Source organism: Lethenteron reissneri, chromosome 51, assembly GCF_015708825.2.
Source record: "Lethenteron reissneri isolate LAM-NWPU_2019-01 chromosome 51, ASM1570882v1, whole genome shotgun sequence".
Lineage (NCBI taxonomy): Eukaryota > Metazoa > Chordata > Hyperoartia > Petromyzontiformes > Petromyzontidae > Lethenteron > Lethenteron reissneri.
Genome location: NC_083829.1, coordinates 3,228,834 through 3,349,230, shown reverse-complemented (window position 1 = coordinate 3,349,230; position 120,397 = coordinate 3,228,834). Strand labels below are relative to the sequence as shown.

Here is a 120,397-nt window from a genome sequence, read left to right as displayed (position 1 = left end):
GTGGAGACACTGTGTGTGGAGTCGCTCTGTGTGGAGACGCTGTGTGTGGAGACGCTGTGTGTGGAGACGCTGTGTGTGGAATCGCTGTGTGTGGAGTCGCTCTGTGTGGAGACGCTGTGTGTGGAGACGCTGTGTGTGGAGACGCTGTGTGTGGAGACGCTGTGTGTGGAGACGCTGTGTATGGAGACGCTGAGAGACGCTGTGTGTGGAGACGCTATGTGTTGAGACGTTGTGTGTGGAGACGCTGTGTGTGGAGTCGCTGAGTGTGGAGACGCTGTGTGTGGAGACGCTGTGTGTGGAGACGCTGTGTGTGGAGACGCTGTGTGTGGAGACGCTGTGTGTGAGACGCTGTGTGTGCAGACGCTGTGTGCGGAGACGCTGTGTGCAGAGTGACTGAGTGTGGAGACGCTGTGTGTGGAGACGCTGTGTGTAGAGACGCTGTGTGTGTAGACGCTGTGTGTGGAGTCGCTGAGTGTGGAGACGCTGTGTGCGGAGACGCTGTGTGCGGAGTGACTGAGTGTGGAGACGCTGTGTGTGGAGACGCTGTGTGTGGAGACGCTGTGTGTGGAGACGCTGTGTGTGGAGTCGCTGAGTGTGGAGACGCTGTGTGTGGAGACGCTGTGTGTGCAGACGCTGTGTGTGGAGATGCTGTGTGCGGAGTCGCTGAGTGTTTAGAGTGGCTGTGTGCGGAGACGCTGTGTGTAGAGACGCTGTGTGCGGAGACGGTGTGTGTGGAGTCGCTGAGTGTGGAGTGGCTGTGTGTGGAGTCGCTGAAAGCAGAGCTACTGAGTGCAGGATAATTGAGATGCAGAATAGACAAGAGCGGGGAGAAGTGAAGTATATGTGACCATACAGATAGTTATAGTGGTGCCTATAACTGGCACAAGAACAGATGAATAAAGTGTAAGCAGGTGACTTGTTACAATTTTTTTAAGACGCTACACGTGTATGCCGTCGCAACGCGCATTAGCAATTCGGTTTAGCAGTTTGAGTGCGTGTTAAGAACATCGCCTTTAACACAAGAGAAAGCATTTTCGCGACACTGCATTTTCATAAATAGTATGGTGTGATCCATTCCATTTACCCGCTACAAAATACGGTGTTTTTTCAGAGAAGCTATAATCTTCCCAAAGAGGAACTCAGTGCGATGGGAACACCGAGCCAAGCAGCGTCGCCTGTCACATGTGCCATTGAAACACGAGACCATTGCTTGCAATTTTGCAAATTACCGTGACGTGAGAAGAGCCGATTCAATTTTACTAACTGCACTTTCCGACATCATTGATTGTTTAGTGTATACTTCGTGCGACACCAGATGTGCTTCTTTTCGAACACCCAGTATTTACCCTCTAACCGGCCGCCCCATTATTGACGGAACCAACCCCTCCAGTTTAATTGGTTTACCAGCACTTAACTCGGGTCACTCAGTCGCTTCATTGTCTCCACACCAGGTGTGCTTCCTTGCTTCAGTCAATGCAAATCCTAGTAAGACCCAGAGAGATCTGTCCTTAAAGAGCCCATTTGTACTCAAAATGGCCTACAGGAATATAATGACAACTCATCATCAAGGTTCTTTTTTTTTATTATCGTAATAGCATATCATTACTTGAGTGTATCACCATGTATGACCGCGTACATTTTATGTACGCCCAGGCAGCCACACATTATGCAGTAAAACACTTGCACAAAGTGTTATTTGTTAAATTACATCCTAGATTGTTGAGCTCTACTAAAAGAAGCGGTACAGTTAGCCGCTGACAACAGTCATAATAACAGCCTGGTGTTCAGGATATTTTTAATAATGGAAATAATCTCTGCTTAATATCCCGTGCAAAATGAAGGTGGGGGGAGGGGGGGGAGAGCAGAGGAAATCCCATTAACTGCTTCAAATCATATTAAGCAGAAACTTTAACCCACGTAATAATGATGCTGGGTTTTTTTACGAAAACTTTTTTTGTTGTTTGTGCTTTTTGTTTTGGTGACATTTCTGAATTTGTTTATTCATTTTGAAAACATTTGCTTGGTAGTAGTGGGGTTTTCATTGGCTTGGTAGTGGCCGTATACGAGATTTGGTCTTCATATATAATTAATGTACCGCGTTGTGGGATGCTATTAGCATGAATGACGCTATGTAAAATGAAAGTAGCATTACGTGTTATTAGATGTTCACGGTTGTATATGTGTGATTTACAATAAAATTCTACGTTTTAACACACTGCAAAAACGTTGGTGACACAAGGAATACACTGCATCCTTATTGTAATACATGCATATATATTTATCCTTTAATCGGTGATGTTTCATCTGCTATGACATATTGATCAGAAGCATGAAGACGGATGCATGACATGGAACGAGAGCCCACGAGTGTACAGAGAATAACTGCCTTTTGTGTGTAGTTTATTGTCCTTCCACCGCACCTACGATTAACACGGTTGGCTACGTACGGTGCGAAATAGTTCAAAATTCATACATACATAGGAGAACGGAGAGTCGTGTGCTCAGAATAGCAACGGGAGACAAACACGTGGAGCAAAAGGGATGAGAGAACTTGCCCAGATTAGGGGCACCTTGCTGGCCATCAAGAAAATAAAACGGGTTTTGGGAAGGACCCGTCAAAAGAAGGGACACTCAACGATGGCTGAAACGTCACAGAGTGATGGTTCCTTTGCATCTCAGACTCATGGTGCTTACTCAATATCTGTTGCCTGCAAATTTAATTTCAAGGCGCAAAAATTAAAACCAATAATTTGTGCTCAGTGAAAGAATTAGGATACGTACAGTATGTTGAATTTCTTTCGCACCGTACGTAGCCAACCGTGTTTAACGGAGATGCGGGGGAAGGACAACAAACTAAACACAAAACGCAGGATACATGTATGTTTATATTTTGTACGTTTCAAGTTTAATTTATTAGGTATAGCCCTGTGAGCCATTCGGCTCTTGAATCGGGTGCAACCGCAACAAACAAAAAACTAAAACATGAACAAGAAAACATCTTAAAGTGACTATGTGACTAAGCGCAAACAGAAAATCCAGGGAAAAAAATGCTAAAATTCCAGAAAAAGCACCGTACACCAAAACTGTGTGCAAAAATCCCGGTGGGATGCAAGTCAAACAACAACAACCACAAGACAACTTAGATTAAGGCCGTCAGTCTAACTCAGTACTACAACCAAAAAACATGGCCAAACCAAAAAACTTTTCGAAATCACCAAAATAAAGCCATAAAAGCAACGTACTTAAACAACAGACCTGTAGAAGCATCAAGGCACCGACGGTACGCGACTTGAGCACTGCCTCACGCATGCTTGGTATGCACAACGCTGCGCCATCTGCAGTGTACACACCACACGCTTATGCATAGTTAATGTAAAAGTTGAAATATTTAAATGTATCCAGGCACGTAATTTAACGCCGTTAGTTCATTCACGAAGGGATTTTACATCATTTGGCGAGAAGTCGATTTCTCGCCGCCAAAGTTGTCGTTTTAGGATTAACTACGTTTTTTTTCGGAGAAGAAAAATAAATCACACCTCAACTTTAAATTGACTGCTGGCTAAATAGACGGCATCAATGCAACTCTTTCTAAATGCAATCGTCTGTATATTTTTACTCTTTGTAAAGCATTCTGAGAGGCAAACCCACCAGCATCCAATACAGCCAATTAGTAAGGTTTGTCACATAAACAAAACATGGCAATTCGCTACTAGTTCAGCACAGAGTAAAACCACAATATTTACAATTTGAGTACGACGTTTCTCCAGTAATTACAACTATCATCATCAGGCGGACAAGTCTGGCTGATGGGTTAGACGACATACGTATAAATGTATCGTTAACATAGCATTATGCTGGGTGTAATTGCCAGAAAAACACCATACTCGAATTGTAAATGTTGTGGATTTGCTCTCCAACACACTGGTGTGCTGAAGTAGTAACTAAATGTTTTGTTCACGTGACAAACCTTACTAATTGGCTGTGTTGGGTGGTGGCGGGTTTAACGACGCATTTATATTTAAGCAATCTATCCCACAAACCTCTATTATGGATGACATTGATCGCAAAAGCCTCATACGTGTTAAATTGGTCTAACGGCTCTTCGCGAGTTCGAATCGCCGCGCTCGACTCTCATTGGCGAGGGACTGTCACAGGGGGAGGAGCCGACGTAGGATTTGAGGTGTGGAAAGCCACTCACATCGGATTGGTTGCCGGGGGGGAGGGGCTTGAATGATAATGAGAGGAATCGGTTGGGAGACCGTGGTGAGAAATGAATGGCGATTGGTGGAGAGTCATGGAAAGTTCCAGAAAAGATGGGGAAGAGGATAAAAGAAGGGTTTAGAAGTGGGGCTCGAGATGAGCCTGAATGGGGTGACTCTCTGATGTGTAACAACGCGCTGTGCGGAAGACGCTATGAAGAAAAAGTTCCACGACTCATCTGAGCTGGAGCTCCTTCACACAGCGATGAGAAATAACAAAAAAACAAATATAGGAATAGGATTTTACCCTTTCTGGCAATAGAACAGGAGGTGTTAAGATGTTCAAACACCAAATAGATACCGATTGTAAGACATCAAGTCTGCATTAACCACACGTACTTGTGGCAAAACATGCAAACAAACATGCTCTAATAATATCTGCATTGTCTTTGAAAGTCATTGTCCTACTACATTTATTGGGAAAAAGGTCCCATAGATCATTTGCACACTAACAACATACGCAGTGGTGTATTGGTTGACATGCTGTTCATCTGGGTAAAATTCCTGGCCATGACAAACATAAGTGGCCACTGATGTCTGACCTGGTCCTGGGGCCCCGCCTTTAGCGACTCACGCTGACCAGCACAGTGAAGTATGATCAAAGAAATCAATCCCCTGACCGACATGACGTGGGGTGGTCTTCGTCCAGAAGAAAATTGACAAAGAGCTATAAAGTATAATCGCGTGTTACTTAAGTCTAATTTAGAGATGTTGAGACAACGAAAAGCCCCCTGCTTTTGTGTTTATTGGTTTGGTAATATTCATATGGATATAGGACCTAATGATATGCACTATTAGCAAGTTGGATTTCATTTACTTGCCGATGGAAATTTAACATCTCTCTTTTATCACGTGATCGTGATATCTAGCTATGAGCAACAGCTACAACGAAATACTGTCACCATCAACGTAAGCGTGTGATTGGATAGTCCTTTGTTAAATCCTTTATATTAAGTTCGCTTGCTTGCGCGCTTACGACCGTGCAAATCTTTCGGTCGTTTTTTAACCCACTTCCCATGATCCAATCGAGCTGACATTTTGCACACAGACTCGTTGTGCGTGACAATTTATTTTCCATAATTTTACACTTTTTAGGAATTTGTTTTAAATATTGAATTACCAATTGCTTAATGGTGGCAGGCAATCATCTGACCCATAGGTGGCAGCCATCTCAAGCCAGGGGACGAGTGGACTCTAGCCGCCACGCATATAAAGGATTTATAGTGAAAAACTTTGTTTTTACGGGTTAATTTTTCTTGTTACATTTGCTGGATAGTTTTGGGGAATTGCATCCAAGAGATGGCACAGACGTGACAGGAGTGGGCATTGATACTGGAGCTGAGACACAGAAGTTCCATGACCACAGCATCCGATTAGTACGGTTGGCTACGTACGGTGGGAAAGAAGTTGAACATACATATATACATATGTAATGGGTTCTATCGATGCGCACACTAGAACTTGGAGGCTAAAAGTTTTATTAACTAACATCACATAAACTCTTAATACTAACGGGATAACGACATAGGGTGGTAATCCACTCTTCCTATACTTAACTATATACACTTGGGGGAGATGGCTATTTACACTCTGGACGGGACAACTACTAAATCGGACCGGGACAGCCAACACGCTGCCTGGTCCACGTGCGTGACGCCCGGAGACTGAAGGTTTCTTCCCCGCCAGGACCAACCCCGGCCCCCACCCCCCGGGACTCACACTTGGCCACGCCCCTTTTCCAGATCCTTCGTGAGGGTTCAAGACCCACATCACGTGTCCCTCTCACCCTCACCCTCGTCCTCGTTACCACCTCATCCGGTCACGTGCGCCCTCGTGTTTACCCAGCCGCTCCCCTGATATAACCCATCAGGTGCCAGGGAGAGGCTTCGCCCATATAATGCCACTCGCACGGTACTGTCGCTACACTACAGTGCCGTCATAAATGACACTACACATACACGGGGTAGGCTCTGATTTTATCATGGTGATGGTGGAAAATTCCAAAGTTTGTGAATTGTGATCTCCTTCTCTGAGTTGTGTTTTACATGTCTAAACTGGGTGATAAGTGGATCTCTCGCAGAACAGTGCAAAAAAAAGCGATAAAACAAAGTTGTCCATCTTCGAGATTGACTGCGTTGCCAAAGATATTGGGAACACATGAGAAAAGAGATAAAAGAAAGAATGTCGATATCTTGAAGGAACTGAGGATAGGCAAACATTGAAGGCATTGTGGAGCAGTGACGCCCGTCATACTGAGCACATGCAATCTGGATAAGCAGTGAGAGGTTCCCACGTTCACTATGGGCTCGTAGCACTGATGCGACAAGGGCACGAGGATGGCTGAGTAAGATGTGGGTGTACGACAGCGTAGAGGACAGCGCAGAGATTGGGGTTCACACTCACAGAGGTCAGATAGACAGACTCACCAGGATCAGACTCATCAAGAGCAGAAAGACAGACTCACCAGAGGAGAGATAGACAGACAGACTCACCAGGATCAGACTCATCAAGAGCAGAAAGACAGACTCACCAGAGGACAGATAGACAGACAGACTCACCAGGATCAGACTCATCAAGAGCAGAAAGACAGACTCACCAGAGGACATATAGACAGACAGACTCACCAGGATCAGACTCATCAAGAGCAGAAAGACAGACTCACCAGAGGAGAGATATACAGACATTCTCGCCAGGATCAGACTCATCAAGAGCAGAAAGACAGACTCACCAGAGGACAGATAGACAGACAGACTCACCAGGATCAGACTCATCAAGAGCAGAAAGACAGACTCACCAGAGGAGAGATATACAGACATACTCACCAGGATCAGACTCATCAAGAGCAGAAAGACAGACTCACCAGAGGAGAGATAGACAGACAGACTCACCAGGATCAGACTCATCAAGAGCAGAAAGACAGACTCACCAGAGGAGAGAGACAGACATACTCACCAGGATCAGACTCATCAAGAGCAGAAAGACAGACTCACCAGAGGACAGATAGACAGACATATTCACCAGGATCAGACTCATCAAGAGCAGAAAGACAGACTCACCAGAGGAGAGATATACAGACATACTCACCAGGATCAGACTCATCAAGAGCAGAAAGACAGACTCACCAGAGGAGAGATAGACAGACAGACTCACCAGGATCAGACTCATCAAGAGCAGAAAGACAGACTCACCAGAGGAGAGAGACAGACATACTCACCAGGATCAGACTCATCAAGAGCAGAAAGACAGACTCACCAGAGGACAGATAGACAGACATATTCACCAGGATCAGACTCATCAAGAGCAGAAAGACAGACTCACCAGAGGACAGATAGACAGACATATTCACCAGGATCAGACTCATCAAGAGCAGAAAGACAGACTCACCAGAGGAGAGATAGACAGACACATTCACCAGGATCAGGCAGACTCACCAGGGTCGAGCAGTTGGAGAGTCAGACTTACCAAAGACAGGGATAGACTCATCAAAGACACAAAGATAGATAGACCTACCAGTTACAGACAGATAGATTCACCAGCGACACACCAGGGTGGAGGTTGATAATTATATTATAGATGGGCTACTGGCATGCAGGGGCGGTTTCTTCATTAGGGCGATTGGGCGACGCACCACCAATGTCATTGAACCACAGAGTCACGCTAGCCGTCACTGCAGCCTCTGGATATAGTCCAATCAGCGTCATGTCACGTTCTGTGGAGTACCGCCTCTTTTTGGGCGATTTCACTCCGGCTGAGAAGCGCCCCGAGTGGCCCCAGAGACTTACATTCAAAGATGTTTTTTTTCGAACGGCGGGCGCTCCAATGCATTCTCTATGGCTTCCGGGAGGGCTTGCACTAACGTGCTTACGTCATCATACGTGCTTACGTCATCATACGTAAGCACGTTTCATCCAACAATATAATTTGTCGCCACCTAGTGGAATCTTTAATAAAATAAACTTGAGTGGTTTGTTTTAATAGTGAGTATAGAAACAAACAAGATGTATTGTAAGAGTCACTTTATTTTTCATTAATATTAAAGAAGTGAAGTTGCCTTTACATGCTTAAGCTGTTAATTTATCCATTGCATGGGTGGACCTTATCCTTATCAATCATCCAGACATTTGCCCCCCCTGAGAGATTTTGCAGGAGCCGCCACTGCTGGCATGTGCCAAATCTTTGGGTTTTTCCTTCGGCATTGTGGGAAAAATCCATCCATCAGTGAGCATGCCCTCCTTATATAGGCATTGCAATATTTTCCCACACGCCTCCTTTGCAGCCATTAAATATTTCATGGCACTTTTTTTTTATCGTGGGCAGATCACAATGTGTTCTAGCCTTGGTTCCGTTGAGGTAATTTGAATGTGGCGTGCATATTCCCCACTAGAGGGTAGAGCCAGGCTTGCTTGCAAACAAGGTAGTGCACATTAATTTGTATACTAGCAGATAGCACCCGGCATTGTCCGGGCGAAAAAGACACACTCACACACATCGACTCACACACACACACATGGAACCACGCACACACATCGACTTACACACACACATTGACTCACACACGCACATAAAGCCACACACACATTCACTTACACGCAGACTAATCGACGTACACACACATACAGCGACTCACACACACACATAGACTGACACACATGGACTTACACACACATGGACTTACGTACACACACATCGACGCACACACACACATCGACTTACACACATATATCGACCCACACACACATCGACTTGCACACACAGACACACTGTGAGTCACAAACACACATCGACCTACACAACAACAACCGCCATTCGCCACTAAGTGGCAGTGACGTCACCACGACGCTTGTGCTAGGCCATGTGCACCTTGAGGCCACGTGAAGTGTCGAACGCCCGCCGGCAAGAGGTCACGGGGCAGTCCCAGGTGCCACAGGTCGACTGACTGAGATGACTGGCTGATGCACCACCTGTGCCCCCTACTGTGCCAACTTGCTGTGCTTTAGCCACCCGGCGCTCCGCTCCTTGTTGTGTCGCTCCTCCACCCTCTGTTGTTGTTGGAGGGCGACTGCCTCCAACTGCCCAGTAGCGTCCTTCACGAGCCTCCTCTATAAAGGCCGATCTTGACACCGCTGGTACCAGTCATCGGCAATTCCACTCAGCTCCACGCCCTCCTGTACCACATCACCCCATCTTTTCTCTAGCCCATGACGTGCCTGGTTAGCCCCCTCTATCCGGCCGAACAAAAGTTGTTTAGGCATGCGGTGGCTGGGCATGCGGGCTACATGACCCAGCCAACGCAGCCTTGCCTGCCGGAGGAGCTCACCGATGGGACTTTGCCCAGATCTTTCAAGGATTTGTGAGCTCCTCACACAATTCAGTCTGGTTAAGCCCAGGATGAATCATAGGCAAGCCAGCCTAAATGTTTCTGACCGGCGAAGATGCTCCATTAGGGGGGTCCACGTTTCGCAAGCGTAGAGAAGGGAGGAAATGACCGTGGCCGAGAAGACCTGAAGCTTCATGTGGAGCGACAGACCTGGTAGCTTCCACACATCGTTGCGCCACCGATGAAAAGACATTGCCGCTCGACTGATTCGGAGTGAGACCTCTGCTGTTAAGCCGGAGCCGGTCATGAGCACACTGCCCAGGTATGAGAAACTCTCCACTCTCTCTGCAACTGCCCCATCATCGATTGGAAGTTGTGGGGGTGGAGTGTCCAATGGTACAAAATACCCAGGCAGGTGCTTAGTTTTGGTGGGGCTGATGGTAAGCCCCACTTCTTAGTGGCATGCTCCAGTTTCACACACACACGGACTTACACACACACACATCGACTGACACACACACACACACATCCAATCACGTACACACAGTGACTTGCACACACACACACACATCGACTTATACACATGCACACGGACGTACACACACACACACACATTGACGCACACACAAAAACTTAGACTTACATACACACATATATGGACTAACACACACACATATCGACTAAGACACACACACATGGACTTCCAAACACACATGGACCCACGCACACACATCAACTTACACACACACATCAACTCACACACATACATAGACTCACACACACATGGACCTACACACACACACATATGGACTTACACACACAGACATATCGACTAACACACACCCATCGACTCACACACACATATATCGACACACACACACATGGACTTACGCACACACAGAGACACATTGACTTATCGACTAACACACACATATCGACTTACACACTCACATATCGATGCACACACACACATAGACTCACACACACATGGAATAGCACACACACACATATTGACTTACGCACACACATATCGACTAATCACACGTGTACTTACACACGCACATATCAACGTACAGACACAGAGCGACTCACACACACATCAACTTACACACACACACATACATAGAGTCACACACACATGGACATACATACACACGCACATATGTGGACTTACACAAACACACATATTGACAAACACACACACACACATGGACTCACACACACATATCGATGTACACACACACACACATCAACTGACACACATCGACCAACACACATACACATCGACTAACACACACAAACATCAAATCACACACACACATCGACTGACACACACATCGACTCACACACACACATCGACGCAGACACGCACATGGACTCACACGCACACAAGGACTTAGACACAATAACAGATTAATATTCACCAAGTAAATTTAGAAATATGAGTTGTCAGCACACAAACAAAAATATAATAAGTAATATTTCCAAGGTGATTATTCAAATAATAGGTTTCTATGTACGTGAGTTTAGCGAAAGAAGCAAGAAATAGCAAGATTAGTTGTCTGCACACAAACATTATAAATGTAATATTTGCAAGGTGATTTTTTAAATCATACGTTTCTTCAACTTTTTTGTATAATAATAGTTTTCTATGTACGTGAGTTTAGCGATAGAAGCAAGAAAATGTACTTAACATCGAGACACACACACTGTGTGTCTCTGTGTTGTCTCCCTCTCTGCTTGCGTGTCTGTCTTTGTGTCTCCGTGTCTGTGTCTTGTCTCTCTCAAATTTCACACTCAACTTGTAATTTAGCAATCTTTGGAAGAACGTAATCAACCAGGCTATGCGTTAATTGTGTGTTGACTGACTCTCTGTGTTGCATTACATTACATTTCCAAATTTTACGAAGTTTGTTTTATTAAGTTTGTTTTCTCTGTGTGTGTGTCTCTCTAGTAATTCCTGCAGTCACGAAAGCTTCAAATCTCGAATTAACATGCTAATTTCTCTACCCCCCCCTCTCTGCCCCCCTCTCTCTCTATTTAATGCCTCGACACAGAGGCGTTGTTTCTCTGTGTGTCTCTGTGTGTGTCTCTGTGTTGTCTTCCTCTGCTTATGTGTCTGTCTACGTGTCTCCGTGTCTGTGTTTTGTCTCTCTCTCAAATTTAGCAATCTTTGGAAGAACGTAATCAACCAGGTAGGGTGTTGACTGTTATGTTAGCCGACTCTCTGTGTTGTATTGCATTATATTTCTAAGTTTACTAGGTTTATTTTCTCATTCATTCGTACCTGATAATGATTGCTTATGTTACAATCGAAACGTTGTATTCTATTATTTAATGCATTTTCTTTCTACGTGACTTTACCGAAAGAACCAACAAGTGTGTCGTTATTGTTTATTGTTTATTGCCAGAAAGGGGGGTAAAAAAACCTATTATCATAATGTAATACTGGCAAAGGAGGTCTCGTGATAAACCACTGTTGTTTTCCCACGTCTCGTTTGGGCGGCAGTGTCCTTTTCAGCAGAAATATTGAACACCGCATTGCGGTCCATGTGCACATTGCCACTTTAAGAGTTTCCACGTGCAAAAGTATGCAAAGTATTTCGATGTAATATTTCAAGTGGCAGCAGATAAAATCTATATTGTTTTAAGACTGATGTGATCAGGTGTGGCTCAGCGATCACAGTGCTGAGCTTGGGTTCAAAACCAGTGAATACCCTAGGTTATCAAGTGTAGTGAGTTTGCATCCTCAGCCTGGTCACCAATAACCGTACGAAAAAAAAGAAAATAGTCCAATCACATTCAATTTGATTCAGCACCTAATCTGGGTAAATCGCAGATTTGAGAATTAAATAGATTGTCTTCGTTGTCAAGTTACGAACATCACACTCGTAATTGCGGAGCAGGTGGGATAGTTATTTCCTCTGCTGATGTGACCCGAACCAGTTGAAATAATCTCAGAGGCAGCTCTGTGATATCCACTTCTTTCGGCATGTTCTCTAACATGAAGGGTCGCGTGGCTCTGCGAGAGTCATATAACCTGCGTGCTATCACAATATCGAAAGCGCAAGACTTGGTTACGTAAACACGAGTTGTTATATAGTCTTCTAAATATGATAGATACAGTATGTTCAGAATCTGTTTTGTTGATGCTATGTCCTCACGTGCTTATACAATGCCATCAGCAGTATGTTGCGTCTTATATTTAATAACCCACAGGCATTCCATTCTACGATTAACATTTGAAACGCTGCAAATCCAAATGCGTTTCATCACTGCTATACGAACATTATTCATCCCGATGTTTTGGCTGCCGTAATTTGGCACACAAAAATCAAGCGGGCACATTTTATACATATGTATAGCGCTAGCTTCTTGCTGACAATTCGAAAGAATAATGTTTGTATTGGAATGTTGAGACTGAGTACAAACTTGCCTTTCCAATGCGCCCCCACCCTCCTCCTCCCACCACACGCCCCTCCACGCGCCTGGTTGTCAGTGTTATGAGAGTAAACACCCCCCCCCCCCCACCATAAACAAAGGGGGCAGTGAGTGAGTTGCCCTTTTTTCAGAGGTCGCCAGCCTTGGCTAAAAGGAAACGAGGCACGGGACCGGCCCGAGTCACGTGGCGGTGCGGGTCACGCGGCAAGACGGAGTGGGGGCGCGTGACTGATACACATTTAAAACTAAACTAAGCTTCTAAACTTTTTTTTAAATTATTATACTAGTTCATAAAACGTTTCTACTCCGGTCAACATTTTTCTATAAGTATAATAATGAACCTGATATGATTTTTTTTTAGAATTGTATCTACGATTTAACAGTAATTACTCCAAAAACGTGTTTTTCCGCAAAAAAGACACAAAATGCTGACGACTTGATTCAACTTGTTATATATAAAGACGTCCCCATCGGAAACCAATCAATTTGAAGATTCCGTTATTTTATTAGAAAGAACAACATTTATTACTTTAATACTCCATGAGGGCAAGTGCCTATCGTTTACCGTTTTCGAATTATTCGATTTGAACATTATAAAATGCATATTTTTTTCGTTAAACCCCCCTTCAATCTGATTTCTCTCAAAATCATTAAAAGACAAAACAATGGTTATCGCTTTAATTGTATTTTCTGTTTAAAGCTCTATCAAACGAAAAAAAACGCAATCTATTATTTTGAACGGTTCCTGAATGACACCATGCACAAACATGTTTTCGTGCCACTTAGAATCGAGTTTTTGGGGGCCTTCAAATAAAAAAAAACTCTGATTTTCAGATGTTTCCTGTTGTTTGCGTCCTAAAAGCCACCTATGTACCAAATGTCAGCTTTCTACCTTGTGGGGAAGAACCTTTTAGGTGTTTGTGACATACAGATTCAGGTCTTTATTTACATAGATTATTCAGCTACTGAACTATGTTTTTTATGAGGCACTTATCTTCGTGTCAGCGAAAAAGCCAGGGGTTCTTTTCACACAGTGGCTCTTGTTGTCTGGAAAATATTCACTGAAGGGCAGAGAGCATTTGGCCAATAACACCCGCAGTGTCCAATTGCACATGCCCCCGGTGACGGCAATGATGGTTACATGTTGAAATGGAGCACGGTGTGATTACAGTAAAGCTTGACGATTCGTGGAGTTTAAAACCAAACGAGCAAGAGAATTTTGTATTTCTTTGGTGCAATGAAATCATGTTAAATGAATCATAGCGGGACATATGTGTGGTGTTAAAGAGCCTCATGGCTCATCGGATTCCTCCAGTGTAAATACATTCTGGTGATGTTCGATCGCCTTCATTTGTGAACGTATCGCACAGATGCAAAATCGGCACACCGATCGGAGGCGGCCGTGAAACGGTGAAGTGTTTGGTCAAAGTCAAACAACCCCCATGGCCTAACGAAGGGGGCGGAGGAGGGTGGCAATTAAAAAGTTGAACGAATTCTCATAAGCATCTGATTCTAGTCGGGTTACTTTTTTTAAAGGTTCGTGTCACAGCGTGGCGCGTTGTGATGCGTGCCAACTACTACTACAAAACCAATCCATCACATACCCACGAGGTAAAAAAAAAGCGTGCGATAACATGCTGTCGGACTAAATCACAGCAAGCAAGCAGTGCCTGTTCCACTAGCCCAGACATACGAGTGTATGTGCTACACGCAAAGCCACACTTTTATAAACCGCTCAGATGACATTATAATCCGGGAAACGGTGCACACGCGTACGCCGCTTTTGTTACTCGAATGAGATAAAGCTTAACTGATTCGTTGTCTTGTAAAAAATATATATATCGCTTTTTAGTCTTGATTGTTCTCAGAGTCAAACAGTTACCATTACCCCCCCCCCTGCTTTGTTCGCAGCTCAATTGGAACGTTGTGCGATACTTAAGAAATATCCTGACTGCACCTCGAGTTGTACCGTGAATAGTGTTTGTGACCTTTTTGCGACGGCTCTGCACTGCTGAAACAAAAAAATGACTTTTAACTTCAAACTTTCGTGACTGCAGGATTTAATATTATTTGGTTCTTTCGGTAAAGTCACGTAGATATAAAAATAATAATAAAGCAAATAAAAAAAATTTCATTTTTCTATTTATGTGACTTTACCGAAAGAACCAAAGAATATAAAAAACAGTGATTGTCCCGAAGTCAGTCCAATTCGCCCCTTATCATGGCATTAGGCTGATTGAGATTGCATTGTATAAATGTATGCATTTAAACAACTACTACATTGTATAAATGTATGCATTTATACAATGTAGTAGTTGTTTTTCTTTACATCGATTTTGGTACAAGAACATGCATAATATTTTTGGAAAGTTTTTCCCACGGAAGATCGCACACAATGGACAACAAAAAGTAACAAAAACAAAGACAGCGCATGTCTGTAAATGGTACGTCTGCAGACACTTTAATGACACATTTCACGCTGAAGAAATGCTTCACCAAAATCAGCAAAACAAACTGCTAATAACGTATCTGCACACACATGGGTGACGGAGACATGTTAATCAGTAGTACCCTTCTAGCAATGAGGTTTGGCACAATGCTCATAGAGTCATGCGTCTGTCGCCTCGAGCCAAAACCATTGCGGTGTTCCGTAGCAATGTGTTCCAAAGAAAAGTATCATTGGACTGGATCAATGCCTATAACAGCAGCCATATTCTGTAGAAATGTGTTATTGTCATAGCTGCCCCGCAACAGGTAATGTATACAATTCTCCGGCCAACAGCACATGCAGTTGACCTGTCAAAATACTTTTTTTGGACAGCTTTTGTAAAAAAAAAAAAAATCTATATTTTTTGGCACTTGACCTGGCATGCGATGTGGAATATGGAGTGCTGGTGGCCGAACAGAACTGATTGGAGCGTAGCGTTTTGTTTAGCATTGCCATTTTAAGCTCTTGCCCAAAATATAATGAGGCCTTATGAATGCATTTTCTTCTCAGGATCACAAATCATCCCATACATTCTATAATAATTCCACGCCGGTGGGCAAAATCACTTAACCGAAAAAGGTCACGTGACTGAAAACAAAGACACCCCATATAGTCTTAACAGACTGTTGGGGCAAGTGCTATTAACAAGCACCTATGAAGGCCGGCACGGCACACGAGGCAGGTGGGTGGCCAACACCACGCCCGGCCGCCTTCGTCTCCCTAGTGGCGATGTTTACACACCGCACTAGGTACTCATTTGAGGCTGAGTCGACCTAGGGGATGCCCAGAACCGGTTCATATAATTGTTACTGGTGTTGACCGCCAGGTTCATAGCGCAGCACGTTAACCGCTACGCTACCGCTCCCATGCTCACCATCCACTAACAATTAAAAGCACCCTGGACCAATATCTCACCTGAATCACTCCGATCATGGAAATAACGTACTCCACAAATGATGTTGACGTATGGCAGAGGCTGGAGGCTGCCAATGCCTCCGCTGTGGTGAAACTCGCCAGCCAGACGTTTTGGCAGGGTTGGCCTCTCACACAAGTTTGATGGGTTCACTCCAAAATGGAGAGCACATGTCCCGCTCTATAAAAAATATAAACTGGGCTATGTGTCACCAGAATGGCCAGTCCATTGCTAATTTCGAAAGCTATATAGATTGTCAACTTATGTTGTTGTTTAACACAAACAAAACAACTATACCAGTGACTTACAAATAACCCTCAGACAAAATGAATGCAGAACAAATGTGCAAGCCGCACATTTTAAAGAAATCAAACATTTGTATTAATTCAAGGGCATGTAAAGGGCATTTTTGTTGTCAAACCAACACCCAGCACCAGTGAGATGTATTATGTATTGGATGCTTCTGTGTTTTGCTGATTTTACAACATTTTAAACACATTTTCCACAACACTATCATATTACAATACTTTTGAGGTCCGTCCCCCCGCCCCCCACATAACACTATCAGATCACTTGCTGGATCGCACACACGCATGTGTGGGTGCGATGAGTGTTTTTTGGATGCACGAGTTGGAAAAATGTAAAATCTATTTGACTGCAAAGTGTCCAGGAGATGGTGGAGCAGCGAATGGGTTCGTCGAAGCGGTCATTGCGTACATTTTGGGTTTTCGTCCGCGAACTACAAGTTAAAACAGAACTTTTTTTAAATTATACCAGGTAAGCTATATAGCTCTTTTTCAGAAGTGACCTGGTCGTCGCATATGATAGCTAAACGAAGTGGCTTATCAGCATCACCACGTAGAAATGTATAGCAGCCAAATACTCTAAACACCTTTCCAAATGTGGAGGGAAAAAACCAGAGGACCCGGAGAAAAAAAAAACACGGGGAGAAAGACACGCAAACTCAAATATACAGGCATCAGGGTCGGGATCGTACCCATGACTTCCTATAGACAATGCGAGGTAGTTAACATCTCGCCACCATGGCGTCCTAACATTTAGCCACAATATTCCGATGCAGGCCTCCTATGAAGCAGTCTTAAGACTCGGCCTAGATTTCCTCGATAAAATATCCATCGTAATGCTCAAGGGAAGCCCATTGAAACTGAACAAGATATTTTATTAACCTCACAGCGAATTCATGATTGTATTCTAATACTAACCTTTTGCCCGTCCTAGGACGGAAGCTGTAATAATCACGTAAAGAAACGTCAGCGTAGAGTTATTTGTTTTAGTAACTTTGATTAAAGATATGTCAAATTTAAAGCGAATTTACGTTAAAAAAATGTCGGGGGGGGGGCTCTTTTGCAGTGACGTCACGTATGGATGTAGCAGTGTGCTGTGTAGATTAATTTTTGACCGTCACTTTGTGAAAAAAATATCTTTCCACTCGACCTTCTTCCGCGTGAGTGTAAAAATCCACCCGCTCATGATTATTGTATTATTAATGACGGGGGGTGGGGGGGTGCGGCATGTGGAGTGACGTCACGCGCGTTACACACATTTCTGGGCTATTATAGTAGAAATGATTTATTACAATTATTTAATAAAACAATACCTACTATTATGGGACCTCCTTTGCCAGTACCCAAATATGATAATAGGTTTTTCTCCTTTTTCTGGCAACAAAACTGAAACCTTTTTTATTATCAAAGTATGTTTTTTTTTACATTCTGACCACAAGCATTGTGGTTAATGCAGACGTGATTCCTTGTAAAAGGTTTCAGTTTGGTGATTAAATATCTTACACCAGTTTTGTTGTCAAAAAAAGGGGAAAACCCTATTATCACCCACTATTATGTTCTAATAACACCAACATGCTCTAACAACACAACAAAGTCAAATCGGTTCGTGACGCAAATGTAACATGTGCAAAATAAGATAAGGCCAAAAAATGTTCCACCTATGGGTTATATGGTTTTGAAATGGTGCTAGTGTCAGCATGTCAGACAAGGTATTTGTCCTTCAGTCTGCCAGTCACAGCAGTTACCTGAGCGACTTTCATTGTACAGGGTTGAGTGAAGGTCTCGTCTAATTGAAACGAGCCGGTTAATAATCTTTGCATAGCCTATGATCTTCAACCGAGGTAATCAAGAGTTGTATGCTACCGTGCAGCCGTTCGAAGGCAGTAGTAGGTGTATTAAAAGCTGGTGCCAGACTGTCCCATGGATAATGGTGATTTCTAAAGTGGGGGACCAACAATTAGGTTTCCCGTTATCCTGAATTTGCGTTTAATCCAAATAATTGGAATACATTGGCGGTCAATTTCTCCTATTTGTGAAAACATCATGGGTAATTGGGTATGTTGACAACATTTTCAGAGTGCATGCTGGAAAAAATGGCCAGTCAATACCAGCGGATGACCTGCGCGTCTCTTTCTGTGTCTCTGCATGTCTCTCTGTATCTTAGTCTTCATCAGAGACACACACACACAACGATACACAGGGACAGAGCTTGAGATAGAGCCATATGGAGATACAGAGCTAGAGAGACGAGAGATACAGACGCAGGGAGACAGGAAGATCTGGAGAGACAGGTACAAGGGGATACGGGAGACACATGGTCAATTAGGATGATCCTTCACACACTGATTTCAATCAGTGTTGGGTAACCTTAATTCTAGATTTGAAGTTTTAGTGACTGCAAGGATCCATACTCGTTGGTTCTTTCAGTAAAGTCACGTAGGTGAAAATAGAAAATAAATAATAATAAAATAATAATAACAATAAAAATTAAATACAAATGAAAATAACTAAATTAAATCACGACGTTTCGGAAGTAACACAAGCCTCCGTAATCAGGTAGGACAGCCACAGCAAATTATTTCTTTCTGTGGCTGTCCTACCTGATGACGGAAGGCTTGTGTTGCTTCCGAAACGTCGTGATTCAATTTTTTTCATTTTTATTTAAAAAATTTTTATTGTTGGGTAACCATTAAATTAATTTGGGCAGTTTTATTTTAAATAGTGTAAGTCATTTGAAAGTAAACTAAAATGTCATTTATACTGGATCATTTTCATGAGTGTTATCATGACCCCATATTACAGTACAAACAGATGGGCAGAGCTAATGCAATAACGCGTTCAAGCTTAGTTGGAGAGTGTCAGCAAGGACATTCACCAAGGCACAAATAACGTCCTTTATGATTAGGAGTTGAAGTGGCAATCGAGATGGCACGTAATCGACGACACAACGGTATCTTAGGGAGGCAACTCACATATGGAGGGGAGATGATGACCGGAGATAATCTGGAGCGACGAAATTACGACACGTGGGCATTAAATAAACTACACAGGTCTACAGGAAGTCCTGTCAATGTGAAGCACCCTCCGTCAGCGATGGGAAAATACTGAAAATCGCTGTTTACGATATCAACAGGTGGCTTTGTTATTCACTTGAAATCCGAATCCATTCTTTTCAAACTAAATATTATTTGGTGATACTGCATTGGCTTTTGTGCACAATCACAAATAGCACACGCATCACATTCGTCACTAATGCTGCCTTACAAACAAAGCAAATAAATAATTAGTGACGGTTCGGGCAATGGACCTTATTCATATAAGGGCCGTGTGTTATTAATAAGGGCCATTGCCAGAAACGTTGCCTATTTTTTATTTCAAGGCCACGGGTGTTATTAATGAATGCGTTGAGTTTCTTTGCTATTATTGTAATCAGGTCACATGGCAAAGGTCTTCAGTCATGCCAGCGTTGTGCTTTGACACTGGTTGTGAGTCTTTCAGCCATCTGGCTGCATAATGCTTGGCTTATTTTCGAGAAAAACCATGATAATCACTGTAACTAAAAAAAAAGTTTATGTTAGGCGTGAGGACAATGCTTAACAAAGCAAGGATTGTGAGGCTGTGTTTACAGACTTGCATCCTTTTGTCAAAACCTGTGTATGTGCGTACAATATGTTGAACTTCTTTTGCACGTAGCCAACCGTGACGACTCTGCCGACGAGACATTACTACTGTGGTCCAGAGTTTGTTTGCGCTGAATCAATGCTGCTGAAATTATTCACTCCTAGAAGCCCACATAGTCGTTTAAAGAATACTCGCAATGTGTGGAGAGATGGATAAGTGAACGAGACATTGTATGCTTTTCTATTTAAATATTGATATTCCTCACTGTGATACGAGTGATTCTTTTGAATTTGGTATGATATGTAATTTTGCAAATAACTAGGAGCCAAATCTTAAAGAGAGCGACATTGCCTTTAACATCTGGCAATTCGGCAGCATTGATTCAAGCACGCCTGGCTACTGATGAAACAATGTACTGTATGTTGAAATTGGTCCAACATGTGCTTGTGCTGAATTCATGCATCTGAAATGATTCACTCCCAGAAGGCCGTGGGGCTGATAGGTTGTGTAAAGAATACCTGTATTTGTTTCATTTGGAGAGATAGGTATGTAAAAGAGACATCGCTTATCTACTTCATGAAACGGCAGTGTGTGGGCGTGCTTCCTATGAATGTAATAAACTTGAAAAAAATTGGAACAGAAATCATCCAACAGAGCACAGAAGACAGACGTTACGGGCAATGCAAACGAGACGGACAGTCAGTGCAGTACAAACAAGTAGACTATCGTCGAGACAGACAGTACAATTGAGATGCTATGAAAGGGGGCAATAACAAACGAGACAGGTCCCGCAATACTGAAAATACAAATGAGATAGAAACAGGAGCACTCATGGGGCAAGGCAGAAGAAACGAGCCACACACGAGATGAGACAGTGCAGATAATGAACACTGCACAAATAGTACAGATGAGACAGTAAAAAGAAGACACTGACAGTAGGCCCCAAGTCACTGCATGGTACATTCACTCCATTTAGTTAATTACACTGTGTAACAATTTTTTTTGTTCCTGGGTAGTAAGTATAATTTCGTAATTGCTTATGCCTCAAAAGTACAGAAAATGTCTATTATTCCCCACAAACTTTGCTTTTGTGACCAGGACATTGATATTGATAAATTTACCTATTTTCCAGAACATTCCAGATAGATTCAGTGCTGAGTAAACTTGGAGTAACTTCTATAACATTCTAAAACTTTCGAGTAATATAAATAGTAATATAAATCCAGGGACCTTAAACCCACCAGTTCAGTTTAGTTCCAGCTGCCTAAGTGGATACATATCTGTATTTTTCTGAGATGGCATCAAGAGTCTGCAAGCGGCAGACGCATTTTGCTATGTCTGCGGCCAATTTATCAAGACAAGAGCGAAAAAGTCACTCTGTGGAAACATCTGTTAAGATGTGTGAGGCCAACAAGGCATATTTCGGCATGTCTGTAGGGGATCAAGACAAACCCTGGGCACCTCATTTCACCTGCGAGCAATGCAAAAAAACTCTGGAAGGTAAGATGGAGAATTGTTGCTCAGAATTTTATGTTATAAAATTTGTAAAAAAAATGTTGAATTGTGAAAGTTTTTCATTGTAAAATGTTCTACAATTTTCAATATTATTGAAAAAATATATCATATATGAACAATGTTGCGAGAATCTCTTACACATTAGTCATGGGTGAAATAAATTGATTTTTGTAGGATGGAACAGAGGGGAAGAGAGAGCCATGAAGTTCGCTATCCCAAGAATTTGGCGGGAACCCACTGACCACTCAAGCAACTGCTACTTCTGCATGGTGGACCATTTCAAACGTCGGACTGGCAAGAAATAACCTGCTATCACGTATCCGGACCTTCCTTCATCCATCGGCTCGGTGCCACACTGCCATGAGCTCCCCGTTCCCACTCCTCCAGAGAGAGAGCAGTCGTCTTTAGAAGAGAGCACCGAATCAGAGAGCTAGGAAGACGTTGTAGACCCAGATGGAAATTTCAGGAGGTGGAGCTGAGGAGAAAAACCCACACTACTCCAACCAAAAATACCTCAACGACTTGATCAGAAATCTTGGTCTCACCGAGTCCAATGCCGAGCTTTTGACGTCTCGGCTAAAGCAGTGGAACTTGTTAGATGAAAGTGTGCAAGTCGCAGATCAGAGGAAGCGTCACCAACCGTTTTGCAGCTTTTTCACCCGTCAAGATGGGCTCTGTTTCTGCCACAATGTGACCAGTCTGTTCGAGGCAATCGGAATCGCCTGTAACCAGAATGAGTGGCGCCTCTTCATTGACAGCTCATCCAGCAGCCTCAAAGCCGTGCCGCTCCATAATGGTAACTAGTACCCGTCTCTTCCCCTGGCTCACTCGGTGCACCTCAAAGAGGATTACAACAGCATCAAGACCTTGCTGGACGCCTTCAAGTATGATGAGTATGGCTAGGAGGTCACCGGAGACCTCAAAATGGTGGCATTCCTGATGGTTCTCCAAGGCGGTTTTACCAAGTTTCCCTGCTATCTTTGCCTTTGGGACAGCAGGGACACCAAGACGCACTACCACAGGCGGGACTGGCCACAGTGGACCGAGTTCTCTGTGAGGAGGAGCAAAGTCAAGTGGGAGCCACTGGTGGACCCCCGGAAGGTGCTGATGTCACCACTGCACATCAAATTGGGCGTTATGAAACAATTTGTCAGAGCTGTAGATAAGGAGTCGGCAGCCTTCAAGTACCTTCAAGACTTCTTCCCTAAGCTGTCTGAGGCAAAGGTCCAAGCCGGTGTCTTCATCGGACCACAGATAAAGAAGATCCTGGAGTGCAATGAATTCCCCAAGAAGCTCACTAGTAAGGAGAAAGCGGCTTGGAACAGCTTTGTTGCAGTGTTCGTGGCTTACTGGGCAATCACAAGGTCGAGAAATATGTGGAGCTGGTTGAGACTGGTGAAGAACTTCGGGACAATGGACTGTAGGATGTCCCTCAAAGTCCATATCCTTGACATCTTGATAAATTCAAGGAGAACATGGGAGCGTACTCGGAGGAGCAAGGCGAGCGCTTCCACCAGGATATACTGGACTTTGAACGCCGCTACCAAGGACAGTATAACGAGAACATGATGGGAGACTACATTTGGGGGCTGATTCGTGAAAGTGATTTACAGTATAATCATAAATCTCGAAAAACGACTCACTTCTAAATCTTTTGTAGTCATTGTTGTATTACTTTAGTATAAATACATGTTCATTTTGATTCGTATGTTGTTTTTTCTGACTTTATGTGAACGAAAAGACACAAATTCGCCAGTTTTCTCATTCAAAATAGGTACATTTCAAAATATCACTGTCTCGATCAGAAAAGCAAGGTTTATGGGGAATAATAGCCATTTTCTGTACTTTTTAGGCATAAGCAATTACGAAATAACACTTACTTACCCAGGAACAAAAATTGTGTTACGTAGTGTTCGGTAACCCTACAATTGCTCGCTCACGCCACTGCTGCTGGAAGAGCCCTCCCACCTGAGGGAGCTTTAGAGGGTATTTGGTCTACTCTTCCACGGTAACCAGACGTCTTCAAAGAGATGTGGGAACAACCACACTTTCACCACCACGCGCAAGCAATGAGCTGCCCGTAGTGTAGCCATGTACTCTACCTGTGTGCTGTAGAGCTGAGTGGATAGTGGCAGGGTGATTAAATAATCTGGCACAACTGCCACGCCATGAGATCGAATTGAAGCGGCAACCTCTGGACTTTGAAGGTCATCCAAGTTCCATCACCATTACACACTTTGAGATAAATATATATTAAACAATTTTGTTGATCGTGATAACGCAGTCAGCAGTTCTGGGCACGCGTACATTTCCTTCTGAATTGTTGTTTTTTTGCGTGGATTTAAGTTTCCTTGGATACGGTGCGGTTGAATGTTGGTTACGATGGCATTAACTGCAAGTTATTTCGTGAAACTTAAAACTTGTTATAGAATTGCCACATTGGGTATTTTGAACATCAAAAACGTGCGGTTTTTACCAATTTGTGATCATGAGTGGCCACCCAAGAAGTTTATTTTGGAGATATTTACTGCCCCCCCTCGAAGCAATGAGTCGGTCAGTGGTTAGTGCAATGCACTGTTAACCCAGTGACATGAGTTCGATACCCGGCCACTGCCATAATCAGTGGTATCATCTGAAGTAGTCCTGAAGTATGGTCACACAACCTCCATTGACCCTTCATCCAGCAGTGGATTGACAAAACAATGGTAATTATGTCTCGTTTCAAACCGTTGCAGTCTTTTTCTTTCCTTAAAACTCATTCATACTTTGCCGAGACACGGGCTCGATACACGTTTCCCAAGAGTTCCTGGTGGTTTCTAAAAAAAGCCAAATATCTTGAACGCTGGTTCTCTGTAATCACCACTGTTAGCATTTACATACAACCTTGCCTTCCTGCACAGGAGGTCATCTTGGTTGAAATAATTGCCGCAGGGTAAGAGGACTTCAAGTGAGTGAGGGGGGGAATGGGTGTGGCGTTTAATGTTTGGATTTCATTGGCTCAGGAGTTGAGGTTAGTCATGGGCGTTTACGAGGGACGGAAACTCTCTGGATGTGTGCTGTGACAGCACACACCCGGCTCGCGGCACACACACGGCCACCGCCAGCCTTCCCCATCGCTGTGGCCAAACTTTTGCTCCCACAAGGGCATTTCAAAGCCGGAGGTGGTTGTCGCGAGTCGCGAAGTCGCAAGCGAAGTCCGGACGGACCCTTCGCCACTCGACAACGGATTCCTGCCAACCTTCTGTTGCACCAGGCAAGGACTTTATTTAAATGCCATTGAAGCAAGTAGTGTGTGGTGACTGTGGTGGCGACTGCTTTTGTAAAAGCCGCGCAAGCGAGCAGTAACTTTTTCGAGCCGCTCAAAAGGAACGCGTTAGCAGGAATTACCAGTGGTTGCGTTTTGCATGAATAACTGGGATGAAACTTAACTCACGCTCAACAGAGGTGTGAAATAGAACAAACTACAAAATTCAACGTGTAGTTACTCAAAATGCAGCGTATGTCTACATATGTGTGCCTTTAACAGAATCCTCTTGTGTAGGATATGAAAATGAATAAATGATGTTTGCACGTGTTTTTTAATTTTGAATTAGCCGGTACAGTACTGGCATTTTTATAACAAAACTGAACACATATATTGTTAAGCACGTTTGTTCTTGATGCACATGTTTGTAAGTTCCACGTGGTAAAAAAAAATTATTGTGGCTGAGCGTGTTATCATAACAATACATAATATTTAGCGCGATCAGTACATATGATTGCATCTGTGACCACTCAACGGAAATGTTTTCTTCATTTTTATCTGATTTTTTTTCATAACGTGGCATTTGGTAACATTTCGCATTGAGTTCTCTGAAAGGAACTTAAATAACAACAGTGCAACTTATTTAGGCCACTTTGGACGCAATATTCAGCCGGGTAGAGCTGCAGTTAGACCACGTGGCTGTGAGTCATGAGCTTGTGATTTTTAATCGGTAGTGTCAACAACGCCCTTTCATCCCTCGAAGGGGTCGATAATACGAGAACCACTTTGTGGGACGTCAACACTGATTGCCCTTTGCAGGCATCCTCCGTCGCCATAGGAACGTGGAATTCCCACCCGTTGGCTCATGCTGGGAAATAATTATTCTTTGACATAAAAAAGCTCACGTGCATCTCTGAGATAAACCCACGAGCTTTTAAACACTGCGTAATTAAACTCATCTTTCAATGTTGATAAGGTGGGCGTGCTCATTGGGCGGATCCTATTATCCGTGTTTACCCCTGTGTTTTACTCCTATCCACACAACGCAGTGCGGATAACAGAATGGATAATGTTACATCCGGGAAGGAAGTACATCTTGGTCAATTTGAGCGGATAATGTGATGAATTTGCTGTAAACGTTCTGCTTACTGCTATTATCCACCCAGAAGGACGGGTAATAAAGAACTTGAAATGTTCTTGCTGTGGATTTCACACCTGATGATGATTGCTTGTGTTGCAGTCGAAACGTCGTGAGAATTTTTATTGTTTAAAATTTTATTATTTTATTATTTCCCTTCTACGTGACTTTACCGAAAGAACCAAGAATATGAATAACTGATGAGCATTTCAACTTGTAACACGCGCGCAATATTCACTCCCTCTCATAGTAGCGGGTTAATGACACATTTATACTTGTGCAATCTAACCCAAAACCAAAAAAAAAACCTTTATTATAAAGAGGTATTTTTTTGCTGTGCACAGCTCTGCTTAACCAAGTTGCAGAATTGCCACGGGATGTTGGCCAAGCATATGCGGTGCAGCAGATAAGTACGGGAAACGAGTGTTGCTGTACAGGAAATGATTGTGGGCAGCTGTCAGATCCCCAATGGGGATGTTATCTTCTTCATCTGAACTAAGGTGTAGCACACCAGGTGTGCAATTAGTTTCAGAACAGTCGCATTGCCAAGGTCATCCAAAAATAGTCCCCAAACGGGGATTTGAAAAAAGTGTCAAAATGTGATGGCAGCTCCCTTGGTTTGTAGATGGCAGGAAGTGAACACAGTTGTAACAAACAAACAAATTGTCCCTGGGTTGTAAGTGTTATTTCCTAATTGCTTATGTCTCAAAAGTACAGAAAATGGCTATTATTCGCCACAAACTTTGCTTTTGTGACCAGGACAGTGATATTTTGAAATGTATCTATTTTCAATGAGAAAACGTGTGAATTTGTGTCTTTCGTTCACATTAAGCCCTGGTCACAAAAGCAAAGTTTGTGGGGGAATAATAGCCATGTTCTATACTTTTTTGGCATAAGCAATTATAAAATAACACTTAGTACTCAGGAACAAAAATTGTGTGACATATTGTAATTTAACAAGAAGTGTCTTTGCATTGTAATGAGTGTTTGAGTGTTACAGTCATTATATATTTTTGCTTGTATTTTATGTTCATAAACAGCTTTATTTCCCATAATTTAGAATGAATGCTATGCAAACCGTTTAAATTTAGTTCTGCTGTCGACTGAGTTCAAAGTTTTCATGGCCATGCGTTTTACTGCTTGTGACCAAATTATCCCGAATGTGCCAGAAGCTAAGCAGGTATGAGCCTGGATAGTGCTTGGAACACCGACCACAACCCATTACAGGTGCTATAGGCTGTGGGGCTACCTAATGGGCAGCAGAGGGCAGTGCAGCCACATCCAGTGTTGTACTAAACTTCCATGCTGCCACATCGACACTCCCCACCTTCACCAACCCGCAAAGGCCAGAGTGGTCAAGTATGGTCAAATAATTCCCTTGACCTGCACGGGATGGGCAGGCCCTTGTACAGCAGTGGATTTACAAAGGGCTGTACATACACATGCATCTTACTAACATAATAGTAGTTTTAATTTACAAACTCACAGGGGCAGTACTGGGGTTTGTTTTAAGAGAACAACAATGAGTGTTCGTGCATTCTCTGCATCAGGTGAGACAACAAAGGCAAACATCTCCCGTATAGCCTTAGCAGACCGTTAGGGCAAGTGCTGTTAGTGAGCACCTAATTAAGGGCCGACACGGCACACAAAAGAGCAGGTGGCCACCATCACGCCTGGCCACCTATGTCTCCCCAGTGCACTCATTTAAGGCTGAGTCGACCCAGGGGATGCCCTGGACCGGTTCAAATATTCGGGAATTTAATTCGGGTCGCCAGGTTCGTCGCGCGTTGCGCTCACCACGACACCAGGGCTCCTACAATGCGGGACACAACGCAGACAAATACACAACACGGGATCTCTGACTTGCTTATAATCAGTACCCCCTGTGTTGCATGTAAGTAAGACGTGTTTACCAATTATGAGGTGCATGCAACGTAATTTGTATATTAACGTTGCGGTGAACGTTAAAAGGTGGACCGTGGTGGGTGGGTTGTAAGGACCGGAGTTTGGAAAAACCTCGGTTTATTAAAGCCGCAAATTGCGGCAGCGCATCTGATGCGCTAATAAGGTGGCACGTTCTTTGTATTAGCTGGAAGCTATGAAATGGTCTCTGAAGATCAAAACGTGTTTCATAATTCGCTTCTGCAGATGAATGAAGAAACGTAGCCGGCGGTACAGCCAATACGTGTTTTCTACTTCCCATGCCAAATTTCGTCAATGAAGGAAAAAGAACATTGGCTGATCTCCAGCATTTATTCATTAATTGTATATTCTGCAGCTGGTACGAGGAGGTGGGATGCCAGATTTTTTTATGTATGTATATATATAAATTGTATTATTTTCATTATCTGCTTATATATTATCAGGTATATGTGGGATGTGATCACAAGTGCTGATATATAACGGATGCTGCTGTTAACACACCGCCAATTGCAATCCTCCCAGTCAGCATCAGTTGAATCTCTACTCCCCCACTCCCCCACACTGTTCACCCAGCAATACGAATGGGTACGCCACACTTACATCGTTTGGCAGGTTGAATGTGGTGGGGTAAAGCGTGGGTACTACTACGTCTTCGAAGACATCTGGCTGGCATGTAAGAGAACGCCAAAATACCCACGAGTTTTTTTCAGAGGTCCTTTCACTAGCCGAGTCATGAATAAGCAATTGCAGGGCTGCAATTGCTGGGTCCTCCCCCTATGTCAACTCAGGCTTGAATATCTACGGAAGCCTTTTTTTTGCTAATATCAATCACGATGAAACAAAATAAGAATTCGGCTTTTCCCTTTCTGGCAATAAAACAGGTGGTGTTAAGATGTTCAAACACAAAATAGATACCTTTTACAAGGCATCAAGTCTGCATTAACCACACGTACTTGTGGCAAAACATTCAAACTCACATATGCTCTGATAATATACATATCTGGGCAACCCTGTACAACCAAGCCATACCGGGGCCATGCCGGTGTAACAGGCTAAAATAACCCCTGCCCCGATTAAACCCGGGTATAGTTTGGCCCAGGCCAGAGTATACCCGGGGGGATAAAGTGTCCTCGGCTAAACTATACCCCCCGGGGGTTTAAACTAGACTGGGCCAGACCATTCTCCTCCAAGCCAGAATATGCCCCATGTCAAAGTTCAAAGGCAATTATCCATACAGAGAACAGTCGACAACGAACTTCAATCGATATCTATAAAGCGTATACATGGAAGTAACAATCTCAATTTGATCAATTGAAGCATTTTTAGGGTTAGGGTTATTATTAAAGTTTTTTTCTGATTGAAGCAATCAAAGTCTATGTGTTTACAGTTTTAAATAAAATTTTGGAAAAATGTAGTAATTAATGTGTACATCGCTCAACACTATTACTATCATGGGGGTATGATTTGGCCTAGAGGGGCATAATTTGGCCTAGGCCATAATATACCCCAGAGTATGAATTGGCCTAGGCCATAACATACCCAGATATAATCTAGCCTAGGCCGTTTTAACCCCGGGTATACTATGGCCTGGGGGTATACTACGGCCTGTTACACCGGGACCTTTCGGAGCCAGCCCGGTTTTTTCCACTGCAGAAGCTGAACTGTGCCACTGAAGTCACCATGCAATGCACGCTATCATTATGTCTTTCCTCTTTGCCCTGCTTGGCCTTGAGTCATATTGAGATGGATTGCGAGGCGAGCGTATCGTGCTTTTGTTCTGGGCTGGATTTTCCAGTGGAAAAAGGTGGTTTGTTATTATTACTGGATAGAGGCAGCTGCCAGCCTTTGTACAACCTCTGTGTACACCCTTCAGTCTGGTCTTATTAGATATAGGAAGGTAAGCGTCCAGCAGCAGATAGATCGTGCTTGATGATTATGATATAATTTGTGGCCTATTTAGGCTATTCTGTGTGGAAATAAAGGTAACATTGCGGGTACACCGTCATATTTATGACCGCATTCACCCAGCTGACCGCAGTATTGCCACTATGCTACTGTTAGGGAAAAGGCAAAAGTGGATTTAATAACTTGAGCAGTTTTGGCAAAGGTGACATTTTAGCTCTTTTTCAGTTGGCGACTCTGTACAGTTCTTCCCAGCTGCTGGCCTCGACAGGACTGAAAGCGTGTATATGCATTAGAGGTGGTCACATGGGGAGCATGGAAGGCGTGATGGGAGTCGTGCTTTTCTGCTGTTTGTGAGCAGCACACCTTTGTGTATCGTTAAATATTATTTGTTTCCAGCACTGCACACGTGTTCCCGTTGTGAAGGTTTTTTTCCTCATCATTAAAAGAAAGAGTTGGATTTGAATGCGCCAACAACATCGATTATGAATTCAACTAAATTGTATTGATCTGTTCTCTGGCCTCTCAACCGTGACTGCAAATGTCGGTGAATTTTTATTTTTTTGTTACCGAAAAGGCGCGGAGGACATTAAAACGTGACTTTGACAGACCTTTGACAAAGGTCAAATCCATAGAGGGCCATCTTGCCATGAATACTTTTGGCAGCTTTTCCGCAATCGGAGGGAAAGCCACGTTTTAATTTAACAAGCAGTAATTTTTTTTTGGGGGGGGGTATTTTCTAGGCTGCAATTAACTCACCTCTAAGGCGTATCAAACACGGTATCCTCTGCAACGGAGCAAACAAAGGAAAAAATTGTGAAATATAGTTTTTGTTTTCTCCAAAAAATCTCTCGTTGTTAACCATTAGCAAAGCAGATGGTGCCTGCACATTTGCAGGCTGGTGTAGCAAGTTGCCGGTGTGAGATAATTGCATGGCAAATTGATTAATTGGCTGTGCCAATCTCTTTTTTTTTACAAGGCCAGTCGATTGGGGACGTGACTGGAACTAGACGGTGCAATGTTAATTGCCCTCATCATCGACATGGCAATTCTCACAGCATCGTTGATTTGTATTTTTATCAATACTTAAGGTGCATTTTTTTTTACAATCAAAAAAGCTTTAAGCAACGTACTCAAATCAAAGTGAAATTGTGTTTTCCCAACTTTAATAACTAAGGGCCGTTCTCGTCTCGTGTTCAGAGCTCTGAGACACTGGCACAAATTCCACTTTCCGATGATGAGGCCACGTCAATGTATAGACCAACCAAATTTGGCTTCCTACAAATTGATACCGAATTTTATCAACCCAAGTGTGATGTTTGGCTGAGCCTTGCCCTCAACTAGGATTTTAACTCAGATACTTCCAACTATAAGCCAAGTGCTCTAACCACCATATCACACGCTCGGATGTCTTCAGAACATTGAAAATATTGTATTTGCAACACAGCCATATCAGGTTAATGTTTAAGCTTGAACATTAGGTTGACGGTTGTGCAACAATATAATACAAATGTCCGTTAAGAGACCGTTCCCATGGGAACGTTGGGTGATGCCGTGGTGCGACGGTTAGATCAATGGACTCCCAATCGCGCGGTGAGTGTCTCTCAATCTCCTGGCGTGGCAAGTACATTGGTAGGCACTTTTGTCTTGTATTCCTCCAACATCATTCGACCCAGCAGTAGAAATGGGCTGGTTGTGTGTGGTGGGCCAAAAGTGTGGGTATTCACCCCTCTTCAAAAAAACGTCTGGACGATGTAGAGTGAGCCGAATATACCCTCTAGGACTCACTCGTTTAGAGGTCCTTCCGCCAGCAGTTGCGTGAGCAGGTAATTTCAGGGCTGCACTTTTACCCCGTTAACTTCTTATTAGGGCATATGCAAATGTTGCTATAGGGCAAGATAATGAAGTATATTTAGATTTTTTCTAATTCCCTATAAAAACAGAATCACTGGAGCACCATCAGGGTAATAAGTAAAACAAAACATAGCAGAATGTGGCCATAAGTGGACACAAAAGTCACTGAAACCTATGGGAATTCCGTATGGGATTTTTTCCCCCCTCACAATATTGGCAGTGATTATTCCTAGAGGGAATGCCGATGCTGGGCTCAATCCCCCAACGCTGTTTTCCACACCCCAATTTATGATGACAAGTCAAGTGTAAGCTACCTTTGGGAATGGACACGTGGGATTCCGCTGATGACGCTGACACTATCTGCACAAGGCAAAAACAATGATATGGCATTCCTGGGGGACTTTTACTAGAGGCGGGCAATTAGTGCTTAAAAGGTTACCATTTCATGGTGTTTATGGGGAAGGGAGGGGGGGAGGAGGGAGGAATAATAATAATTTAAAGTCCACTGTCAATCCACTGTTGGATGAGGACTCTCCACACCATTTCAATCGTTGGTGGTTGTTTGGCCAAAGACAACCGATGTACATTGAAGAAGTGGCCCATATTTCGATTTAAAGCTTTCGTGACTGCAGGGATTCATATTCTTGGATCTTTCGGTGAAGTCACGTAGAAGGGAAATAATAAAATAATAAAAATTTTACATAATACAATTCTCACGACGTTTCGGCCATAACAGACGGCTGCTTGTGTTGTGGCCGAAACGTCGTGGGAATTTTATTATGTTTTATTTTTATCATTTCCCTTCTACGTGACTTTACCGAAAGATCCAAGAATAAGTGGCCCATAGTTGTTTTTGTTCTTGGTGCCTCTCCCAGTGCTCCGGTTTTACCTGCCCTCCAGACGGTGTCATAAACCACCCAGGTCTGCCTCCTCAACTGTCTCGAATACCTTTGGGCAGTCTTGAGCTGAACTATTTTGTATGACCAGGTTAAAGCCCTGCTGAGCTATTTTCTCGTTTTCAAAGGCGGCCATTGAGCGGCAGATTTGTGCCAGAAAAGCGCCACATATGTTAACAAAAATAAAATTGCCTTGACCACAAATCATTCATTCCAGCTCACCATCCAAGTGGCCTATATTAATCGTGGCAATGTATAGTTGCAGGCAAATAGTCTAAACGCATTGTTTCTAAATATGGATGAGGGCAAAACCGGAGGACGTCTACGCGACCACCATGGGGAGAGAGAGAACACACAACCTCCAAATATACAACTGGCATCGGAAGGGACCGGGATTGAACCCACGAACCTCCTGCGTACCAGGCGATGGACATAATCTCTCCTCGCCACCGTGACGCCCCTATAATAGTACAGAGTCCGTGTTTGCTGATAGGGCCTGCAGACGTAACAGGTTATTTGTGATTAATCACAAGTGTACTTGTTCGTGTGTCCATGCACACGAATGTGTTGCTGCCATAGTAGCGGCTTCAGTCATTAAAAATGTTTCGCGAATATAAAAAAAACGTGTAAATAATCAGCCTGCTGTGTGATCCTTAAATGTGCGCCATGCGAGAGGCTCCCTAGACCACGAGTTTCCAGTGGCATCAGTTTTTGCTCAATGAGAGGGGGAGATGTCCCTGGGGCTCTTGAAAGCTGCAAATGGATACCAAGTGGAGGCACGAATCACTAATTGTTTGAGAGGGCAGAGTCATTAGTTGATGGTGGCAGCCTGGTTACTCGTGACTTCCAAAAATAAGCATCACATTGTTCAAATATGGTGTTGTGCTTATTTGTGGCTATGTTCCAGGTGCGAGAATTTTACAAAAAATAATACTCATATCCAAAAAACATTTCTTTAGTATTCTTGTTTCTTTCGGTAAAGTCACACCTGATGATGATTGCCTGTGTTGCAGTCGAAACGTCGTGAGAATTTTTTATTGTTTTATATTTATATTATTTTATTATTTCCCTTCTACGTGACTTTACCAAAAGAAACAAGAATATGAATCCCTGCAGTCACGAAAGCTTTAAATCAAAATTTTCTTTAGTAGTTTGTGTAAGAAAATACAGCACCGGTAATGTGGATAAGATGTCACTTGCTGAAGGGGTTCCAGAAATTTAATCACAATATTTATTTATCCTGGACAAATCTGATGAGCTACGAAGCTCAAGAAAAATCGAGCGTTCGCCTCAGTTGGTGGACATTCCACATTGGGATTCCCGGCAGTTTCGTCGTCCTTGGAACGAGCTCCGTTGACCCTCCACAGAGCGGCGCTCACTTAACCCATGTGCCAGAGCGATGATGGTGAGCTGAGCCGACCCCTGACCTTCCTCGAGGTGTCAACCTTCCCGTCTTGCGCGAGGTGTTCCCCCCTCACGAGGCATCGTCGCCAAGTCATTTAAGTCAGCCTCAGATCAGGACCCTGGTGAAAGTAAAATCATACAAAGGTTCATTTCCAGCCTCAGTTTTGGAAACGGCAAAAAATAAACCTGCCGTGAGAGTGCTGATGCACATATCACGTTGCTTTTATATATGTATATAGCTAGTCTCGCATGCTACTTTGAAATGTAATGTCCCGTATGCTTTTAACAACATTTCCTGTCGGGTTTCCCCAATCGTCGTTTACAAGGTGAGATCAATAATGCTCGAGAACGTGACAGCTTCGCGCATGGGGTGTAACAACGCATCGACCCAACAATTAATCTTGATTCCTAAGGGCGCGATACGTGCATCGCACACCACGTGTGTGTGAGAATCGGTGTTTTTTGGATGAATATATTTCATTGCAATGGGGTCCATCTGACTGCTGTAGCCACGAGCGGTGTTACCATTCACAACAAACCAGTAGTGAACATGCAAACGTAGGGCCAACGTTGGCGTGTTCACTGGTAATGTACTCTCCGCTCCGCGAAAGACACTTTTAAATCTAAATTGAAAACCAATTTCTTTGGAACTGCTTTTTATGATAAGTTTGCTGTCCTTCCGCCCGCACCTCCGATTAGCACGGTTGGCTACGTACGGTGAAAAAGAAGTTCAACGTGCATCCATTCACAACAACCCAGTGAACATGTAACGCTGGGCTACCGTTGGCCCAACGCTTGCGTGGGTAGTCAAGCTTTACCCAGTGAGGTGGTCCCTTCGTCTCTATTTTCCCCTGTAGTTTTGAATTCTCTCCCCCAGCCATCCATGCTGTCGACTGCCTTGCCACTCCTTCAAGTCCATGCCCCTCAAGATACTCCTCTTCTCCTCTATGACTGACCGAATCAAATCATGCGTACATCTCTGAATTATGGATATGAATAAGCCTCTCTGTTCCCTCTTGCGCACATCCAACTTTATTGTACAGGGCCTTGACATACTGTACATATGTATCTTAGATGCTGTTTAAAATGTAATGGAATTGATGCGGTTATAGGAAGGCCTTCATCCAGCAGTGGATTTAAAAAGGGCTGTAGATTGTTATTGATACTAAATATTTTTAGGTACTGCATACTGTACTGTATTATGTAAGGGAATTTGATAAGATTGTGCATTACATCCATAACGTAACCATGAAACTACGACATAACATTAATTAAATCAATCATGACTTACATAAAAATAATATAAAAAGTATTTATGAATCACTCTGACCTGAAGTTATAGATATAGAATTTTAAGAGATGGGATCTTTAACAAGGGCGTACTTATCCTCCTTGAAATGGCATTGTCATTTGTACCTTTCTGTGTATAAACACAGACTAAGTTTCCCCTAACCTTGTGCCTGAGTAACAGCAGCGCCCAGATACAACTGCTATCAGGTCATCTGAATGACCTTGGCGACAACCATGCCCAGTTTCCAGGCACTGGGATAAATTATTTCATTACAAAACAGCAACTCGCGCAATGACAAATGTTGCGCTGCATTCCCCTATACAGCTATAGGGGCAAGCCCAGTCGGTCAAATCCTTTTTTTAGGGCCGGCGTGGGTGATATGGCCAACATCACGGCTGGGATACCTTTGTCTCGACCCCAGTGCTGATGTTTGTTACACACACTCCATACCAGGTGGTTCAAGGGTTGAGTTGATATATGGGGTTGGGGGGGTGCCCAGCACAAAGTTCCGATATCACTCGCCGATCAGGTCCACTGTTGGCTGGGAATGTTTACCTGAAGTTGCCCCGGGCTGATAGAGCACAGTGCGCCAACCGCTACATCACCACTTCACCTACAGGTGTGCACTGAAAAAAAAGACAAAGATCCCCCCCCCGTGTAGCCTTAACAGACACCTATGAAGGCCGGCGCGGCACACAAGAGGGTGGGTGGCCAGCACCACGCCCGGCCGCCTTCGTCTCCCTAGTGGCGGTGTTTTTACACACCGTACCAGGTACTCATTTGAGGCTGAGTCGACCTAGGAGAGGCCCAGGACCGGCTCAGATAATCGCCACTGGTGTTGATCGTGAGTGGGAATGGAACTCCGGTCGCCGGGTTCGTAGCGCAGCGCGCTAACCACCACACTACCGCTCCCCACTGGTGTGCACGCACACCCAATGTCCACGCCACATTATTTGGTGATCTTGCTTTGGCAGTGGTGCACAAGCACACACAAAAAAGTCTACACATCCGTCAATAACACGGTGGCCTTAAAATGAATATCTATAATAGATGACGTTTCGTGAAATAGGCTTTCTTCATGGCACGTAAAATAACAGCGCGGTGCATAATTACTACCACACGAAGCCATTTACGTTCTTTGAAGAAAGTCCAATTGGAGTAAATATCACCCGTAATATATTTTGCTTTCAAGGCAATTTTGTTGACCGTGTTAAGGTTTCAGGTTACGTAACATATCGTACGATTATGAAAACACTGCACATTATGTAAAAAAAAAAGAAATGCATACAATTACAACCACATTCAGTTACACATTGCATGTTGCTATAACGTACGGATGGACTTGTGATGTTTGTGGGTGGCAGGGTGGCGCAGTAGTCAACACTTTTGCTTCACAACAAGAAGTCTGTGGGTACAATGTAGAATAATAATAAGCTCTATTATGTAAGCGCCTTTCATATCGAAATATCTCAATGCGGTTTACATAAGAAGTAAAAACTCTACTCACAAGTGTAGATACAATCTATTTGAAACAGAAAGCTGATACTGGTAGGAACCTCCTGGTTACACCAGCCCACAGGGGATTATTGTGTCCGTCCGTCGTGCATCAAAAAATGGGAGGGGTGGAGCTGGGTGGAGAGGGGACGGTGGGGAGGGGCTGGGTGGGGAGGGTGGGGCTGGGTGGGGGGTGGGAGGGGTGGGGCTGGGTGGGGAGGGGCTGGTCACCCCGTGGTGCCCTTATAAAACTCAACGTTTGACCTACTCACGCCGGCTTGTGCCCGCCCTCACAGTCGGGCATATTTGCGGAATACACCACGCCGCCGTTGACCCTGGCCATTGGCCGATCAACCCAACGTTCCTACCAGCTCCCTCCGCAGGAATGTGTTGATAACAATGCCAAAGTCAACCACACTCGAAATGCCAATAACATGAAGAACAAACTCTGACTCGGGTGCATGTCTGTGTCATGATCGTATGTTCGTATGTTTTCCGTCTGTGATGTGTCGAGTTCCTATGTCCGTATGTTCCCCGCCTGTTCTGCATGGGCTTCCGTCAGGTTCTTACGTTTTCCTCCCATCGCCAAAAGCACATTCACTCGAACTGGTGTCAGTCAAACATACCGACGTTGACAATGTACCTGCAATGACTCAATTGGGATCACACACAACAGCAGCGGCAGCAACATCGCCCCCCTACTGCGGACACTTGGCATGACCATCCTAAAAGAGTCCTCAGACTTCGTATGTGTGATGCATGTTGAACTTCTTTCACACCGTACGTAGCCGACCGTGCTAATCGGAGGTGCATTAGAGAGGCTGTTGTCCCTCACCCCGCACCTCCGTTTAGCGCAGTTGGCTACGTATGGTGCGAAAGAAGTTCAGCATACATACATGAAAAAAGCGCAACAGTAAATAATTCTACTACTTAAAAAAAAATGTGCTTAGAGTTTCCTGGCTGGCTGCTGGCTGGGCTCCTCTCCACCCCAACAATAACTCTGTTGTTCGTGGCTGTGGGGCGTTGCCACCAGAACTAGCTGGGTAACTGGCGACACGGAATTATCCATGTCACAAATACACATCGGATTGACGTGAAACGGCAAAAGAATAGGAAGTTTGGAAGATGTAATCATGGAAAGCGACACCAGAGGTGGCAGTAACGAATAAAGAATACTGACACGCTTAATTTACAATCGCTATAACTTTTCAATATACGCTCCTGTTAATCTTATTCTTTCGGCAGAGAATATATATGTCTATTTGAACAACAACAAAAGCCTCACGAAAATATGATCTCGCCAATTATATTTCACGTCGAGGATTGTGAAAAGATAATGCAAGTGACAGCTGTGTCTAATTTCTGTTGCTGGGCAACAGGCTCCCTATGTGTTACGATGTAAAACAATTTCCCTGCAGGATCACCATCATAATCAAGTCTCCGCACCGTCCCCCCCCCCCCCTCTTGGCACACATTCACCCCTCAGCAACCCCTCTGACCAGCACGGTGATATATCGTCAAACCACTCTCATGGCCCACACAGCATGCATGGGTGGAATTAACAAGAGGGCTTTAAACGTACTATTTAAATAGTTTTAGTTGAAAAAAAGTTGTAATCACTAGTAGGACAGTATTCATAAAATACACAACTTTACGGTTTCGTCAATCTGAATTGTTGCGGGTGATTGAAGTAAAAAAAAAACGTGTATTTTGTGAGGTTTTTAAATCCTTTATATTAAGTTCACTTGCTTGCTTGCGGCTTACGACCGTGCAAGTCTTTCGGTCGTTTTTTAACCCACTTCCCGTGATCCAATCGAGCTGACATTTTGCACACAGACTCGTTGTGCGTGACAATTTATTTTCGTGAAAAAAATGTTCAAAAATGTTCCACTTTTTAGGAATTTTTTTTTTCATATTTAATTTAAAATACCAATGTGATAAAAATGAAACTCTTACTCAAGAAAAACAGAAATGAATAAGAAAATAAAACCGATGCCACGCATATAAAGGATTTATAGTGAAAAACTTTGTTTTTACGGGTAAATTTTTTTCTGTCGTGTCTGAGTAACCGCTGTGAATAAGCACGGCGACTTTGTTGAAACTTTGGCGCATGCCCGTGTGAAATTTATAACCTTGGCCAGTAGACCCCACTGAGCATTGTTTGCACCATGTAGTCTGTTTGGAAAGCCACGAACAAACCTTTACCCTGCAAGGTGAGTTATTGATTTTCTACACGTTACCTTGAAAGAAGAGTGTTGAAATGATTGTGTTGTATTCTCGTACCTTTTGAGTTTGTCGCAATGCGTTTGGTTTGCGATTCAACAAATTGCTGCGATTGAGGATTGCGGTCCGATTTAAAACTCTTTTCATTTGTTTTAACACGAATCCATTACTGTCAATGCGACATTACACATTTGCATGCGGTACATTGATTCATACACATGTGATGCGATGCCCTATATCGCGAGCTGAAGAATCGATGTGCATCAAAGCGTCGTTTTGCAATTAAGGTGTTTTTGTTGAATAGCATAGAACCCTTCTTATTAAGGTAAAAGTGCAGCCCTGCAATTACATGCTCATACCACTGCTGGAAAAAAATTGCCTCGATAAGAGGGAGCCCAAGAGAACTCCTCTGGACAGGCCGTCTCGTCATCCATGACCTTATTACCCACGGGACTTAAAGTTGTCTGCCAAAACTCCAAGCCCCTATTCGTCCTCTTATCCCATCGTGCAAATGCGGTTAAAGTGGAATTATTTTCCAAAAGTATATATCCAATGAATCAATGTTATTTTATTTTGCGGACAATTTCTGTACATTTTCACATGACCACACAGATAATAGGAACAGCAATATAATGTCCCCCGCGCCACTGCAGATAAATTGAGTTCTTAGGGAGCCATACAATCTATGTAGATCACACACTGTTGCTTTGCATAGATTTCGTAACTGCATATGGAAAGATACATATGCTATATGCATAGACCTTTTAGAATTCAGAGCAATGTCTCAGTGTCCTTTAGGATTTAAGTGGGTATAAATAGGTAAGCTATTAACTTGTAATGACTGAAATTATTAACTTTTAAGGCCTCGTGTTCTCCACTCAAGTTTGCTGAAAATATTTTCAAATATACAGTGCATGTTAAAAAAATACCTAGAAAATAGTAATAACGTAACACGAACTGAAAAGTCAACAGGAACGTCATACGCATTTCTCAACGTGCGTTTGCACGAATACAAGTACGGCGTACGGTTGCTGTACAGGGACGCCTGGAGGTTACTGGAGGCCTGACGTTTCCTGGAGGCCTGGGGCAGAATGCCACGTGCGGCCCCCTTATTCATTCACAACAGAACATTGGGCCTGCGGTGGATCTGGGGGGTGACCCTCTTCTGCGTGAGGGCCGGGCAAATTCACCCTTTGCCCAAGCCTCCTTCTGACGGCCCTTGCGCTCTTACGCTGCACACACTGCCTGTATTTTAATTATGTACATGAAAGGGGAACTCTTAACCGTGGCGATATTACCCACGACTCCAGCTGTAAGGTACACCGAAAACTCATTATCCAAGGGCCCCTATCACTTCCTAGTATCCTTGGTTATTCTGTATTTTACCCAAAAATGCATTGCGAAGTTGCTTCTTTCTCGTATAAGAGGAGTTGCGTGAAAAAAATACTATTTTCCGCAGGTTATCCACGATTTTTACCCTGCAGATAAGAGTAATGTTCAATATGGCGACTCTTTTTGCCATGTAGATAACCGAACCCGGATTATAACATCGACAATATTGGTCCCCCATATCACTGCGAATAACAGTTCTTTATTGCAAGTGCATTGTTCAAAAAATGTGAATGCAGGGTGGATTATTGTCTAAAGATGATCCCTTAAGCCGTTACTTTAGAGTATCTGGGTTCAAGTAAAGAGTAGGCTGTAATTCAGTTCGGCTTTCATGTGGATCAAGGCCATGGTTTCAATAAGTGCACAGATAAATCATTGTTTCGTCTCTTTTAATTGAATTTGGCCCTGGCCCAACTGAGGACTTGTTCGACACGTAAAGTGAGCTACCGAGTGACGCGCTCATGGGGAGTTTACATGCAACTAAAACCAGGCTTAACACGTAGGCTTTCGCGACCAATATTATTCATAATAAACGTTTTTGGGTTAGATCGCGTTATTTATAAATGTGTCGTAACCCTCCACCACCCGACACGGCCAATTATCAAAAAAGTGTCACGTTGACAAAAGACAAATAGTTCACTACTTTAGCCCACCGGTGTGTTGAAGAGTGAAACCACAACATTTACAATTTTTGAGTAATACGACGTTTCGCTGGTAATTGCATCCAGCATCATCGGGAAATTGTTTGCTGATTGGCCGTGTCGGGTGGTGGAGGGTTACGACACATTTATAAATAACGCGATCTAACCCGAAAACGTTTATTAAGAATAAAACCAGGCTCACATTTGTGGTGATACCTTTGAAGGCAAGAGGGCTGTGATGCTGCTGTAGTGCAGTATGTGACTTACGGTTATGTTTTTGTAAGGGGATTGTAAACATGGATAAAAAAAAATAATCTGCCCTATTGCACAATTGTTATATACCAAACGGTAACTGTGCAGTCCTGCAATTACTTTCACACGTCAATCTTGGAGGAGCTCTCTAGAGGGAGCCTTGGGGAGCCTCTGTCGAGGGGATTAGGCCTACTCGTGCATGCTGGCCCAGACATCTTCGAAGAGATGGAAGTGGCCACACTTTACTCGACCTGCCAATCGATGGCAGCATCGGTGGTGTAGCCGTTCATACCGCTGGGTGGGAGATCGAATGGTTACTGGTTGGCGTCCGTTTTGAAAGTCTGGTAGGAAAGACATTGCACCATGGCAGCAGCTTCTACTATAACACACACAAAAACTAATTTGTAATGGAATGCATTTTTGATGTCATTATATAGACACTTCTGCAAGCTGGCTTTTTTAAAGCTGAAAACAACTTTCCTCAAAAAGAACACAGTGTTCGAGTCGTACAACGCCCTCTTCGTTGTGTACGGAATAATTGATCCCGTAAAAAAAAAACGCGAACAGGTTCTTTCAAACGCGAGAAGTCTGCTGACTTCAAAGATTCATGGCTTGGATCAGTTTCAGCAACATAAGCATAGCACAAAAAATATTGGATGAAGCAAAACACTCCTTATCTGACACCTACTACCCGGCAAACTTCTATTGCCGGTGGGAGCTGTCGGATCCCCATAAACTACATTTGTCTGTGCCCTTATTCCTCTTATTTGTGGGTTTTTATCATCCTGATTTATGGAATGGCTTCCCATTATTTTGCGGCTATCAGGATTTCCCCGGCAGATGCATCCTTTTAACCCACAGCTTATCTGCTGGTCTTGACTTGCCTTTTTTTCCCAGCATGCACTTTGGGAGTTCATCAGCAAAAACATCCTTCTGTTATCCCCCCTGAGAAATGTTGAGCAAAATAAATGTGTGGATAACATCGAAGTTAATAGGTATCGCTGACCCCATCGTCCTCCACATCACTGCGAATTGTGGAGGGTTTTTCTTGTTCTCTTGCCACAATAACGCACCCTAAATTATCCAGTTTTAAACGCTTAAATTGTTTTAAAAATATAATTGCAATTAAGAATGTCCTCTTCAACGCTGTGGGATAAAAAAGAGTAATACGTGTGTAAAGTTAGAAAATTCATTTCCACTGCGCATAAAATAGTAATGGTCACGCGACTGAATATGCAGGTGTAAAGTAGTAACTCGGCGGGAGACGTCTTGACGGGTAGCACACTCTTTATTTTCACCAACTTGTAGTTACACGGATGACTAACACCCACTTCGTTGCACGGGTGACTAACACCCACTTAGCTACTCGGGTGACTCACACCCACTTCGTTGCACGGGTGACTAACACCCACTTAGCTACTCGGGTGACTCACACCCACTCAGCTACACGGGTGACTAACACCCACTTCGTCGCACGGGTGACTAACACCCACTTAGCTACTCGGGTGACTCACACCCACTCAGCTACACGGGTGACTAACACCCACTTCGTTGCACGGGTGACTGACACCCACTTAGCTACTCGGGTGACCCACACCCACTCAGCTACACGGGTGACTAACACCCACTCAGCTACACGGGTGACTAACACCCACTCAGCTACACGGGTGACAAACACCCACTCAGCTATACTGACACGGGCTCTTGCGCCCCGTAGCCTTCCGGGACACACCCAGCCGGGGGTGCCCGTCTCGGCTCTGGGTACCACCGTCCCGACCCACACGGGCGTCGGACTACGGGTCCCCCAGTCTCGGCTCCGAGCCACACAGGGCCCCGGTCCTCACAAGGACGGCGGGACTAGGGGTCTCGGGCCACTACCTCCTCCACCCCGTCTTCGGTCTTCAACTGGTTAACACTGACCACGAGTGCTCTCGCGCGTCTCCCTTTATACCCCTCCTGCGGACGTCGCTGAGAGCACCCACTTATCTGACCAATCACTGCGCACTCGCTACGATCCTCTTTTCCCAGCTTGTGTGAGCGCGCCTTACCACCGGCGCGCGCGTCCATGCCACGCCCACATCGCGTGCCCAACCCCGCGCCCCGTGATCCATCACTGTCGGCGCACGTCAATACCACCACTACACAGGCACGCGCTTGAACGCGCGTGTGTGTGCGCGTGTGCGTGCGTCACGCGTGTGCGTGCGTCACGCGTGTTCGGCTTGCATGCGCTCCTGTCAAACTAAATTAAAGCCTAGACTTTGGCCGAGAGCCACGCACAACATCTGCCAAATGCAATTTTAAATATTTATATTAACACTCTTCCACTGCTGTGGAGTTCGTATGAACTTCATTTACATAAGGCATTCATCGTGCAAAAACACGGTAGCGTGCTGTTCAGCACCAGCGCGGTAGGTCAGCACAATGTTCTTTTCTTGAGACCAACTTCTCTACTATATGAATTTTCTATACAGTAATATTAAAACACTTTTCTTTATTAACATAATGCATTTCAACTTAATGGAAGACTGAAAGTGATGGAGAGAAAAGAGTAATTGCGCTATGAATCCCTCCTAATAAAATTGTCTTTAGACTCCCCGTGGCGTTCCCGAGTTAAGATGCACACCGTTTTTAAATCAATACACAATGCTGCGTAAGAGATGCTGCCGTGGTGAAATGGCAAGCACACTGGACATGCAATCCTGAGGATATCTTCTGGAGCGGCAGTTGAAACAATGCAAGTACGTATCTAAAATCCTGCTGCCTCTCTGTTGTCCTACCCAGCGGTACAAACAGCTACGCCATAGATGCTGTCGATCAATCGGCAGGTCACGTGCGGTGTTGTAAAAATGTGGGTACTTCCATGTCTTCCAAGACGGTCTGGCCAGCGTAGAAGAGTAGGCCAAATTCCCCTCGAGAGGGGCACTCTTCGGGCTCCCTTTAGAGAACTCCTCTAGCAGCGGTGTGAGCAATGTAGCTTCAAGGCTGCATCTTTAGAGGTATACAAAACGGTACTGAAGTCTATTGTGTAGACAACGTTTTAGCAGTATATCAGTAACATTCCTATTATTGTGTTAAAGGTTTCGGAGTGACATACTGTATTTTCCAGATCACCAGCTGTTACAAAAATAAGGCCGGGCAGTTTTCCACTATTTATCTAGAGGGAAAATCATTGCATATGTTTGTATGCACAAGTACCCTTGGACACACTCCAAAACAATGGCCAAGGTCTTGTTGAGGATGTGCCCACCAGCTACATTGCTCACATAAGGGGCATTCCACCCACGTTTTAGGAATGGTATATTTTTGTGAATGCACTCGAAAGTTTCATTATTTCAATTTTTTTTAAACCACAAAGTAACCCTTGGAATCCGTGCATGTGTTGTTCTTTTAGCAAGGCAAATTGAGCCTTTGAATTAGAATAACATTAGCTTGGGTAGGACCTTTTTTGTGTGTAACCGTGATGTTCTTAAAAGTGTTTGCCAAAAAAAAAACACACTGCAGCATTTCAATGGGTGCTTCTAATGAGTTGCTCTGCTAGTCTCATGCCAACGGTGGCTTGTAAGTGTAATGTTTGTGTCAAAAACACACACATACACGTGTGAAATTAACGACAGTAGCTGGAAAGCCGAAATATTCACTCTTTTTAATGGATATTTTTCATTAAATTACTTCAAATGTGTCCGTTTAAGTACAGATTATGCACTTAAATTAACACATTTGAAGTAATGCAATTTTTTTTATTACTACAGCAATGTACTTAAAAAATACACAATGATCGCATAGTCGTCAGAGAGCCGTGTAACAATTGTCTCCTGACCTGTGTAATTTGTACATCACACAACAAAAAATAACTGTTTAAATTCTCAAAGCAATCATTACAACACTCAGCGGCAACTATGCTTCATGACCAAGACAAATGAGCATGGCCCGTGATGCATTTAAATGACTGCGTGTTCAATTGAATGAAAACTGCAGTCCGTAATAATTGAGTGTTTTCTTTTTCCAGTGGAATGCATTGTGCTTGTTTAAGCTTAGATGACATGCACGTTTGTCAGTTAGTCTTGAGTTTGAATGAGTGCTAATTGTAAATACACATAAATATAAACAAATTTTCTTGCTGTGGATTTCACACCTGATGATGATTGCTTGTGTTGCAGTCGAAACGTCGTGAGAATTTTTTTCATATTTTTATTATATTATTGTTCCCTTCTACGTGACTTTTCCGAAAGAACCAAGAATATACACGAATGTGTATTTACAATTACACACGAATTTAAAGTTTTTTTTAACGATTGTGACTTCCGTTTATTCGGGACCCCGGGGTCCCGCCATAAGGTTCATTATTGAGGCAAACAAGCTCATTAAAAATGAGCTCATTATGCATTGTTATGAGGCATTATGGGTAAAACATATACAGGAGAACCCTTATCTGCCATGATACATCGGTAAGATCAATATTGGGCATCTTATCCATAGGGTTATCTGTGATTTTTCTCTATATCCGCGGGATAAAATTTCATAATAACCAGCATGATGATACCTCTAAATCTGCAGACAAATTGTGAGTTTTCGTCATACATCAGATGCAATATTACGAATAATAGGAAGAAATAGGGCCACGGATAATAGCAGTTTGGGCAGACCCTACAGCCTGCCGCAGATAGAAGGAGCCGCGGGTAACAGGGTCAGGAATAATAATACAGTTTTGTACTCAGGGTCAAGTTGCATCGGTGGAGTGCTCTTGCACTAACATATGGCAAACTCCAGACTCGTCACGACCTTCTGGGTCTCATCAGAAGTCACACTGCCGCAGGATAACGTTGGTCTGAAGAAGCTAATAGGAGTACGTGATAAACCGGTTTAATTAAAATACATGTATTTATATTCGGTGCTTGAATGTACTATAAAACGCGTTTTTTAAGTCTAAAAGTCCTCTTCATAATGAAGCATCCGATAAGCCTAAGAATGGCATCCCATGAGTGCCAATCTATTTAAAGATGTTAACTCCCTCGCCTGGTATGCAAGATGTTCGATCCTGACCCTCACGCCTGTATATTTGGAGTGTGTGCAACAATTCCAGTGAGATGCAAGTCAAACAACAACCACAAGACAACTTAGATTAAGGCCATCAGTCTAACTCCGTACTACAACAAACATGGCCAAACAAAAAAACTTTTCGAAATCACCAGAATAAAGCCATAAAAGCAATGAAACAGTGATCATAGGAACTGTGACCGAATTTTCACAATAAACGACATAAACAACATGTACCATCAAACCCTGTAGCCATAGCTGACTGCATGAGTCACTCCACAACAGCAGAAGCATCAGTCAGGGTATCAAAAAGTGTGCATTACTTGGTAAAATAAAATAAAACAAAATTTGATGAGAAGTTGCTATTTTGAGTCTTATAGTGAACAAATGAATCTTAAGTTAGGGCGGACCGGGCTTCTTGGTACAGACAAGTTGGCATAGTATCGTGTCGTGAGAAGCTGTGATACATACTGCCAGTCTTAGACTGCTCACATACCATTTATCCTTGTGCATTAGTCAGAGCCTTCAATCGTATTGATGTTACTTTGTATGTGTATCTCCGTTTGATTTCGGACGCCAGCTACTCTACCTTTCTCTGTCACGTGGCACCTTACCGAGACCTTTAAAATGTGATTTTACTGGTAGAAACCTCCTGGTTACACCAGCCCACATGGGATTAGTGTGTCCGTCGTGCAGGGAGGAGCTGGGTGGGGAGGGAGGGGCTGGGGGAGGAGGGTGGGGCCGGGTGGGGAGGGGCTGGGTGGGGAGGGTGCGGAGGGTCTGGGTGGGGATGGGGGGGGTTGATTGGGGAGGGTTGGGAGGGGCTGGGTGGGGCTGGTCACCCCGTGGTGCCCTTATAAAACTCAACGTTTAACCTACTCACGCCGGCTTGTGCCCGCCCTCACAGTCGGGCATATTTGCGGAATTCACCACGCCGCCGTTGACCCTGGTCATTGACCAAGCAACCCAACGTTCCTACCAGCTCCCTCCGCAGGAATGTGTTTTTTCACTTAAAAAATGACAAGGAACTCTAATTGTGTTGATGAGGTTTTGTTGAACTCACAATTATATCACGTGAAGGTAATGTTTAACTTTTGTGCCGAACTTAAACTGCAATTGTCCTTCCTCTCGGGGGACCAGTTGGCTTTACAGGCGCTTCAAACAGCGGCCTTGTTAAATAATGGAACAGAGTCCCAGACAGTATCAGAATCATTGCTGATAACATGTCACGTTTTAAAGAATGTTATTCTTCTTAATTATGCTAGTGTTATTCATGTATTTTACACTGCGCGTTCATAAACACACGTAATTGTTTATGGTGACGAGTCAAGAAATATCTAAGTCTGAGCACTGTATTTGTATTCTCATTGCACAATCATTTCTAAGAATGAATGCTTATAATGCAGCAAGGTCCCAGACATCTTCAGATCGCCTTCTTCGAAGGACTTTCAAAGTTCCTGGGGTGATCGCGATTTTGCCTGCCACTGTGCACCTCCCAAACTTTGGAACTCTTTGCCTTTGCTCACGAGACAATGATAATCGTTGTCCCCATTTCAGTCTGTCTTGTCCACCTCACTTCTTTTAAGTGGCCCCTAATCCGCTCGTGTCTGGCCTTTTTATTACACGCTTTTTTATGAACTCACTCTGTTGTTGTTGTATCCTCAAATCTTGTAACTCAATTTTAACCCACTTCCCAATGTGGTATCGACTGAAAACTTGGTATACTTATGTCATACCGATGATAATACTATATTCTATCATAAAAAATATATATTTAAACAATCTTTTTACGTTATGTTTCTGCTTGGGCCTAATTGTCCACGGTCAACTGACGTTGGCTGTAAATCGTCACGGCCGCTTACGTTATGGCAAGCCTCGGGGCCACATCCTGGAGTCGTGGAGATGTGCCATTACGAGTAACGTACATTTCATGAAAGCGTGTTTTTAAAAAAGTAAAAAAAAATATTACTCTGACGCATCGGGGATCCACGGATGAAATGTGGGCTTACAAATGTTAAAAAATCATGACGGTGTATTAAAGTCGCATGACGTCTACCATCTGGAGGTAAGTGCGGTCGCTATTCGTCTGAATCATCGTGATCGTGCGGCAATCCTACGGAAGCCCTTTCCGGCGTAGCGAAATGATCATCGCACCTTGATAAAAATAGTATTGACTCAGGAACAATGCCACAAGTCAGCAATTGCTGCAAGCAATAGCCACTCACAATGTGTGCGTGCCTTAACAATTATAACCATGACCAATGGGCACACGATGCAATTACAGAGAAGGCAGAAATATCAAGTAACTCTAGTAACTAGTAGCTTGACCCACCGGTCCTTGTCCTTTATGTCTGTGAACTATTGCGTTACACAATGACTCCAGACAGAGTGAATCGATTGTCATCTGTTTTCCCTCGAGGAATTACTGTACCACTTTTCCTTAAATTGTCTAACTGTACGGAGGACACCCCAGGGCACTCCCATTTGTTTTATAACCGGTTTGGTAACTTTAACCACAATCCAAATATAAAGGTCCCCCCCCAGTATAGCCTCAACAGACTATTGGGGCAAGTGCTGCGAGCGGAGTGCCTACCTAAATTTTGGCCCACACGGCACATGAGGAGGTAATGTGGCCAGAACCACGCCCGGCCGCATTTGTCTCCCCACTGCATGACGTTTTCACACCACACCAGGTACTTATTTGAGTATAAAGTCGACCAATTCAGATCGTCACCTATGTTGGTTGTGGTGAGCGGGAATACAACTCGTGCCGCCCAGGTTCACAGAGCAGCGTGCCAACCAAAGCGCCACCGCTCCTCACACAAACCGACCCCCTTACAAAGATAAAGATCCCCCGTATATACTTAAGAGACTGTTGGGGCAAGTGCTGTTAGCGAGCACATATGAAGGCCGGCACGGCACACGAGAGGGATGGGTTGCCAGAACAACGCCCGGCCGCCTTTGTCTCCCCAGTGGCGATGTTTACACACCGCACCCAGGTACTCATTTGAGGCCGAGTCGACCCAGGGGGAGGGCCCATAACCGGTTCAGAAAATCATCACTGGGTGTTGGTGGCCGTGAGCGGGAAACGAACTCGGGTCGCCGGGTTCATAGCGCGGTGCGCCAGCCAAAGCGCCACCGCTCCCCACACCCACCACCTACACACACAAAGACAAAGATCCCCCGTATAGCCTTAACATACTGGTGAGGAAAGTGCTGTTCACGAGCACCTATACTGCACACACACACCATGTAAACACACACACACACCCATACAACAACAACAACCGCCATTCGCCACTCAGTGGCGGAGACGTCACCACGGCGCTTGTGCCAGGCTAGGTGCACGTTGAGGCCACGTGAAGTGTCGAACGCCCGCTGGCAGGAGGTCACGGGGCAGACCCAGGTGCCACATGGGTTGACTGACTGATGCACCACCTGTGCCCCCTACACACACACCCCCACCCACCCCCTACACACACCCCCTATACACCCCCACCCACTCCCTACACCCCCACCTACACACGGCCCTATACACGCCCACCCCCTACACCCCCCCCCTACACTCCCCCCTACACCCCCCCCCCCTACACACACACACCCCCATACAACCCTCCCCCCTACACACGTTGCCACTCAGCCCTCTCAAGAGGAGCAAGTTTGGGGTGGGCATTGATGCCGCCCTTTATCGCCCACTCCTCTCACCTGTGACCGCCTCATTGATTCCGTCCGCGCTCGTGGTAAGTCGCCCTGCTTATCTCGTGCTTTAAATGAGCACGTGCTGGGTAGGCACATTTGTTGATTGTTGTTCGTACCTTGACAAGCATGTGCGTGGAATGGGTTATTGAATACTCTCTTGAACTCGTGGGGCGCGTGCAAAAGTAGCTACATCATATGTAGTAGCTACTACACGTAATACAACATGTGTAGTAGCTACTATTACATATGTTGTAGCTACTACATGTGTAGTAATTTTAGTTTACACACTTTCAAGGGCTCCGCGCTAAATGCTTTCGAGATATCAATTCCGGTTCCAGTGATTCTGCACTTGCTCTATTACTATAGTACTATACCGCCTTCAACTTTTATGAACGACTGGGTGTTCAAGGTGAGCGATGTGTCGCGTTATCTGGCCGTATAGCAAATAAAAAAAAATACAATTACGTTACTGTGCAAGTTAAAAATGTTTGTTGTAATATTGTGTTATTCAACGGTTGTACTTAACTTGACTCCTATGTTTGTCGTGGTCAAATCTTGTAATCAAAATTTAGTCTACTTCCTGTTGCCCAATCAATTCCACATTTTGCGCACACGTACTCAGATCTGGTGACAATGCATGCCTATATAAAATTAATTAATCAATTAATTGGCTCTTTTAAACCAATTCACATTTTGTATGGACGGCTTATTAATTAAATATTTATTTGGGCAGGTCAAAAACGCCGCCGTCCCTATACTCTGCGGGGGCCACGCGTCTCTTGTCACCAAGATGTCAGCAACTTCCCTTTGTCCAATGGAGTGATCTACTCTTTAGTGCACTTTAAAATAAAACCGTTGTTTAAAAAAAAAAACTTTTTTAAAGGAGTTTATTTTTATTTAGGGCCCCTTTATAACATATGCTACAAGCCCCGCACCAGCTTCATCCGGCACTCGTGCCAGGCACTGTGACTCTAGCCTGTCACAGTATATAATATCTATACAACATACACTGCACGAGCTTGCGCAGTGCTTTACAAACATAGGTGTGTGTGTGTGTTGGTGTGACCGAGGTGTCACAACGTTCTTCACGGCTCCCGTTTCCCAAACCACTGCTTTCGCATCATCACACGCGAGCTGTTTGTGACCAAGTTAAAAGGGCCTGGCTGATCAGAGAGTGAAGATCCTTTAAAGTCTGGATGGGCGGTTTCAGTATTTGCCTGTGTGTACACAAACACAGTTTGCTGGAAAGCATTGAACCCACGGATGTGGGCCCCCCCCCTCTCACTGCCCGCTAATAATTGTCGCGGCTAACTTCGGCTAACTTTGGCTCTTCGTGTGAAGACGCTGACTTTATGGAAATTGTTAGACTACGGTAACACTGGTCTACAAAAAAAAACATTTTTTTTCTGGCCTGGACTTTTGCAGCTGTTTTAGACTAACTTCAGGGTGCCGATTCCAAATCTGATCTCAGATTTGTTTTTATCACATCTCATTTTTATGCTATCGGCATACCCCATTTTCATTGATTTTACCCGAAATTAACTCTGTCACTTATGATTGCGAGTTGTTGCGAGTCAGTGACTGCTTTAGTGTTAAAATATGGTGCTGTATTTTTAGGATAGTGTGTTTATAATATAATTTTATGTAGATATCCACATTTATTTAATATTTTTCTTCTGCCGTTTTTATTGAAAATGCAATATTTGATATCTCAAAAACCTGATGCGATAGACAAAGACTGATGGCAGATTTGGAATCAGCACCCCAAAATTACTTTAAACCCTTTGGAATACCTTATGCCAGAAAAAAGTGTGTTGACCAGTGTAATTATGCTCATAACGTGATTTCTACATTGTACAGTGTGTGGGACTGGGGAGTAGTGACACTCGAGAATTGAACTGAAAAACGAACGCAGTGAAACGGGGGAGATCCTGGAAAGGTAACAGAGATGGATGGGATCAGCGGTAAGGGTCAGTGAGAGGGCACGTGCGTGGTGGCATAGTTGGTTAGGGTTGGGGCCGTGGTATTTGGTGAACGAGTGGACTTCATCTGCATACCGATTGCATCTCCTCCCCGCTGCAGCTGTGATGGCCGCGTTCAGGTGTTGGCCACTCTTATTTTTGTATATATCTGATTTACAACACCACTGTAATCCAGACCTTTGGGTGCAAAGGATTAGATGGGTTGTACAGATTTTTCTTTTGGGAAATTGCCAAACCCACAGCCCTTAAGGTGATCACGAAATGGCAGTACAGCAAGTACGGGTCATAAAGACCCCTTCTGTGTGAGGCCTTTAATTGCTGTTCCCTGCCATGAATAGATGTTCTCATTGCTCTGGTTTGCCCCACACCCAAAATGGGCATGCTGCACCCTTCCCAGAATGCGGTTTTCAAGCTGATTGAGCCTTTCCTTTATACATCGGTATAAATAAACGGCACCACTGAACAGTATTTAGCATGTGACCCTTTTTGAGAAATTCGAGGAAAACCTCTATCAATGCAGCACTCTCTTAACCTCTTTTGCTTGGGGCTGAAACAAATAATGACACTTTAATCATATCATATAATGGAACACTCTTAATTCATGAATGTTGTTGACCAATATCGTAACATTAATATTTTGTAATGGACTAGCCAACTCTGGGGGCTTAATCGGCAAATGAAGTCCTGTTCTACCGAAAAAGTGTGCAATCCAACGGGTTTTTAGTGTAAAACCATCAATTTCTGGTCTTCACGATATGTGATGTGAAACTCTTCTGCCCGTACGGGGTTCCAAAACATAAAGAAAGTGTCATATGTCTTGTCTAAAATAAGATCCAAAGTGTGTCTTATAGCGCTAGCAAGTACGCAACAATGTTCAAGAACATGTATGGTCCTGAGCCCGTTGGCGGGGAACGTTCATATTGTTGCGTTAGGAAGCGGTCACTCCAAGCGGCAACCACGAATGGCTTCTCACAAAGTGGTATATTCATTTCGATTTAAAGCATTGTCAAGGCGCTCTCCCCCCCTCCAAACCAGCTTAAATAGACGCTCCAAACCTGGGGTGTGTCATTCAGACTCTGTCTTCTCGACAGACCTTTTCTTCACCTGAGGACGGCTGCTTGCGTTGTGGCCGAAACGTCGTGAGAATTATTTTATTATGTTTTATTTTTATTATTTTATTATTTCCATTCTACATGACTTTACCGAAAGAACCAAGAAGATGGTATATTCATTTTTTTCCACCCAGGAACAATGAAGGGCTGAGTTGACTCCTCCAACCAGCATTTGAACTCAACACCTCCTGATTGTTGCTTGTGCTCTCGAAGAATAGCACCATCCCTGGCTGATGATACAAAGAGAATGCAAACTCGTGTAAGTAACTCCTGGGCTTTTATTTTTTTATTTAAAGCTTTCATGACTGCAGGGATTCATATGCTTGGTTCTTTCGGTAAGGTCACGTCGAAGGGAATCAATAAAATAAATATATATATAACAATACAATTCTCACGACGTTTTGACTGCAACACACTTGATGATGGTTGCTTGTGTTGCAGTCGAAATGTCGTGAGATTTTTATTGTTTTATATTTTTTTATTTTATTGTTTCCCTTCTACGTGACTTTACCGAAAGAACCAAGACTATGAATCCTGGGCTTTTGTCGACGGGGACCAGCCGGTGCAACGCGGTGAACGAAACGAACGGAGTTCGACGTACATATACGTACGTACGACATAATCCATTGTGTCGTCGTCGTTGATCAGAGAGGGTGTGATGGCATTTTGTTGCGCGCGAAGGTACCACGGTTGGGTAGACGCTCGACGCTCGGCTGTTGGCGCTTCAGAGACAACGTGTTCACGCGTGCAATTGCGCCGGGCGACGTTGGGCATGCAGCGTCCAAGCCCCCACTGGGCTTTGTTTTGTTTTGGCGCCTGCGGTCACGGAGTGCGTGGGGGAAGGCCGATTTGTCACCCGATTGCTGCCGAGTCACTTGTTTGTGCAATTGCAGCAGAGATCTATCAATGAGCATTTGGCGGTGTTGAAACTGTGATTCGTGCCAAACTGCATTTCAACAGGGTGCCTACCAGATGGGGTTCCCCAACAGCTCCGCAGTGCCTTCAGCAAAACATGATCTGGTGCCCATCTGCTCAGAGCCATACACCCTTTTCGTGTGTACGTTGAACTTCTTTCGCACCGTACGTAGCCGGCCTTGCTAATCGGAGGTGCGGTGGGAAGGGCAGAAAACTAAACAGAAAAGGCAGTTCGAAAGAAATGAGTTTTCACAGGAGAACGGCAAACATTCCTGCAATGCATTGTCCACGTGTGGTGAGGCCTGGTCTCTCCATCTCACTCCAGAACCAAAGCGTATTGGCCACGGGATGCCCTTTATATCAGCATTCGCCTCCGACTCGACTCTGCACCGTCCTTCGGGGTGCGCGCGCGCACAAGTTTACAAGAAACGCTGTGGCCTACTGGAGAAAGGAGTGACTTTTTTTTTCTTTCTCCAAGACAATGCTCAAGCACATCCAGCTAAATGAAATGCTGTGGGCCTGGGAGGTTGTGCACATTGCCCGTACAGCCCACGCTTGGCCTCTGGTGATTTCCATCTGTTTGGCCCCATCCGAAGGAGCGCTTTGGTCGCGCAACGATTCCAAACAGATGGCGACGAGAAAATGGCTCGTTTCGTGAAACGGTTCGAGCAAGGGAGGGGGTCGCTTCCTTCCGTGCTGCGCTGAGCACCCGGGCGCTTGTGCACGGCTGGAGAGATGTGCCGTGCCATGGATGGAGGTTGCGTTGAGGAATAGGCAAGGTGTCGTGGTCCCGGGATCAAATTCCCTGAGCAAAAAGTCTGGCAATTACTTAATTCTATCCTTACCCCGCAGCCTTGGTTAGCACAATTGGCTACGTAGGGTGCGAAAGAAGTTCAACATACATACACACATACAAGTGATGAGGAATATTATACTGGGTCTCTGTAAAGGTGTTGCCCGTTATTAAATCATTATAGTTGGGAAGCAGTTTAAACTGTGTGGTGGAATAATTTGAGTTTTGTGAAGAAAGTTCAAGTGTTCGTCTTACATTAAAATAGTGGTATTCAACAGCACTAAACAGCAGTATATTCCAATCAATTTCTCCAGAGATGTTGGCAAATACTGCAAGATGACTTTCAGATCTCGATAATAAAGATGTCACCATCGCCGTTGCTGACATGTGGGGGTTTGGAGGGAAGAAACTCGTATTATGAAACCTTAATGCTACCACACACGTGTGTGTGTATATCATTGTCAACCTAACTAAAACGAGTGGGGGCCGGCTGTGTAGCGATTAGCGCAGTGCACTACAAACCTGGCCACCAAAGTTGAATTCCCGCTCATGACCAGCACCAGTGACGATTATCTGAACCGGTGCTGGGCCTCTCCTAGGTCGAGTCAGCCTTAAATTAGTACCCAATGCGATATGTGAACATCGCCACTAGGGAGACAAAGGCAGCTAGGTTTGGTGCTGGCCACCCACCCCCTCGCGTGCCGTGCCGGCCTTCATAGGTGCTCGCTAACAGCACTTGCCCCAACAGTCTGTTCAGGCTATACGGGGGATCGTTGTCTTTTTACATCATTGTGAAACTAACTAAAACTTATATAATTACAATGTTTTAATAATGGAAGATATGCTCATGGATACTCTGCACAAGGGGGTGACAATTTCCTATATTTTTTGGGCATTTTTATGATTTGCATTATTTCATAATTTAACGTGTCCATTCGCTATCAAAGGTGGCATCCCGAATGATGAATCACGTCACCTTTGGTAAGAAAAGCGTGGGCGTTTTTCCTGCCATGTCAAACTTTTGGGTCAATCCAAACCAAACCATCTAAAATGTCATCTCTAGATCTGATTTTTTTAACAAAAAAATAGATCCATCTGAAAGCTGGTAACACATCATTCTGTGTATGCAATATTCATACATATAAAACACAAGACGGTAAATACATTTACCCCTGACCCACAATAATTAGGCCACTCCTGTTCATAATAAAGGTTTTTGGGTTAGATCACGTTATGTATAAATGTGTCGTAACCCTCCACCACCCGACACGGCCAAACAGTAAAAAAATGCATCACGTTTACAAAGGACAAAATAATTCACTTCTTTAGCCCACCGCTGTGTTGAAGAGTGAATCAACATCATTTAAAATTCGAGTACGACGTTTCGCTGGTAATTACATCCAGCTTCATCGGGCGATTTGCCAGAATGGTGAGGCTCTTCTCTTGCTCCCGGACTTAAATAGAGGCCACTCCTGGGCTGATTCACTACGACACACCTCTCAGGCGGTGTGACTTTGTGAACACTCCGTTGTGATGAGTTGGCTACGGCAGTGGATATTGATGGTCTGCCTACGCGTCTGGGGGGGTTTCTCTCTCTCGCTAAAATAAAATACTTTTGTGAAAAAGTATTCAATTAACCATCAGATCAATTTCACCAGAGAATGTACGGTTTGGAAACAACTCTGCACTTGCAGCATAACCATTCAGTTAATACCTCGGTGGGCTTTGCCTGGCAGGATGGGGATGGTTTAGTTTTATGTGTGTTTTTTGGTGATGTGTTTACCATTCTTGTTCTTTGCGTGACTATCGTGCGTTTGTATTGATCATTGTTGTAACCTTCTTACTCGCCCCTACTGGACATCTGCGAGAAAGAGCTTTATTGATAATTGATTGATTCCTCCAGTGTCAATAAATATGATCATTCTGATGATAGCATCCAGCCATACATAATTTATTTCTGTATATGTATTTCTCGTGCAATTAAAACGGGAAGATAATATAATGACATCCTTTGGTTGTTTTACCTACCCTGTAACTTCGTGAATGCTCAATGGGTGTTAATTGTGTGAAAAGCAACATAGATTGTGGTGGTAGTAAGTGTCTGTTAATGAAAATGTATGCAGTTATCACTGCAAGTGTTGATCCATTTATGATTTGCAGAAAGAGTCCCTTTAAAAGAATGCCAACGGCATAGCGCCACAATTATTAACACAGTGGGGTTTCTGCTAAAAATATAGGCCTACTTCGTTTGAGTATTAAGATGCTCATTTAAAGCCATCCTTACGTTAACCCAGTTTCTGCAAGCCATAAAAAAAACGTGATGGGACAATTGAGAATATTGGAGACTGGTGTTTGTATTCGGTGAGAAATTGCGCCGAAAGACCGTACGAACATTGATCATTTTTTGTCACCTTTGTAATTTGTACGTTCAACACCGTCAGTTAAATTGGCAAGTCTCTAAATCTGCTTGCTCCAAGAGTAACCCATTTCATGAGTTCCATTGATGTTGGCGTAACGTTACAGTTTGAACACTGCTACCTCTGTCGCATATACACCTCATCTCAATTGTATGGGTACAATTTCACGTACAGCCCTTGGTCAATCCACCGAGAGTAGAAGGCCTCCCACTGCTGTGTTGGCCACGGGAGTTGTTTGACCATACTTCACCACGCAGGTCGCTGCGGATTGGTGAAGGCGGTGCCCAGGATCATCTCGGATATCACTCAACACTGACGTTAACTGTGACCGGGAATGAAACTCAGGTCACTCAGATCACAGGCTTCCATCGTGCAGTGATATAACCAGCGTGTGATCACCACACCCACCGTGTCACATCTTCAATATAAAATAATGTACCCACAAAGGAAGTTACACGTTCAAGTTATGGTGTCTACTTTTCATTATCAAACTGAAACTCATCGCAGCAGGAGGTTCTGTCTTTCGTAGGAGCAGGGTGTTGTAATGCAACACGTGTGCGTATGGGTAGAGGTGGTGTATGGGAATTGATTTGGTGGTGTAGCCTATCTTAAAATAACAAAGCAATGAAATCAGGCCTAGCTTCTGTAACGTTGGTCCAACGTGCTATTTGTTTCCTCTCAAGAATGTTAGCCCCAATAACGTTCGCTTCCGAATTCGCCACATTATTAGACACCGTCACAGGGTGCGTGACATCACACGTGATGACATCATAGGAAAAGCGAGGCGATGTCACCACCGCCTTGGCCAAAAGAACGCTTGTTCGTTTAGCGCTCGTTTATTTTCTATTCCAATTTCTATTTTGCCGACCACTTTGATCAATTAGTCCGGTTTTGACTAAGGCCACTTATTGAAAGCAAGGCAACTTTGTTCTTAAATTTCGTTCACTTTGGATGACCCTCCAAAGAGTTAGCCGTGACCCCGTGTGATAGATGGGAGACAGGTGGCTTGAACTAAACGCGTCGGTGTTTTCGAACTCGCGTGGAAAGTGTAAAAAAAAAAGGTTAAAAAAACATTTCCCATTAACACTTCCATATACAGTGAACACCGAATTCACAGTAGTCTAATGTTTCAGGTCATGGCTTACCTCCAGAGCAGAGAAAGTGTGCAATGTGCAGTCTCCAACTCCTATCTACTCTCCCTCTCTGGCCTTTCCATGTTTGTGCTAATAAGAAGTGCCATTGCTTCAAACATTGCCTATTATATATTTTTCCTCTTAAGGCCACAGTGTTATTTACCAATGCGTTGAGTTTTATTATGATTAGGTGTATTATGTCAATGTCACCGACCTGTGCACGTATGTATGCAGCTTAACGCTTGTTTAATATCGTTCCCACGGCACGATTTAAGGGGACTGCCATCACACACTACCCATTTGCATGGGAATTCAAGAGGCAGGGGAGCAATTTTATACCATACCTCACTTTTAATAGCCTTAATAAATAAATACACAGCATTACTTTGATATCCGCACCATTTGTATAAGACAAGGTTAGGTAACACGAAAGCATGATGGTTTTGCTTTGTAAGCTTTCAGGAACATTTCCGTCTTGAATCGACTGCAGCACTGGCTGACGGTGACGAATCACGAATCACAGACAGTGACCTGGCAATGAGCTCTCAACGTAGCTGGGACGAACAGCGCAACGTGGGTGGGTAGGTGAGTGGGCTGGCGAGTGGGTGAGGTGAGTGGGCTGGCGAGTGGGTGAGGTGGGTGGGTTGATCACGGTGGCATACACAACGGGCTATTTTACTATTTTATTTTACCAGGTAAGGCCCACTGAGCTGTATTGCTCTTTTTCAGAAGCTACCTGGCCACAAACGATAGCTCAACGAAGTGGCTTATCGCGTGGAAATGTATAGCAGCCAAATACTGTAAACGCACGTTTCTAAATGTCGGGTGAAAAACCGGAGGACCCGGAGAGAAATCCACGCCACCATGGGGAAAGAGACACGCAGACTCCAAATATACAGGTGTGTTGGGATCGAACCCACGACCTCCTGCATACCGGGCGAGGTACTTAACATCTCGCCACCGTGAAGGGGACAGAGGTGAACAAGCACTCGCACGAGTGCCCTTCACTTGGCTACTTGACATGGGCCCTCAAATGGACCCTCACAGTTGCACGTCTCCTTCAACTTGAAACACAAAACAAACTTGTTTCTACACACCTGCTTATAACACGCACGTCGTCGCATATTTTGTTAAAGAGAAGAAGATTGCAACGCATTGCATCAACGTGTGTCAAGGCACGCGCCTTCCCATAATCAACTGGGTGCTATTTAAAATGATGCAAGCCTCGGTAATAGTACGTGTGTGCGGCTTGTCTGACTGTTCCGGTTTGTGTGGTTTCGTGATTAGTGTGATACCCAGTGCACAACATTATGCTCGTTATTTTAATGACTTCAAAATACAAAGGAAGCTGGTTTTTTTTGGAGGGGTTTCAAGAACAGATTAATTATACTGTTTGTTGAATTCACGTTCCAGACTAGCCGTAGAACATTAAATCTGTACCATGGACACATTGTAAGTCTTAATTTTTCCGCTACAGTTCAAAAATAATCAGAGGAGGTGGATAGGAAGCTTTTGAGGGCGAGTTCCATTAGCTGCCACCTCTGAGACTTGGGATTCAGGTATCGTCCACCAGTGATGAAGCTCGGTTCTCAAGCGTAGTGCATTTATTGCCTAAGCGTGGTCACCAATGACAGCACAAAAATCAATCGTAGAAAAATGCATTCGTACGTACATTCGTTTTTAAATCCTTTATATTAAGTTCACGTGCTTGCTTGCTTGCGCGCTTACGACAGTGCAAATCTTTCGGTCGTTTTTTAACCCACTTCCCGTGATCAAATCGAGCTGACATTTTGCACACAGACTCGTTGTGCGTGACAATTAATGTTCGTGGAAATTTTTTTCCAAAATTTTACACTTTTTAGGAATTTTTTTTTTATATTTAATTACCAATTGCTTAATGGTGGCAGGCAATTATCTGACCCATAGGTGGCAGCCATCTCAAGCCAGAGGACGAGAGGACTGTAGCCGCCACGCATATAAAGGATTTATAGTGAAAAACTTTGTTTTTACGGGTAAAATTTTTTTTTCTACTCAAACACTCCAGAGGGACTTTCTCGGGCTTCCCTTCAATTGAGGCAGTGCTGCCAGCAGCGGCATGGGTAAGCAATTGCAGGGCTGCACCTTTACCTATAGAAAGCAACTTGAACATTTTGTGCAAAACAAATTCCTTCACGTATCTGTCTCTCCCACAAATGTTGTTGGGAAAGGATTAAAGTTGTGGCATTAGAATGTAGGTCACAATGGTGCCAACATTTCCATGCAGTCAGCTGTGCAAATATTAGCCGAGCAAGCCTTAGGTCCGGCTTCTTTGGAGCATTTCAGAGTGGGCATATGAAAGACCTCTAATGGGCTGTACAAATATAACCAAAATAATCTAAAACTGCAGGTATTCCAAAAACCAGCAAAATATATTTCACATTTTTCGTGCATTCGTCTCGTTATTATTACTATTGTTATTCGTAATATTTTTGGTTTGCTTTTCCTTTTCATCAGATTGCTGCCGCTAACCCGCGGTTGGGCTGAAGACCGGCTACGCTTGCCCGGGACACAACGAAAACCGGCGAGAAAGAAGGAATTCCTGTCTCCGCTACTTTTTTTTTCTTCAAGTGGAGTTCGTTTCAACTTGAGAAGTTCAAAAATTTGAATAAAAATACCTCCGCCAGTGAGTGCCATGGAGGAATACACGCCCCCTGATGGTGGCTGGGGTTGGGCCGTAGTCGTCGGGGCCTTCATCTCCATCGGCTTCTCCTACGCCTTCCCCAAAGCCATCACCGTGTTCTTCAAGGACATCCAGGAGATCTTCCACACTACCTACAGCGAGATCGCGTGGATCTCCTCCATTATGCTGGCCGTCATGTACGCTGGAGGTGCGTGCGCTCTCATGCAATTTAGAATTTCTTTTATGTATTCAAACAGTTTGAAACTACTTGCTTTTATGTTACCAGGTAAGGCCCACTGAGCTATTTAGCTCTATTTTTTCAGACGTGACCTGGCCACAAATGATAGCCCAACGAAGTGGCTTATCACGTGGATATTTATAAGCAGCCAAATACTCGAAATGCACATTGATTATAAATGTGGAGGGTAAAACCAGAAGGCCTGGAGAAAAATCCACATGACCACCGGTGGAGAGAAACGCAAACTCCAAATATACAGGTGTCAGGATTGGGATCGAACCCAGGGCCTCCTGTATACCAGGCAAGGCAGTTGAGGGTGTCAGGGTGGGGGAGGGGCAAGGTGGTTGATGAAAGATGATCGTGAATATAAAATCGTGTTGCTATTGGGGACTTAGCCATGAAAATCGGGCAAATAACCTCCCTCTTCATGTTTTCCAACGTGGCGTTGAGTCACGGCCTAATCTCGTTCTCTGCGTACGGGGGCTGCGATTCTATTTCAGTTCAGAGCAAACGGAGAACGGCATGGTCATTAACACAGCCATCAGGGTCACCCATAGACCACCTACAAGGGCAATGCATGCGAAGCAGCCTTGTGATGCCTACACTCATGGAAAGTATGCCGGAGTAAGAATGTGCGACAGAGGCCAACTTATTAGTTTGCTGTAAGGCATTTACGAACTTCCCTTTGCATGCGCGAGTCAAAATGAAAGTGAAAGTTAATTCGCTCGTTCTCGCCACAGAGCGCTAACGCAGCAAAGTTACAAACTTAAACGTCTCAGTACAAAAAACAAAGTCCTTTGTGGCCTAAATTCAAGTCCCTGGGTTGTGATGCGAACTGAATGAACTGTGGTCCAAAGCAACCAGTGCGGCATGCGAGCAAGTGGTGGAACAATGTTGAGCAACTTCGAGAAAACTGGAAGGCTTCACAATTAATGCCAGACACCTGTGGGTTTAATTATTTTTAATGCAACCATTTTACGCGCGACAGAGGCAGCCCGTGCTTTGCCTCCACTCGTGCGCAATGCGGCACGATAACGAGAGTGAGGCAAAGCCCGGCCACCACCTGTGGAAATAAAGAGCTTCATAGCTTATCGGATTCCTCCGGTATAAATAAAGATTTTCGTTTCCGAGTAACTCTGAATCAACGCGTGGGACCAATGTGACATGAACCCCTCCCTATCGGGAGGGTTTTTTTTTTTTGTAAGCGATATTTGGACGAATTTTGAGCGAGCGCTCGCTGTCTGAAGGAGCTGACTCTTTGCTGACAGCCGGTCAAAGTTAGGCTGACTATCGTTCACTGCTCCAGATAAAAGGCGTACGTGTTGAAACGTGAGTAAGTAGTTCTCCTGCTCCTCAAGTGAGTGGTCTAGATGGAAGCCAGGAAGACATTGATCTTATCCCATGACATGTTGCTTGCGGGGGTGACTACACATGTGTACAGTTGCTTATACGCATACCTTTCTCTATTAATAATTGTTTAACGGTAAGTGTAGAACAATTTATCAATTAATATAACAGCTGAAGTGATATTCAAATTGTGTAGTTGTGTGTAATGGGTTCACAATGCCTATGCAAGTCACTTACAGATGCTTAACTGCGGAAATATCTTCCATAGCGATTCAATATTTTAGGGAAATATAAATATAAAAATGGCATATCCAGTGACAACACAACACGATGGAATATTACTATACATAGATCCTTGGGATTTCCTGAATGTCGAAAGCAAGCAGTGTGATGCCATCTTTCAAGTATGAACACATTATTTGGTGATGCTGTTGCTGCGTTGCCAGTGGTGCGCAAGGAACAATACCAACTCGACACATTTGTCAATAACAGTGGCGTTTTTAAAGGGAAAATATATAAGTGGCGATGTTTCGGGCAATTTCCCTTCTTCATGGCATACGAATAGAGGGGCCGGAGTGAGACAGAGTGGATCATAAGAGTTTGGGAGATTGTCCAACGCATTATCAGGGTCTTCTGAGGGCAGTGACATAAATCATTCTAACACATCAACTTCGAGACAATGGTTCAAGACCTCTCAACCACTCGCCCCCCCTGGCTTTTACCTATTTACATTAAAGTCAAACATTCAAGCATTTAGCCAATCTGTAGCAGGATTTAGTTCTGTATTTGAAACCCATTACAGGCCTCGGAGCATGAAAAATAAGAATAGCCCTTTATGGCAATAAAACAGGTGTAAAGATGTCCAAACACCAAATAGAAATATTTTGCAAGGAATCAAGCCTGCATTAACCACGGCATTTGTGGTGAACATGCAAACAAACATGCTCTGATTATAATATATGCATTGTCTTTAAAACTCATTGGCCTACACCAGAGACAGCCTTCTTTATAGCCTAAGAGACCTTCCATGATCGGTTTAACACGTAGGCTTTCACGGCCAATATTATGCATAATAAAGTTTTGTTGGGTTAGATGGCATGCATACAAATGTGTTGTTAAACCCGTCACCACCTGACACAGCCAATTAGTAACAATTAGAATACGACGTTTCGCTGGTGATTGCAACCAGCTTCATCAGGCGATTAACCACAATTGTGAAGAAGTCTTCCTTTTTTTGGACTTAAATAGAGTGGAGGTGACGTCATCGCGGTGAGCCTATTTGTTGCGACGATCAGAATGGGGGTTAAATGTTGTGGGTTTACTTTCCAGCACACCTGGCGTGTTTAAGTAGCCAATAATTGGCACTTTTTGTTTACGTGACAAACCTTACTGGTTGGCAGTGTCGGGTGGTGGTGGTGGTGGGTTTAACGACGCATTGTACTTGCGTAATCTAACCCAAAACAAAACAAAAACGTTGTTATGGAGTTTCCATGATGGTGCCAATTGAATGTGACCTGTTGCAATACCCCAGTGGCACCTTGACGTTTTTATTTGAATGACTGCTTCACCAAACAGCTGATCACAAACATCTCTAAAACTTGCGAAGCAAGTCATGAAATGAACAAGAATTAACTTCTAGTGCAAAGTTGCTAAAAAAAATAATTGAATATGGAGCAGGTGCTGAATATCTTTGGCAACGACTCTTAACTCATAATTGTGAGGCTATTTTTAAACCACTCGCAAAAATCCCTCAAGTCGATGGCTTTTGGTGCGAGCTTATTTGTATTCTTTTAAAACGTTTGAACTTTAATTTCGAAAACTTTTTATGGCCGAGCGGACCAATTTTCGTGTCAATGCCGCAATTTACAGCGCGATTTTGTGCGGCGGATTAACGCGCGGAATCCGCATTCCTTTCAAGTTTGAAGTCGTGGAATGGGTTTTCACTCGACGCACACAATTCAAATGTAGAATATGCCGCCTTATTATCCTGACATGGTGAGATAGCTCTGAGCTGTGTGCATCGAGGTTCCGCGGAATACTGAACCCCGTGACATTGTAACAGCTTCCACTGCAAGCCTTCCCTCAACGGTAAGTTAACCTTTCGCGTGTCACGATCAATCTGCAGCAGAGGCATGCCTTTTGACGTGAATATAAATTGCCTTCCTGCGTGGAGGGCCATTGGCTCCAAAAAAATACGTGGCGGTGTAATGTCTTTGTACCAGCGTACGATCTATTGGGGGTTTGCGCACAGAGCACGTATCCGCATATCCGACCGTCACATGTCCGCCCTGCCAAATTAACCCCCCGCGCCCAGTGCATTATTTACGCATGGCGCGACTTGTAATTTTTTTTATTTTCAATGTTCACTAATATGACCTTTACCCTGTACAATAATCGATTCTTAATCTTGTGTACATTTACCTCTAAAGCAGAGTAAATAATTATCCCATTATTAAAACACCTTATTGCCCTTTATTTGTGTTCAGTAACCTATTCGTGTCTGGTGTTACTGTCATTTTCAATCAATGTTCACCTTTTTACAAATCCGCCTATATCTTAGTGCCCAGCGAGTCGGATATGTGATGATTGTACTCTACTATAACACATTCCTGCGGAGGGAGCTGGTTGGAACGTTGGGTTGCTCGGTCAATGCCCAGGGTCAACAAATATGGCCGACTGTGAGGCCGGGTACAAGCCGGCGTGAGTAGGTTAAACGTTGAGTTTTATAAGGGCACCACGGGGTGACCAGCCCCTCCCCACCCTCCCACCCCCTACCCAGCCCCACCCTCCCCACTCAGCCCCTCTCCACCCAGCCCCACCCCCTCCCATTTTTGGATGCACGATGGACAGACGGGCACAATAATCCCCTGTGGGCTGGTGGAACCAGGTGGTTCCTACCAGTATAAAACAGAGGTAGCAGTGGTGCGTTGGTTAGCGCACCGAGCTCTGAATCCGGTAACCCCGAGGTGTTAACTACCTCGCCTGGTATACAGGAGGCCGTGGGTTCGATCCTGACCCTGACGCCTGCTGCTGTATATTTGGAGTTTGCACGTTCTCCTCTGTGGTCGCGTGGATTTTTCTCTGTGTCTTCCGGTTTTTCTTTCCACATTTTGAATCAAACATGCGTTTAGATTATTTGGCTGCTATGAATGCCCACGTGGTAATCCACTTCTTTGAGCTATTATTTGTGGCCAGGTCGCTTCTGAAAAATAGATATATAGCCTTGTGGGCCTTAATTGGTAAAATAGTAAATAGTTGAGTTAGTTTAGTAGTTGAGGTGTAAGTTGCAAAGTATTTTGAATCAAATTCTTCTCATGTGGAATGAGGTAACCACATCTACTCTGTATAATATTGAAACCAAATCGTACTGTCATCCTGTATAATAAGTCTATATATTCTCTACCTATTTTGGCGTTTTATCAATATTCGTTTCATCTGTGTTGATCAGAATACATTCTCAACATTACTACCTGGAACTAACACTCACTCTCCATAGAGAATTGTGTTTTGCACTTCTTGCCAATGAGTTTAATGTGCATTAATTATAAAAATGGTAATTTTAATGAAGTGACACATTTCAACGTTTAATAAACACGCGCCCATTATGTTTACTGATTTGGCCACTTGGATATGCTCACTTCCAGGGTTTGTTTATTCTAACAACGTCTCCGCTAGCGGATAACACGAATGCTTGTCTTGCCAATCGCTTGACTCGCGTTGTGAGGCTGAATGTCAGAGCTTTGGCGCATCAACGTACGCAGATGGCGGTGGAAAATGAAACGCAAAACGAGGAAAACAAAATCGTGCATTCACACCAATTCTGTCTAATGCTTTCCAACAAGCCCTATGTCCTTGGATGCGAGGCAATGTTTTGTTTTACTTTAATGGATGGTTTACTACCTGCGACGACGTGGATCAAAAACGTGGAAACTCGCGGAGAAAATGTCAAGTGCTGCAAATCATCGAGCGTGTGGTCAAAACTGAAACGTGCGCAAAAAAGCACGTGAAGAGATTGCTGCACGCTTGGTACAGCATCGTTGATCCATAAGAGAAGCAAGTGGGCTTGGGCCGGTGGGCAAAACTAATGATGGGGGATGGCAGCCAAGTGACGGAGGTGCCGCCAGACAAGATCCGATCGTGTCCGTCCGCTGCTTGCCGAGCTGCATTGGCTTCCGGTTCCCGAACGAATAGCGTTCGAAGGTCGCACTCGTTACACACAAAGTGCTTGCCACAAATGAACCGCAATGCCTCGCTGATCTCGTCGAGGAGTGTAAGCAATTGCACAAACACCCCGGTTGTCCTCACGGCAGCAGCGGCTTTTGGCTAACCGTCGAACAAAGATGGTCACCGCCATCGCGCGGCGCTTTCAGACGCGCTTCTGCTCCGCAAGGCCACGTTCAGTTTGTGAACCCTTTGGGCAACCTCGGTCGTGCAAATATACAAATATTTTTTTTTTCTCTTTTCAGGCCCCATCAGCAGCATCCTCGTGAATAAATACGGAAGCCGTCCCGTCGTGATTGCGGGCGGAATCCTCGCTGGAACCGGAATGATAGCGGCGTCGTTCTGCAATACCATTTTCCAGCTCTACTTCTGCATTGGTGTCATCGGAGGTATGGTCCGGGACTGATTTTTCCCGTAATTTTTCATGGGCAAGTGCTTGAGTAGTACACACAATTCAGCACGGGTTTAGTTCAGCACGTTTTGCTTTAATCTCATCAAGGGCTCCTCAACCGATAAGTTTTACGTGAATTATCCATAAAATGTGCGATTGATCATTGCGGAGGAGGTTATGTGACCGTCACACTTGGTGCAGTGGTTAGCGCGCCGTGCTACGAACCCAGAAACCCAAATTCGATTCCAGCTCACAGCCAACACCAGTGACGATTATCTGAACCTGGGCTGCCCCAAGGTCGATTCAGCCTTAAACGATGCGCTGTGTAAACATCCGCACCTCCGATTAGCATGGTTGGATATGTGCGGTGCGAAAGAAGTTCAACATTCATTCTAGATTTGAAGCTTTCGTGACTGCAAGGATTCATATTCTTAGGTTTTTTCGGTAAAGTCAAGTAGAATATTCAACATACATGCCTACATAGACCTGTGCTGCAAGGTTTTGTCGTGTGAAGCGGTGATTATGATTTCACACGCCCTTGAGCAGATCTGGGGTAAGACCGTGCAGGTGTGTACATTCCTCATTGTTCATAACGAACCACATCAAGTTCCTCTTTCGTTGGATGCGCCCAGCTCCAGGTTATATTTCGGTAACATTAATGTTTTACATAAAATGTAATTATAGCTGAAGAGCCTTATGACTGATGGGTGGCTTTATTTTTTACACAACGGTTTGCTTTATAAACACTTAGATATTCAAGTAATAATTACGCATATTTTTGCCAATCCATTGCCATGTCTTTTGCTATCTGTAAATGCTGTAACAAAGAATGCATTGCCCAAGACTGGTGGCCAAACCTTAGGGTGTGATCGTGGAGATCGTGAAGGTCTTATAGGTAGTCTGTTTGATGAGGCCACGGTCAGACGAACCCGTTTGTGTTCATTGTGAGGCCCTTATCACAAATCTAATTTTGTATTGACGCTCCTGTGCATATGTAAAAAAAAAAAGTAGATAATAATTGGTTCATAGTTTTCGTATATATTGAATTGTGCGACTGTACTGCGTGCAGTTAAAAGCACTCCAGAATTTAAACGGCTGCCTGGAGGCATGTATGATCGTGGCATTGCTGGAGAAATTAATTGTGAAACATACAGCCAGAGGACTGCTACTAGCAGTTAAAGTAACTGCTGCTGCCAGCAGTTATATTAACTGGAACGCCATTCATTAATCAACATCCAATTTTTTTCTTTTGCCCCCTCCATGTTTGGCTCCGCGTACAGTGCGGAGTTTGTCTCCGAGCTCCGCTTCAGTCGGCGAGAGCCTCGTGCTGAATATCCATCGGCTGAGTTTTTTTAAGGCAGATGTTTAGCGATGTATTAATCAGCCTCAACACGGCCCCCCAGTCACCATGCAGCAAGCCCATTAACCCTTGCAACCATTTGTGGTCTCGTGAACACAGAGGATCAGCGCTCTCGTCGCTTTCTTTGCCATTTTCACATCCCTTCATTCGGATGCGTACGACTTGGCCATTCGACTCCCCGCAATCCCTCAGGCGTGCCCTCGTGCACATTTGCCACATCCTTGATTTATTCTTGTAAACGGAATGGGATTATATTTTTTTGCAAGTGTACGTTAATGGAATCATATTTTCATTCGGCAGAGTGTTATTAGTTTAATTACCTAGAGCAGGTTGCAGCATGCCTAGGGTTTCAGAATTACACTCATTTTATATTGCATGCTGCGTTCATTTTGTTGTTGTTGCCTTGTTACAGTTATTATGTTATTCTTTCTTCATAAATGATCTGACTATAAATTGGACAGCCTTACAATTTTTCAAAGCTTGTTTTTTTTCAAATAATATCCACCTTTTTATTTTTATACGATTTTTCGCATCAATTGTATTATTTCGTGGAAAAAAATACGTAATTTTATCGCTATCATCACTATTATTTACACCTCTTCCAAAACATCTGATCAAGCGTGGCAAAGTAGGCCAACTACCCTCCAAAGGGGCTCTCTAAAGCTCCCTCTAGTGATGCCTGATTACCGTGGAAGAGTAGACCAAATACCCTCTAAATCTCCCTTAGGTGTAGGTCCCTTCAACCAGCAGTGGTGATGAGCGAGCAATTGCAGGGCTGCACCTTTATCTTATTTTCTTCTATTAGTTGTAGTAGCAAAGGTACCGCAGTGTATTTTCACTTTTATACGTTGAAAAAAAAAAGTCACAGGGATGAATGTGTTTCGTACAAATACTGAGAGCTATTTTTTCTTTTCTCTACGTGCTGAATTTTGTTTGTCCTTTAAGATATTCTCACAAATCCATGAGACTGAAAAAAACGGGAAATAGTTTAGACGTGATAGCACTGCCATACCAACGAGTAAATTATTTGTTAAGTTAAATTACACCCACTGAAGAAGTAAAGTCGTCTTCGAGTAAGTTCATTTGAGTTCAAAATTGCGTTTGCTGTGAGATTAGGCCATACAGAATCACTGGCGTAACGCACGTACGTGTGTATCAAATAATATGCCGCTTCTCTCCTCAGTAGATCACCGGGCATTGTGGGTATGCCGACGGGCATCTATTCATATTGCATGTTACAACCTACGTAACCGGCGAGTAATGATGCTCAATATCGTTCAGCGGAACATTGTGTACTCGAGCAATCATTGGCAAAGCCGTAATTCATGGTGATGTTCAGATTTGAGTTTCATGGATTGCAACAAAAAAAAAACACCCCCAGACCTGTACCACGAACCCGTTCCCACGAGGTCAAGCTGGGGGGGGGGGGGCCGTTACATTACCGCCTGCTCTCTGCATTTTCAATTTTCGTTTAAAATGCAAACATGTGATACTCTCCCCCCCCCCCCCCCCCCACCTTAAAATGGATCACCAAACTGTTTGTTTTTACCATTCATTGTTGACCGTAACCCACGTGGATGGGGATGAGGTCATGGTTCTAAGCCACGTGAAAGGGACGGTAAAGCTTGCTTTAGCGAGGTGGATTCCGACAGTCACCCCCCCCGTATTAAATGTGTTCCATTAACGAAAAGGTGTTTGATTACAACTCGGGGTGGGAGTAGGGTGGGTGCGGATCTGTGATTGGCGGCGCGGGGCAGTTTTTTTTTTATCAGACAAGAACCAGCGGCACATTTGCCTGTACTTAAAGGGACATTCAGCTGCGTATTGTAATGCACACTTATCGAGAGGCAATGCAAGATAATTACATTCGAGCTTTGCAACCTTTATCACAGCAGACTCTTTATCTTATAATGAACCACATTCATCGCATTCAACAACAATCTCATGATCAGCAATTTGACACCACGATTTCAAAACATGTTGTATGCGGCTCTCAGATTTGTTTTGTCCACAAATATGTGGAAACTCACAATGCGGCGACATGCGCGTGATCAGTTGCAAGGTTATGTCAGTGGTTGAAATTGGCCATGTGATTTCGTCTAATTCAATGGTGCAGCACAATTTGCTTGTATATAGAGGAGTACCAAGATGCAAGGGGGATTTGCAGAAGCTGTGATGGCAGAGTAGTGAAGCAAGCCATTGCTGAACGGGAGTAAACAATCGAAGAAGCACACGGACACGAAAATACATTCCATGATAAAGGTTTTTTTTCTTTTCGGTTAGATCGAGCAAATATAAATGTGTTAAATCCACCACCACCCAACACACCAGTTGTGAACGTTGTGGGTTTGCTCTTCAACACACCGGTGTGCTGAAGTAGTAACTTAATGAAAAGTTTTATTTACGTGACAGCCCCTAACTAATTTGCTGTGTCGGGTGGTGGCGGTGTTTAACGACACATCTATATTTTGCGTGCTCTAGCTAAAAAAAATATACATCTTTATTACTAATAGTAATGGTCACATGTTAAAAATAAATTTCACGAAAAAGAGGCTTTTTATTCTCTACTTTAACCGATGCTGCTTTGGTGCACTGAACTTGCAATCCATGGAGGCCCACCGGTTCTGTCTCCCTGCACGGCAGTTAAAACAACCGGCAAAGACTTTCGAAATCTCGCCGCCACCGCCACCTCTGTCTCTGCCCACCCGGCAGTATAAAAGCGTGCACCCACAAGTGAGTCGATCTGCGGGGAGGTGGCAGGTTGTGGCGTGGTAAGAGTGTGTGCCCTGGAAAAAAACACCTCGGCACCTGGGGAAACACTCAAAACAGTGCAGTTACAGGCTCTTGACCTACTTGCTGTTCTGCCCAATTCGGGCGTCTAATAACGCTCCACGGTGGGTGCGTCATGCCCGGCACATGTTCTCAAAAATGGCCCACTAAACCCTTGTCTCCAAAGCACAGGATTACAGGCGTGTGTGCCAACACGCTTGGCACATCCACAGAGTAATCGGAGAGAGTCCACGGCCCACATTCCATTGGAGTGGCACTCCAACTCCTTTTTTGGCAAGCCACGGACTTTTCGACCACCCCTCGAAATGATGATAAGGGTCTTTACGACGATAATGGACAATTGGAGGTTGCAGTGATGTTTAAAGTTCCAAGTGACGGCTGCATTTCTTGTTTATCGCTGTTGCTGAACTTTGATTGAGGATGCTCAAAGCGCAGAGATATTGCAGCAATCTATGGGAATGTATTTTCCCTTTGATACGCAGTGCTACGAAGCTGCACTGACTGGGACTTGTAACTTTAAGCATCAACGTCTATGCACTACATATAGTAGATTCATATAAACATGTATGCAATACAGCAGCAACATACACAGGAGCTTGACATGTAGTTGAATGGTATTTACATTCTCTATCAATCTAAATTGGGTTGTGTAAGTATTCTAATGAATCCAGTATATGTAGTTATTGATAAATACGGTAGGCTTTCCCCCCATTCCCACAGTAATTCTACGAATTATAAAAAATTCAGATTTCGGATTTAATTCAAGAATATTTGTTTTACATTGCGGTGAATTGAACCCATTACGGGCGTCAAAATAATCATGGGAGTCCTTGTGGAGAATTTAAATGAGTAAATAAATAGGCAGCAAATAGGTCTCCTAGAAATATTTCCCCCTGTTGGAACAAAAATTTTACTCAGCTCATAAAGCCACACGGCCTTCTGGGAGTGAACAATTTGAACAGAATTGATTCAAGACAGGCAAACACTGGATCGCTTTCAACATACATTGTCTCTGGCCTGGGTTCAGCATATATGGTCTCGTCAGGCCAAGTCTTACTCTGCTGGTGAGACAATGTACGTTGAAACCCGTCCAGAGGTTGCTTGTTTTGGTTCGATGCTTTTGAAAGTATGCATGCACAGAAGGCCGTTAGGTATGGCATCTTGAGATGTCGGTTTATTCCGATTTCATTTGAATCCAAATTGTATTGAGATTAAATTGTCGTATATACACACACACAAGTCAAAAGTTTCTTATTCTTAAACTAATGACAAAATGCATGTTTTGCGAAAAAAATATCACCTAATTTTTGAATCATTGGATCGTTCTATCACCAAATTGTGTGTTAGTCATTTTGCTCGAGATTAAAATACGTCACACCAACACATATCACTACAGAGGCAAACCCCACATCTCATCTTGAGTTTAATTACATAGCATTTTGTGGTTTGACGTTAATAATAATATTAATGATTTATAGACCAGTGGTTAATCTGCTTGCAATGGTTGAGTGTTTCGAACATGATCTCTGCCTTGTGCACCACCGATGCACCCAGTCCTGCTGCAAGACTGAAAATAAAAAAAAACGTATTATTTGCGTGCTCCTGTCCTTACCTTACTTATTCCAATGTATGGGTTAAATTATAATGTGTACTCAAATGTACATGTAACAATGCGCCTGAGCCTGCCTGCTTGTCAGAGTTAAGTAGCTCTTGAACTAATGCCCTCTTGGCATTTGAATAATTAAGTATTGCATGAATTAATTTATTCAATTATAAACAATTTAAGATCATTTTTTGTTACAACACTCCCAAGCGGGTTCCTGACAGATTGAACGTGGGCTGGCAATCCTCTCCCGTTCACAGCCCTGAGCTAGCGGTGGAAATTCCACATTCCTATGGCATGGAAAGGATGCAAGTTCCTCTTAAAAACAAAAAGCAACAGCTGTTGACTTCACAACAAATTGGTACCCATATTCTTTGGGTCTTTCGGTAAAGTCACGGAGATAGGTTCAAACTAATGATGGTCGCTTGTGTTGTGATCGAAACCTCATGGTTTCTGTTCATTTTATTTTTTATTAATTTGAAGCTGTCTACGCGACTTCACCGAAAGACCCAAACAATATGAATTCCTGCAGTCACGAAAGCTTTAAGTCAAATTGCTACTTTATTTTACCAACCCCTGAAGGGATTACTACGCCGGGGTCGATCCCCGTAACCGGGATTCGAACTCGCAACCCTCAGATTACGAGCCGTGCATTCTATCGCCACGCCACTCTGCTCGGCGCAATGCGGCCGGAACGTCAAGTGATGAGAGCGTGGCAGCGGTGAAACACTCGCACTCGAGCAATCGTTAGGAAAAGCCAATTAACACGTGAGTTGTACGCTCGGTCATACGTCGGCAAGCGTGCGTGTTAAGAGCTGGTGCTAAATCTGATTGACGAAATTTATTGGAAACTTGTGGTTCTGTCCATCAAGCGGCGGGATGTCTATGTAATCTGCTGGATGGTTTTTAGATGAGGCTATTTCGAGCTCGTCACGGCGATTGTCCTTTTCGCCGAGCCATTTCATCCACCTCGCTTGCACCGAGATTCCAGAAGGGGGACGAGCAGCTCAAGGTCACGAGATAGCGGCTGTGATCTCATCATGAGCATCGGCATCACGTGTGTGGCTACTGTAAATACTTTGGTGTGTTGGTGCGAGGTGTTGTTAGGATTCTATAATGTTGACACTCATCTTTGTACAACCGAAGTAAATGGAAAAGCATGGGCCGCTTAGCTGAATGGCAACAACTTCAGCTCTGTTTTACCAACAATAGTCCAACTGCCGCCCCTATCGTATGACCAGATGAAACCAGCCGCATGTCTTTAACCAACAATCCAATCCAGAATCTGCATGTCAGCTCGCGTGGAGCTGCTGGGATGGATTGCCGCATCGCAGGATCACGAGAGGAGGCGGAGGCTTGGGGGACGCCTTCATCCAGCAGTGGATTGACCATGACTGATGATGATGATTATGATCATGATATGCCTAGTCATTTCCTAGAGAGCTTGAGTCGAGCATAAAATGTGGAACGTGTGCGATAAGGAGTGAACAAAACACGGGCAAAAGCAGATTTGGACAAGTTAATGTTCATGGGACGGAGCTGTAGTACTCTGGTCAGCACATGGTGCTCTGAACTTAAAAACCTGAGTTACATTTTCAGCCACGGCTAACATCAGTGGCGAGTGAAACCTATAAACTGGTGGTGCTGCTCCCCCCCCCATCACTAACTCACGCTGACCACCATGGTGAAGTATGGTCACAACCCTCATGGCCAACATTCAGGAATGGATTGACAAAGGGTTGTAAAACATGACTTATTAATTTTAGAAAATACTTACACCTTGAAAATATGGCAGATGTATGCATCATTGACTCTGGCACACAACGTTCCACCCTTTCTTCGCTATATAATTTTACAATTGGCAACAGGCTAACAATGCCCTCTGATAAGGAGTGTAAATTGAATCTTTGAACCCTGACAATCTGCCACTTCTGTGGCACGCACGCGTTAACGCACTGCACTACTTGAATTGTGCAGCTCATCGTTTCTCGATTGGCTCGTACAATTCGTACCATGGGCACTAAATACGCGTATTAGGTTGGCAGTGGATGTCCTACAGATAGGATTTTTAACCTGGTCACAAGTGATGTGACATTTCCACTCATGGCTCATTAACACCATGGGACATGTGCACTGAGAAACGATCCTTCGGAGAGCAGTAGGGGCACATTTCCAACTCCCCACATAGATCTAAATGATATTGACCAATGCACGCCGTTCATCCCTCCAGCGTTGCAAGCCACACACTTTATCTGCCTGTTCATACTTCCCTGCCGTAGAGCGCTACTCAAAGGCTGCCTGTTAATCTTTACGGCCACCCAGTGTGGCAAGCGACAAGGTATGCTTCGGAGTTTAATGACCTTGTTGACTACTGCGTGTGCACACTAAAAACGTGTCCTGTGCAGGGGTCAGCACAGCGCACACCATCTGTCGAACTGTCCCCTGCGTAGGCTTTCGGCACAACTTAATATACGTACACACTCGGTGGATGTAAAACTCTCTACCCGATGACTTGCTCTTCTTTGCCGAGTAGCTTTGTCGTTTAAGGGTCTGAATAGTTGTTGGATTTAATCGCCCTACGTTCAAATAACCCGAAATTGCGCTAGGTCTGAACAGATCTTTTGAAGCTCAGCAGGGTTTGAGCCTGGCTAGTACTTGCACGGGAGACTTATCTGGGAATACCAACCCTTGATAGTGTGGGCTTATGAGGTGACCAAGAGGGTAGCAGTACAGCAAGTAGGCATTGCATCCATCTCCTTGTGTGCATGGATTGTCTTCGGGCGCTCTCGTTTTCTGCCAGATGCCGACAATCATTTTTGTAATTGACCAGACTTTCCTTGGAGAGCCTTGGGCCTCAGTGGTGTTTTCCTGGATGAACAACGGACATTGTTTACGACTATAATAAAGTAGCTTAATTGTAAATAATTATAGTAATAATAATCGTGTAAGCTTGGGCTTAAATTATTTTTAATGTTTTCAAATGTGCTGTACAGTAGTAGCAAAAAAGGAAAATTGGCACAGCATAATAAACTGGCACTTACTGTAACACTACATATTCCATTGCATATCACACACACATGAGCCGTTGAATATGAATTCATGGGCAAAATAATTGCAATGTCAAGCACCTTATTGCTCATTGCAGATGGCTTTCAGTGCTATAATAAATGTAAGCCGGATTTGCTATGAATTATTTATACATTGGCATTCGTGTTTACAGCACAAACATGCAAACATCTCACTTTTAAATATGGTTTTCTAAGTATGTCTTCTTAATTTGATGTAAGTATGCCTTGGCACATTACCGCATTTGCAACTCAGAAATGCGTTCTTAATTACATTTGCAATATAATAGCATTAATTCAGAACACAATTCGTGGAAGTTCATGAGGACCAATAAATGCATTATAGAAATAAATTATACACCTATTGCCTGTAGATTAAGCTTTAATTAATCCGTTAAAGCCAAGGATAATTTATTATTGATGCAGTCAAAAGTAACAATACTTGTCTAACAATGAATAATGAAGGTTTCCGAACAACTTTTAAACTGCAGCAGGTGAATGTCACATTTGATCTTTGTACGTGTTGTGGTAACTTTTTTTTTATTAAATGCATACAGATATTTAGCATACTCTTACCGTGATTAAATGGTAGTCTTGTCCCACTGGTAACATATACACACATTACACACATTAAAAGTAAGCTACAATTACACACTCGTGTACATTAAATACATTTTACATCACTAATTATGATGAAACTCTCATGGATATAAGTCAATGAAAACACTTGGATTACATATTGTATATAAATCATTTATATCATGACCAAATCACACAGAGTGGGCCTGATCAGAGCCTGGACAGCGCTTGGATGAGCGATCACCATGCGCGAGAAACCAGGTTGATAGCCGTTGTGGGATAATGCAACAAAATGTATTTGTTGTCCATCTTCCGCACTTACGAATTGTATCTATGTTAAACTTCTTTCGTGCCGTACGTAGCCAACCGTGTTCATCTGAGGTGCGAGGGAAGGACAACGAACTGAAATACAAGATTAGCATGGTTGGCTACATACAGTGCAAAATAAGTTCTACATACGTACATAAATCCATTGCTGTTACGTACTTTCACCAACCCGCATTGACTAGCATGGTGAAGTATGGTCAAATGTACCTCCTGTGCTGCAAGGCTTCGCAGGCCCTCATCCGGCAGTGGATTGACAAGACAGGGCGTATATATACATTGACATCAGTGCATTATTGCATTTAATGACATTGGAGAATGAGTTTTTTTTTACGTATGCAGTGACAAATAAAAATTAAAGTTTGGGTTGGTTGACTGCACCAGTTTTTCTGACACTCAAAAAGTAACAGTGTATGTCTAAAATCTAAAAGTGCAATAGCTTGGTAGATGTGCACTGTTTGAAATTAATCATAAGCATGTTGCTCCGCATAATGTGTGCTCTGAACCTGAATACAAGCTTGCGCGCAAGTCGCATTTTTTTAATAACGGAGACAACAAACTCAATTACCAACTTTAAAAGGTAAATAAAAGCAGACATATTTAACTTGCTAACAACCCAAGAAAGAATATGAAGAGTAATGCGGGCGGTAAAACAACGAAAGGTAAATTTATTTAGTTATTTTAACATACCAGTAAAGTGTGTTTCTACTGCGTAGCTTTCCGCGGTTGTGCGGCGTAGCTCTCCGATGCGTTCGTGATTTGTACCACGTGTTTTGTTCCAAGCAATGTCCGACGTTTCACTCCGCGTGCTGGGGAGTTTTCTCACTTATTCACTTCCCGAAGAAGCTCCCAGAACATGGACCGAAACGTCAGACATTGTGCCAGTCAACACCATGGCATAACTTGAAAACAGATCAGAGAGTGAGAAAATGTTTATATTAAGCACTTTAATAATAATTAAAGCAATACTTTCATTTTATGTAACATCCAACAATGCTGTACATTAAATATAAGGATAGAATCCCATATACAGCCACTACCGAGCCAATGAAAATCCCATTGGTTGGTATTAGTTCATTAGGTCTACCAGATTACAATCCCCAACTGCCCAGCCAAACTGGAAAACCTTCACAGGAGGGGCATCACTGGTGGAGTGCCAAAAAGTTACAACTCCTTTTCATCAAGCGGTCCAATGTCCAAACAAGTGATGCTATATTTTTCAGGGTATGTCTCTTTAAATTATTTTCCTTGGAGACAAAATCCCACCCTCTCGTGCCCATTTATGCAATGCCGTGAAATACTCAACAGTCGCACCGTTCTCTTCCAGGTCTGGGCTTGGCATTCAACCTGCAACCCGCACTCACGATAATCGGGAAGTATTTTTACAAGAAGCGCCCCATCGCCAATGGAATCTCGATGGCCGGGAGCCCCGTAGGCTTGAGCACCATCGCTCCGCTCAACCAGGTCCTCATCAACAACTTCGGCTGGCGAGGGAGCTTCCTCATCCTGGCCGCTTTGCTCTTCAACTGCTGCGTGGCCGGTTCTCTCATGAGACCCGTGGGACCCACTCCGGCCAAAGACTCTCGGAAGAAGGGCAAAGAGGAGGCGCCGAAAGACTTGGAAAACCCCCTGCTCGCGACCTCAAACTCCGAGGCGAAAGACAAGAACTCGTTCTCCAGCCGCTTCATGCAGCTGCTGGACCTGACGCTCTTCAAGCACCGCGGCTTCCTCATCTACCTCTCGGGAAACGTGATCATGTTCTTCGGATTCTTCGCGCCTGTTGTTTTTCTCGCCCCCTACGCCAAGCACATGGGCATCGAGGATTACTCGGCGGCCTTCCTGCTCTCCATCATGGCCTTCGTCGACATGGTGGCGAGGCCTACGACAGGCCTCCTGGCGAACCACCCGCGCATCCGGCCTAAGATCCAGTACTTCTTCAGCTTCGCCGTCTTCTTCAACGGCTTCTGCCACGTCATGTGCCCCTTCGCGTCCGACTACACGGGGCTCGCGATCTACGCCGCCTTCTTCGGCATGGCTTTCGGCATGGTGAGCGCCATGCTCTTCGAGACGCTCATGGACCTGGTCGGGGCTCAGAGGTTCTCCAGTGCTGTGGGGCTGGTCACCATCGTTGAGTGCTGCCCAGTGCTTCTGGGTCCACCCATCGGAGGTAAGGGCATTGGACACGCTTCCAGCCCAACGGTGCTTCTTCCTGCCGGGGCACTCACTTCGTGCTGTTGTGCAGCATTCTCGGTAGCAACAACAACGTGCATCTCTCCGCATTCATATCCGGCAGTATTTTTTTGAAGAAGGCAAACCCAGCACCGGTTTTGACCTCCTGGGTCTCATCGGTTTTCTTGATTTACAAACATGCCGTCGCTGAGTAATAATGGTCTGGGAAGCCAATAGGCCGACAACTAAAAAGCATATTTAATTTGTATGCGGAGACACAGAATGGAGCCGGAATATTTATTATATGCCTCTTTTCGTGAAGAGTTAAAATTTGAGAGAGCGACATTATGTGGTGGGATAATTTTGAGGAGTCCATTGTGCGACCGGATTAGCCATTTAATGACATTCCTTCGCATTGTTGCCATTATTATTATTATTATTATGGATACAAGGATGCAGGTATTTAAAATCGTTCATTTCTTTCACGTTACGTGCATCGAGCGGGGGAGCTGCCTTTGTGGAATGGTTTAGCCCTTCTGGACTAGCGATCCAGTGCTCGCCGGTTCGATTCCATCCTTTGCCACGGCAGTTAACACCGGCACACACCCGGCAGTATACACCGGCACAACACAGTGTGGTGGGGTAAAGTGTGGTGTATGCCCACCTCTTCCAGGACGGTCTGGCCACTATGAAAGAGGGGAACAGAGGGGAGAGCGCTTTTGAGCCCCGCTCCAGTGAAGGCCCGTGCTGCTAGCAGAGGCGTTGAGTGCTCAATTGCAGGGCTGCACCTTTAAAAAAACATATGCTTCTCATATTCTCGGTTCTTTCGGTAAAGTCACGTAGAAGGGAAATAATGAATAATATAAATAAAACAATACAATTCTCACGACGTTTTGATTGCAACACAAGCAATCATCATCAGGTGTGAAAACCACCACCGTCGTAATAATTTAATTTTTTATTTTTATTATTTTATTATTTCCCTTCTATGTGACATTACCGAAAGAACCAAGAACATGAATCCCTGCAGTTACGAAAGCTTTAAATCGAAAAAAATGCTTTTCAATTAGCTTGTTGAACGGGTTTGTCTGCTGTTTATTTCTACTGTTAGATAATTATTCACATGCCAATTTAAAAACTGCTCATCAAAACACATTTTTTTATGTAATTATCAGGCCCCCCATGGCGTAAAGGGTAGTCTTCAACCCGAACGAACTCTGGCCCCTGTGCTGTTAAGAAGCACTATTGCCCAACAAGTCATCAATTACATATTTATTTTTAAGGCCACAGTGTTATTGACGGATCGTGTCCCTTTTTTTGTGCTTGTGCATCACCGCACCTCCGATTAGCACGGTTCACTACGTTACAGTGCGAAATAAGCTCCAGCAAATATACACACACATTCAAATGCAGCGGCATCACCGAATAATTAGTTTGAAATGATCTCCCTCCCTTCTGCTGCTGCTGTGTGCCTTAATTGGATACACATTTTAAAAGACACATCTTGTATTTGAAATGATATGATTTCTTGCCTTTCTTTTCATTTATTCACGTTTATTATTCATGTATTATTTTCTCTCTGTCACGTCAATCAATGAAACGGCGTGTGGTTTTTATCGATGAAACCCGACGTTAAGAGCTTCTCAGGCTCACGGGCTATTTGAAGATGAACAGAAACTGAACTTCCTCCACTCCGCCTGTCCCCCCCCCCCCCCCCCAGGCTGGCTGGTGGACGTCACGGGCGACTACAAGTACATGTACTACGTGTGCGGCGCCATCGTCATGGTGGCTGGCATCTACCTCTTCATCGCCAACGGCATCAACTACCACCTGCTGGCGAAGGAGAAGCGTGCGCGGGAGAAGGCGGCGGGTGGGGAGATGGTCGCCCCCGGCACGCACAACTCCCCGCCGCTCGACCCTGCGGAAATCAAAGAGAGCAATGCCTAAAGGGTACACGGGCGTTGTGGGGGGCAGGGGGGGATGGGACACGGTAGCACGGGAGAGGTTCTATTATTTGCATCGTCGTCAATCGCGCGCGCGTGGTCGAACCACTCGCGGGCCCCGGAGTTGGCTCGAGTGGATCTCGAGGAGAGTTTCCATGGCTGTGGTGTCATCGCGCCCCAGCCATGCGCCACTTGAGCTTCCTCTGGGTTTTGAATTCTGCTGCTCCGAAGCCACGGCTCTCACCGGAGTGTGTTTGTCGGTTTTGTACCCAATGGTTAATGAGAACTCGGCACAAAGTAACTCGACACATTCGTCAATAACGCTGTGGCCGATAATTATATGTATATTTTTAAGCCATTGTGTTATTGACTGAGGTGTTTGTTGCCGAGTGTTTTTGTTGTTGTCATCGGTGCTTGTGCACCACTGCCAACGGCGCAGCAGCAGCAGCATCACCAAATAATAATAATGTGCACCAAAATAATGATGTCTTTTGGCTTCATGCTTCGGTATGGCCTCGCTCAGGAGCAGAGTAGAAGAGCAGAGAAAACCACTTTGTCTGTTGCACAGCTGTGGAGCGCAGTTAGTAAGGTAGACCGGTGAAAATTCTAGGAGGTGGAAAACCTTTCTAATACTGTATATCCGGATTGTTTCCCGACGTGACACGTTCAACACGACAGCTTATCTAATTTGACATGCACAATTACCCGCGTAAAACTCGTTTATACAATTAGGATATAATTAGTGATGAATTCATTAAAAGCTAAAAGAAACAAATCTAATTTCCCAAGGATTTTCAGTGCAGTGGTAGCTTAGAATAAACAACTTTGAATGCACATTGTGAATTATGTATTAAATAAATAATGACAAATTCCAGAAAGGATATAAAATAACTCTCTGCGTTATGGCAAATAATAGATTATCTTTTGTGAAATTAGTTTAATCCTTGGTCATTCATGAGAAGAATTTGGATTTTCTTCTGAGGAGGCATTTAGTAGGTGAAGGAAGGCATGATAGCCTCATTGGAGAGGCATGGGGATTAGTGGGCCCAAGGTGGCGAGATGTTAGCTCCCTCGCCTGGTATGCAGGAGGTCGTGCGTGTCTCTCCTCATAGTCGGTGGATTTTTCTCCGGGTCTTCCGGTTTTTCCCTCCACATTTAGAATCAAAACGCGTTTAGAGTATTTTGTCTGCTATAAATTTGCACATGATAGGCCACTTCGTTGAGCTATCATTTGTGGCCAGGTCGCTTCTGAAAAAGAGCCATATAGCTCCGTGAGCCTTACCTGGTAAAATAAAAAAATAGTTTAAAATAAGTTGTAACAGTGGCTAGGGTGCAGTAAATAGCATGGCATCTCAAGTTGTTTACTGATATCTTGCATACTGTTCTAGCACCAAAGCAAATCTATAAATTAAATCTACTTCTAGCATTTAATATAAAAAAACAGGTAACTTTTGTCCATCATTGAAAAAGAAAAATGTGAAACATGCTGTTAAAATACGCATCATTTTCATTCCACTTGTTAAAGTATTTACAGTAAAAAAATATTTAAAAATATATATTGGTTTTAATTTTAGTCACTGCCTAGTAGTGCCGTTCAGTAGTTCCAAATGTAACCCTACCTCCAAAATTAAAACTACCCCCACAGAATTGACCTTAACAGTTGCATTTATATGTCATATGTTAGTACGGTATTTACTTTTAAAAAAATACAGCGGTTTTATATTATGTTCGGTAATGAAAACAAATCCTTTTGAATAGAAATTGAGATGTCCGTGTGGTCCAATACTCATTTAGAAGCGGTACTGTATTGAATGGGATGCTGGTTAACATGGCTCGATATGAACCGGGGAGGTACATCCACAACACGAGTCGCCAGTGTGCACTGGAGCGGAGCATTCTGTTATTCACAATTTTGTCAACGTCTTAATCAGTTATTCTCAGTTGTGGGGGCCTCTTTATCGTGATAGCATTTAGACATTCGTACCTGTGTATACCGCAATGCCCAGAGGCAGCATTGAAGCTCCGGAATTGGATGCTTCCCATGCGAGTTTGAGCCATGCCAGCATGCCTTCTTCAGTTGAATCCTCCGTTAAAGGTGAATGTGCAAATATAATTACCTAAGTGCTTGGAGAGGTGAGACAATGGAAACGTGTGCGAAAACTTGATTTAAAACCAAAACTTAATATTTAAGACTAATTAATCCTACATTTCAAAATGAGAGCAAGCGGTGCACTATGTTTGTACTGTATTTTACATACATGTACGTGTTTGTGAACGCAACTTAAATTATGTATTTGTACATATTAGTTATTTTATTGCGACCGTTTATGTACAAGCGTGCACGAACCGTGTTGCATAAAATGGTCCCACTTAAAATGCTTTGCACACTCCCGTCGGAGTGTCTGAGAGTATTTCTGACAACTGAACGAGAGGGAATTAAATGCCTCTCAAGGAACTTCCTTGAAATAAATGCAATCACATCGGGGTGACTTTGAGGCCTTGAAACGCACCTCCATGGAAGAAAACCCCACACACACGTGCTCGCTATTAAACACTGAGTTCTGCATTACAATATGCTCTGCCATTACTAGACGTGTCTGAAGAGAGTTTAAATTGAAACGTTTCATTGATGGATCGGCCTCGAGTTGCGAAGCGCATCTTGAATTGTTGAATCGTCGTTCGACCTCTGTTGTGTTTGTGAAATGTGACGTAATCGTTTGACATGCCTGCCAATCATTGTGTGTGTGTGTGAGAATGTCCACATCTTTTAAGCACTCTTGATCGATTGTTATGATGTAGCCTGATGTTTGTCTTTTGTATCGTTATTTAGAGATCTTAATTCCAGGTGGTGTGTGACTTGCCTTCAACCTTGCAGCAGGGGTTTGGCCATGGATGGTGAAGGATCATGATAAATATAACTCTTTGGTTCTTTCGGTAAAGTCACGTGGGTACAAAATAAAATAAATTAAATCACTGCGTTTCGGGCGCAACACAAGCGTCTGTCATCAGGTGGGACAACCACAGCAAGACTTTACCGAAAGAACCAAAGAGTATGGATCCCTGCAGTCACAAAAACTTCAAATCTAGATATAATGATAACTGTTGTTATCATCATCTGTGAGCAGTTTATTTGTGAAACGGCATCGTAAATTAAACATAACATCGCGTCTGATTTGACAAACGAGGGGCCTCGTGACGCCTTTTAACCGATTGTTTTTGAAGAGTCGGCGGTGATGCATGTCACGGTTTCTGTATCCTGTGCAATGTCAGGCTGTAAACAATTGAGTTGCCTGCCCAATTTGGATTCGATAAGCCACGCTGTGTAATCCCGTACAATTTTAACATCACAGTAGTGGCTGCCTCGAGACCGTATTTATGTTTCTACAAACACTTCCTGTGCCTTAAACTTTGCTCATTATTGAAATGGATGTTTTGTATTATTTAGAAATACAGCATTGACCTTGACCCGTGCAACGACTCCTGTCTCCGTGGAAGTTCATGAATTATAACATCACTGGCAGTTGCAAGTTGACATTGTTATTGATGTAAATGCCGACATTAAACTGCTGAATTATTCCACGAATTTCACAACAATGAGTCGTCGAGCTGTACTCGTGTCACTGACGGGTTAAAAGTAGACACGTACGCCTCAAAGGCAAATATGAACTGCAATGCAGCTGTCATAGGAATGATCGAGGTGGAATAGATGCACAACCCCGTTTTTGTATATGTGTGTACGTATGTTGAACTTCTTTCGCACCGTACGTAATCAATACGTGATTTTACTTGGGGAAAACTTTGCTGAGTCTTAAGATCCCTTTTCTCAGGAGGGTCCTGCTTTGGTCTGTCTTTACCAAATTCTTAGTGAATATTTTGTTTCGTTTTTTTTCTCTCCTTGGGAGGAAATCCACAGGAGGCCCCGCCCACTGTGAAAGCAGACGCCGCTCCGTGCAGCTCATTACTACTTGCCTCCTGCCTTCTCATCCTCTCTATCTCCTCCCCTCTTATCGTCACCCTCTCTCAATTTTGGATGGTCATCAAACAGAGACGGTCGCTGTATGCGCATCTGCGGCCGTCTGGAATGCTCTTCCTTCCGATATTAGGAATCCGCTGGAGCTATGCACTTTTAAATCTAGATTGAAAACTAATTTCTTTATAACTGATTTTTGTATTTAGTTTGCTGTCCTAGCCCTCCCCCATCCCGCACCTATTAGCACAGTTGGCTACGTACGGTGCGAAAAAAGTTCAATGTACAAAAATCCCCAACATTTTGGCCTGTTAATTTCTTCTCCTCATTCCTACATGATGCTCCTTCCTGCTGCTCATCTTCAGCTGTGCCTTCTTTGTCCGTCTTAAGAACTTCCATGCTGGCAAACCCTTCCCTTTCCCGGTCATCTCTTCCCTTTCCTGATCATTCCTTCCCTTTCCCAGTCGTCTTGTCCTCCTGCTGTCTGCTGCCCATTTGCACAACTGACTATTCCCCTTCCCATGATGCTGTGCCACAGGTAATACGTTTTGTATATACCCATAAAAATAACAACACAGACAGGACATTGACCGACTTGCTATACTGCTTCCGGCAGGCACCTTGCCACCCTAAAGTTGGGTATATTGTGCACACGAAGTCTCACCCAAAGCCACGAGTTCTGCCCCAAATGCAGTAACGTGTAAGCAGCTGATTATTTAATAATAATCAAGTAAAAAAATAAAAATAAAACATAATGAAATAATTCTCACGACGTTTCGGCCACAAAGCAAGCAGCCGTCCTCAGGTGGAGAGCAGGTCTGTCAGACTCTGTCTCCTCGACAGACCTGCTCTCCACTTGAGGACGGCTTCTTGCGTTGTGGCCGAAACGTCGTGAGAATTATTTTATTATGTTTTATTTTTATTATTTTATTATTTCCATTTATGTGACTTTACCGAAAGAACCAAGAAGATGAATCCCTGCAGTCACGAAAGCTTTAAATCGAAAAATAATCTAATATTTAAGTGCATGCACACTTTTGGAATGCAGTTAATTTGATATTACTAAAAAAAAACTTTACTTGCGAGTTCTCACCTTGTATTTATACATCACTGCCAGAGGGGCAAAGTTGGGAAACGTGGTCCATCGGCAAAGGACAGAGGAGGGGCCAGAGATTCTCGTCTTCACAAAACAGTCGCAACAACATCGATTACGACCGACTCGCATCGTCTTGGCGACTTAGCCCATTGATAGCCGCGGAAACATCGCCACGGTCTTTTTTTGCGTAAAAAATTATTACAGACAGGAACAAAATCTTTTTATGAATGTATTAGTCAAGCGGTCAAAAATTGCGAAAGTACCCAGGTACATTTCTGAAATAAGTTACTTCCTCTTGGCAGCTGCTTATATTTCACATCGGATTGGGGTAGAGAGTAAGGTTAAGAGTTATATTGGTAGGGTGAGCGCCCTGAGAGCAATTGTCTAAGGGCGAACTTGATTTGAAGCTTTCGTGAGTACAGGAATTGCTCTTTGTTTCTTACGGTAAAGTCACGTAGAAAGAAAATAAATTAAATAATAGAATACGATGTTTCGATTGCAACACAAGCAATCGTCATCAAGTAGAACTACATTTGAGAGACAAAACAGACACGGAGACGCACAGACAGGCACACAAGCAGAGAGAGACAACACAGACACAGAGTGTCTATGTTGTGTGTCTCTCTCTGTGTGTCTGTCTGTGGGTCTATGTTGTGTGTCTCTCTCTGTGTCTCTGTGTGGTCTCTCTCTGCGTGTGTGTCTGTCTGTGTGTCTATGTTGTGTGTCTCTCTCTGTGTGTCTCTGTGTGTCTCTCTCTGCTTGTGTGTCTGTCTGTGTGGCTGTCTGTGTGTCTCCGTGTCTGTGTTTTGTCTCTCAAATTTATTTCTACCTGATGACGACTGCTTGTGTTGCAATCGAAACGTCGTATTCTATTATTTAATCTATTTCCTTTCTACGTGACTTTACAGAAAGAACCAAGGAGTGTATAAGGGCGCTTTATACATTTTAATTATTATTAAATATACGCACACAATAATGTATCCGGTGTTGATTGTCTCATGATATAATGAAATGCTGTTTGAGTGGCTAAACCTCCCATTGAATTAAGGTTAATGGACATGTAACGTTCTCACCACCCCGACTGGACATCTGTGAACAAGTGCTTTATAGCGCATCGGATTCCTCCTGCAGTATCAAATAAATATTCTGATTCTGAAATTGACGTCATTGTTTCGTCCCACGGTTAAAACGGCGAAGCGATGTCTAAAAAATAAATAGCTTCAGAGAAACTTCCGCGCATCTAAATTCACATTAAACCAATTATATGTGGAATTTGAAGCCCTACAATCATACAGATGATGAGGGGAGACGGATTTCTGTTGTCAATATCGCCCGGGTTGTGGCAGATGTTTCTCCAGTGTGGAGAGTCATGAAGCATATAATTATTTCGTGGGTTTGTTCATGCATTTTAACAATGACAGACTGGGCTCTGGTAACCTGCCGTGTATATCTGGTTTGGCCACTTTAATTACTCGAGAACAAGACGTCAGCTCTCCTGAGTGACTCGGGGAGACAATTCGTACAACTTGTTTTCAGGCCACATTCTTAGCGCGGCTAAATTGAGACTACGTGTGGTCTTTAAAATGGCTTTGTCTAGCTTAAACCAATGACGTACCATGCATTATTCACGTGGATATTGTATTGATACAATGTAAAATTGGGAACAGAGATTTGCTTTGCTAATACCGGCAATAGATATGAAACTTAAATGATGAGTAAAAACCCGTAATTCAAGAAAAAATGCGCAGGTCGGAAATCCGTACGTTTCAAACAACGTACATTTCGCAAAAAATCATCAGCAGTTCCTGAAGCAGAGCATTGTGTGGTTTCCTATTGTCTTTGGTCACGCATCAAAATACATTTGAGCAAATGCGACCAGCGTTGATAGACGACTGTCAACTTAAAGCTTTCGTGACTGCAGGGATTCATATTCTTGGTTCTTTCGGTAAAGTCACGTAGAAGGAAAATAATAAAATAATAAAACATAATAAAATAATTCTCACGACGTTTCGGCCACAACGCAAGCAGCCGTCTTCAGGTGGAGAACAGGTCTGTCAAGTAGACAGAGTCTTAATGTTTAATTATTATTTTATTTTTTCCCTTCTACGTGACTTTACCGAAAGAACCAAGAATAACTGTCAACTGCTTTCGCCTGCATTCGAACTCATGAGCAATATCAGAGTTTATCGTCACGGTGATATTGCGACCAACTCACCTTCACTGTTAGTCGGGGAGCGACATTGCGCTGTCCAGATCCTACGCATTCGATTAAAGACGACACAACTTGGATTATTTTGCTGATACCCGTGGTTTTCTCACGCACAGTGGGAATCGAAGCATGCCAGCAGGACTATGTCATGCTTCAGATATTTCCAATAGAGCTACTTGTTTTTTTGTACGAAATGCAATCTTAATGTTTTCACAGTTTTATGTTGTGCAAAAACCAGTGAGTGTTATTGTTTTCTTGGGTTACATTTTTTTTTAGTTTTCTGATGTGGAAGGCACTCGAGTATTAAAAGATCTGAGCGCAGATAGTGATGTTTTAAATCCGTAGACTCGTGTATTTTTTGGTGGTTGAGGGAGTTGAGTTGGTCCGGATGGATGTGGCTAAATATGTGCACGAAGAAACGCGACCATTTTTTTTACTTCATTTCACTCCCGTCACTGCTAAGCAGAATACTACACGTGTCAAAGAAGACAGAAACGATAGAAAAACGTCCATTATAATGGTTGTTGTGGTGAAGCCTTTGTAGTAATAATCATCAGCAGCAGCAGCCATTATACATCCACTGCTAGATGAAAGGTCAAGTCTGAAACGTAAAATGTCGAGCTGAGCAACGACGCACACAACGTTTCAGAGTTTAAACCGGCGGACGAAAACACGCCAGCATTCATTTGCCAATGCCATTATCAAATTTGCCAATGCCATTATCAATTTTGCCAATTGTCTGTCACACTACAGCTGCTGGAGTTTGTTGCATTCCTTTTCCATATACAGATAGTCCCCGAGTTACGATGGTCCGACTTACGATATTTCGATCTTACGATGGCGATACGACAATTGTTAAAAAAAAAATTCGCGCGGCAGGCAAACGCAGCAGCGCACGAGGTACGATGCTGTACGTTGAAACGATGCAGGGATGTACGCATATTAAAAGGTTTGATAGCAGATAGGATTGTTTCCTGAAAAAACTTTCTATTAAATTGCAGTTCATATAGGTAGGCTAAGAATTTACCTTGTTTTTTTACTGTACATTTTACTGTGCAATACAGTATTGTAATTTATCCAATACGGTACTGTAAATTGCTCTGTTTTGCTAAATTATCACCATTCTTTAAGACTCCTGGGTAGGCCAGGACATCTTCGACTTACGATATTTCTGACTTACGATGGGGTCATCGTAACGCATCTCCATCGTAACTCGGGGACTACCTGTAGTTTTGTTTGTAAGTATTGATCGTTCTAAGCATGGGGAGGGGGGTGTTGGTTGGGAGATGCTAATTAATAACTGGCATTTCCAACTGGTTCACGATACAGCGGATTTCTTGTTTAACGCTCTTGGTGTATAAATGAATTAGTTATACGTTACAATGTTGGGTATAGTTAATTATTTCTCGACATCAAGAGGTGTGTTCGTCAAGCATATTCGCTATTGTACAAATACATTTCCGTAATGTTTCGGCTATAATTGTGGGGTAACTGCAAGTAATTCACTCTAATTAAACGCCTCTGCAAAGCTGCTTGGAAATGATTATCGTTGTTGTAGTGCATTTGAGCAAATTATAAATAGCGCGTATGTTACATTATCGTGTCTGAAAATGCTATCTCGTGCACCCACTGTTAGCGGTATGTGTTTGGGTTTGCCTTTCTGATGTTTTAAATGTAGCGTTGCTTTTAAAGATAGTGTTTGAAAAATCACTATGATTTGCTGATGCAAAGCTTCTGTGGATCTTAAGAAGGAATGCAAATACAGCAGTTGCGTTTTCAAAGCTTGCAAGCAACAATGCATTTTTGGAACCTAACTCGTGTAAGATTTTTAAAAAAATGTTGGGGATAATGGTGAGCAGGCTTTACTGTGTATTTTATATTTGACGAATTTAATATAAGATGGTCTTTTATTATTATTATCGTTGTAGAATTGTTAAAACATAATTTTAATGACAGGTCCAAACGTCATGAAATCATTCTTTATAAATATAAGTATACTGTGTGAAAACAATTATTAGCAATAATATGTGTAATAACGTTCCTTGAATGTATTGATATAGTGTTGTGCGTATGCGTTTGTAATATTGTAGAATGAACAACCAAACGTGTCTTTTCAAAATGTTAAATACCAATTTGAAGCCTTGGCTGTTTTTTATCCGATATGGCAATTGTCCGCAAGAGAACGGCATCGTTGATAAATAATGCACAATCCCAATTCAGAAGACAGTATTACGCGTGTTATTTAGAAGCTGAGACCACATAAAACTTTCATTTTATTACTAACGCCAATGTAAAATAAGTACCGTAAGCCATGACGTAAAAATAAAAAAACTCACTCCTACGCATTTCAAAAGTAATGAGCCACTTTTCCTGTGAGCAGTGCATTCTTCATCTTTTGCAATAAAAGCCAACAGAGGATTTCATTCGATTAATTATTAAAGCTCTATTAATGTGGACGTACGAGAAGCGCCGCACGCATCGTTTCAACGATTGCAAACATTAAAGCCGAGGGGGGTGGGGGGGGGTGGGGCAGTTGGCTTTTGAAGACACTCGAATTTCGGCGGGCTACTGCCAGCGTCTTCTAGCTCCTGCCTGTAAAACAAATCTGGACTCGATTGTATGTAGGGTGTGTTGGCATATATTCCTACAAAAATATTGTTTGGGGGAGCGGGGGTGGGGGGGTCGACAATATTGTAAGCTTCTTGGTTCTTTCGGTAAAGTCACGTAGAAGGGAAGTAATAAAATAATAAAAATAAAACATAATAAAATAATATAATAAAATAAATAATATAATAAAATAATATAATAATTATTTTATTTTATTATGTTTTACTTTTATTATTTTATTACTTCCCTTCTACGTGACTTTACCGAAAGAACCAAGAAGATGAATCCCTGCAGTCACGAAAGCTTTAAATCGAAAAATATTGTAAGCTATTGGATTATCTTTTAACCCCAACATCTGGAAGAGGGGGGGGGGGGGTCCACTTTCTGTAACGTTTTTTGATTCGGGCCTTCTGAGTGGCTCTCAAAGTTCGGTTGACGGACACACGGACGGACACACGGAACGCCGGGCTTTCATGCCAGATGACAAACTGCCCGTCCTGAGCCCAAATCCGCAGTGGCTCAAAAGGCTGTGGAGCGCGAGGCATCTTGAGCGTTGCCCCTTTCCCCCCCAAAGTTAGTCACGAGCACAAATGAGCACCATTATACTTTGACCCCCCCCCCCCCCTCAAAAGGTGTTCAAGAAAAATTAACTTGGATGTACCGCACGCTTTGCTGCTGCAAAGTGGAATTCCAAGAGAGACTCTTGTTTTTTTTTCCCAAAGGAGGGGAATTGATGAGAAAGCCGACTGTTTTGTCCACTTTTCAATTGATACTCGCCGTCCGGTCGATTTTGCGGGTTCTGGTGGAGAAAGAATTGCTCCTGAAGATGAGTGTACTTCTTTAAATGCATCATACCACAACAGTGCCGGATTAAGCTAGTGCGGGGCCTGTAGCATATGTTATAAGGGGCCCTAAAAAAATCTATATTAAAAACACTCATTTTAACTTGTATAGTAAAGTAATTGTATTTTTTTCATTTGCTATACAGCCAGATAATACGACAAATCGATAACCTTAAACACCCAGTCGTTCATAAAAGTTGAAGGCCGTATAGTACTATAGTAATAGAGCAAGTGCAGATTCACTGAACCGGAAATAGATAGCTTGAAAGCATTTAGCGCGGGGCCCTTGAAAGTGCGGGGCCCAGTAGCTGCATATGCAGCTACTTTTGCTACTAGGATAATCCGGCACTGTGCCACAACGCAATAAGCGTCGCACACATTGGGCAGCATCAGTTATTTTCATTGGCAAATCACGTGACCTGTGTTGTGCCCTAAATTGGCCTGCATTGAAAACGTGACAATGCACTTGAAGTAAATGGGGAGGTGGTGGGGGAAGTTTTAAAGTAGGGCAGTATGTAATGTGTAAAACTGCTTAAAATGTTTGAGAATACACGAATTTAAAGAAATGTCGTCAAAATGTGTGTAAGTTCATAATATCTGCCTAAAATAAATGGATTTCCATGCTCTTCGTGAAAAGACTACCAAGTGTATGGGTAAAAGTGTGTCCCATGCCTTAGGCCGCAAAGGTATTATGCTTTCCTTGAAATCACCCACTGATTTCAGCCAGGCTCCGGTCCATTATTTGTCCACTGCTGAATGAAGCCCTCCCCGTGTCTGCATGAGGAACTTCATCACAGCCGTGGTCTGTTCACTGATTGGTAAAGGCTTTCCGCATTCTCTCGTCATATCTCATGGTGCCACGATCCGTCTCGCTTCCGCACGCGGAGTTACCAAGTTGGCGAAGTTACACATTTCTAAAGCGCGGCACGGATTTCCTTCAATTCGGAGTCGCAGAAACCCCAAAGACGAGCGGGGTGAAGTCGCCAGAACCGGCACTGCCAATCAATTGCCGAAGCTCTGCGGCCCTCAATTGAGATGTTTGGCCACCTCCATAAATAAGTGATTGTGGGAGGAAACCGGGTGAAAATGTTATCCGTCCATCGTGTTGTAGTTGTACTCCTCGGGCGTCTTCCCTTCCCTTGGCTGTCATCTGTCACCAGCTTTGTCCATCGGCCACCGTCCCTGCTGGCTATGTGTCCTGCTCAACGCCGATCAATCCCCTATATTGTGTTCCCTCTTCCCGTCTCCCAGTGTAATTCCAAGCAAAATAAAAAGACGGCAGTGGAAAGATAGTGAATAGAGAAGGATATTTGAAAGCAGTGATGAGTAAACAAGATACGTGTTTTTTTAAATTCTAATCATTTTTATAAGCAGATTAAATTATTGAAAAAGAGAATGGGCGAGAAAAAAACAGACGTGGTAAATACAGTGTACGAAGCACAAATATAGGCTTCAACACCGTGGACAGGATTCTAAACTAAACTTTTTTATACAGGTAGGAACAACAGGTTCCACACTGCCCACCAGGGATTATGTGTCTGTCGTGCATATCCGGAATTCTGCCCACCCATCCACCTCCCCACCGAACACCAAGCTACGCCGCGATTGGTTGACGATGTCGGGGAGGGTGGGGGGGGAAGGGTCAACAGGCCCACTCATCCAACTGCCCCCCCCCCCCTGAACGCCGCGCTGTCCAACCAAGTTCCTACCTGACCACTCCGAAGGAACGCGTTTTAATCAGGTAAAACCCACTGAGCTACGTAGCTCTTCTTCAGAAGCGACCTCCAGTGCCTCTGAAATTGCCGCTGGCACTTGTTTTATACTTGTGTGAGGCACAATATCGAGTAATTGATGGAAACGACGATATCGTTTCATGTTTAACTGGTAGAGCGATTTGAACAGCGTGGCATTGGGGCGGCGTGGCGACAGCATAACCATCAGACCCAACTGGCTGACCACCAACTCACCAACCACTCACAAAGAGTTGGAACCTCAGGTTGAATTTCAAAGACGGCATTGGCGGTTGTGTAGAACCATGAGCTCAATATACTTTTACACCACCACCATCGTCATCAGATATCTGCGATCGCATATACACGACATGCTTCAGGCATTGGCCCTGATTACAAAGCAATAATTATTTATTGATGAGGCATTCATATGTAGGGTTTTTACTTTTTTACAAACTTGTGTTTGGTTTTCTAGTTTCAAAGTTAGTTAATGATGATAATGGTACAGTTATGTTTTTAACATATTTATCTATGCACACTATATACTGTGTAACCCTACTTGCATTGGGAGGTGATCCAGCTGACAAACCAGCCACACACCCAGCAAATGCACAATGCAACAGAGAGCTCCTATAATCTGTCACGTGTAATTTTTCTCCCGTGTTTTTACCAATTCAACAAGTTTTTTTTTGGGGGGGGGGCACAATTTATCTCTCCGTTTGGTGGTGGAGACATTGTGAGCACTAGATTTGAAGTTTTCGTGACTGCAAGGGTCCATACTTTTTGTTTTTTTTCGGTAAAGTCACGTAAAAAAAAACAATCACGACGTTTCGGAAGCTTGTGTTGCCTCCGAAACGTCGTGATTTAAAAAAAAATTACCTACCTACGTGACTTTACCGAAAAAACCAAAGAGTATTGTGAGCACTGTATCGATGCTATTCCCTCCGTAGACGTGTCTATGCTCTTTACTTTGATGGTGGCATTCTCTGTCCTGTGCAGGTGAGTTCAGCAGGCCTGGTCTCTGTGAGTATCGGTGAAGCCTGCCTGCTCGTGTCTCATTTGTGTTTATCCCTCTCGCCTCGCATCGGCCTCTCTCCCTGTTCGTACTGCTCTTTCCGTTCGTACAACTCGTCATTTTAGTCGTGTTATTGCCATTTTTTTGTTCTTCCTTGCCTTGGACCCTCTCTTCCCCCTTTTTAACTTTTATTTTCACCGTAATTGCTTCGCGTTTGTTCCTCGAGTTCTATTCCTCATTATCTGTGTTTTTTTTATTCGCTTGCACAATGGACGACCTTTCGGTATTTACGTTTTTGTTGCGTGTGAACGGATTGTTGTGGAGCTGCTGCAGTGTGCATGAGAACTCGCTCCACACACCCACGGCTGCTCGCTACACACACACACGAAGTTACTCACCTCCACCCACAGTTCTCCCTTTGCACAGAGTACAAACACTACAACAATGAGTAACAATCCAAATAATTTAGCAATTTCTTTCGGCAAATTCACGTAGGTAGAAAAAATTATAATATAATATTTTGTTCTTTCTACCGACGTGACTTTACCGAAATTACCCAATAGTAAAGAGTAACAACATTCCGCAATGATTTTGCTGACGTAACCATTCAGTCGTGACACATATGTCCTATAGCCATTGAACCTGGCACACCTGAGTTTGACTCTTGCCCATGGTTTACATCAGCTGTGAGCTATATCTCTCCTGGTCAAGCCCTCCACCCTTTCACCAACCCACACCAACCAGTGTGGTGAAGTACGGTCAACAATTGCATGGGGAGGCCTTCATCCAGCCATCGATTGACAACGGAATGTGCATTACAATAGGAGAATTTTATCTGAGCAGAATAATTTTACTTCCTAAGGTTGAAAGCGACCGCATTTGCAGCTTGATCATTTGTATGAGAAAAGTGGCTTGCAATCACACGCGTTGAATACGACCGTGGTTTGTAAATTGTAACACGAAATTACGATATAGTAGTAGGGTTTAACCCTTTTAAACTGGTACAAAACTGTTTAAAAGGGTAAAAACCTACTACTATATTTTGCCACTGGTAAAAGAGATCTCATAGTGAAATTACGATAATTAGGGAGTGGAAGGTGCCGGCAGCCTTCACGCGGCCCCCTCTGTTCAGTGAGAATTCACAACGAATGCCGTCAACGCGGCGACCGAACATCAGTCGTCGATCTCCCGGTCTACGACCTCCGGGGAGATCGACAACGCAAGCCGAGCCAACGGCTCCCTCTTCACGGCCAGATAGGGCTCGAGTCCAGGCGTCCTCCAACTGAACTTTGAGGGACTCTGCCGGGCAAAGTGCGAACATCTCGCGATCGTAACTAACACATGTAATGCCAATGTCCCCACGCTCTAAAAAGCTCACGTCTTGGGTGCCCGACACGCCAGTCGCGATCACATCCACGGAAAGAACCTCACCACGAGCCACGACCACCCGTCTACGCGAAGAACACCTCCCAGATTGCTGTGCCTTCCTACCAAGGGGCCGTCCATAAATGACGTCACGCGATTTTGTAGATTTTTTACCCCCCCCCCTCGTCACACGGCGTCACAAAAAGTCAGCCCCCCCCCCTCAAATATGACGTCACAAAGCTCTGCCCCCCCCACAAATAGAATAAAACATGCTTCAAATCGCTTTCAACTATTGTCATTGTAGTGCGTATTTAATGTGTCGCTGCACTCTGTTGTTGTTGGAGAAAACATTTATGAAAAAGTCGATTTAATTAAGTAAAACATGTTGTCTATATTCATCTAAAGTTGCGCATTTTGATGTGACGTCACATTTCTCAAACCCCCCCCCCTCACCTCGTCACACATCGTCACAAATGTCTGACCCCCCCCCCCCCCGAGGTGCGTGACGTCATTTATGGACGGCCCCCAACTGACAAAGAAGCCACCTACAACCACAAGCATCAAGATCGGTGAACTGCACATCCCCAACGTGTATAAAGCCCCGAATTCAAAATGGCCAAGCAGCACTGGCAAGTTCACCAATTCCAGCCCCATACGTTGGTGACTTTAAACAGTCCACCATACCACGTGGGGCTATGCAGTAGATCAGGCCGACGACGAAGACCTCACCGACTGCATGTCCGCCGAAGATCCGCACCTGGTTTTCGATCCTAAGCAAAGTAGTAAACGAGCTGGCGCGTTTTGTTTACGTGACAAACCTTACTGGCTGTGTCTGGTGGTGGTGGTGAAGGGCTACGACACATTTATACTTACGCGCTCTAACCCAAAAACCTTTATTATTAATATAATTGGTCCAGCAAGCTTACGTGTTAAGGTTTGTCATGAAATAAGATGGGGGGTGGGTGGGGGGGGGTCAACCTGATTGTCTCACGAGTGACGACATCACACGTCTCCCTCTGTTTAAGACCGAAACAGGAAGAGGATTTCTCCACGAATCTGTCTGTTGCCTGATGACCCTCGTTGTAATTACTGGTGAAACGTCGTACTCGAATTATGAATGTTGTGGGTCTACTCTCCAACACACCGGTGTGCTGAACTGGTAACGAATTGGCACGTTCTGTTTTCATGACAAACTTTACTAATTGTCTGTGCCGGGTGTTGGCGGGATTAACAACACATTTATATTTTCTTCTTGGTTCTTTCGGTAAAGTCACGTAGAATTGAAATAATAAAATAATACAAATAAAACATAATTAAATACTCACGACGTTTCGGCCACAACGCAAGCAGCCGTCCTCAGGTGAAGAACAGGTCTGTCGAGAAGATATATTTACGTGATCTAGCCCAAAAAAACTCTTATGTATCATATTGGTCGCGAAAGCCGACGTATTAAACTGGTTGCTAACGGCAAGTATCTTCAAGTACCCTGAATACTCCCCCAAGCTCCACTGCGTCATGCTGGGAATGGGAGACAGCAGGGGGGACCCCATTGTCAGCGCAGCTGACATCTCGCCACCGTCAGGGTCACGGTGGCGAGATGTTAACTACCTCGCCTGATATACGGGAGGTGGTGGGTTCGATCCCGACTCTTGACGCCATGGTAGCGAGGAGATGTTAATTACTTCGCCTGGTATGCAGGAGGTCAGGGATTCAATCCTGACCCTGACGCCTGTGTAGGGGTTATTACGGGAGAAACGGCGGACGAGAAACACAGGGGTGTCTGCACTCGCACACACGGGTGGTCACACCGACGTCCGCATCCGTTATCCCCCACGCCCCCGCCCCTCTGAGGGGATCCCTATAAAAGGCGGGGAGTCAGAGAGCTCGAGGCAGTTCGACACGAAGCTGACCAGTGAAGATCGAAGACTCTGAGATTAGGCCCTGGGACTCCCCTGTCTCGCTGCCCTTGTCAAGGCCGAGCTGGGCAAGCCAGCGGCGCGGCCCAAGAGCTCCCGGACCTCTGCCCTTGTGAGGGCAAGGCCGGCTTAGCTGGTGCCGGGATCTGTGCTTACCAGGGCCAGATCAGTCAGCCTCCCGTAGCCCAGTAGAGGAGGACTGGGGAACAGGACAGAGGGCTTAGTACTAGGGTGGGTTTCCCATAGTACGGGTGAAGGGGCCGTTACCCCTTCAACTATTGTGCCTGTCACTGAGTTAATAAACAGAGTGTGCCTCAACTCCGACCTCGTCTCCTCGAACTTACTACACCTGTATATTTGGAGTTTGCATGTTCTCCCCGTGGTCGCGTGGATGTTTCTCCAGGTCCTCCAGTTTATCCCTCCAGCATTTACAATCAAAATGCATTTAAGTGTATTTGTCTGCGATAAATTTGCACGTGATAAGCCACTTCCGTTGAGCTATATTTTTGATGGCCTGCTTGCTTCTGAAAAACAGCTATCTCGCTCAGTGCACCTTACCTGGTGAAATAATATGAACATTGTTTAGTTTTAGAGCTGCTTTGGAAGAAGCAGCAGTTGGAACCAATCTCTGTTTTTCTCTGAAAGAAAACAATGCCACGAAGTTACATGTTGTGTAAGCACAGAAACAACAACAACATAGTTAAGAAAAGGCGTTGTACACAATTTAATCCATTCATTATGAGCATGCAAAGGCCCCGTGAGATGTACTACTGTCACTTTCAAAGGAGAGCTGGGAATAATAGGCAGGGTACACAAGTAAATGTACTTTGTGTGTGTTTTTTTTTCTCTCATGTTTTCTGAAATCACATTCAACATTGTTTTTTGTTATTCCCACGTGCTCTTCATATCATCCAAAAGTACATTATAAATAATTCTAGCAAGCATTCCGTAATCTGCTGTAATTCATTATAAAAAATGCACGAGCCCAATTTTTGGAAACATCTTTTTTGGAATATAGCCGCTAACTTTTATTTAATGCAAAAAATGGGCCCACATACTGGATAGTCGATGTTCACCACTTATAAACACAAGCAACATATTACTTGGAAATAAAGTGATTCTATTGGCCCCAAAGTAAGAGCTATTTAAACGCTTTTTTTTCATTTATTTTACAGGGGAAGATATCAGTTACATTTTATAGTTTGTAGGGAAACAAATATTGATAATTTTGAAATGTGTCAATTAATAAATGTCGATGCACCTGTGGCCAACGTGACAAGAAAGTGTTGTTGCCATTTAAACATAGGGCCGGTGATAGCCAATCATTTATTTTGGAATGTGTTGCTTTTTGTCATCTTCTCATAAGTATTGCAGATTATTTATTGACCGACTGATATGCTTATTACTATTTCTGCCCCCCCCCCCTCCCCCAAAGAGGAGTAGAGAACTCAGTAAAAACATGTATTACAGGCCATAAACACAATGCATGCCAACAGTAATGATCCCCTTAGGGGATTTCTCAAGAATTGTTTTTTTTTAAGTGAGGCCACCTTTCAGTATTTCCTTACTCCCCCCCCCCAGCCACCACCACCACCAATGCAACCAACTCCCACCCCCCTCTCATACTTCCCCCTTCTTTTGTTGGGAGCATTAATATTAATGCTGCTTGATATATGCCTGAGAGAGGGTCGGTAAAACACCAGATTATGGTTGGCGGTAAAACCTGCCTTTCTATTAACGTCTACAGACACGGCGGGATGTGCCTTCTGAACTTTGGGATGTTCAGACCCTCATGAACTCTGCCATCCACGTGGGAATTTGGAGGGGCCCCACCGCACAAACCATAAATGTATGAGAGCGTGAGTCGGAAGGTCTAGGAAAATGAATAATACATTTTTGCAATGCCGTATATTCGAGTGCTTACAGTATGCTTAAGAATTTGCTGACACACTCCTATGTGTGTATATCAAAATTCCCAAACTGCATGTCCAAAATGCTGTAAATATGAAAACATACACTGGGCCAAGAATTGTATCATATAGACAGGAAAGGCCGACCTATTTTCTCGCTAAAAATATTACAAGTTTCCAAGCAAAGTTCGGCATGGTATTGTGCGTAGGAATGAAGGGACTACCCTATGTGAGTTGACGTTATAAGATTCAGTCTTTTGAATCTAATGGTAGGGGTAGAGGGGAAAAATTGTCCACACGGAGGGCAGAATAGGACTTTCAAATCCCTTTGTCAGGCCACACATGAATACCCATCTAAGTATTATCCAATATTAACATTAATTATAACATTATGTGGGTCCTCTATCGCACTAATGCGAGCGATCATGCCCGTACCTGCTTTCCTCATATGCAGATTAGAGGTTTGCAGTGATGGATACATATCATTTGCCGGTCGTTTTGAAGTGGTAGGCCTCATGTATGTATGTATGCTGAAATTCTTTCTCAGCGGATGTAGCACTAACTAAACACAAAAAGCTAATCTCAAGAAATTAGTTTTCAATCTAGATTTAAAATGACAAAGCTTCAGGTGGCTTCCTGATATTGGAAGAGCGTTCCAGACGGCCACAAAAACGCATCTGAAAGCGCGCGATGCGGTGACCGTTTTTGTTCGATGGCCAGCCAAACACCATGGCTGCAAGGATGGCCGGAATTCGCGTGATGCTTTATGGTCCTTGATAAGATCATCAAGGTACTGTGTCTGCTGGCCATGTGAAATGAAGCAGTGGGCCAGACCGTGAGCATTCCAGGAGAAATAAAGCATTAAAACATACAAGCTGAATCCACGAGAGAAAAGAAATGTGCTCGTTATTTTTTCATTCTTTTTCCGTGTGCTCCATTTTCTTCACACATCAAACGAACCAAATGCACACTGCCAAGTCGAATTCGGCAGCAAGAAGCTCAGATGTGCGATGCAATCCCAAACTCAACCCTAACTATAATCAGCAGCGTCGAGTCAGATGCATACGCGTGCTGCCCATTTGGCGCGGCCACTAGTTACGCTGATTGGAGCTCACAACAGAGTCCTTGCACAGCTCAAGGGGGGTGAAATTATCCCGCGAGGAGTCGGCTGGAATCACAGAAAGGGTGGCCAAAAGTTTAACTTTAATTCAGGGCTATTGACGAGGAATCCCAAATGCAAAGAATTATTGTTTAAAGACGGCACACCATGCAGAAAGCAAATACCGTATAGAATACAACGTGCAATGCATGTTTGGTAATGAATGCGAGTATTTTATATAGACAAGAATCAGATTTACCCAGTACAAACAAAATCATGTTTTATTCCATCAGTGCGAGGCCCTTCCGCGCCGATGATTTTTTTTTTCCACCAGAATTTATTCCAGCAGACAAACCCTCACGTTCTGAATCCACACTCTCAGCCACCTCACCACCATATTCCCTCCACATCCCTGCATGGAGTTGTTTCACATCTATCCGTCGGTTCTAACTTTCATCTGGAGAAACGTCGCCGAAACTCGAATTGTCCTCCCCCTGCGCCGAGTACCCACGACTCAGCAACGACTGCAGTATGGATGAAGAAGAATGCCTCCCGTTCACGGCAAAGTTGGCCTCCAACAGAAGGCAGCGGGGGCTTTGAGTAAACCTGGAATAATGAATTACTTACATCTGAGTCCGTGAGTTCAGAATCGGAATGTTGTTTTCTTACCTGGAGGGAATCTAATGAATTATAAAGCAAATTTTTTTTTATCACAGATGTACAGGAAGGGCAACGGGGTCAGAACAGGGGACAACAAAACACGAGTTGGCCATGTCTATGTGAACATCCCTTCTGTATTTGCTTCCAGGCTTGCAACGCTGCGACATTTTCTTCATGATTTCAATATTGTGCTTTCTTAACGGTGCTCCATTGTGGCCAATAAAACAACCAACAGAATGAAACCACATCGCCCCAATGCACAATTCGTCAGCGCACTGGACTTGCAACACAGAGGTCGCCGGTTCGACCTCCAGGTGTGGCAGTTGAAACAATGGGTTGTTTTACTTAAATCCTCACCCTGTCCTACCTCTGTCTAATCCACGCAGCAAGTCGTGTGTGTGGTGGGGTAAAGTGTGGCTACTCATAACTCTTCCAAGAGCTGTTTGGCCAGCGTAGAGGAGTCGCTTCAGAGCGCCCTCACGTGGAGACCCTGTCTGGCAGCAGTGTGCGTGAGCGAGCTATTGCAGGGCTGCACCTGTGGACTCTTTAAGCACCGGCAATGCCACAGGTGCGGCTACTTGGGCCTGAACTGACACGTCAAACAAAACCGACAGGGATATCCTGTGGTTGAGTAGTGCACGAGTATCACGCTACCGACAACCGACGATTGCTTAATGCGTGAAGGCATCTCAGGTTTTTTTCGGTAAAGTCACGTGGGTAAAAAACTATTATAAAATTTAACTAGCTGTACTACCCGGCTTCGCCCGGGACTTGTATCCACCATGCCCGGCCGCCTTTGTCTCCCCAGTGGTGATGTTAATACGCCACACCGGTTACTCGTTTTGAGGTGAGGGAGTCCCTCCCTCACCACTCTCCCTCCCTCACCGCTCTCCCTCCCTCACCGCTCTCCCTCCCTCACCGCTCTCCCCCCCTCACCGCTCTCCCCCCCTCACCGCTCTCCCTCCCTCACCGCTCTCCCTCCCTCACCGCTCTCCCTCCCTCACCGCTCTCCCTCCCTCACCGCTCTCCCCCCCTCACCGCTCTCCCTCCCTCACCGCTCTCCCTCCCTCACCGCTCTCCCTCCCTCACCGCTCTCCCTCCCTCACCGCTCTCCCTCCCTCACCGCTCTCCCTCCCTCACCGTTCTCCCTCCCTCACCGCTCTCCCCCCCTCACCGCTCTCCCTCCCTCACCGCTCTCCCTCCCTCACCACTCTCCCTCCCTCACCGCTCTCCCTCCCTCACCGCTCTCCCTCCCTCACCGCTCTCCCTCCGTCACCGCTCTCCCTCCCTCACCACTCTGTAGAGGACGTGAAACTTTGATGAATTTACCTCAGAGTCGCGTGGTGGGTGTCGAGGCCTAGCACCGTGCAGAGCCTCCGGCCTCGCCTGATTTTCCCACCCGGCTGACGCTGGGTATGGGTGCCGTTCCCCCCCCCCCCCCCCGCGCTACAATAATACTGTCTAATCGCTATAATTTTATAATCTACCGACCCTATAATAGTAATTGCACACATTGTGGTGGGGGGGGGGAGTGAAGAGGACGTGAAACTTTTATGAATTTACGTCAGAGTCGCGTATTAATGTGTGCGCCTATTTTTTACGGGAATTAAAAATGGCGTCCACCCCGCGCCGAAGGCGTCGCTACCCGTTGGCAGGGGCAACCGCCGTCCAATGAAAGCGGCGAAGGCGTCGCTACCCGTTGCCAGGGGCAACCGCCGTCCAATGAAAGCGGCGAAGGCGTCGCTACCCGTTGCCAGGGGCAACCGCCGTCCAATGAAAGCGGCGAAGGCGTCGCTACCCATTGCCAGGGGCAACCGCCGTCCAATGAAAGTGCGTATGGTCCGGCGACACACAGACACACAGACAGACAGATAGACAGACAGATTCGCGATTTTATATATATAGATAATAATAAATGAAAATAACTAAATTAAATCATGACGTTTCAGAGGCAACACTAGTCTCCGTCTTCAGGTGGGAGCGTCACAGCCCAATTTACTGTATCAAGTGAAGAGAAATCCAAGAGACAAGATCTTAAATACTGGTTAAGGGGACGGGGGAGGAGCTTATCTAAATGCAGCAGTCAGGGACTGGGACGGTGGGTATATAAGATCTTGTCTCTTGGATTTCTCTTCACTTGATACAGTAAATTTGGCTGTGACGCTCCCACCTGAAGACGGAGACTAGTGTTGCCTCTGAAACGTCATGATTTAATTTAGTTATTTTCATTTATTATTATTTTATTTTATTTGTATTTTTTACCTACGTGACTTTACCGAAACAAACTAAGAATATGAATCATTGCAGTCACGAAAGCTTCAAATCTAGAATGAAGGCATCTCGTCAATGGGTGTCGTTGGAACGACCCAATGCCCTCATGTGGAACATGTACCAAGTGCACAGTGTATTGGCATTCCGATGAGCCTTACAGAGGCAAAGCACGTATGCATCTTCTTCTTCTTGGTTCTTTCGGTAAAGTCACGTAGAAGGGAAATAATAAAATAAAAAAAATTCTACATAATAAAATAAAAAATTCTCACGACGTTTCGGCCACAACACAAGCAGCCGTCCTCAGGCGAAGAAACAGAGCTGTCGGAAAGACAGCGTCTCTCATGCAGCACTGCCGAATGCCTTCGTGCATATTTAAAATGATACATATTTAAAACGGTATAAATAATTGCAGGGGTTGGGAGTGTTTTTTAGACAGCTGAACTTGATGACGAAGAGGAGCAGAGCAGTGTGCCTCAAGACGGAAGTTATTCATCGGTGTCCGTAGGAGCAGCTAAGACGCGTGGCTCTGAAACAGAGTCATTAACAATGACAACAATGGGACAAAAAACGAAAAACTCTTTGGAGATATGGACGCTTTGATTTGTATTTGAACTGTATTGTATTGACAGAAGTCACGTGCATTTGGGTACCTGCGATTAGCACGGTTGGCTACGTATGGAGCGAAATACGTTCTGCATAATTCTAGAGTTGAAGCTTTCGTGACTGCAAGGATTCATACTCTTTGGTTTTTTCTGTAAAGTCACGTAGGTAAAAAATTAAATTAAATAAATGAAAACAACTAAACTAAATCACGGCGTTTCGGGCGCAACACAAGCGTCCTTCTTCAGGCGGGGACAACGTAGCAAAAGCACGTGTGTCTAAGAGATGGCTGTGACGAGGAATTATATAGTCCCGGGGGATGGAGGGAGGGGGGGGGTCATGGTGAGTGTGTGGGCGGGCTGTGGACTGGGACGATGTGAGGAACGGGGAGGGCGTTGGGAGGCAACGCATGGAGCTCCAACTGAAGCTTTGTGATGCAGGGGGCGGAAGTAGATAAGAAAGCTAAGATTAAGCAGCCTTTTGTTATGCTGCCGGGGGAGGGGGAATTAGAAATGCGCAAGATGAACACTAACGTGTGGTAATGGTGATGGTAGCGTGTGAAGCTGGGGGTAACAGACTGGGTAATACGGATATGATTATGAAAATAAATCTAAACTGGCTGTCTAGCAGTAAAGAGCACGGCAGCTAAAGTTTAAGATTTAAGAATACGTTCTACATACATACAGAAGGCGGAACACATGAATTAGGGAACATATGCAGGTTAAGCAAACGTTTATGGTAAGTGGGTTTGGGCAGAACATGTCACTAGATTGGTGAAGAAGAAGACGAAGAAGACGACGTAGAAGCAGACGACGTAGAAGAAGACGTAGAAGAAGAAGACGTAGAAGAAGACGTAGAAGAAGACGTAGAAGAAGACGTAGAAGAAGACGACGTAAAGGAAGAAGAAGAGGACCAGTGACGAAGTGTGCAGCCAAGAAACGGAACGCGCCCGAGAGCACGTCTGCCGGGGAGATGGAGCGAGGTGCATTGTTGCATTGAGGGATGGCGACAAGTTGGAGAGGCCTTTATTCAAAAGTGGATTGGTCGTGGCTGTCGATAACTATGATCATGACATGAGACCACAGGTACGTGATGATCTGATTTCACACGAAACATCCTGCTGTGAAAATGAAACTCAGTTTGCACATGTGAATGCATAATAATTCGAGTTTTTTAAAAATGTATTGATATATAAAGACTTCAGTCAAGAATACCAGGAGCAGTACAGCTCAGAGCTGTGATGGATATAACATGCGGTCGTAGTGGCTAATGGCGATAAGTAAATTAATATTCCACGACGTCACCTTTTTGTCGACCTGTAATTAGAGATTAAATTACGCCCTGCCAATTTGAAAGAAAAAAAAATCACGGCACATTGAAACTCCGATTCACATTTGCGCAGTGACTGATGAAATCGCTTAAATATATCAAGGCAACGCCGACGATACACATCCCGTTCTTTAGAAAGCCATTGTTTCAACAGCTCACCGTGCCCCCCTCCTTATACGTTTCAACGGAATTCCATGGGCAACCATCAGGCACTCGGCTGGAGCAACGTGGCCGTAGTTTTGAACGCCACGGTGGCGAGATGTTAACTACCTCGCCTGGTATGTGGGAGGTCGTGTGTTCGATCTCGACTCTGACGGCATGGTGGCGATGAGATGTTAATTACCTCGCCTGGTAAACAGGAGGTTGTGGGTGCAATACCGACCCTGACGCCTGCTGTATATTCGGAGTTTGCATGTCTCTCCGGTTTTTCCCTCCACATGTAGATTCAACATGTGTTTAGAGTATTTGGCTGCTATACATTTCCACGTGATGAGCCACTTCGCTGAGCTCTCATTCGTGGCCAGGTCGCTTCTTAAAAATAGCTCAGTGGGACTTACCTGGTAATATAATTGTTTTAATGGTTTAGTTTAATTTTATCACTGCAGTCGAGACACACACCGTTACGTTATCCTTAATACATTTAAATGGCACGGACTTCCCAGATTATGACTAAAGACTGCACTTGCTGTTTAAGGAGACATGATCTTACTGTGAGGAAATCCATTTGACTTCTCAGACAATTGCCCACAATCAATATCCCCGGCTTTAATTTAATTGTCAATCGGCGGAGTGTGTTGGAGCTAATAGGCTACGTGGAGCCACCAAATCGCACATTGATAACCTCAGACCAGCCGGCCCCACGGATTCCAGCAGCGCTGCGTTGATTTTCTCTTACAGCGGTTGAAGGCCTTGCCACGTCTGTTTGTTGTTGTTGTTGTGATGCTCGGTTGATTGTTGTCTTTCTTTGGCAGCAACTTGGCCACTCTCGGGGGAGGGGGATGTGTTCTCGAGCTTCGGATTAATTCGGCAAAAATCCGAAAACGTTACCTCTGTCCGATATTTCCGACGATCCAAGTATTTTTTGTTTATTTGTTTCGGATTGGTATGAAAATCGGACGTCACAGGAATTTACATCACTTCAATGGCAAGGAGTTTCTCGAGCGCGCCCTTTTAGCGGATGACCTTCTGCCGGCGGTGGCGTGAGAAAGAACTCGCAGGGCTGCGCCCTTGCGCCTTTTGTATAATCGCGAAAAAAGTACTCAAAAAAAGAGGAAGGCGATTCTCTCAATTTTCTTGGTTCTTTCGGTAAAGTCACGTAAAATGGAAATAATAAAAAAATAAAAATAAAACATGATAAAATCATTCTCACGACGTTTCGGCCACAACGCAAGCAGCCGTCCTCAGGTGAAGAACAGGTCTGTCGATTCAGACTCTGTCTTATCGACAGATCTGTTCTTCACCTGAGGACGGCTGCTTCACCTGAGGACGGCTGCTTGCGTTGTGGCCGAAACGTCGTGAGAATTATTTTATTACGTTTTATTTTTATTATTTTATTATTTCCATTCTACGTTACTTTACCGAAAGAACCAAGAAGATGAATCCCTGGAGTCACGAAAGCTTTAAATCGAAAGATTCTCTCAATTGTTCTTTGTACGCTATACCGCAGCGCTGCCAATAGTCGAGTCATGTTCTAAGTGTACACGCAGCTTGGCTTCCCTAACGTTATCCTCTCTTCACCATCAATCCTTCAAATCATCAACACAAATGCCGCTGCAAAATGCATTGCCTTGCCACATATGCCGGCGCAAGATTCAGAAGTGCCCCATTACGCCACCCGCCGTAATGCTGTGACTTAGCGGCTTCAATTCGATTAGTCAGCGGGGTTTTTTTTTTTTACGCACGACAACACCCCTCCAGGAGGTGCAGGAATGCATGCTGGATATTTGTACATTCACTCATGTTTGTACACAAGACGTACGGTCATTTGTGTGCGAGCACAATTATATGAAAAGCACAAATCAACGGGGACGCCGTCACAAGACCGCGGTGAAACATGAACGCAATAAGAACGCCTCGTACCATACTTCGATACGTCACGTGTTTAAAGCGCATGTGGCAAGGACACACGTGCGCGCGCGCGCGCCCACGGGACCCAAACAAAAACACACACTGGGTTTCCAATTCACCTTTATTTTTTTTACTCAGATAAGTGCCATTTATTTTAATGGAAGTTCTTCTTAAAATCTATAGAGAGGAACGCCATTGGAAGAAAAAAAACACTTATCCTGCTTTCGAACAGGTAAAAGTTTACACATCCTTTATAAGTGTGTTATATATATTCCCAAACAACTGCGTTTTCGACCCAGCGATTTTATATAGATACTAGCTGTACTACCCGGCTTCGCCCGGGTCTTGGATCCACGACGCCAGGCCGCCTTTGTCTCCCCAGTGGCGATGTTAATACGCCACACCAGTTACTCGTTTTGAGGCTGAGTCCCTCCCTCACCGCTCTCCCTCCCTCACCGCTCTCCCTCCCTCAGCACTCTGTAGAGGACGTGAAACTGAGTCGACCTAGGGGATGCCCAGGACCGGTTCAAATAATCGTCACCGGTGGTGGCCGTGAGCGGGAATGGAACTCGGGTCGCCGGGTTCGTAGTGTGGCGCGCTAACCACGACACTACAATGCGTTACGCTTCCGTTGTAGGATTTGTGTGAGGCGCGCCGATCCGCTGTAGGGTTTTAGTGAGGCGCGCCGATCCGTAGTAGGGTTTGTGTGAGGCGTCCCGATCTGTTGTAGGGTTTTAGTGATGCGCGCCGATCCGTTGTAGGGTTTTAGTGAAGTGCGCCGATCCGTTGTAGGGTTTTAGTGAGGCGCGCCGATCCGTTGTAGGGTTTTAGTGAGGCGCGCCGATCCCCCGCGATACAATAATACAGTGTAATCGCTATCATTTTATGATTTACCGAGCCTATAATAGTAATTGCACACATTGGGGTGGCGGGGGAGTGAAGAGGACGTGTAACTTTGAAGAATTTACCTCAGAGTCGCGTGGTGGGTGTCGAGGCCTAGCACCGTGCAGAGCCACCGGCCTCGCCTGATTTTCCCACCCGGTTGAGGCTGGGTACAGGTGCGGTCCCCCCCCCCCCCCCACGCTACAATAATACTGTGTAATCGCTATAATTTAATAATCGACCGAGCCTATAATAGTAATTGCACACATTGTGGTGGGGGGGGAGTGAAGAGGACGTGAAACTTTGTGTTAATGCGTGCGCCTATTTTTAACGGGAATTAAAAATGGCGTCCACCCCGCGCCGAAGGTGTCGCTACCCGTTGCCAGGGGCAACCGCCGTCCAATGAAAGTGGCGAAGGCGTGGCTACCCGTTGCCAGGGGCAACCGCCGTCCAATGAAACTGCTGCCCGCGGCGAAGGCGTCGCTACCCGTTGCCAGGGGCAACCGCCGTCCAATGAAAGCGGCGAAGGCGTCGCTACCCGTTGCCAGGGGCAACCGGCGTCCAATGAAACTGCGTATGGTCCGGCGACACACACACACACAGACAGATTCGCGATTTTATATATATAGAAGCCAAAGTAAGCCACAAGTGACAGAATACATCCACGTCGCAAACAGTCGACGGTTTACCGAACGCGGGCGACCTGTATCCATGCGCCGAGCGCCATTGGGAGCTTCACCAAAAATGTTGTGGCCTCTGCTGATCGGTGAATTAAGGCGACGCTCTGGGCAGTGCCGGATTAAGCTCGTGCGGGGCCTGTAGCATATGTTATAAAGGGCCCTAAATGAAAAAAAATAAGTAAAAAATTAGTTGCATAGTAAAGTAATTGTATTTTTTCATTTGCTGTACAGCCAGATAATACGACAAATCGCTAATGTTAAACACCCAGTCGTTCATAAAAGGCAGTATAGTACTATACTAATAGAGCAAGTGCAGAATCACTGAACCGGAATTGATATCTGAAAAGCATTTAGCGCGGGGGTCCTTGAAAGTGCGGGGCCCGTAGCTACATATGCAGCTACTTTTGCTACTGGGATCATCCGGCACTGGCTCTGGAGGTTGTGGCGACTTTGTGGAATTCCGGTGAAGGCCATCGATTCGACGGCTGGCTGACTTGTGTTCAGAAGCTAATTGAGAGTTACTGTGAAAGTGCGGCGGTGGGCATACCTCTGTCTGTCTCCCTGTGGGGGGTTAAGCTGCAGTGATGGCATTTGTCCCCGACACTTTTCGATGCTCGCATGGATTGGGCTTTTGCTTGGGTAACGGATTGTGGTCTGTGCGTATTGGTGTTTAAACAAAAAAGTGGTGAGGACGAGGTCACCGGCCTTGACTTTGCTGATGGTGTATTGGACGTGCTTTGAACTTCTTTCTTACCGTACGTAGCCAACCACGCTAATTGAAGGTGCGGGAGAAGGAAAACACAACTAAACACAAATAGATGTTGTGGTTTTCACAGAGTCACTGGACATCCTTTTGTTGGCTCTTGAGGCCCTGGATTCGGAGATGAAGAAGCCATTGGGGTTGCATGTCTCACGGTTAATTCTAGATTTAAAGTTTTCGTGACTGCAAGGATCCATACTCTTTGGTTCTTTAGGTAAAATCACGTAGATGAAAAATAAAATAAATAAATTTGATAAAATGAAAATAACTAAATGAAATCACGACAATTCAGAGGCAACACAAGCTTTATTTTTCATCTACGTGACTTTACCGAAAGAACCAAAGAGTATGTCTCACGGGTTTAAAAAACGATAATTCGGCATTTCCATGACTCTTTATATGGTGTTGTGCAGTCTCTCTGAGTCTGTAAAGAGAGAGTTAATGTCTTGCATAGGTGCACTTGCCTTGATAGCACTGACCAGTCCAATGGAGATTCACAATATAAAGTCTCAAGATCGCTGGGCCTATGGGTTCATGAATTTTCTCAATCGCAGTGTTTGGCATTGCCATCATATTCGTAGAAGGCCAGAGCTCTGGAGGTGAGCTGTGGACGCTCGGTGTATCGTTCGAAGCACGACCTTGCTCCTTTTTTATTTACCAGTCCTCTTCACCGAATCTTGGGGGATCCGATTTGGTTATGATTTTTGTCCAGCCACAGGCCACTGCAGGAAACGAAGACGAGGCTTGCGACGTCTTGCTGCATGACGTGGAAACGCTAACTCGGGTGGAACGTGCGTGCATGTGGCTCCTTGCTTGCACCCCCCCCCACTCCCGGTTGACCCCTCGCGGCCCAGGTTCTCTGCGCTGGAGAAGCTCGTGGCGGTGCTGTTGGAAGGCTGAAGGAGTCGGCCACAGGCGTTGCGACAGCGTCACGTCCACCGTGCCTCTCGAGACTCGGGGATAGGACGGGGGCTGACTTTTGGGGGCTTCGCCAGGAGGGATCCCTAGGAAGGGAACTCGCTCGGGGGCTTTGCCAGGAGGGGTCCCTGGGGTCTGGTGCTGGAGGGGTAAATGCTGCTATGCACTCTCTCGACGTATGCTGCCACACTTGCATTGATAATAGAAATCTGTACGCTAGTATAAAGATAACACAAATCACTGTCATACGGCACCAGTTGGAGCCTTCGTAATATAAATTCACGGACAGAAGATAATGATGATGTTGCTTCAGAAAATGCATGGAAATAATCAACTTTAATCTCTCATTAATATAAATTCTGGGTGGAGTGGTGGCCCACTGATTTGATGCACTGCACTCTAAACCCGGCAACGTGAGTTTGATTCTCACCCATGGCTAACGTCAATGTTGAATAATATCTGAATTGGTCCTCGGCCTTTCCCTGCAACAATTCTCATGGACCAGCGTGGTGAAGTATGGTCCAACACCCCCCCCCCCCCGCCATGAATGACAACACTTCCGATTAGCACTGTCGGTGACGCACGGTGCAAAATAGGTTCGGCAAAACAAACATACATAGTGGGGTGGTGTTCGCCTAGCAGTGTATTGACGAAGGAGCTGTAAATTCTAATTATTGACCTTAAGCCAGGATTCAGCACATGATGGGTGTCCCTGAGCAGATCGCGCCAGATGTTTTATGGCGAAAACACATTGGGATATGTGGCGTGTCAACGTGTTTGGGTAATTGCCACTGGTAGCGCAGCGGTTAGTGCGCTTACGCTACAAAACCCGGCGGCCTGAGTTCGATTCCTGCTCACCGCCAACACCAGTGCCGATTCATCATGTGAACCGGTCCTGGGCCTCTCCTAGGTTGACTCAGCCTCAAATGAGTACCTGGGTGCGGTGTGTAAACATCGCCACTGGGGAGACAAAGGCGGTCGGCTGTGGTGCTGGCCACCCACCCCCTTGTGTGTCACCGTGCCGGCCTTCATAGGTGCTCGCTTAACAGCACTTGCCCAAAAAAGTCTGCTGAGGCTGTACGGGGGACCTTTGTCTTATCACGTGTCTTGCATAGTGAAATACAAAGCCGAAATAACCCCCACGTGGGCTTGAGCAGCAGTGGTTGTATAAAAGAATTATGATGCGTGCTGTGTCTCGAGTCTCGATACAACATGAATTATAGAGTGTGTGTGGGTTTTTTTGTAGAAACCCCTCTAATTTACCAGATGCAGAAACAAACATTCACGAGGAGAAAGAAGAAAATTAAGTGTATATCATACTCTTGGGTCTTTCGGTCAGGTCACGTGAATAAAAAATAATAGATCACGACGTTTCGATCGCAACACAAGCAATCGTCTTCAGGTGAGACCCAAGAGTATGAATTCCTGCAATCACAAAGCTTTAAATCAAGATTTAATTCTAGATTTGAAGTTTTAGTGTATTTGTTGCTCTAAACAACTATTTTAATATCGCGGATTTACGCTGCCCTCCTGACCCCAAAATTAAAACACATGAGAGATGGTTCAGTGTATGCAAACATAGGAAAGTATGCATGAGAAATAATCATTACGATTTTGATACATTCACGATTATAATTAAATGCCGTTTTTTTTATTTAATGTTTGAAGATTTTAATATACTGTGATATAGATACTGCTACTGTTGGCGGTGGTGGCGGCAGTCATTCGAGGGCTGCACTACGGACCCAGCGATTAGAGTTCAACTCCTGGCCACGGACAACAAGAGGCGAGTGAAACCTGAGCCGGTCCTGGTCCCCCATTTCTTGAATCTGCCCCAACCAATGTGGGACGAGTTAAGGAACCCATAAATTTAACGCGGCGGGGGGGGGGGGTTATATAAACACGAGTGATGAAATACGACCCAAAATGACTTCCACGACTGACGTAACACGGGGAGTCCTTCATTCAGGAGTGGAAAAACAAAAGGGGCTTTGGTGTTATTTAATTATCTATCTCGGTATATAATTTGGCCAAAGGTCACAATTTTGGGTTGACATCTGAATCAAGAGTGAATTGTTTTGTTAGCCTCGTGGTGAATGTGAGCGGCTCCAGTGTCTGCGTGGGTCACGTAAACCCCATTATTGTACATGCAACAAATATGAATCGACCACAATGTATTCTAACACCCACGATCTGATGGATGTAACACGAGCATGATGATACATTTTCTATGCCTCCGAAATATCCGTCGCAAATTATTTCGAATGTTTTTTTTTTTCCCAACTGTGTCCTTTGTGCTCTCGCCATCATGTCAGCAGCCCCAGTTTGGTGTTAGATGATTGTCCGTGGGAAGTGAATATTGCGGAGTTACTGCCGAGATCCTTTCAAGTGACCTCTGGGCCACACAGTCGGGGTCAGCGACTTCCCACCCGTCTTGCCACATTACCGAAGTTGAAAATGTGCATAAGTAAGTTTTATTATCTTGATTTGAAGCTTTCGTGACTGCAGGAATCCATAAAATAAAACACGACGTTTCGGTGGCAACACAAGCTTGTGTTGCGACTGAAACGTCGTTTTGTGTTGCGACCGAATCGTGTTTAATTTTATTTTATTATTTTTTTCTATGTGCGTGACTTTACCGAAAGAACCACAGAGTAAGTTTGATGACAGGTTTTTTTTTACATTTATTCGTGACCGAGCGAAATCCACACATTCGCTGCAATTGCAAACTCTGTTCAATCACAGGCAGCCACCTGGATCCGAACACAGGGTCCCAGAAGCGCCACTCGGCCACCTCCACAACGCTGCGATTATTCACTTACAAAATAAACACAGCGCAACAGTCGACGTGCTAATGCGAAAACTGGTCTCTCGTACGGTCCCACGACGACTTAACCCAGGGCGCCCCGGGGCCCGTGCGGAACGCCAGTCGGTCGCGCCGGCGCGCGGAGGAAAGGGCAAAGGTCACCGTTGGCAGAACCGGGCTGCCAGCAGAGATTTCCAAAAGTTTCCCATCAATGCGTGTGTCACCACTTTGTAGCCCTCTAGACGCTGAGAATTTATTTGTTTTATTCCCCCTCCACCCTCCCCCACACACACACAGGCACAATGCTCAGCGGGATGCGCTCCGCATCCGAGATTATTTGTTGCTGCCCGGCGCCTGCAGAATCTGTTGGCCTTAGAGGTAGGCGCCGTCTTAGGTGGGGGATGGGGGGGGGGGGCGCTCGTTGCAAGCGGCGACCACACAGAACAAGACGGAGCAATCAGACGCAGCACGGCACGGCCTGCAGACGAGGGGCAACTGGCAGAAGAGGACATTTGACCACCACCCACGGGAACATCCCAGCTGCACCGACGCCATGCCCGTGCCGAGCATGATAGGCGCAGCTCGGGTAGGCGGCACTAAGTTGTTGAATGTTTTCTTTTTCCACCGCAGAAGCTGAGCCGTGCCACTGACGTCGCGCGTAAACGGACGGGTCACAGAGTGCGTAATTGTCGCGGGAGCGGTGCTTCCCACACGGTGTACCGACAGACGTCACGCGCAAGGATGACAATGATGAACCACCTCCCATTGGCGCTGCTTGGTGCCCAAAGCCAGATGCAGATGTCCTCATAAGCTGGCTCGGCTCGGCAAATGGCCAGAGGAAATCCGCCCCGACCGTGAGGTGCACCTGCGGTGACTCGGTTCGGGTGTGCCAGTGGATGAAGTGGTGTTTGTTGTTTGCCCAGCAGTGTGTTGTGAGCGGCCTTACTTAACCATGCAAGGCTCACTCAGAAGACCGCAATTGAATGCAGTGTGTTGTGAGAGCAGACTGCTCACCGTGCGTGGTGTGTGTGTGTCTCTCCGCTACAACGAGCGTGCTGAGGTGCTTATATTATATTAGGGCGCCACGGTGGCGAGGTGTTAACTATTTCTCCTGGTCTACAAGAGGTTGTGGGTTTGATCCCGATCCTTACTCACATATACGTGGAGTTTGCATGTTCTCTCCGTGGTCGTGTGGCTTTTTCTCCGGGTCCTTCGGTTTTTTCCCTCCACATTTGGAATCAACGCGCGTTTAGAGTATTTGGCTGCTATAATGTCCACATGTTAATAAGCCACTTCGTTGATCTATAATTTATGGCCAGGTCGCTTCTGAAAACAATATATATAGCTCAGTGGGCCTTACCTGGTAAAATAAAAAAATATATAGTTAACAGTTAATACTTATCACTCAAGTCAGTCACTCCGACGTGCTAAGAGGATATAATATAAAAATTAAGTGTGGCATTTACAGTTTTGTTTTGATGTTTAAAAAACATTGCGGTGCCAATTTGGATGGATAATATACTTGTGCATTCCTGGCGGTCTTTAAATTCAACACAGTGATACTTTAACACGCAACTTTTATATCCTTATAAAATCATGGAATGGTCGTGTTGACAATAAAGTTTGCTTCGAGGAAAAAGGACATTAAATTAATAAGCACACATTTGTGTTTGGAGGAATGTTCCAGAAAGGACGTTATACGTTTGGAATTGTTTAAGTCCGTTGGTTTTTACTCGTGAATGCATTACACAAACTGCAGCCGGAAAACAATAAAGTTTCGTTCAGGCAGGAGAGTGAAATGGATTTTGAGGTTAATGGGGTAAATTAACAAGGGAACAGCCATCGTGAGCGTCTGGACACTTCCCGACATTTGTAGATGCGACTGTTACGGTGGCTTAGATTGATCGATGTTCGTTCGCCGGGCTGATGATGACATTTGTCGTGAATTTTAAATTGACAGGGCGAAGGCTGCCATCTTCCACTGACGTCGATGTCGCTAAGAGACGCCCACAACATCATGGGACAATATTTTGGAGTCCATGCGTTCGTCTCTTAACAGAAACGCCAATTACGGTCACGACAGAATCTTCAAGTACAGAACGTCGCACAAACAGTCGACTCAGTACTGTGTCAGTCGCCAGCAGTTGGGCAGATTTTATATAATCATAGTTGGGTGGAACTCTAAAGTGGGGAGCGAACACATCAGATCTTACCTCTAATCCTAATAAATATCGCTAGCAGGATGCACCCAACTGCCAGAGCGTGCCTGGTAATAAACTTACCACGAGGACCCATACGAAGCAAAACCAATGAAGCCAATGCGCGCTATTAACTGCAGTGGCACGGCACGCGATTGGTCTCCAACGTTTCAAAAGTTGTGGCCCATTGCCTCCCCGGTGTCGCCCCATGTCGTTGCCTTCAAGGGCGATGCGATTATCGCAACGCCGCCGGTGGCGTTCACGGGAGAAGGACGGGCGCACGTGAAGACGCGCGGGAAATTATCGCGCTGCGTTTGAAAAGGGGGTCGGGGGGGGGCGGAGATATTCAACAACGGTCCCTGCCCTGAGTTATGATGATTGGTACTCGGGAGGAAGAAAGCTTTCTCGCTGTGTAAAGCGCCTCGACTGGCAAGCCGTGAACGTTAGCCGAGACATCGAGAAACTAATTTTGAGAACGGTCATTGATGGTGTTGTGCTAAGAAAAAGGGGGACGTGTTAGTGGGGAAGGGGCGGGGGGAGGTAGTTTCAGGGATATCTGCAAAGGTGGAGCAATAAAAAAGGAAACAGTTTCACGTTACAATTTCTATAGCACATCTCCCCATTATAAAAACCTCGCGGAACCTGAACATTCCAAATGGGTAAAGTACATTTTTTGGGGGGTGGGTGGGGGCACACATTCTAATTGTTAAATTGTATTCCGGAACATCTGCCAAATTTACATGAGATATATATTTTTTTAATCTAACATTCTGCACTGAATAAATTCACAAAAAAATTAATCGCCCTCAAAATGCAGACAATGGCGAGGTATGCTTATCGGACAATGGTCGGGTTACACGGGACATGAATGGACTTTTAATACCCGGGTCTCAGCGGCGATGACTGTGTTTAAGTTTAAGTGCTTGGGTGCACATGCGATTTTGGACGATTTTTGACCCCCCCCCCCTCGTCAAATATGACGTCACAAAGCTCTGGCCCCCCCCCCAAAAAAAAAAAACCGTGCTTAAAGTAGCTTTAAACTATTGTCATTGTAGTGCGTAGTTAATGTGGCGCTGCACTCTGATGTTGTAGGAGAAAACATTTATTAAAAAGTCTAATTAATGAAGTAGAACGTGTTGTTTATATTCATTTAAAGTTGCGCATTTTGATGTGACGTCACATTTCTCAAACTCCCCCACCCCCTCGTTACACATCGTCACAAATGTCTGACCCCCCACCCTAGGTCCGTGACGTCATTTATGGACGGCCCCTAAGGGGGGGAAGGGGGGGGGCGATAGCGGTCCACGCGCTTGCGCTACAAACCGGCCCAGGTTCGATTCCCGCTCACGGCCACCAACACCGGTGACGATTATCTGAACCGGTCCTGGGCCTATGGGACCGTCCATAAATGACGTCACGCACCTGGGGAGGGGGGTCAGATTTTTATGACGGGGGGGGGTTTGAGAAATGTGACGTCACATCAAAATGCGCAACTTTAAATAAATATAGAATTGTTATAACAACACTCCTACAACATCAGAGTGCAGCGCCACATTAAATACGCACGTTTTATATTCAAAATGGAAATATGGTTTGGAGGGGGCGGGCAGAGGTTTGTGACGTCATATTTGAGGGGGGGTGTCTGACTTTTTGTGACGCCGTGTGACGAGGGGGGGGGGGGCTCAACATTGGTCCAAAATCGCGTGACGTCATTTATGGACGGCCCCGATGCCTAGGTCGACTCCGTCTGAAATGAGGACCTCGTGCGGTGGTGTGTGAACATAGCTAGTGGGGAGACAAAGGCGGCCGGGCGTGGTGCTGACCACCCACCCCCTCGTGTGCCGTGCCGGCCTTCATAGATGCTACTCGCAAACAGCACTCGCCCCAACAGTCTAGCAAGGCTGCACGGCATGGGAATTAGAGTGGCGCAGTGTCACATCGCCGTGACCTTTGAAAAAGTCACGGACTTTTTGTTCTATATTTACTCGACCTTAAATGCGCTACCTGTTGCCGCGTGTAGCCATTAGCACCGGGCAGACGAAGCGGGGGGTGTGGTGACGGGCACACTCACCCCGCCGTGCGCCACGCCGCCTGCAGTAGGTGCCCGCAACAGCTCCTTGCCCCCCCCCAAGCAGTCTTGTTAGAGACTACGTGGGACATCTTTGTCTCTTGTGCCTGGCCATCCCATGCATGACTGGCATTTTAAATCAAATTGTGACCTACCTAGTTTGGGAGGCATTTAAGGGGCCATTAAGGGCAAAATTTATATTTATTATTTATGATCTACGACTAAGCTAAAGGGTGCCTTGCATGATATACGATTAACTCATCCCAGATGCTCCACGGCTCCACAATAAGCACTGTTTTGTTATTCACTGTGATACGGCGTAGAGCAGCAACGGCAATAGAAAAACGTGTTTTTGGAAAATTAATTACTTCATCAAGAAATGTATAAAACGGCGTGAAATTTAACCCTCTGGGTGAACATTAACATTTGGAAATAGAGACAATATTGGCACTCCGTAATACAGCGGGGTTTTTGTGGGGGAAGGTTACGTTGATCTAATATAAATGTGTCGTTAAACCCGCCACCGCCCGACACAGCCAGTTAGTAAGGTTTGTCAAGTAAACAAAATGTGCCAATTAGTTACTAGTTCAGCACACCGGTGTGTTGTAGAGTTAGCCGACAACATATACGATTGTAAATGTTGGTACGTTCTGTTTACGTGACTAACCTTACCAATTGGCTGTGTCGGGTGGTGGCGGGTTTAACGACACGTTTACTCGATCTAACCCAAAAAAATCTCTATTAAGGATAATACGACTATTGCATGCTCATTGTACAGGAACCCTTTCCGGTAAGTGTGCAAAAATACCTTTTCCCTACGTGTCCTATAATTGATGTATCATCTGCACCCTAATCTGCGAAGACTGCCCCGGTATTGTGTTCCAAAGCGAAATTATTTGTGGAGCAGAACCGATCACCACGACTCCTATTACCCGTGCAAGCTGTGGTATCTTCAGAAAACGCATTCTATCCGCAGCCCTATTGTCTGTGATCATCCAGCGGTTATCCCATTCTGCTTTGCGTTGTGGCTTCCTAATATCCGCCAACGTGTCGCACATGACATACGTTCATTGGCAAATTCACTCTCATTTCCGTGGGGTATCCATAATTATTGCACGCTTTTTGTTAACTCTGTCTGTTGTTGTATCCTCAAATCTTATAACTAAGTTTTTACCCACTTCCCAATGTGGTATCGACTGCAAACTTGGTATGCTTATGTCATACTGATGACAATACTATATTCTATCATAAAAAATTAAATGAAACATTTATTAAAACATTATTTTTATATGTTATGTTTCGGCTTGGCTCTAATTGTCCACGGTCAACTGACGTTGGCTGTAAATGACCACGGGCTCTTACGTTATGGCAAGCTTCGGGGCCACTTCCTGGAGTCGTGGAGTTCTTCCATTGCTAGTACGGTACAATTCATTATAGCGCTTTTTTAAAAATACATATTACTTATTTTTACCTGCAGATAAGTTGAGTAAAATCATGGATAACCCCGCGGATGATGGGGTCACCCACATCATGGATGATAGGAGTTCTCCTGAAGATGAACTCTGGTTTACACGTGGTACATTATTATTTACTTACTTTACATTTTTAATAATAATAATGGTAATAATTTATTCTTGAAACGTTTCATCACGGACATTTGAAAGGGCACCCCCTAGTGGCAGCTGTCCCTGCGTGGAACAATGGGACGTTTAGCTAAGGGGCCGTCCATAAATGACGTCACGCGATTTTGAATGATTTTTGCCCCCCCCCCCCTTCGTCACACGTCGTCACAAAAAGTCAGACCCCCCTCAAATATGACGTCACAAATGTCTGACCCCCCAAGGTGCGTGACGTCATTTATGGACGGCCCATCATCACAAGTGGCGAGGAACCGGAGGAGTACTCAGAAAAACCCACAAGTTTGTTGTTTGCGATCGCCTTCCCCTGGCTACCTCGCAACGCCGTGGGTTTGGGAGTATCGGGCATCGTGCGTCTGCCTCCGACCATCTCAATCGAGATTTGAAGTTTTCGTGACTGCAGGGATCCATACTCTTTGGTTCTTTCGGTAAAGTCACAATCGCCAGATGACAGGCACGTGCCGCCGCCACCACCACCACC

General features: G+C 44.5%; 1 protein-coding gene across 4 annotated transcripts; it reads left to right on the top strand.

Annotated features, from left to right (window-relative positions):
- The first annotated feature begins 11,752 nt into the window (after nucleotides 1–11,752).
- On the top strand, nucleotides 11,753–86,015 carry LOC133355514 (monocarboxylate transporter 2-like). Of its 4 annotated transcripts, none has more exons than XM_061572842.1 (5): nucleotides 11,753–11,771; nucleotides 61,089–61,462; nucleotides 67,306–67,449; nucleotides 78,500–79,339; nucleotides 81,062–86,015. In XM_061572842.1, exons 2-5 carry the CDS (start codon nucleotides 61,267–61,269, stop codon nucleotides 81,286–81,288), a joined length of 1,407 nt encoding a protein of 468 aa, XP_061428826.1. In that variant the 5' UTR covers nucleotides 11,753–11,771; nucleotides 61,089–61,266; the 3' UTR covers nucleotides 81,289–86,015. The 4 variants fall into 4 exon arrangements, with proteins under 4 accessions (XP_061428826.1, XP_061428825.1, XP_061428823.1 ...); XM_061572841.1 differs by lacking the exon at nucleotides 11,753–11,771 and adding an exon at nucleotides 31,640–31,659; XM_061572839.1 differs by lacking the exon at nucleotides 11,753–11,771 and adding an exon at nucleotides 50,180–50,284.
- The last annotated feature ends 34,382 nt before the right edge of the window (nucleotides 86,016–120,397 follow it).

Excerpts from the sequence above, each read along its gene's own strand:
- LOC133355514 (XM_061572842.1), top strand. The coding sequence starts at position 61,267 with ATGGAGGAATACACGCCCCCTGATGGTGGCTGGGGTTGGGCCGTAGTC. Across the intron at positions 67,450-78,499 it reads CTGCATTGGTGTCATCGGAG|GTCTGGGCTTGGCATTCAAC; the intron begins GTATGGTCCGGG and ends GTTCTCTTCCAG. Across the intron at positions 79,340-81,061 it reads TCTGGGTCCACCCATCGGAG|GCTGGCTGGTGGACGTCACG; the intron begins GTAAGGGCATTG and ends CCCCCCCCCCAG.